General features: G+C 38.8%; 3 protein-coding genes across 5 annotated transcripts; 1 reads left to right on the forward strand and 2 right to left on the reverse strand.

Annotated features, from left to right (window-relative positions):
- Nucleotides 1–6,494: 6,494 nt before the first annotated feature.
- LOC127415898 (meiosis-specific nuclear structural protein 1) lies at nucleotides 6,495–22,995 on the reverse strand. Of its 3 annotated transcripts, XM_051654904.1 has the most exons (11): nucleotides 22,955–22,995; nucleotides 22,072–22,144; nucleotides 13,631–13,855; nucleotides 13,358–13,485; nucleotides 13,164–13,266; nucleotides 12,862–13,091; nucleotides 8,349–8,565; nucleotides 8,085–8,192; nucleotides 7,400–7,657; nucleotides 7,154–7,279; nucleotides 6,495–7,009 (listed from the first exon to the last, which is right to left on the reverse strand). In XM_051654904.1, exons 2-11 carry the CDS (start codon nucleotides 22,135–22,137, stop codon nucleotides 6,902–6,904), a joined length of 1,569 nt encoding a protein of 522 aa, XP_051510864.1. In that variant the 5' UTR covers nucleotides 22,138–22,144; nucleotides 22,955–22,995; the 3' UTR covers nucleotides 6,495–6,901. The 3 variants fall into 3 exon arrangements, with proteins under 3 accessions (XP_051510864.1, XP_051510879.1, XP_051510872.1); XM_051654919.1 differs by lacking the exon at nucleotides 22,072–22,144 and having other exon boundaries at nucleotides 22,955–22,975; XM_051654912.1 differs by lacking the exons at nucleotides 22,072–22,144; nucleotides 22,955–22,995 and adding an exon at nucleotides 14,128–14,216.
- LOC127415917 (uncharacterized) lies at nucleotides 22,988–31,448 on the forward strand. The gene is made up of 5 exons (XM_051654932.1): nucleotides 22,988–23,515; nucleotides 23,606–23,766; nucleotides 29,789–29,978; nucleotides 30,908–31,011; nucleotides 31,092–31,448. Exons 1-5 carry the CDS (start codon nucleotides 23,279–23,281, stop codon nucleotides 31,174–31,176), a joined length of 777 nt encoding a protein of 258 aa, XP_051510892.1. The 5' UTR covers nucleotides 22,988–23,278; the 3' UTR covers nucleotides 31,177–31,448.
- A 1,114-nt stretch (nucleotides 31,449–32,562) lies between these two features.
- LOC127416288 (integrin alpha-11-like) lies at nucleotides 32,563–94,891 on the reverse strand. Its single transcript, XM_051655553.1, has 30 exons — nucleotides 94,773–94,891; nucleotides 85,807–85,918; nucleotides 74,081–74,193; nucleotides 73,412–73,503; nucleotides 73,034–73,148; nucleotides 72,541–72,668; nucleotides 72,298–72,446; nucleotides 69,270–69,414; nucleotides 68,768–68,933; nucleotides 68,431–68,501; nucleotides 62,693–62,837; nucleotides 58,167–58,315; nucleotides 57,032–57,175; nucleotides 53,582–53,785; nucleotides 53,306–53,436; nucleotides 53,046–53,212; nucleotides 49,658–49,797; nucleotides 49,271–49,381; nucleotides 49,000–49,085; nucleotides 48,717–48,921; nucleotides 48,386–48,484; nucleotides 42,328–42,404; nucleotides 41,298–41,381; nucleotides 41,114–41,204; nucleotides 40,460–40,573; nucleotides 40,231–40,314; nucleotides 39,687–39,797; nucleotides 38,965–39,060; nucleotides 33,533–33,646; nucleotides 32,563–33,298 (listed from the first exon to the last, which is right to left on the reverse strand). Exons 1-30 carry the CDS (start codon nucleotides 94,822–94,824, stop codon nucleotides 33,221–33,223), a joined length of 3,573 nt encoding a protein of 1,190 aa, XP_051511513.1. The 5' UTR covers nucleotides 94,825–94,891; the 3' UTR covers nucleotides 32,563–33,220.
- Between the last annotated feature and the right edge of the window lie 49,288 nt (nucleotides 94,892–144,179).

The following is a 144,179-nucleotide window of genomic DNA, read 5'->3' on the forward strand; positions in this document are numbered from 1 at the left end:
AACAGCAATATATTATAGGCTAAAGCTTAAAATGCTTTTATATAGGCTAGGCCTACATGTACATAATTATTGAATATTAAGCTTTTTGGGTAACCGGTCCCTAGAGTCAGATTCATAGGCTATTCATAATATTAATACATTCATAATTAATAAATGATAGGCCTACCACAAAATGCCAATAACATACATCACAGTATTGCAAAACAGAATATTTTTGTAGGCTAAGTGCCAAAGTTATATTGAGATTACTTTATATTCATAAACTTCCATTTATCTATGCCACTCGCACGAGTGCTCAGACTATTACATCCTCTCATTTGGATAACAATTTTTTAAAATAGGATACCAAATTTGTACAGGATGCCAAACATGCATAGCATGGATTTAGCATATTTTAGACCCTTTTCCTTCCCATAGCTATTGCTTGTTGCCACACTTGCAGGTACAGTATGTGCAATGAATGAAGGAATCTGCTTCTGATAGTATATTTGATCTAAAAAAAAAGAGAGAAGAAAATTAAAACATAATAGCAACAGCTTGTTATACAATGGTGTGTGCTGGTACATGTTTGCATTCCCATCTGAACTGTTTCAGCACTTTTGCCAAACTACTGTTCTAGCAATCCCACCAGTAAAAGAGTCATAAAAATCCTAAAATCAAGTTGTAGACCTTGGCATTTAAATGCATCCAATCTTTCACAGAGTTCATATTGTAAACATTCATTTATTTTTTTACTCTTTCCAAGGTTGGGCTGGGATCTGTGAGCTTTATTTCCACACATCTGTGGAAAGATCTGTGGTGAAAGTGATGTGGATAACTGTCTAATAAGACACACCAGCAGGCCATGATTAACTGGCGATGACTGATTCGGAATGTGCTTGTCACTAGTTTCTGTTATCTCCAAACCAAAAGCCCAATCCATATTGAATCCAGGCCGTGTGTGATTTGTTCCACAGCGTAAAAGGTTGAAAATTATAAAAGCACGTCAGTGAGCGCGGGTCGGATTAATAATGATGTGGTAGTTATGAGCAATGTCTTTTTACAAGCTCACACCAATATTAATTAGTTCAAAATGCAATATAATTAGGTACTGCTGTAAGTCCATCTCCAAACAACATGACTAATATTTTATTCAGACGTTCTCACGCTACTTCTGTTCTTTATTGGTCCATTGTCTATGTCTCCCACTGCTTGGTCATTGATCTAAAAGACCTCCATTGCCCTCCTCAGGGGGACAGACAGTCCTTTGTCCTTAGCTGCTTATAAGTACACATACCATTAGGCCTCGTGAAGTGATAGATTCACCATCTATTGAAACAGCTAGTTTATATCAGTTCAAACAGCATGTTGAAACTTTAAAAAAATTTGAATCTTGCTTTACAGAAAATTCAGAATATGACTTTGGAAACCACTCAAAGCAGCATACACTTTAATAATCTTAGTATGTATACAGTACCTTAAATTTGTGTTTGAGACCTGGTTTATTACCTTTTGGCCATATATAGTAACCGTATGTGCAACTGTAAGTACAGTTTGATTAAGCTACATAATGGAGCAAATTCCAATCATGCTCAGACTAATCCAATGCAGTGCTGGAGACTGGTCTATTAGCATAAGCTTCACTGTAGCCACAGAGCATCTACAATCAGACACTTCACTCTTGGACAATTTAATCTACTGTCAATCTCAACAACAGGATATTCCCTTCCCCCACCAACTAAGTTGCCTTGGATTCAAGAATAAGGCTGCATGAAGCAGTAAGCAATGATACATAAGTGTTCACTGGCCTGTTAAACAACCTATAGTCCTTCAAGGTATTTGTGCTTCCTCTCATTCCTGTGAGTAACACAAGGTATGTGATGCAGAACAATGTCAGGAAATATTAAGTCTGGTCATGATTAGTGAGCTTTAGCTGAAAGATGACAATCACAATAAATATTTGGACAGTCTAATATGTAAATCCCCAACAGTGATTTAAAAAAAAAAAAAAATTAAAGTAGGTGGACCAATTAAAATTTGCTCCAGTAATGATAACAGCTTGGCTTGGAAAAAGATCTAGTCAACCCTCATTAGTGGTTTTAACAGAGCTGCAAGGCACCTGAGTCAAGTTTTGGCACGGTCTACAAACTTTATGAGACTAGATTTTCATGCTGAACTTTTCTTTTGCTCAAAGGAGTCTCCCTTCATTGAATTATATGCTCACTGTAAAAAACGATTTTATGGTTTAGTTGAATAAATTAGCTTTTTTGAGTTGACACAACAAAAATTCTGTTTGGATTCTATTAACTTGTACTTAAGTTGGATAAACAATCGTATTTGTCACTTCAACTCATGTAACAATATTGACTGAAAAAGCAAAGATTTGCTGGAATAAATAATGAGGTTAGTGTTGCAGGCTTATTTTTTGTGATTTGTGGACTTTGTCATTACTGTTAGTTAATAGTTGTGTGGTGATGTTAATAGCTTATATTTTATTTAATGGTGAGTGCCACCATTACTGAGCTTTGTATTGAAACTCTGTACCTCCTGTTCAAACTATTGGATGTCCAGCCTTTGCTGGTGTTCATATTGTTCTTTAATCAGAACATAAACATCAAAACTTTAAGTGCTGCGATGCATGACCCTGTGCTCTGACCACAGCTTAGCTGGGATATGCCAAAAAAAAAAAAAAAAAAGGCTGCTTCTTCTGCATCTTAGGTAGCCTTGTGTGTCACAATATTAAAGTTATTTGAACAAAACCTGTCAAATCCAGATTACTAAAAACAAAATAGTTTTGTCAATGGATTTTGTTGTCTCAACAAAACTTCTTAAGTTGAAAGAAATTGATATTTTTTGTCAGTGTAACTTGAGTCAAAGCAAAAAAACTAGCCTAAGTTAAGTGAACAATTTTTGGGTGTATGTGTATAGACCCAGCACTCAAAAGCTCCGAGAGCTAATTCCTAATGCTCAAGTTTATGACCAGGCATACACACGTGCGTCTGCATGCGGCATGTGCATCTGGCATGCTCAGTAACCTGCGATCTATCATTCTGCATGGATGATGGAGAGGGCAAAACAGGGCTGCATGAGAGTCCAGAAGGAGAACTTTCAAAATCCACAATGAAATCAAGAGGACTTCCTGTATCAACACTGAAATCACTCAGAGGTACACTTTCCATTGTCCTCTTGCATACAGTGCATCCGGAAAGTATTCACAGTGCTTCACTTTTTCCACATTTTGTTATGTTACAACCTTATTCCAAAATGGATTAAATTCATTATTTTCCTCAAAATTCTACAAACAATACCCCATAATGATAACGTGAAAGAAGTTTGTTTGAAATCTTTGCAAATTTATTAAAAATAAAAAACGGAAAAAAAAAAAAGAAAAAAAAAATCACATGTACATAAGTATTCACAGCCTTTGCCATGACACTCAAAATTGAGCTCAGGTGCATCCTGTTTCCACTGATCATCCTTGAGACGTTTCTACAACTTGATTGGAGTCCACCTGTGATAAATTCAGTTGATTGGACATGATTTGGAAAGGCACACACCTGTCTATATAAGGTCCCACAGTTAACAGTGCATGTCAGAGCACAAACCAAGCCATGAAGTCCAAGGAATTGTCTGTAGACCTCCAAGACAGGATTGTATCGAGGCACAGATCTGGGGAAAGGTGCAGAAAAATTTCTGCAGCATTGAAGGTCCCAATGAGCACAGTGGCCTCCATCATCTGCAAATGGAAGAAGTTTGGAACCACCAGGACTCTTCCTATAGCTGGCCGCCTGGCCAAACTGAGCGATTGGGGGAGAAGGGCCTCAGTCAGGGAGGTGACCAAGAACCCGATGGGCACATGACAGCCTGCCTGGAGTTTGCCTAAAGGCACCTGAAGGACTCTCAGACCATGAGAAACAAAGATTGAACTCTTTGGCCTGAATGGCAAGCGTCATGTCTGGAGGAAACCAGGCACCGCTCATCACCTGGCCAATACCATCCCTACAGTGAAGCATGGTGGTGGCAGCATCATGCTGTGGGGATGTTTTTCAGCGGCAGGAACTGGGAGACTAGTCAGGATCGAGGGAAAGATGAATGCAACAATGTACAGAGACATCCTTGATGAAAACCTGCTCCAGAGCGCTCTGGACCTCAGACTGGGGCGAAGGTTCATCTTCCAACAGGACAACGACCCTAAGCACACAGCCAAGATAACAAAGGAGTGGCTACAGGACAACTCTGTGAATGTCCTTGAGTGGCCCAGCTAGATCCTAGACTTGAACTCGATTGAACATCTCTGGAGAGATCTGAAAATGGCTGTGCACCGACGCTCCCCATCCAACATGATGGAGCTTGAGAGGTCCTGCAAAGAAAAATGGGAGAAACTGCCCAAAAATAGGTGTGCCAAGCTTGTAGCATCATACTCAAAAAGACTTGAGGCTGTAATTGGTGCCAAAGGTGCTTCAACAAAGTATTGAGCAAAGGCTGTGAATACTTAGGTACATGTGATTTTAGTTTTTTTTTGTTTTTTATTTTTAATAAATTTGCAAAGATTTCAAACAAACTTCTTTCAAGTTGTCATTATGAGGTATTGTTTGTAGAATTTTGAGGAAAATAATGAATTTAATCCATTTTGGAATAAGGCTGTAACATAACAAAATGTGGAAAAAGTGAAGCACTGTGAATACTTTCCGGATGCACTGTATGCAGCTAAATATATGACAGTGTCTCTAGGTGGTTAATTAGCACGAGCCAACACATCCATAGACAAGCAGATGAAATACAGTCAAAGGGTCCAAAGAGCAGCACTGGTGGGAGCAAGGAACAAGGAGTAAATTATTGAAATGATTGAAGATTACGCTTATAAAAATGGCCTGATGACTTCAGCTCTGTCTTGCTTGCCATATGGTTCATATGAGCCAACCCATCCATAGACAAACAGCTGATTTTGAGATCTTTTTGTCAGAAGATTTAACATTCATCTGACATTGTAACGATTCTCATAAAACAGGTAGGTTTCTGACTCATTACCAGTTTATAATAGTGTAATGCTGCTATTGGCATTAAACACTAAAGTTGTATGACACAGGAAATTAGCTGCAAGACACATAAAAAGGTTTACAGACTCTTGAGTTAATTCCAAGAATCTCATTAAGAGAATGGGCTATGTAGTGGAGACAAGGGAAGGAGCTTTTGTCGTCAGTATTCTACGTAAGAGTATTTGGTGATCTAATAATACTGAATTCATCAGGCTCAGAAATGAAAATAAATGACTTCCTCTAATGCTGATGGTGTGGTGTGATGCACAGTGTTAAAATAAGCAAGGTCAGCAGAGTTTATCAGCCTTTCCATGGAATTTAATTACGTTTACTTTGAAATGTGTTGTTTTTCAGTTGCTTTCTTTGAGCGCCTTGACATTTTCAGCACACAGGTATAAATAACACTAAACACTTAGATGGATTTTTTTTTTTTTATGGGCACAACAGCAGCCAGACCCATGTAGTGGACTAACTAAAAAGTGCATGACTGACAGCTTTTGAGACACTGAGGGACTTGACTGCTCATGAGCAGTCACATCTGATTAAATTCATGCTGGTATGATTTACTACCTGTCAACCATCAACCATAACCAGTTCTCTCTTAGTAACCAATGAAATCACTCAGAGGAAAAAACTCCTCATTTTTCATTTAACTCTTGAGGAAGTAGGGATGAGTGGATCAATCTTGAAGCATTAATACTTCGATATTGAGATATGTAACGAGATCACATATGTCACAATGAAAAATATTATTTCTTTTAAATAGTGATTTTGTTTTTTAGCATGAACATTAAAGGGATAATTCACCCATAAATGAAAATTCGCTCATCATATATTCACCCTCATCACTTTCTTCTGCTGAACAGACTTTTATAATATTTCAACTCTGTAGGTTGATACAATGCAAGTGAATGGTCAATATTTAAATCCTTTTTCCCCCATAAATCTCCACTTTCACTTACACATGAAAGTGGAGATTTATAGTAAAAAAGAACTTAAATATTGATCTGGTTCTCACCCACACCTCTTATATCGATTATGAAGATATAGATTTAACCACTGGAGTCTTATGGATTACTTTCATGCTGCCGTTTATGTGATATTTGGAGCTTCAAAGGTCTGGTCACCTAGGGCTGAAATACTCTTCCAATTGTTTTTGTTTGTGTTCAGCAGAAGAAAGTCATACACATCTGGCATGGCATGAGGGTGAGTAAATGATGAGATAACTTACATTTTGGGGTGAACTATCCATTTTAACGTGCATCATAAGCTTTAAAGTAAAATAATACACTGTGTTAGCAAATAGCTGTGTCAGATAGAAACTATTTATATTCCTTCCTTCATTTGAATGTGCAGAAATGCTGAAAGACTCGGGAAATCACAAACAGCACTTGCCCGTAGCACTCGCTCAAACAAATAAGACAGAATGACAGAGAAACATCATCTGGAGTTGTCACACTAAATAACAACAAAGCTAAATGTGATGGCCTTTTTAAGTTTATTTAAATTCAAAGGCTACATAGATTGCTTACCACTGGACAACATGGTTTGTAACAACATGAAACTCAATTCTGCCAGGTGAAATTTGAGACATACTCTAATAGTATCTATTTGAATGCATTTTTATTTTTTTTTATCATTTACTAAAACTCACAAGACTAAATTGTTTGATATTTCTGTTTTAATAAGTTTGAAATACAATTGAATCCAGCTAAGTTTATATTTTAAATTTGTTCTGATGAAAGACTTAAATTTGCTTATCATTTCCAATAGTTTGTAAAACTGGTAGACACACCCAACAGTTTATAATCTGTTAAGTATTTAGAAACCGACATTGAAGACCTCAGGAAGATTAAAATTAAGCAAGTGTGCCATGTATATTACTGCTAATCCTCTCCCCAGCCCTCATCTGAGAAAATGTCAGCCCGTTGTTGTTTGAAATTGTTTTTGAAATCCTCATCAAAGTGCTCCAGATCATCTTCTTTGAAAATACCCTAAGAAATAACCAAAAAATAAATAAGTAAATTAAAATTGTGTATCATCTACAACAATGACAACAAATAAATACTCTAAGCAATGAGTTTGAACAAAGATGATAGCTTCCTGTGGTATAAAAAGCTATGGTCTGAAGTTCTCACCTTTGGAAGGTATCCCAGCAGTTTCGTAGCATGCTGTTTTAGAAGCCTCTGTCTCTCCTCCTCAATGATCTGTCGACGCTGAGCCTCTCTCTCCTGCTCCATCGCTCTCTCTTCTGCTTCCCTCTCCTGTTGAAAATTCACATTAATTAATTTCACAATGTCATCAGCAGTTACTAATATAGTGTGATTGAGCAGGAAATAATGTATGAAATAAATGTTTGCCTGATTTGAGGGTTTGAAACTTACTTGTTCAGCCAGGTACTGCTGCCTCCTGTCTTCCAGCAGCTTCTCCACAGCCCTTTTGTGTTCCAACTGTTTCATACGACGCTTCTGGGCATTCATCTGCTCAATGCGGTCATCTTCTGCAAACTTGGCCATCATCATCTGTCTAAAGGCCTCTTCTTCCTCTTTCTCGGCTTGTTTGCGCAACTGCTTGAAGGCCATCATCTCCTGACACGTCTGCTGCAATTCTAGCCGCTGTCGGATCCTCTTCTCCATGTCTTCCTGTGAATGAGATGATTGAGAGATGGTAAATTTTCATAGCTTTACATAGTGCAGGTAAATCTCACAAAACCTTTCAAGTAAACATCATTATATAACAATATTTTCTACTGCAATAAAGTAAAAAAAAAAAAATAAAAAATAAAAAATAATAAAAAAAAAAAAAATATATATATATATATATATATATATATATATATATATATATATATATATATATATATACTGTTTTACAGTAATGAGGACTATTATTGAAAATAATGGCAATAGAAGTAAAACTAAAAGCAGTAGTTGAGAGTTGGTCAGACTGTCAATATGAATTTTAAAGTCCAGATTTTAAGTACCTTCTTGAGGTGTTCAAATTGCATCCAGTTTGAATGCCGGGGTAAGTGAACAATAGAAAACTGAGATGTACTGAGTGAGTACTCACGATTTCTTGTTGTCTTGCAACCTCTGCCTGTTCTTCCAAGCAGAGTTCCTCACGAACACGCTCCATCTCCTCACGCTGTCTTCTCTCCATATCAATCTGCTCAGAGAGCTAAACAAAGAGGAAGGAAATAACCTGTTAGTACTTGAATCTAGATTATTTACTTGTTGTGAGCTCTTTCTTGACAAAAAAAACAAACAAAAAAAATGTTTAAAAAACAAAGGTTTCTTAATGGGACAGAGGTCTTGTACCAATGCTATCATGTACCATTTTGTGCAGTGTTTCTTTCGCCTGCTCTCGTTCTCTAACTTTGGCCATTCTGTCCTCCTCCTTCCTTTGCTGGTAGCGTGCAAACTCCAGGATGCGCTTGTTTTCTGCCTCCATCTTCTCTCGCTCCATACGTCTCCACTCTGCTTGATGCTTTTTAAAATCTTCAATGTACCTCTGGGTGGCTGTTACCTTCTCAAGTCGTAACTGACGCTCCCTGTAAACAAAGATTGACACTTTCAAACCATCCTACACTGACCAATTCACCTAAAACAAATGCTCAATGGCCAATAAAAGGAAAAATTAACCACAGTAAACAAGGCAGACAAGTCAAGTACTAGGAAATATCTCCCCAAAACAAAACCTGAGGTCAAATATCTACTACCATGAAAAGAATAGCTGACAGAATCACAAAATCCAGTCATAAAAACGGAATTAACTATTAAAAGTAGAATGTCATGGAATTTGAGATATTTGGGATAAATGTATTAATGCGCAATTAAATAAAAATTGTGATATGTTCAACTGTGATGATTAAACCACAAAGGGCTGAGATTTAATGAAATAAATATATAGTCTGCATGTGATGCGTGCTTCAAAGGGAATGCGTGAAGCCGGCCGCTCATACATTGATACAGCCTTTTTATAAGATTAAGCGTCACGTGCGCTCTGTGTTTGTAATAGATTACAGAAAGCAGAGTGCGCATTCAGCTTGAAGCGAGCAGCACATGCAGACGTACACAGTATTTATTAGGGCTGAACGATTTGGACAAAAAATCTAATTGCGCTTATTTAGAAAAATATTGTGATTGTGATTTGAACTGCAATATGATTATTAACATAAAAATTTTATAATGTTAATATTAAAAACCAGCAAGTCTTTTGTTTTATGAAAAGTAAGTCATGGGCATTCTCTTCTGCCAATAGAAATACTGTTTAAGAAAGTGTGTTCACATTTGAGTCCTCTTCAAAAAATAAAAATAATACAGTGATACACAGAGGGGGGAAAACAGATGAACATAACCTTCACATTGTATCTCTTTACTGTGTACCTGTTTTTGTCCACTTTGTGATAGGGTCATAGACCACTTTTTTCACTTTTATTTTTAGAACCCAATAATAAGATATTTTTAAGAAATTATTATGGAAATATATTTTTGTAAAATTCTACTACTACTAATAATAATTATTATTATTTGCATTATTATAAAACAGTAGCATATTTATGTCATAATTTACACTTGCATGTGGCACTGCAATGCGGTCCGGTTAAACCCCTTTACACCTTTATTTTGGTGGAGCTTTTATTTTGACGGAACATGAAGACGTTTGTTTGTAGTTGACTTTACAGTGGCCATTTACTGCAGGCAAATGCTCTCATCCACACTTCTGTCCACAAAAACACGGTTTTAAGGGGTTGCTTAAGATTTGGAAAGTAACTTTTAGCAGCCAAGCATATTTGGAAACACGGAAAATGTGCAATTAGTTAATCTAGAGAGCTGTAAATTTAACATGCTCAGCTTTTTAGCCTCACGAGTGCTTTGAGTATGTGTACAGAGAAAAGAGCTGTGCACATACAGTGAGCGCAACGAGCATCGTGTGCAGACCTTTTATTTATTTAATAAAAATCGCAGCTCTTGCGGTTTGATAATCACATTTAAGTCATATAACGAACTGCTTATCTGGAGGTGTGAAGTCAGAAGTTTACATACACCTTAGCCAAATACATTTAAACTCACTTTTTCAGAATTCCTGACATTTAATAATAGAAAACATTCCCTGACTTAGGTCAGTTAGGATCACTACTTTATATTAAGAATGTCAAATGTCAGAATAATAGCAGAGAGAATTATTTATTTCAGCTTATATTTCTTTCATCACATTCCCAGTGGATCAGAAGTTTACATACAATTTGTTAGTATTTGGTAGCATTGCCTTTAAATCATTTAACTTGGGTCAAATGTTTTGGGTAGCCTTCCACAAGCTTCTCACAATAAATTGCTGGAATATTGGCCAATTCCTCCAGACAGAACTGGTGTAACTGAGTCATTTTTGTAGGCCTCCTTCCTCGCACATGCTTATTCAGTTCTGCCCACAAATTTTCCGATTCAGGTCAGGGCTTTGTGATGGCCACTCCAATACCTTGACTTTGTTGTCCTTGAGCCATTTTGCCACAACTTTGGAGGTATGCTTGGGGTCATTGTCCATTTGGAAGACCCATTTGCACAGAGCTTTTTATTTAATTTTTATCCCCTTTCTCCCAATTTGGAATGCCCAATTCCCACTACTTAGCAGGTCCTCGTGGTGGCGCGGTTACTCACCTCAATCCGGGTGGCATCTTATCATGTGGCTCGTTGTGCATGACACTGCGGAGACTCCGCATGTGGAGTCTCATGCTGCCCTCCGCAATACACGCACAACTTACCACGTGCCACATTGAGAGCAAGAACCACTAATCGCGACCATGAGGAGGTTACCCCAAGTGATTCTACCCTCCCTAGCAACCAGGCCAATTTGGTTGCTTAGAAGACCTGGCTGGAGTCACTCAGCATGCCCTGGATTCAAAATACTCCAGGGGTGGTAGTCAGCGTCAATATTCCCTGAGCTACCCAGGCCCCACAACTGAGCTTTAACTTCATGGCTGATATCTTGAGATGTTCCTTCAATATATCCACATAATTTTCCTTCCTCATGACGTCATCTATTTTGTGAAGTACACCAATCCCTCCTGCAGCAAAGCACCCCCACAACATGATGCTGCCACCCCCATGCTTCACAGTTGGGATGGTGTTCTTCGGCTTGCAAGCCTCACACTTTTCCTCCAAACATAACGATGGTCATTATGGCCAAAAAGTTCCATTTTTGTTTCATCAGACCAGAGGAAATTTTTCCAAAAAGTAAGATCTTTGTCCCCATGTGCACTTGCAAACTGTAGTCTGGCTTTTTTATGGCAGTTTTGGCACATTCGCTTCTTCCTTGCTGAGCAGCCTTTCAGGTTATGGTGATACTGTCTCGTTTTATTGTTGATTATAGATACTTGTCTACACGTTTCCACCAGCATCTTCAGAAGTTCCTTTGCTGTTGTTCTGGGATTGATTTGCACCTTTCGCCCCAAACTACATTCATCTTCTGAGGTCTTTTGCTGATTTCTTTTGATTTTCCCATGATGTCAAGCAAAGAGGCACTGAGTTTGAAGGTAGGCCTTAAAATACATCCACAGGTACACCTCCTATCAGAAGCTAATTGGCTAATTGCCTAAAGGCTTGACATATTTTTCTGGAAATTTCCAAGCTGCTTAAAGGCACAGTTAACTTAGCATATGTAAACTTGTGACCCACTGGAATTGTGATATAGTCAATTAAAAATGAAACAATCTGTCTGTAAACAATTGTTGGAAAAATTACTTGTGTCATGCACAAAGTTATTTATTTAGTTAGTTTTAACGCCATGTCAGCAACCAGGCTATTCAAATGGCAAACAAAGGTTCATCAATAAATATTTACAATATTAAATAAGACACTTAAAATGTATACAAGATAAAAACTGTAAAATCTGTTCAGATGGTACTTTTAAAAAAAATATCTATTATACAAGTCTCTGTATAAAAGCATTGTCTGATAGTTCCAAAATTTTACAGTTCAGTAGAATGTGCTTGATGGTCATAGGGGGTTGGCAAGGTATGCATATGGGAGGATCTTCACCAGTCAGTAAAAACGCATGTGTTAGTCTTGAATGATCCAGTCGGCATCTGGTAAACTCTATTTGGTCATGCCTAGATTTAAAATTTTGAGAGAAATTTCTTTGGACCCTGGGGTTTATTTCGTATAATTTGTCATGCACAAAGTAAATGTCCTAAACGACTTGCCAAAACTTTAGTTTACTAATATTAAATCTGTGGAGTGGTTAAAAAATTAGTTTTAATGACTTCCAGCTAAGTGTATGTAAACTTCTGAATTCAACTGTACAAACTCAAATTGCAATGGCTTTCTGCCAAAATAAAAGCTCAATTTAACTAGACGCATGAAATTGAAGCAATTGTGACAGAAATATAATACTACTGTGTAGTAAAATTTTAATATTAAATGTAGAAATAAATAATAATAATTACATTGTATTTAACCAATATCTAACATGCAAGAATAATGTTGTACTGAATAAAAGTTTTCATCAACACTTTCATTGCTGTGATGCTCTGCTGTACAGCATTGTATTTGACAAAAAAACAAAAAAAAAAAAAAAAATTTAAATAACTATTAACTATACTGAGTTTTGGATTGAGCTGTGAGGATCTGTATAGAAGCACTTCATTTGATAAAATTAATGTCATGGAATGTTGAAAAATAATTGTTTTGTTGTTCATTTGATTAAAATTTTAAGAATTAATTTTAAAAAGACCATTTTTGATGATAAAATTTAAATAAACTTTAAAACACGGAATTCAAAAAAATACATAAACGGAAAACATGGAATTTTGGAAAAAATAAATAATAGGGCGCTAGAAGGACACACTTACATTTGATCCTCTGCATAGATCTTCCGCACGATTTCATCCACCATGAGTTTCTCTTTAAGAAACTCCTCATACGCTTCCTGCCTCTTGCGTTCCTTCTCCTCAAGCTGCTGCTCAAGTTCTTGCTGGTAACGCACCACCTCCTCATGCCTCTTCTGCTCCTGCTTCTCTTTCTCCACCTCTGCATACTTGTGCTCGTCCTTCATCTTACGGGCAATAGCAGCCTCTTGTCTCTGGTAAGATGTAAATGCACAATAAGCAAACTCACAGGATATATGTAACATCCATTTGGAGTTCAAACTCACCATCGTCTCATATCGCATGGCATCCTTTTCTGCTATCTGTGCTGCCCGTTCTCTGTTCAAGTAGGCAGACTTGAGCTGTAACTCTAACTCTCGAAGCTCCACACTGGCAATAAAAAAAAAAAAACAAAGTTTAATAAATGGTACACATAAATGACCACATTATATATTGCATTTGATGCATTCTCTGTTCATACCTGTTCTCTTTAATGTACTGCCTCATCTTTTCATCTCTGAGTTTCTCGTTATTGATTCTCGCCAACTCCTTGGCCATCCTTTCCTCTTGTTCAAGCTGCCTCTCTTTGAACAGCCTTTCCTCTTCCGCCTGGAAAATATATGCATTATGGTAAAATTTTATAGCTTTAAAAAAATGTTATAGGTATTAACAACGAGGACAAGTGCACTCTGTTTTAGGATACAGCTGATGCATTTTTTTTTTTTTTTTTATTATGAAAAATAATACAACCAACCCTAAGGAGTGCCTCCTCCATTTGTTTTCCATACTCTTCAACTTGCAGTTTGCGCATGAAGCGCTTTCTCTCCACTCTCTCCTCGCACTGGAGGTTGGCTTGCAGCTGCCGCTCGTTGGCGATGCGTTTGGTCTGATCTTCACGCATTTCCTCCTGTCTGCGGGACTCCAGGATCATCTTCTGATGGTGGCTGTGAGAGATGTTGCGCCGCTGGCTCATGGACGACTGCAAAGAGACGGCCAGTTCCATTAAAGTTTAGTCACATTTAGTTGAAATGCCAGCTAGACTTGTTTGTCCCCCCCCCCCCGTAGAGGCAAGCTTATTTAAACACACAACAGCTATTAAACACCCTGTCTGGCAAAGAGGGACATTGCGCCTCCTTTACAAACCGCAGCCTTTTTAGCATCTTTATACAACGACTAACTAAATGTTTGCTAAAACAGAAACGGCAACCTAAACCGATCGAAACGAAATCCATGTCACTGTGCGATATTTACCATCTCTGCTGGTAGATTTTCAGGTAGTTTTCGTATTCAAAACAGTGGGCAACTCCACACCATGTTTTTGTGTTTTGTCAGCCGTTGTCTTGGAAACGGCGCGCTTCCACACCTGTAAAGTCGAATATTATTGGCCAAAACAAATTGTGTACGGATCCCGCGTGGGTCCTCTAAGTTAGAGGTGCCCAAACTTTATCCTACGAAGGGACAAAAATTAAACTTTAATGAGGGCCATGGGCCGAAAGTAAACGTTGCATTATATAAAACTGTGTTATATTAAAATATAAAGGTTGCCCGGTTTCACCTCCTTTATGAGTTCATAGTATAATAAATAGGGCTGTCAATCGATTAAAATTGTTAATCGAAGGAATTACATCGTATGCCGATTAATTAATAGCATTTATCGCAATTAATCGCATACATAAATACTTGCTGAGAATGCCCATCAAATAACAATAATTAATATATAATGATCAAATAATTATAAATAAAATATATATTTTATATAAAAAAATAATAATACAGATAATTAAAATGCATGACATTATTTTGCGTCGCGTTATAAACATACCGTTTTTAGGTCACTCTGTCAAGTTAAACCAAGTTTGAAAAACACGTCTTGAGATCCCTGCATTCGTATTTGCGCTCCATCAAGCTGTGTTTTACGGAAGCCCTGAACCGCAAGGTGGAAAAAAAAATTACAGTGAAAAAAAAAAAAAAAAAAAATAGTGTTTCAGTTCCTTCCTGAGCCTGTCTAAAAAAATTTTTTTTTTCTCTCTTCAAATTTTTTTTTTCTCTCTTCCAAAAAAAAAAAAGTTTCTCTGCACAATTTTTTTCTCTCTTCAAAAAAAAAAAAAAAAAAAAAAAAGTTTCTCTGCACAATTTTTTTTCTCTCTTCAAAAAAAAAAAAAAAAAATTTCTCTCTTCAAAACATTTTTTTTCTCTCTTCAAAAAAATGCTCAGTGTTACATGGTGGAAGCGAAGGAATGTATTGAGGAAAACGGGAAACATGGGGAAATTATTATTATGTCTGTCCTTTTGAAGTGTAACATCTGTTAATGTAATGTAATGTTAATGTAAAGGGTGTTGTGACCATTTATATGTCTATGGTCGTGACATCGTATACAAAAGAAACGACTCCTTTGCGTAGGAGCATAGATGGTTTAGAAAGACCAACAATTAAAAAACAAAAAAATAACTCCAGTTGTTACACGACAATGAATGCCATATCAAACATATGTAACCTGATTTTGTCTTGATTAAGGTTTGCAAACCCTTAAATAAATAAAAAAAAAATTATTATTCAACTACATAACAACAGAGAAAGCATTAAAAGCATAAGATTACATGTTTACTGATAGTGGTACCTGGTGGCAAAAACAATTTTTTTTTTTTTTTGAAGAGAGAAAAAAACATTTTGAAGAGAGAAAAAAACATTTTCGGAGGAGAGAAAAAAATGTAAGACTTAGGCTTAGGAAGGAACTGAGACTATTTTTTTTTCCACCGTAATTTTTTCCCCACCTTGCGTTTCAGGGCTTCCGTAGTGTTTGAATGCAAGAACGTGTTCTCATCTTGTGTTGTCTGCTGTACTTTGTTCTCTGTCTGTATAAGCGTGCATTTACAGCGAGTTTCGTATACTGCCCCCTGGAGAAAACAGGTGGTACTTCCAGCTTGAATTGCTTAGGTGGAAGGAATGTTCCTTGTAATGACAGTCAAGGGACATGATTTCTTGCGTTAATTGTATTTTTTTATTTGTTTAAATTTTTTTTATATATATTTAATCGCACTGAATTAACGTGTTAAATCGACAGCCCTAATAAAAGACATTAATCTGCAACGAAAAAGTAATGATTAAATGGCATATTTTTTTTTGTCTTTTAAATTTGTTTTTCTTCTTGTCATATATGGCAAGGGGGGCCAAATCAAAGGTCATCACGGGCCACCTTTGGACCGAGTGCCCTGGTTTGGGCATTTCTAAGTTATTTAAAAATAGGCAACATTAAAAATGCAATGCACACAAAACAATTACTTAAATATTAACCTCTACTATGATTAACATGTTTTCAGTTTCAAGAGTTCAAACTCATTTTGATATTTTTTTGTCTGGGGTTTAAAGTAAAAAAAAGAAAAAAAAGAAAAAAAGAAAAAGAAAAACATGTCTAAATAGTGTAACCATCCCAAGACAATAATAAATAAATAAATAAATAAATAAATAATAAAAGCCTCAATAAAAGCTGAAATTCTTCAAAAAATAAATGTTGGCATAAGTACTTTGGAAAAATATTTTATTATTATTCCTTAAAAAATAATCATTATAACAATTTTGTTTTAAAATATAATTCATATTTGAAAAACATTGTCCACCAACTCAACTCAACTCAATTTTATTTATAGAGCACTTTCAAAAACCACACTGGGTACCAAAGTGCTGTACATGGAGTTACAAAAAATAAAATCACATACATACAGCTTAAGAATACAACAAGCATTTAAAACCAACAAAGACAAGATAAGAGAACTTGACACAGTACAATTTATAATGCAATTAATTAAAAGCTAAGGAAAATAAAGACATTTTTAAGGCCCCCTGGAAAGACACTAGAGACGGAGATGATTTCATAGCCAATGAAGCTCGTTCCAAAGTCTAATGGCTGCCACCGCAAAAGCTCTATCACCTTGAGTTTTAAGGCGAGATCGAGGAACTGACAGACACAGCTGATCACCAGAGTGGAGAGACCTTGAAGGTTGATGCAAACTTATTGAATCAGAGTTGTACTCTGGTGCTAGACCATGCAGAGCCTTATATACATATAGCAACACTTTGTACTGGATTCTGTATTGGATCGGTAACCAATGTAGGGAAATCAATACTGGGGTAATATGGTCTCTTTTCCTGGTTCCAATTAAAAGCCTAGCAGCTGAATTCTGGACCAGCTGCAGGCGAGAGAGAGAGGCCTGACTCACACCCAGATACAAAGCATTACAATAGTCCAGACGAGAAGACACAAAGCCATGCTCAACCTTCTCCAAATCATCAAAAGAGAGGATGGACTTCAACTTTGCTATAGATCTAAGATAGAAAAAGCTATTTTTAACAACAGCATTTATTTGCCGATCAAACTTGAGCTCAGTGTAAAAAATAACACCCAGGTTTTTCACACAGGAAAGTTGTTTCCCTGGAAGCAATGACAAGTTACCATCTAAATTTACCCCACATCCCCTTTGACCAAAAAGAATAAACTCTGACTTATCCTCGTTTAATTGGAGAAAGTTGTTTGCCAACCAACTCTGCACATCGGCCATGCATTTATACAGAGACTCAAAAGAGGGTTGCTTCCCATATTTAATAGGAAAGGAAAGTTGAGAGTCATCAGGATACAGATGGTAGTTTATGCCATGCTTATCAAAGATCTTTCCTAATGGAAGCATGTAAAGGGAGAATAAAACAAGTCCCAAGATGGAGCCCTGAGGAACCCCACTCTTTAAAGGAACAACTGATGAGGAACAGTTCTCTAAACAGACTGAAATTGTTCTACCCTTGAGATATGAAGAAACCCAATCCAAGGCTAACCCCTGAATACCAACTTGGTCTCTTAGGCGATCGAAAGCGGCACTAAGATCCAGCAGCAGAAGAGCAACAGGACTACCAGAATCAACACCTAATAAAATATCATTTAAAACTCTCAACAGAGCCAACTCTGTACTATGACCAGCTCTGAAACCTGACTGAAATTTATTGAGCAAATTATAGCTAGCTAAAAAATCATTTAATTGTGCAAGCACCGTCTTCTCTAATATTTTTGACATAAAGGATAATTTTGATATAGGTCCAAAGCTGTTCTTATCAGACGAATCAAGATTTGCTTTCTTAAGAAGAGGCTGAATAACAGCATGCTTGAAGCAGCTGGGAACAATACCAGTTGTCAGGCTACTGTTGACAATCGATAACACACTTGAACCAATTGAGTCCACCACCTCCTTAAACAAAGTGGTTGGAATAACATCACATGAAGAACCAGTAGGCTTCATATGTGCAATTATGTGTTTGAGTAGAGACAGGGACACAGGTACAAAACAGGTCAACAGATTTTGCGGAACAGAATAGGTAACAGGATCATTACTAACAGGTAAAATCCGTGAGCGTATACCAGCAATTTTAACAGTAACATTTTTTAAAAAATGTTCACATGTGTCCACTGAAGGGAAGATGGAGGTAAGGGCAACTGGATGAAGAAATGATGTAATGGTAGAAAAAAGAACTTTAGAATTATGACAGTTCTTTGAAATGATATTAGAAAAATAGCTTGATCTGGCTAATTTTACTGATCTTTGAAATGTATTCAAACAGTCTCTCAAAATCTCATAGGAAACTTGTAATTTATATTTGAGCCACTTTTGCTCAGCCTTCCTGCACTCCTGCCTAAGAGCACGGGAATTATAATTACAACAAGGGCTGAGCCTTGACTTTTTTCTTCCTAATTTTTAACAGAGCCACAATGTTTAAGATGCCAGAACATGACGAGTTGAACTGGGAGACCAACTCCTCAGGCCCCATACCAGAAAATGGAGACTCCAGCAGTGAATTCAGTGGAGAAACACTAAAAGCAGCTGAAAAACTACTAGCGGTAGAGGGAGAGATAAAACGAGAAGCGACAGCAACAGGGCCATCATTAGCCTGATCATTGCATGAAAAAATAGGGTTAAAAATAACAGTCTTATGGCCTGAGAACACAGTGTCAGCAATTTGCACATTGCTAATGGAAAAACCAAGGGATAAAACCAGATCAAGAGTATGACCACATATATGTGTAGGGCCAGCAACACTCTGAAATAAACCAAATGAATCTAATAAATTAACAAACTCTTTGACCAGGGGTCTCGAAGGAAAACACACGTGAATATTAAAATCCCCCAAAATTAAAATGTTATCTGAGCAAGGAATAATAGCAGATAAAAAGTCAGAGAACTCATTTATAAAATCTTTGTTATATGATGGAGGTCTGTAGATGAGAGCACATAACACAGATTTAAATGAGTTCAGCATAATCAACTGAGCTTCAAATGTGCAAAACGCCTCAGTAGACAGAAGCCTGCATTTAAACTTGTTTTTAAAAATAACTGCAAGGCCCCCACCCCTACCGACTGCCCTAGGGGAGCTAAAGTAGATACAGTCGGGAGGTGAAAGTTCGGAAAGAGGAGCCATGTCACCGTTGCTGAGCCAAGTCTCCGTAACAAATAGAAAATCCAATTCATGAGAGAGAAAAAGATTGTTCAGAATAAAGGATTGGTTAGAGAGAGATCTTGCATTTATCAGAGCCATTGTCACTGAGATAGAGTCCACATCAAAGTCAGGCGGTACAACCAACATAGCCATTCTGTTATAAAAAACAAACAAACTAACTAACAAAAACATAGAAGACTCCAAAGACACTCATGACTGTGTGGTTTTTAAAAGAATATAAAATATGTTTTATATTTTTATGAAAAGGCATGTTTGAATCAAGTACCCTAAAATATTAGTCTTGATATTAATGACTCAAAAATGAATAATAATAATAAAAAACAAAATTAATGATTATGTTGTGTACACTCATGTGTATTCATGGTGCAAGGAAAGGATTTTAAAATATTTTACTTGATGGTTACATCAGTTGACATTTTTTAAAAGCCATTATATATATATATATATATATATATATATATATATATATATATATATATATATATATATATATATATATATATTGTTGTCCAAAAAAACAAACTTGGCACATGTGTTTTTACAAACATTTGGAAAGATTTCTCATTTTTATCACCTTAGACAAACTTATTTGTCAATGACCCTTATTCATGTTGTTTGGCCAGTCCTAATTTTATGTTTATCTGTATCAGTGGTGCTTGTTATGTGAATTAACTCACTTTTGGGATTATCATTGTAATTGCTCTGGTGCCAGCTGGTACTAACACTTTTGATGACCTTCAGCCTGCTACAAAATGAATCCCCTCAAGTTAAGAAGACCTTTAATGACAATACCCATACAGTTATTACTGAAGGTTTTAACTTAAAGGGTTTGTTGCAACTAGGCCATGGCCTTTTACATGTTTTCATTTCTCAAAGTCTGAGTTTGTCTCTTTGTAGAGGCCAGTCCCCTGGTGGTGGGTGCCCCTTATTGCAAGCTCTTGTCTCACTGTATTTATATCTCTTTGAGAAATCCTGTTTGCTGTGTTTGCCGTATGCATGTACACATGGGATGTTATTCAAGCTTTACCATGCCCTTGTATGGTCTTGTCTCTCTATGGTCAGGCTTAGCTGTGAATGATTTTAATGAACTATATCTAGTGCAGTGAAGTTGTGGCCACCTTTAAACTTAGATGTTCTTTTTTATTTATTTTTTTATTTTCTCTTCTTTTCTCCCCAATTTGGAATGTCCAATTCCCAATGCAGTCCTCGTGGTGGCGTAGTGACTCGCCTCAATCCGGGTGGCGGAGGACGAATCTTAGTTGCCTCTGCATCTGAGACTGTCAGTCCGCGCATCACGTGGCTTGTTGAGCGCGTGTATCCACGCACAACTCACCTCGCGGCCCACCGAGAGTGAGAACCACACATTATAGCAACCATGAGGAGGTTATCCCATGTGACACTACCCTCCCTAGCAACCGGGCCAATTTGGTTGCTTAGGAAGCCTGACTGGAGTCACTCAGCACGCCCTGGATTGGAACTTGCGACTCCAGGGGTGGTAGTCAGCGTCAGTACTCGCTGAGCTACACATGCCCCCAAGTGTTCCAATGTTGAGTGGATGAACACCCTTGCAAGTGCCCAAATTCGTGTTCATGATATACTGATTCACGACTTAGGGAGCTGATTGAGATGCACCCCATGTCTGCAGGTACAGCAGCATATTGTTTTGACAGAAACAATTACGGTAGATCTCGCACCAGGATCGCTACGTTAAAGGAGTTTTAACTTTTATGTCTCGATATATGTTTCGAGACCCCTGTGTTATACTTGCCTGTTTCTGGCTGCACGCATAAGCATTAACATGCAGTGACACAGAATGTGTCAGAGAAGCACACATCTGAAGCATAGTTAAACAGGCACTGCTCTAAAATAACTGAGAATTCCGCTCGAAATGATGCGTTTGCACTTGTTTTTGTCATGCTTTCTTTGCACACTTTATTATGGTTTATTATCATGCAGTAACACACTGGTTTAGTGACTGATGTATTTCGTCATGAAAACTCACATATCACATACCCATCACAGCGCAGTTGGGGTCACACTAGCAGACTCAGAACAACTCAATTTGGGTGGGGGAGTCACACTTCGTGACTATTGTTGCTGATCTTTCCCTCCTAGACGGTGAGCCTGTCACACTTATCGATTAAAAACGGAGGGAAGGTTACACTTAACGACTGTCTTTGACTTTTCTCAGTGCTTCACTGTCAAGACCCATTTTCGCAGCCAATCAACCTGAAGCTTTTGAATACACAGGTGTTTTTCAATATTACTCCAGGAGTCTGCAAAATTAAGTCTGTTAAGTTGTTTGTTAATGACATGTTCTATTGAGAACGCATAGCAAAAAGAAATAGCATCCTTTCCTTTCACACATTTATTGTCACGTTGTGCAAAGAGCTGGGCAAAAGTGTGTCATTTGGTGGAAGGTGAACTATTCAAAAGTATATTAAAGTACCACAAACTAAAATAAAACATATTTATACATATTGTATAAATGTAGACTACAATATATTTATATACTCTAAAGCTGTATACAAATATAAAGTTTATGTTTATGTTATATAAATTAATATAAGACCCAAGTACTAAATGTAAAAGGTTTTACACATTTATTGTCACTCTGTGCGAAGATCTGGGCAGCAGATTTTTTTTCTTTCACATAATAGTCTGTCATGATATGACATATTAGATATGTTATACAAACATACTTGTTGAATCCAAAGAGCAATAAACTTCTCCAAATGAACCGTCAATGAGCACTTTCCAGACACCATGCTTTAGCTGCAAAAAAAAAAAAAAAAAAAATATTATACATGAACTGCTCTCATTGGTCACTGCCTTAGAGATGTGTACCCGCCCCACCCACAGCCAGTGATAATTTCAAGCTAGCCAGGTATGTTTTTCAATACTTCATGTTAGAGCTGGCCGATAAAACGATCTCAAAACTGGATCGCAATAACAATGATAAGCTCTGGACATTTTTACTCGATTTGGATAAATCTAACAGCATATCACACAGCAGAAGTAAACGTGACAACAGCCAGTCAGTCTGCAGTTTTTGGCTTGCACGTCAAAGTACATGTCCATTTCCTACAACAAAGTTTCAGCTACTGGTGAAGAAAGCTCTGGAAACGAGGAGGAAAAATTAGTGAAACACAAAAGAGACGGTGAAACCGAACCCACGTTATCCAAAGCTTTCCAAAGAGGAAATTGTTGACAAAAAAGTTAACACGACATTAATTATATGGAATTGGTTTGGATATCTTAAAAACGATGAAGCGCAGATTAAGACAGTCTGCAAAATATGTTGTCGGTCAGTGCCAACCAAGATGGGGAAACACAACAAATCTTTTCCATCACCTGAAACGGTATCATCCCAGCGACCACACCGAGAGTATGAAAATGCGGGCCCACGTTAATCTGTCCACAAGTTTTAGCAGCGCTAGTGGGGCTGTACCAAAACAACAATCAATCGTGTCGTCTTTTATGGCCATTGCCCCATATGAAAAGTGATCAAAAAGGAGCAAGGATATAACAAGAGCAGTTTCTTACTTTATAGCGAAAGACATGAGTTTTATAACTTTTACTTACTGCATTTTTTTTGTTTCTGTGTTTGTCTTCTCAGCAAGGTGGTGCAGCACTAAAAAAGGTCCGCATGGGAACACCACTCATATATATAGGGTTCCGTCTGGAGGACTTGCCGGTACCATTGCGGTTCAAGCCGAAGGGGGGACTTCAAGCAATGCTCTTCAATAATTTACATTAAAAGTGCATTATATTCTTTTGCTTATATGTAATATAGTCTGTATTTGAGATTTTGGTTTATTTATGTCAAAATGGGACCGAAGAAAGGGACGAAGCCAGAGGAACCAGCTTCAACGGCTGAGGATTAATTAGCTCCGGAGGATTTGCATCATGGTACGGAGGAGTTACGAGAGATGTTCGGTGTCCATATGGAAATTCAGCGTGAGCGAAATAAATGGCTGGATCAGTGGGCAGCTCAACAGGAGACACGATGGAGGGCTCTGCATCATCAGTTCACTTTGTTGCAAGAAGAGGAACCTCCGGAGGAACCTCCGCAGGAACTTCAATGCACCCTTCCCGATTCTGTTAAATCAGAGTGGTGAACAGGAACAGTTGAACCTGATGAAGGTGAAATTGTCATGTGACTTACCCTATTCGGTGGTTTTAGGCCATAATTTACCTAATTTAGTTTTGTTTGATCTTCTCTCCTCTACACAGGAATGCAATGTGGCAGTAACCCGAGCTATGATAAGAGCAGCAAGGATGAGGTACAGTTACTTGGTGTCTTACCTTTTTGTGAAGCAGAGTGGGAAGCTGAGCCAGGAAAGACACAGAAGTCCAGGAGTCAGAGGAGGTGTGAGAAGTTCCAGCATAGGGTGGTGAGTGCAGAAAAGTGTGTCCCTGTGCACCCTTTGGGCTTTGAAGTGCCAAAAGATATAGGGCAGCTGCAGAGGAAGGATAGTGAGATTGGGCCCTTATATAATTTTGTACAAGAGAAAATACAAATTGGACAGGTGGAAGTAAGAAGTAGGCAGGGAATTTTCCATCTTAAGAATGAAGTTTTGTTCCATAAAAGAGAGTCTGAGTGGCAGTTGGTAGTTCCCAGAGTTTGTAGAGACCTAGTGCTTTCTTTGAGTCATTCTGTCCCATGGGCAGGGCATTTAGGCAAGCACAAAATGATAGCCAGGGTTGGCCGGCATTTTTTTTTTTGGCCAGGTTATAGGAGGGATGTAACTAATTATTGTAAAACATGCCCACAATGCCAGCAGACTTCCCCTAGAAATCCTCCTCGAGCTCCTCTCGAGCCACTTCCTGTGATAGGGGTGCCCTTTGAATAGCTAGGTATGGATTTATTAGGGCCGTTGGAAATAATTAAGGCAGGGAATCAGTATATGTTGGTGGTTACTGATTATGCTACTAAATACCCAGAGGTGTTTCCCCTCAAGTCTATTAAGGCTAGAGCAGTGGCTTTTTCCCTTATACAACTGTTCGCTTGAGTATGTTTCCCCAAGGTTATAATCACAGACCAATGATCTAACTTTATGTCTAGGTTGTTGAGTCAGGTTTATAAGCTTTTGGGCATAAAGGGAATAAAGTCTACTCCTTACCACCTGCAAACCGACAGGCTAACAGAGCTACCTTAACTCTGTTTCAAAGTTTGACTTGTTTCCAACCCCAAGGATCAGGATAAAGCTGAGTACTTAACCACCATTGATTTATCTAAAGGTTACTGGCAAGTCCCATTAAGTGACCGGTTGCTTGAGTTCACCGCCTTTCGGACCCCCTGGGGGCTATATCAATTTACTTAGATGCTATTTGGCCTTCATGGAGCTACAGCTACCTTCCAACGTCTCGTCGATCAGGTACTGACTGGCTAGAATGATTTTACATCTGCTTACTTAGACAACTTCCACTTGGGAAGAACATATGACCCATTTGATGATAGTGATCAGTTGAATTCGATCAGTGGGGCTTACAGTCAATCCTTCAAAGTGCGCCATTGCCCAAATTGAGGTTGAGTACTTGGGGTACGTCATGTCAACTTATATCAAATTTTTTGTGAGAGTTGCTGTACTTACAGATATGACACACTCAAGTAGGTTTCCCCAAGGTTATAATCACAGACCAAGGATCTAACTTTATGTCTAGGTTGTTGAGTCAGGTTTATAAGCTTTTGGGCATAAAGGGAATAATGTCTACTCCTTACCACCTGCAAACCGACGGGCTAACAGAGAGGTTTAATCAAACTTTGAACCAAATGCTCCGTAAGATTGTTTCTGAAGAGAACAGAGGATCAGTGGCTCCCGTATCTTCTTTTGCACTTGGGAAGAACATATGACCCATTTGAAGATAATGATCAGTCGAATTCAATCGGTGGGGCTTACAATCAATCCTTCCACTTGCACCATTGCCCAACCTGAGGTTGAGTACTTGGGGTACATCGTTGGGCATGGGACTATTAAATCTCAAATTCATAGAGTTCAAGCTATTCAGAAATGTCCCCTGCCCCGAACTAAGTCCCAAGTAAGGTCTTTCCTAGGAATGGCAAATTGGTATAGAAGGTTTTTCCCTAACTTTTCTGTGAGAGTTGCTGTACTTACAGATATGACACAGAAAAACTGCCCAAACCAGATCCAATGGACGGAAGAGGCGGAACAAGCATTTCAGGATATTAAGGATGAATTGTGTCAAGCTCCAGTCCTACGCTGTCCTGACTTCAATTGCACCTTCATTTTGCAAACTGACACCTCCGACAGTGGGGTAGGATCTGTTATCCTCCAGGGTGTATCAGGAGAATGTCATCCAGTGGCTTACATTAGTCGCAAGTTATTTCCACGAGAAGTTCGGTATTCAACAGTCGAGAAGGAGTGTCTGGCGGTGAAGTGGGCCCTTGACACCTTCAGATACTACCTGCTCAGCTGGGAATTCATCTTAGAGACTGATCATAAGGCTCTACAGTGGATGGATCGTTTGAAGGATTCGAATGCCAGGATCACCCGCTGGTACTTATCAATTCAGCCCTACCGGTTCTCCATTCATCACGTCCCCGGTAGAGATAATGTGACAGCAGACTACCTTTCCCGCCTTTTGCTTATATGTAATATAGTCTGTATTTGAGATTTTGGTTTATTTATGTAACTTTGATATTTTGGTTTGTTTATTTATATAATGGCCATTATGTGTGTGTATTTAGTGTTCCCCTTTGTATGTTTATTGGTGCTGGCCGCCAGATTTTAAATTCTCATGTCTATCTATGTGAGGGAAGGAGAGTTTGGCTGCTGTTATGTGAGAGCATTGAGTAGTTGTGCTGAAGCAGTAGACCTCTGTTATCTGAAGTACGAGGCAGTTACAGTGATAACTCTTTCTTTTTGTGTCATTTCTTTCTTTTTTCTTTTTCTTTTTCTTTTTCTTTCTTATTTTTGCTGACACTTCGGCTATGTAATTCAGCACAGAAAAAATAAATCATCAAGGTGATTTGCAAGCATCTTCTGCCTCTGAGTCTTACCTCTCTGGTTATTCCCATTACACTGCACTGTAGTCTTTACGAAGAGTGCTGTGGAAAGCTGGAAATTCACCTAAGGGACGTGAGATACTTTGCCACTACCACCGACCTATGGTCCAGCCATACATCTGAGCCATATATGAGCCTCACCATTCATTACATCGATGAGGAGTGGGCTCTTCAAAGTAGATGCTTGCAGACGGCATATTTTCTGGAGGACCATACTGCCGACATAATCTGCCATGGTCTGGAGGATGCACTCGCATCTTGGGGCCTTAGCAAGGACCGACAAGTGTGTATCACAACGGAGCAAACATTGTCAAGGCTGTTTCACTTAATGATTGGACTTGCCTGCAGTGTTTCGGTCACTGGCTGCATCTAGTCATTGGTAAGTTAATAAACACATCTGAGAAAAGAGCTATGCCTAAATGTTAAGTTTTCAGCTCTAAAAATACACATAATGAGGATTTACAATATATCCTAATTGATTTTACAAGGCACATATTGTATCAGTGTTTAAGGATGTCACTCTTTGTTCATTATTCAGATATACTGTATATTTAAACTGGAAAATGCGCAGGCCTTCGCCAAGGAGGCAGTTCACTGAGGAGAGATAACTAAGTGATGATAAGGTTCAAGGCAACCTTACTTGTATTGTTTTGTTAAGGCAGATAAAGCATGTTTACGCAGTTAAAAGTTAACATTATGTTATTCTATTTTTGTTAATAAACTATTCTAAAATTGTATTAATGAACACTCTGGTTTCTCCAGGCTTCAGTCATTATCAGGATACTCTTCAAGCTGGCAGCATTATCAAATTATATATCATGATAAATATCTATATTGATCAATATGGTAAAAAATATCTTGATTATATATTTTGCCATATTGCCCAGCCGTACTTCAAGCCAATAGGTGTGTTGACTTCATGCAGCGCTACACAGATTGATCACTGCTGGACTTGAAGCAGTGCACACTGGTTAGAAATTTTGTCAGACTTGAGACAGCGCCTTTGCCGTATCATTGTGACGTATGCCATGAAAGAACTGCGAAAGCGATTCGAGAGCAGCCGCTTGGCTCAGCCGCTGCAGTTTCTCCAGAGCAGCAGCACAAACTCTGAATGACAATACAGCTTATTCACAAATGGCCAGACTCACAACATGACAACAGTGATGTTTGTTTAATGGGGTGCATTCGCAATGGCATACTTCACATACTACTCTTACTACTTCTGCTATGTCAGTCTATGCCAGAAATAAGAGTAGTATAGTAGTATGCCATTACCAAGGTGTTTATTCTGACACCTCCTGTTCTGTGAAAACTCTCACAAATCCATGTTTTTATAACAGTACATCATGTTTATATCATGTTATATTATGTTTGTCATAGTAATGTCATGTTTATTCATAAAAAAACATTAAAAATTGTTAAAAATACCAACTCCTTTTTTTGTTATTAAATTAATATAGGCTTTTATTGGCTTTTATTTTTCTTGTACACACAGCAGGCACTGTATTAAGCAGCACATAAACCTTTCAATTGTACAATGATTTTACAACCCCAATTCTGAAAAAGTTGGGACAGTATGAAAAATGCTAATAGAAACAAAAATTAGTAATTTGTAAATTATAATCACCCTTTGCTATATTGAAAGCTCTACAACTACACATGATATGATGTTTTACCCTGTAAATTTCATTGTTCTTTTTTAAAAAAAAATTTTATGTACAATAATTTCAAATCAGATGATTGCAATACGCTCCAAAAATGTTGGGGCAGTCGAGTGTTTACCATGGTGAAACATCACCATTTCTTCTAATAACACTTATTAAGCATTTGGGAACTGAAGACACAGTTTGTTAAGTTTAGAAAGTGGAATTTTCCCCTATTCATCCATTATGCAGGTCTTCAGCTGCACAATCGTACGGGGTCTTCATTGCTGAATGGTGTGCTTCATAATGCACCACACATTCTCAATTAGAGACAGGTCAGGACTGCAGGCAGGCCAATCTAGCACCCACACTCTCTGCTTACACAGCTATGCACTTGTAATCCGGGAAGTATGTGGTTTGAAGTTGTCCTGCTGGAAAATGCAGGGACGTCCCTGGAAAAGAAGGTGCTGGATGGCATTATATGTTGCTCCAAAATTTTTACATATCTGTCTGTATTCATGGTGTTCTCACAGATGTGCGAGTTACCCATGCCATGGGCACTGACACACCCCTGGCCCATACAGACACTGGCTTTTGGACCTGACGCTAATAACAGCTTGGATGGTCCTTTTCCTCTTTGGCCCGGATAACACAACGGCTGTGTTTTTCCAAAACATTTTGAAATGTGGACTCTTTGGACCAAAAAACACCGTTCCACTGTTCTACTTTCCATCTAAGTTGAGACAGAGCCCAAAGTCGGCAACCCTACTGGACAGTGTTGATGTAGGGCTTCTGCTTTGCATAGTAAAGTCTTAACTTGCATCTGTGGATGTGGCGGTGAGTGGTGTTGACTAGCAAAGGTATAATAAAGTTATCCCAAGCCCATGCTCATGATATCCATTACAGATGAATGATGTTTTTTAAGACAGTGACGTCTGAGGGATCAGAGATCACATGCATTCAGAAGTGGTTTTTGTCTTGCCCTTTACGCACTGAGATTTGACCAGATTCCTTGAATCTTTTAACTATATTGTGCACTGTAGAGGGTGAAATGCCCAAAATCCTTCCAATTTGTCTTTGGGGAACATTGTTCTCAAAGTGCTGGATTATTTGCTGAAGCATCTGTTGGCAAACTGACAAGTCTCGAATGATCCTTGCTCTTGAAGGACTAGGCTGTTTTTGGAGGCTCCTTATATACTATGACATGATTGCCTCACCTGTTTAACATCTCCTGTTTCATATCGCCTTTTTATTTCAACTCGTCAAATTGTTATTAGTCTTAAATTGCCCCTGTCTCAACTTTTTTGGAGCAGGTTGCAATCATCTAATTTGAAATTACTGTATTCACAAGAATTCACAAGGTAAAACATCATATAATGTGTAGTTGTGGTGCTTTCAATATAGCAAAGGGTGAATATAATTTACAAATCACTCCTTTTTGTTTTTATTAGCATTTTTCATACTGTCCCAACTTTTTCGGAATTGGGGTTGTAATTATTTTGCGTAAAAGTCAAGCATCTGTCTATCTGAATATAACTACGTCTGCAAACATTGTGTGATCTTCCATGACTGGTGTAGTCTCAGCACATGACGGGAAGCACAAAGTGTCTGGCTGAGTTCGGATTTGCATACCACCATACTACTCAAACTATTTCTGCCATAGACACAAATGGCAGAAGTAGTCAGATAAATATTGGTAGTATGCCATTCCAAACTCAGCATCTGGCTTGACTGCTCTCTTTTCAGCTCCTCCCCCGACTGCAACCGGAAAATATTGCCGATCGATAAATCGAGATGCAGTTCAAGTCGAACACAGGAAAATGTACTGCTGGTGACCGCTGGTCGAGTGAGCAGGGCAGTAACCCAAACCGACCTAATGGAGAAGGGTCATGGGCAAACACCATCACATTTGGAACAGCAGGGGCTGCAACAACAGGTAATACCCATTAGCAGGTAATAATAGGTGATTTTAACTGCAACATTCTGCAGCAGGTTTAAACAGAAAGAACATCCTGCACAAGGCTTGAGCAAATCAAGTAAAATGGAATCATGACAAATGTAGCAAATGTAGCACAGTCAATGGAGATGACTATTCACCTGTTTGTGATGTGAATGATCTGTCTGTTTCACCTCTGTCACAGAATCCTGGATACGTTGACATTGTGGCACAGGATGTGTCTGTGTGGCATGTTCCTAATAATATTTAGTTGGAACAATGGACCCTTGCCTCCATCCTGCAGTACTTGCCTCTATCCTGCAGTACCACACTGAAAATCGCTTCTTAAGCCTCTATGGAGCAAACCTTTCAATGTTCAAGTTCAATGAAAGTTTGACAAGTAGGAAACATTTACAGAAATATGGACAAACAAGTATCCATAAAAAAGAAAAAACTTTCACTTAATTACTTGGAAAAACAGTTTAAGGTGTATACATTTACAATAATAATAATAATAATAAAAACTGAATTCTTTTTCCTAGATATTCCCTGTGAGGTTTTGAATAGGGACATGTCGCATTAATAATGGACCTGTTAGTCCAGTATTGTATGATAATGGAGATGCGGCATACAGAAGAAATCTGTATGCTGCACAAGAGGTGTGGTAATATCTCTTGAGGCAATAGTTCTCAAATCTTATTTATTTATTTTTTTTAAAGAAATATTGTTTGTTTTTTTAGAAATGTGTTGTATTTTTGATTATGTGCATTATTTACAGAGCATCATTGTTGTGATATAATCACTGTACACTGAATGAAATTATGGTGTATCATAAAAAGCACAGCATCTGTGCCTAAAACTATCATGACAGATTATAGTTATTTATCAGAAAACGTTTCATGAATAATTTATTTTGTATGTTTTTCCAGCACAATTTGAGGCTGGATTTATCACATTCAGGGTCTTCAACACTGAAAATGCAGCCATGGCTATTCGTTTGGGTGTTAAACCAACTGGCTGTCACACTGAACATGTGAGTTGAAGGAATTTGCTGGATTTTCTATAATTTAATTGTACAATTTTGCTGTTAGTCATGTACTCACATTTTTGCAGTTCTGTATTGGTGGAGGTGGATGCTTTCCTGAGGGGGTCCCTAGACAGTGTGAGGACTTCACATCTTTTGACTGGACCACAGTAGTCATACAGACTGGAGTGATTCCAGAGAGATTACTGAAGCAGCTGCACTTCTTTTTTATTGCTGAAAATCTTATCACACCAGTCATCCAAATCATCAGCTTAATCTATCTGAAATATCACACTGATTAACAGTGCGAAAAGACAAATAACTAGAAATGTACCTTACAATTCAGTTACATTTGAATAATTAATTGCATACATTTCTGTATTTGAGTCATTTAGTCCCCTAAAATATAATACTAGATGTTTATTTATTTTTTATTATTTCAACAAAATAATGTATTTAATGAGATTCTTGCTATTCAATACAGGGAAATATAAGGCTATAGGCTATATTATATTCGACTCAAAACTGCATGATGAAATTGAGACATAATGACAATCATGTAATTCCTGAAGTACTATATGTACTGTATATTTTTGAATATTTTCTGATAGTTTTTTTAAGAAGAGTCTGTAAAAGCATGTTACGTTATGTCAGCTGCCCATTTACAGTATATTGCTCTGTAATATATATCTGCTTTTGTTCCGTATGTAATAAGTATATATGTGTATTATATGATTTTTTTAATGAAAATATTGGTGCAGATTTGACCTTCTACAAAACTATTTGCATTTATTACACTTTTACACAAACACACTTTATATTTCTGTGTCACATATGCACACTTACTCATTGTCTTAATTCTTCATTTATACTGTATATTTATTTTTTGACTTATTATACATATAATATGTGATTGAGTACTAGAGAATAGGGATCCCTGACTACATCACATCTACAAATTATAAGTATGTTTCAAGCATTTTGAACACTGAACATCCTATTTTTACTCAATGTCATTTTTGCAGTTCTATTGATATTTTAAATGAACAAACAGCACAGATGGAATCATTGGCTTGGTTGACATACTGTACAGGAAGCATACCCTTTCAAGGCTAATTGTTGAGGTGTGAAGCTAACTTGAGGACGTGCTGCTTTATTCTGGATGCTAAAGTAGGACTGATGTCTCACTAGACATACATTATAATGCCACAGTCCTCATGAAAGCAAATTTTGAAATGTGTGTTAAAAAGATAACCTGTATATTTACAAAATTCAAGTTTGTATCCCTAAAATATAAAAAGTGCATCAATGTTTTAAAGACAAATAGTAAATTCTGTTTTTAAAAAGACAAAAAAATATTGATGTATAATATAATTATTTTAGGGTATTATATAGGAGGATATATATATATATATATATATATATATATATATATATATATATATATATATATATATATATATATATATATAAACAATGTAGTAAAGTCCACAAAAAAGTTCATTTTCTATTCAATAAATTATGACCACTGTAAAAAAAACTCCAGTGCCTAATATAACATATTATAAACACGTTTATTACATTTGTTAAGCTAAATTGTGCACTTCTTTCCCCTCTTTCTTTTACTAAGATGTCCTTTATTTTTTTTTTTTGTCAACAAAGAAGCACCAGAAAATATGGCTGTTTTAGACAGTCATATCCCTTTGAGGTTTCTCTTGTGTATTTGCAGAGTCAGACATTGGATTTAGCCAAGGTTCAGATGTGAAGACCATGTGAACAGACCACAAAGACCATGTGAAAAGAGTCTGGTGTTTCCAAAATTCTTTCCTTTCAATACATTTTCCCCTCACAAGCTTTCCTTTAGTAATTTTTGCTTTTGAAACTGTCTCTCAGAGAATGTCCTTTAAGATGCTGTGATCTTCAGGCCCTAAGAGGGTTTGGATCTGGGGTGAAAAGTGAGATGGAGACCCATATAGGGTCGGCTCAGTAAGCAGTGCAGGCATGGTGAGGGTCATTGCAGTGTTTTTCATGGTTGTACATCAGATCGTCAAGTGCACAGAGCATATCCCTCCTCTTTCTTCATTGCCACAAGTCCTACTTTTTCTCTATTTCTTCCAGTCTCTCAGTCCCCCTCTCTCTCTCTGTTTCAGAGACGTCTAATGTTGCTGTGGGTTGGTCCCTGAGAAGTAGGCCTGTCTACCCTCATAAGCAGCCTGCGCTATCGCTCTTCCATCATCTTGCCATTGGCCTCATTCTCTGCCTCCTCATGTCGTTTCTGCCTTTGGAAAAAACCCAACTAAAGGAATAAAAAAGGATAAAATGAATGCAATTCAGATCATGTATTTTTTCTGCATGCCAAAAAAAAAAAAAACGGATCAGTCAACTGATCACAAATCATGACACTGCATGTGTATTTTCATGACTGTTGGTTGTGTGTTAGTTACAATTTATTAATTAACAAAAAGGAAAACTAAGAACATTTTACACAAAAACAATGGGTGTTGTATGTGGTGTATATTAAACACATTACCTTCCAAAGTGCCAAAATAAGGAGAGAGAGAAGTAACAAGCCACCAAGTGTACTGCCTATGATAATCCAGATGGGAACACGGTAATCCTCCTCTTTCCTAATCTCAAGGATTATCTATGAAAACACACATACACACAAAAACTAAATGAAATTTGGGTCCTGATATAGGAAATATACTGCCTTATCAACAGTTTTTGGTTGTAATGGACAACATTCTGTAATGGACAATCTGTTTTTTTTTTTTCTGGTTAGTTGGAATCAGAGACTGACAAATAGCAAATTGTTGTTTGATTTCATATTTACTGATGTTTAAGGACTGGAAATTGCCACTTTATACACTAAATTAGATTTTCATCATAATGTGCAATAAGTAATCCAAAAGTAATCCAATTAGATTATCTACTGATTACAGTTTTGGTAGTTGTGTAATTTGTAATCAGTGTCAGATTACATTTCAAAAGTAATCTACCAACTCTGCTTATTATCACTGATGTCTCACAAATGTATCAGTGTGCTTCACACAAAAAAGATTTCTGGCAATAGGATTTAAAAATAAAAGATTTAAATTACATTTATTTAAAATGCTTAATTTTGTCAAAATATACATTTAGATCAGTTGATGGAAAATGACTAAGTTCAGGCACAAAACTCTACATGGCACAAGCCACTCAGCTCGCACACATGTAATACGTCAAGCCAATTGGCTCGCATGGTGTAAGCTGATAGGTCCTGTGACATGTAATCGGGTAGCTATCAACTTGCATACTTTCTCTCTTTGCCTAACATTTAAATTTGCTCAGTTTGCAAGTAAGCCGGTTTCGCTTTTAACACTGGTTTAGATGACACTGAGTGAGCATTTCAGTCAATGCAAAAAGATACGGAAGCTTGCCCATATCTCTCCCACACCTGGCTCACCGCTTGTGGGTAAAGTCTCCATTCTCAGTGCACAATCAGTTTCTGTGTTATGCAGTCAAGTTGACCATGCAAATTTATAAATGCCAGTTACAGGAAGTAAAAAAAATTGGATTCTGCATTAAATGCGTAATTTATGTATTTTTTTATGCATTAAACGTCAAATAATAATCACAGAAATTGATGTGTTAAATTTCCCAGCCCAAGTTTAAATAAATCCACACATAGCTAGGCTAAGTCACTAGTCAAATAAGCTTTGGGCTTTCCAGGTACACATTATGAGTCAGGTCTGTAGCCTTTTAAGCCATTTGGCTAAGCAAACGCAGGCAACACATAGAGATTTAGTTCATAAGCATAATACCATTTGGCCAAGCAGGCCAAGCCACACCTAGCAATCATATACTCGGTGCACTTGGCTCTTCGGAGCAGCAGTCCACGCGGTAAATCTGCTTGGTGGTGGTGGCCTTTTTTTGACATAATATTCAGTGCAGTCTGGGTGTAAATAAGGTGGCTCTAAAAAACTGCTTTTATTTAGTTACCAATCATGTCAACTGTAACTGAGTAAAATTTTGTGTTGATTCAACAAAGCAAACAAAAATTATAGCATTGCAAAAATAATTTATCCTAGTGAACAAAAATGTCTCCAGTGTCCAAATTTAGCCTCTCCAAACAAATAAAACATAATAATTGTACATAAGAACTAATTACAATTGTAAACGCTACAATAACTAAAGGTTTGCATAGCATTTATGATTTTAGGAATGAGATTCACATAAAGAGTGCCATTTAATTTGTCATTGAGTCTGTGTCATGTACTTGGCACCATCTCCTGGTGCCCATATGTAACAATCACCATAACAATAACATCACGTCTCTCTGCCCAAATATGGGTGATTTTTTTGCACTGATCTGAATCCAATCCGATTTGTTTAGCATTCCATGATGCTACATAATTTCTAATGACGTCATCTGATTCAGGAAAGCTAATGTGTTTTCAGCCATATTGCAAGATGCCAGATAGCCAGATGCTGTGTGGACTGTGCACAATGTGTTTCGTGTAAATTATCTAATGATCTATGGGGCTCATGTGCGTGGGCTCATTTGGAAGATAATCGCCTCCTCTAAGTAAAGGTATGTGATTATTTTTGTTCTGTTTATTTTTGGGAAATTATAAGTGAAAACGTGGCATAAGAGCAACACCTGTTCACATTAAACTTAAATGTCAAAGACATACTTGTTTATTACTCTCTATATTTTTATTTTGCTATATCAACATATGGCACATGTGTATTTGATCAGTTTGATGTTTTTACTGATTACAATAATATATACAGTGCAAAATTTGTCATAATTATCAAAACAGAACACTTCTGATTCGTAAATTTCAAAGCACTTGTTTAGTTTTGGTCATAATGCCTTCATGCATTGTAAAGTAGAGCTTCTAAGCTTTCAAACAATACCTATTTTGTGTTGTTCAAGAATGTAGTTATTAATATTTTCACTGAATTATTATTTTTGTATTTTATGGAATTTATATTAAGGTTAAAGAGTTACAAAACATATCCAAAATTACAACATTATTATGAACATATGTCTGTGAACTAAAGCCATTATTACTAAAGTGTTAACCTTATGAATGAAAATGTGCACGGTGTAATTTCAAATCATATAGCCGCGGTCTCGACTCTCCGTTTATTGTACGCATCTTAGAAATCTGAGCTTGTCAAAAGTAACATTAATTCAGATACTATTTCATATACAATTTCCACTTTTTGAAATGTCTATGTTAATGTTTCACATGATTCATAAGGATTCCAATGTATTTATCAACCTGAGCGCGGTGTTGAGAATTGTGATTCCTGACCTAAAGTGATGATTTCACAGCAGAGATTGTCTGTCCGTGTCTTACAGTTGACCATATTTACATCCACATCACCGATTAAGGTAATTATCTGCTTAATCCTTTATTCTGAAAAAAGTGTAAATGATCCATAGAGTGTACATCTATTCAGAATATTCCTCCACACGTGATACAAAGAAATTAATACATGCTCGTTCTTTTTCCGCTATTCTCTTCTGGAAAAACTAGAGGCTCGCTTTTGCTATTTATTCCACTGCATTTCTCTAATTCTTTGCATGTAATTTAACAAAATGATGTAATTAACATTCAAATATACGTGCACAAAATCAGCCTTGAGTGTATCTTAACTTCCTGAAAGACTTATGGGGTTTTCACTTGTTTGTAGGCTATATTGACTTATTATAATTTCTTTTAATGTTTGTATTTTTATTTAATATTCGCTTCAAAATGTGTGCTTGACATTTCACAATTGTTTGACACCTTGCACCTCCAGAATAATGTTGTTATACATGCACGGATGAAAAACTAAAACGAACATAAGCGAAAATTCTATTTCAGCAGATATTAATGTCAGAAATACATTACAGGAGAACCCACCACAGTTAACAAAATATTCAGTTAATGTAGCCTACATATTCAGCTTCATCGGGTAAAAAAAAAGGAAGAAGAAGAAAATAATAATAAAATTAAATAACAATAGCCTGATAATAATAATAAAACAATGATAATAATAATTATTATTATTATGATAGGCAAATACAAGTAATATTTTGTTTATAGAAACTTTAAATGTAATAGAGTTACATTTAAAATGGGCGTTTTATTTAGTTTTCAATCACTTCCGGTTTAAGCCCCGCCCAAATCCGGTTCTATCTGAAAAAAGATACAGATACAGATAATTTTGCCATAACAACAGATACAGATAATGGCTTTGCTGTACACCCCTAGAAGCAAGTCTCTTTTCTTGCTCTGCAGCAGCAGCAGCAGCAGCAGCAGCAGCAGCAGCAGCAGTAGCTGCAGCAGTGTAACAGATCTAGTCTACCAAGACCAATATCCTATCAATATGTCATTCCCACATTAACATACTAAATCTTTCAGAAAATTTTAATGACTGAAATAACTAAGTTCACACATGTAACTATAGTACATGGCACAAGTTGATAGGTCCTTTGACATGTAATTGGGTAGCCAATCAACTCGCATGCTCTCTCTTTAACTAACATTTAAATTTGTTTAGTTTGCATGTAAGCCGGTTTCACTGCAGTGCACTGCGAGAGTTTTCTCTGAAATCCTCTCCAGCTCCAAATGTCTAGATCTGTTACATGGGGATTGTATTTAGGTCTAACTGTACAACAGCATGTCTTGTTTTTGTCTAATTGTGCAGTAGCAGCAGCAACAGCATGTCCACATGCTAAACTTAGTAAGTCTGTGTTCCATGTATATTCCAGCAGAAGCAATCTTTGTATTTGCTCTGCAGCAGGGTGTAGCAGATCTAGTTCACCAGGACCAATATCCTATCAATATACCATACTCACATTAACAGCCTAAATCTCTCCTAGAGTAGTCACACACTTACACTGAAATACACTTGCTTTGCCATTTACCAGACTGTATTGTTTAAAACATATGAATTATGTTTAGTAAGTTTTAAAGTTCATCTCATTAAGTTTAATTAAATACTTAACATTTACTTTAATAACATATTTCCTCCATGCATGTTCAATACTAGTCGAAAGCCAAAATGATTCAAGCCATTTTTGTTAGATATTTAATGGACAATATTACATAAACTTGATATAAAAAAAATTATGAGCACAAATAACTTAAACTGAAACTGTCCATTTTTAGTTTTTATGATTTGTATGAATAATTTTATTATGAACTAGGTTTTTTTTATTCATTTAAAATGCTTCATTCACAATATGTATATTATATCAAAGATTACTCGATTCAGTTTTATGGAAATTTTTCAAACTATTGAAATGCATAAATCTTTTAAAAAAACAAGCTCGTTTTTATTTTTGTGGCCTAATAACTCGGTCCCAAGCATTCCTCTGTATATCCTGGCACTACATTGCTGTTGTAAACAAGGCAGTTCATACAGCCATGAAGAAGTCACTGTTTTGTCTGCTTCAGATGAGAGCAGATTTGCTGATATTAATATATACTGTATATTTCTGCTTGCAGAAATTACCCATAGATGGCAGCACCACACACCACATACAGCAAAATACTGAATTGTACTGCTGGTCCTTTCGGTCCTCTTGGCTCCAGGCTCTTTTACTGTGGTGAAACAACTGACAAAGTAGCTCACCAGAGCACTCACTTGTGTCTTGGAGTGAAGGCTTGAGAGATAGTACTGTATATCTGATTGTGTAAATTTAAATATCTGCTAATGTTAGTGCAAAAGACATCTATTTCATTTATATGTGTACATTTGTTCTTAATTCTTTATGATTGACTTCGCTGATGGGAGCTCTCAATTGAACAGATGAATGAAAACACAATGTGTCAATGTTTTTGTCGAGAGCGAGAGCGACATCTTGTTCTTTAAATGTCTTTACAAATTCAGTGATGGATTTATAGTTTCCTTCAATGTAATCAATGCTTCTGTAATTTGGTTTTCTGCAAATGCGGATGTATATAGAGGGTGACTCACGTGTCTGACTGGCCTCTCCTCATGCAGAAACATGGGACTGGAGGGGCTCAGCTCCACTGAGGCTGTCGTCACCAGCTCAAGGGTTTTGAACTTCAGCTGCCCATTACAAGAAAAACAGTATTCAAATTCTTTGACAGATACTTACTCTAATGGATGTTAGAATGTGGAAGAGGACAAACAATAGGGATGAGGGGATAGGGAGGTCATGGAAAAAATAAAACAGAAATATGTTCAAAGGAATACATTTAAAGCAAGTGCTTTTTTGTGTGTGTATCTGAAAGAAAGCGAGAGACAGAGGGAGTGAAAGAGTGATGAGGAATGAAAACAAAAAACAAAACTAAATACAACATCTAAACAAAGGCTGATTTTGTTGCATACAGTATGCCTACATATACCATTTGTCTTTGTTGTTTCTAATCTCTGTTCTTGTCATAGTTTGTGTTATTGTGGTTAAAATGGTTTTGGGAAATCCTACTGCTAATCAAAGCCTTCATGTTGTGTTTGCAGCATCACTTGGGCCCATTGGCAGCGATGGTTATAGTATACAGTCACCAGACATGACAAGCTTGCCATTACATGTCCATGCTACAGTTTAGATCTCTCAGTGGCTTTGGAAATGTAGTATGTTCTAAAATACTGTCTTGATATCAAGTTCTTCCAACTTTGTATTTCATTGGTTTTCAACTTCAACAGATTGTCACTTCGCTGTCATGATTACTCACAGCATGAAGTGCATCAGTGCGGAGGGATCCACCAATTTTCACACTCACGTCTCTGTAGGAAGGCAGGTTTAATGTACACTGCACTGGCACTGCCAGGGTGTTGGAATAGTTCTGTGCAGAGGAGCAAGCAACATTTTTCTTACAAATTGATTCTCTTAATGATGAAAGCCAGCTGGAGGTGGTGGGACTCTACATGCAGATTTGCTTTACAAAACTCCCCACCACAGATATATGAGAAACTTCAAAAACACAATGCATTTGAAGATGAACCAGAGTCACCAACAATATGCTTTATTTGTGAGAATGTTATCAAATGCAAGTGGGTTTATTAAGAGAGTATAAACCAACTTTTTTGCAGAGAAGTGATTTACTGTTTTGCATTAAATCAAGTTCTGTATTGTGAACACATATCTGAAGGACTATAAAAGCACAAAGCAGAGAAACAAAATAGGTCTGATGTTTGAAGTGCTAATATGAGATTTTACACACTTTTTGTATATGATAACATGCAGACACTATAAACCTATGCAGAGAGAGGTCTTACCAGTCGAGATATTCGGGAGAGATCCTCTGGAGTGGCCCGACTGTGTGCCATATGCTGAGGGGGGATACAGTGACTTCCACTTACCTGATATAAAAAAGACACAAAGCATCAATACTACAATGTGGGCATAGTACATGGGAATAATTCGGTTTAGAAACATATCTAGGAGGTCTAAATGAAATGACATGAGCATTGGGTAAATCTACAAGTACGGTCGTTGTCTCCTCACCTGGTCTATGTGGAAATCCCTGATCTGCAAGAGCTGATTGCCATTCTTTGTGACTTCAGGGATAGCAATGTACAGTTGCAAATCTTGGACAGGGAAATAACCAAGGTTCTGAATCTGTAGTGCATGGAAAGGAAACATACTGAGTTACACCATTAGGGTCATTTTGGGGCTCCTGCTTTCTTTAGATATATAGAGTGGCCCCAAAAATATTTTTGGATGCTTAAACTACATTTTAAAATGTCTGAATGTCATTACAGTAGATACAAAATATCAACCCAGGTGCCATCTACAAACAAATGATGCAGACCTTTTCTCAGAACTAACAATTTTGTTTTAGTTGTGAGTTCCTCTCAAGTTCACCAAGGTGTCCTAGCAGAGTAACCACAAGTGTAGTTCATTATATTAACTATGGATGTTCCATAAAGTTTGACCAGGTTTCCAAATACTTTTTGTCTTAATTTTGAACAATATATCTTTTGTTTCTTTTTGTGAAGAGTTTTGTTTGAAAAGTGTGTTTGTGATATATTTATTTCAAATGAATGCCACTTGGTTTGATATTTTGCTATATTATGCAAATACCTTCATACAATTGTTAGTGTGGCTAAAGTGTCCAAAATATGTTTAAGGCCACTGTATGGCTAGGTAGTTGCTCACCTGAAAGGTAAAGTTAAAAGGAGGGTTGACATCGCCTTGTTCCTCCAGAGAAAGTTCAGGTTTAAGTTCATATCGGGTTGGGTAGAAATCTCTGAGTGAATGAAAATACACAGTGCTCCTAGTTCACAAATGCAAATGCTATTGATTAGAAAGCTTTATTCGATACACATATACTTTATCTCACCTTGTGAAGAGCAGATCAGCCTCATATTTCAGTGTGTAGAAAATGTCATTAATGTTGTTGTGTAAGGCAACTTCCTCACCCTCACTTCAGAAGCATGAGAAAAGACATAAGAAACAATTTAGGCATATATGTTCACCCTGTAATTCACTGCCCTGTGACACTTGGCCATGTGTATGACAGGTTTAACAGTTTTGTAACATTCCAAACCATCAGTAATGTTTAATAACTTGATTACAATTTATTTTACAGTGTCCTACAGTGTAATTTCTCAAGTAATTACTGATTATTACTAATTAACAACATGTACTTATTATAGGTTTAGGGTTAGGGTAAGGGTTTGTTTTAGGGTTAGTTGATTGTAATTATGCATGATTGAATGTTTTTACTATAGTCAATACATAGTTTACACTGTAAAATAAAGTGATCCAAGAACTTTTAACCAAGGCCTCATTTAAATTTGAGAATGATGATTTTTTAAATAGTTTAAAAAGAATATAATTAATAAATTGTATAAATGGATAACATATAAAAAACATGTGACAACTTGCTCCAATAAATACAGTATGTGACAATTTGCCCAGACTTGACATGAAAAATGAAAAATGCCCTTGTCCTGTGAACAAGATTCAACCTTTTGATTTAAATCTACATTCATTATATCTTTCACTCTTGCCTGAATGTATGCTAGTGTAGTTTTATTATGTTCCCTTGTTTACCCAAGAGCTATAACAAAAATATGATGATTTTGGAATTACAGTTTGGAGCATAGAATCCACAAAAATCATTCTAATTTTAGATGTTTGAAACCAACATATAAAACCTCTGCTAGAAAAATCACATCGTGATAATTGCCATTCAGGTTGACATTGTGACAACTATCCCCAGTCTTCCCTGTTCATCATTAATATTGTATACATACTGTGTTTATTCTTAATTCCATTGTTTTATTACTGTCCACATCTAAACATTAAATTCCAAACAGCTCTAATATAGCACTATTGACTGGTGAATGTTGGTTGTCTGGTGCTACCTGGTAACCTCCAGAATGAGTCGTAAATGGTCCAGCAGCACTGAGTGACTGAATTCCAATTCCAAGCGAAATGTTACCTAGGAAGAAAGACAGAGAGAAATATTTAATCACAACAGATACAGCATAGTAACTGTGAGATTTACAAAAAATAACAAGTGACTGACTACTATAACATAGTCGTTTTCTTTGTATTTTCAGACCTTCAAAAACAACACAGAGTTTTAGCAGATAACTTAGAAGTAAATCCTACCATAATCTTCCCTAGGCTTGTGGCCTCAAAGCCATACAGACTAAGGGTATCATAGAACAGGACAAAAGAAACCATCTTTACACAATAACACACAGGCAGGGTATGAAATTAAATTGTTTGCTCAACAGACAAAGTGGCAGGTGAATGCCCAATTTTACGAGCCACTTTGATTTTTCACCAGCCAATTTATATATATATATATATATATATATATATATATATATATATATATATATATATATATATATATATATAGTATATACTGTATCGATTCAATGTTTTATTTTACTATATACTAATATAGTAGAAATGAAGCATACTGTATATATGATAGCATATACAGTATTACACATAATAATACCATAACATTATTACTGACATAATGGTAAATGTGCAACATACACAAAGTCTACAAAGTAGAAAAGCACAGACGAGAAAGTTCTTGTTCAAGCACCATTTCTGAGGCTGTACTGGATAATTATGACTACACAAGACAATTCACCTGAAATCCAAATGTCGCTGCATGCCCCTTGCTTTGAACAATAATGTATACCGCAACAAATATTTGGAATTATAATGTAAAAAAACTGTGAACCTGCAGTGTTGCATTCACAATGTATGTAAAACACTAACTGCTCTGTGGAAATAAAGCTAAACACAGAGCACCTCCTGAAGTGGTTGGAGATCAATTTCAGCATTCACATACAGTATACAACACTATTTCTTGCGGACTGTTTCCACCTGACTGACAGAGAAGAAAGAGTGAAATCTCTACCAGAGCACCACTGAACCTCTGAAAACACAGCAAATCAGACACATGCACAGACATCTTTTCTTTCGTCTGTTCTTCAAAATATAATCAGGTGTGTTTGTCTGAGTCTTTGTGTCTAAAGGCATTTCTACCCTGCACACAGGTATAAAACTTGTTGAGACACACAGGCACATGCACACAAACTCAGAAGTGAGCTACACAACCATTACATCTCAAAACTAATCCTGCATGCATTCCCAAAGAAAAATGTGTCATTTTGCAGGACAAACATCCTTTCTGGATTCAAAAGAATCACTCAAACAGACCAGGAGCTCATGAAGTCTACCCCCAGCCACGTTCTGCAGACTAATAACATCCTACAGGTGGGAAAGAAGGGGCCCCTGATCCTGGCACTCCATGTTGCAGGCTACCCTCAGAGCAGTCTAACCACCTAATGAGGTATGCACTTCCATATACTGTATATATCACTCAATAGTGACAATAAAACAGAAAAAGATTACATAATGTGCTCTAAATGCATGGGCGCCAGAACTGGGGGTACTTTTAGCCCACACCTCAAATTAACTTCAGCTGCCATGAAAATTTGCACTTCTGACACTCTTCTTAGTGTAAATATTGCCTGAACAGAAATGAAAAGCCGTTTGAAATCAGTACTTTCCCCACTGTTGACAGACAATAATGAACACAATAATGACTTACTCTAGTAATCAATGAGCCAGACTTCAGCTAAATCAAACAGGATCACACTAATCTCACCCAGGGTAACTAAAAAATAAACCCATGTCATAACATAAAATGACATAATTAACATTAAACGTAACTTAAAACATAACTATAACCCCAAATTACTTTTAAATGTTAATTAATAACACCACCAAACAGTACTTAAAACCTGCACAGATGTACCTCATTAATTATGCAATGACAACAGCCAATAATAATTGCTCAAGCATATACAACAACAGAAGTTACAGTATATTCCTGGTAAGGACTATAATTCGATGTAGTTTTTGCACCTAATATTCATTTAAATAAGTAAACCCCCCGGCATCGTTCCGGCAATGGTGTCTAAATGTAAGCATGAGCATAGATCTTGGGATTCATTCTATCAGGCATCTCATACAATACAATACAGCCTCTGCTTTATAAGCCCACTCAGCTGTCTCTCATTGTTAGCATACTTCCGTTGTTTTCACCCCCTTCCACCCCATCACCACAAGTTTAGGTCCCATCCTGGGCAGGGGTAAGCTCTGCTTCTCTGCCTTCATTGCTTCCAGCAGGATCTGATGGTTCAAGCAAGTATCTGAGTGCTGAACTGTTGAACAAGGCTTATGCCCAAAGATTCTTAATTTTCTCAAAGCAAGGATAATCTCTCTACATTCATATTACCGGTATTTAAATCAAAGCTAAAAACCTATCTTTTCAATCAGGCATATAATCAATCTAGAGTCTGTCTTGGGCAGTGTGAGCTAAAATATGTGCTTATGATGTCCTTTTCTTGCGTTGTGGTTGTACAGCATAAGTTTTGACATGTGTGATGTATTTTGTGATGTCTTTTCCTTGTGGTTGTCCAGCACAGTGGTTCAGCTTTGTTGTTTTTATTGTTGGTTCTCTCCTCCTGTGTTCTTTTTCTTTAAATCTACTTTCTCCCCTTCTCAGCCTGTTCTGAGCTAAACCAGGCCCATAAAATCTCACTCTGTGGCCACAAACATGGCTTCAATGACCCCTAAAACTCCAATAAATTAATCAGGACACCGTGAGAAGCTGGTGACCCATTTCCTATTGAAGCAGTACCCTCGAACAGGAAACTCAGAGCAGTGTGATTGGTGGGCTTTGTTCCTTAAGTATGAAGCAACTGCATGGCAGCTGTATTTTTGCATTCAATTTAAATTTTTTCATCCTCTAAAGAGGCTTTAAGGACACTATGCAAATCACTCTGTGACTTCAGGGTACTGGTGACCTTGTGAGGATGTTTTTGCACTGTGGAACATTGCAGACTTAAAAAATGAGGTATTTCTGTGGCAGATCCTGACATTTCTGCAGATGGGTAATGTGAGGAAGTCTATGGGGGTTTTGACTGTGTGGTCTATGTTTGTGTAAGCAAGGCTCTCTTGCACAGACAAGGAGTGCTGACCCTGGCTTAACCTTAAGTCTAGAGTTGCTGTACATGGCAATAAAACATCTTTTTATTAGGATTAATATGCTACAACCACAGACCATATGTAAGCTGTTAAATAATATGTAGTCTGTGGTGAAACAGTCAGAAAATTTAACAGCACATACAGTGTATGACTGGAGTACCTAAAATGCTAAAATCATGCAACATGACCATTACATTTGACATGGCTCAGTTTCCTGAGAATCTCACAAACCAGAATTTATTAAGCCATATACCTAACAAACATGTTTATCATCTGAACTCCAAAATGTTAATAACTCAGTACTAAGAATTAAGAAATAAAAAGCGAACAGATTCAATCTATACACATTGTTAAACTAGAGACTAGTGAAACTAAACGCTAATTCATCACATAACTTTTTCTGGAGTACAATAGCACAGTTATATTAACTTCCCTGAAGAGCTGTGTTTCTCAGGTTACGTCCACACTAATATGTTTTCAGTTGAAAACGCATTGATATTGCTACATTAATGCCTCTCATCCTCTTAGACTTAAAAAAAAATGCTCTCAAGTACTGCATACTTTGGAAAACAATGATGCTGGGAAACAGTGTTTAACCCGAAAACGTATTAGTGTGGACATGGCCTAAGAAAACTGAAAGGGTGTCTGGAAGATCTCCAGAGCAGTGATTCAAACCAAGGGTATGTGTACATAAGCCGGTTCCAGGGGTACATGAAAATAATTGGATTTTGCTTAAAAGACAAATAATAGGGATTAAGGCTGGTTAAAAAGAGACTATTAATTGCAACCTTCATTTATCCTAATATTGATTCTTAAAATCCCAAGATCATCTTTCAGCATTAATATCCTTTCACTGCTTGTTGACTTACTGCGTGTTGAGAGTAAAAGTTTGTTTTGACTTGTTCCGTGTAATGTGAGTCCAAAGAGAACCCGAGATCCATTTGTCATTGATAATGTCTCTTTAATACCCTTTTTTGTTCTTTACAGTCAGTTGCTGATCAAAAACAACAGAAAAGAAACATTTTATTCAAAAATTAAGCTGTGTGACTCCACTCTCATTAATATGTGCTCAAGAGATGCTTGCTGAATTGCCATATACTTAAAAAGACAGTACCGTTTTACTACTTGTTCAACAATGTAAATACTTGTAAAAAGTACAAATTATGCATGTAAACAACAAACATGTAACTACATAATTTATTTTAGTTTACACTTGCAAACTGTAGTCTGGATTTTTTATGGTGGTTTTGAAGCAGTGGCTTCTTCCTTGCTGAGCAGCCTTTCAGGTTTTATTGATATAGGACTTGTTTTACTGTGGATATAGATACTTGTCTATCTGTTTCCTCCAGCATCTTCACAAGGTCCTTTGCTGTTGTTCTGGGATTGATTTGCACTTTTTGCACCAAACTACGTTCATCTCTAGGAGACAGAATGCGTCTCCTTCCTGAGCGGTATGATGGCTGCGTGGTCCCATGGTGTTTATACTTGCATAGTATTGTTTGTACAGATGAACGTGGTACCTTCAGGTGTGTGAAAATTGCTCCCAAGGATGAACCAGACTTGTGGAGGTCCAAAATCTTGGCTGATTTCTTTTTATTTTTCCCATGATGTCAAGCAAAGAGTCACTGAGTTTGAAGGTAGGCCTTAAAATGCGTCCAAAGGTACGCCTCCAATTCAGTACACCTCCTTACAGAAGCTAATTGGCTAATTGTCTAAAGGCTTGACATCATTTTCTGGAATTTTCCAAGCTGCTTAAAGGCACAGTTAACTTAGTGTATATAAACTTCTGACCCACTGGAACTGTGATATAGTCAATTAAAAGTGAAACAATCTGTTTGTAAACAATTGTTGTGTCATGCACAAAGTAGATGTCCTAAACGACTTGCCAAATCTATAGTTTGCTATTATTACATCTGTGGAATGGTTAAAAAAATGAGTTTTAATGACTTCAACCTAAGTGTATGTAAACTTCTCACTATACATATATATATATATATATATATATATATATATATATATATATATATATATATATATATATATATGCAGTACTGGCGGCCAAAAGTTTGGAATAATGTACAGATTTTGCTGTTTCGGAAGGAAATTGGTACTTTAATTTAATTCAACTTTAAAGTTGCATTCAACTGATCACAAAGTATAGTCAGAACATTACTGATGTACAAAACAGCACCATCACTATTTGAAAAAATTCATTTTTGATCAAATCTAGACAGGCCCCATTTCCAGCAGCCATCACTCCAATGCCTTATCCTTGAGTAATCATGCTAAACTGCTAATTTGGTACAAGAAAATCTCTTGCCATTATATAAAACACAGTTGAAAGCTATTTGTTTCGTTCAATGAAGCTTAACATTGTCTTTGTGTTTGTTTTTGAGTTGCCACAGTATGCAATAGACTGGCATGTCTTTAGGTCAATATTAGATTAAAAATGGCAAAAAAAAAAAAAAAGAGAGTGTGTGTATGTATGTATGTATGTATGTATATATATATATATATATATATATATATATATATATATATATATATATATATATATATTAATATTAATATTGTATTTATATTTTTTAAAAGTTAAAATGTGACAACAAAATAAAAACATCACAAATAAAATTTGTAAAACTGTATATTTCTTTATGTACCAAGTTAGAAGATCCAAATAACTCAGAATCAAATCGAAATTGCATTTGGTACACATCTTTAGTTTTGTGTGGAAAAAGGGGTACTTGAGCCTTAATGATGGTGTTTTGGGGTTACTTAAAGACAAAAAAGTTAGGGAAACACTGCTCTAGGGAGTTCCACCAGTGTGACTTCTGAGGAACCCCAAATGGTGCCTTCAGAATATTTTTATTTTAACAATGTACAACAGCAACTCACCTGTGTCTTTGCTCTCATAAAAGGTGCACTGATGTTGCAAGATTTCTCATATTTTTGCCTGTTCTCACCACGGCAGTCTATATGTATATCAGAGTTATCCTAAAGAGAAAAAGTCAGAGAGTACAACCTGCTTTAACTTACAGTAAAAAAAATATATATATTACAAATGCTTTATCTAAGAGGTCATTGGTATCAATCAAGTACCAATCAATAGCTTTTGATCAATCAATCAATCAATCAATCAACCAAAAGTAGATAACAAAATAACACTTTAGCATAATATGTTTCAGGTACCAAACAACTAAAAAAAGGTATTAGAGTGATACTGTACCTTTACTATAAGGCTGGAGAAGCGTAGGTTTGAAGTATAAGAGATGTTTAGTTTGGCTCCATAAGCATTCTCTCCTCTGTTTTCTAGATGCACATCAACTACCATCCTTCTTCTGGATCCCTCCATAATGCGCTCAGAAGGTTCTGCTAAAGTCTGACTCCGACATAACACACTACCCGCACGAAATGCCTGTGCACAGAACTGCCTGTGGAACATCAGAGAGGGCATAAATGTGTGTACATGATTAAGTGTGTGTATGTGTTTTATCTCCATGGGATCTTACTTGTGATTCATTAGATCCGTCTGAGATTGTAACACCAAGTCTGGGACACAATGGTCATCTTCGTCACATCCATTCCAGAAGGGAAGCTAAAGAAAACCAAGAAAAACTTATGACCTTTATACTTTTATAATAAACATAAAATCAAAGTTTCATGACTATTTGAAAGTTCAAAATTGTGCATTATGCATTGCATAATGTAATAATGCTTGCTATTGCTATTATACAATATTGGTGTAAAAGACAAAGCTTTCCTTGAGGTACAGACACTCACCTGTGTTTTTACAGCAGTTGGCCAGCTGTCATCCAGAGTTGGTCCTTTGTCTTGGTCCAGTAGGCCTGTCTCTACAGTGAATATGATGGGTCTGGCATAATCTGTAGTCTCCTGCATAAACATTACAATATCATAAAATCTCCCAAACCAAAGTACTGGAAGTAAACAGGAAGAATACAATCTTGTGCTTGTAATACTAGAAAGTGACCTTAATAAATTAGAAATGCTGGTATCGCAATGGAAAATGTGAATGTCGATGTAAAGCCTGTTAATGTTATAGCAGACTGTGATTTCTGCTATTACATCACTGAATTGAACTTCAGTGATTTGAAATGGTGCAAAATGCACTCTGATTATAATTTGATGACCTGAGATGTGAGAGCTTACCATGACGTGGAAGTAGATGTGGTCACATGTCTCCTCTCCAGGAAGCAGTGTGAGATTCTGTGGCTGTTGCCGATCTGGGTCATCAAACACAGCTCGAGGGTTAAAGCGCTTCTCCTCAATGAACGCACTGTATCTGAGAGCTGACAAAATTTGAGGGAATACATTCTTAGTTCACACGAATACACAGTTATATATTTACTTTAATTTTCATAGTTATTTGCAATGCCATCAATAGAAGTTAACACGCCATGATTAGTGTTAGATAAACTGCTATATTTGCTTTGGAATGTTATGAAACAATACTGAAGGCATCAGTTTGCTATATCACTACATGAAAAAGACAGCATCAGCTTATTTATGGTCATAATTGGACTGTACCATGTGCAGACTACAGAGAGATTAAGGAGCAACAAGAGGTAAAGTTGATGATGCTCAGGAGATCTGAGGGCAAGTTGGGAGTTTTGGAGTCTTAACCAAAGACTTAAATCTAATCGTAGGACAAAGACAAGAGGCACATGATCTGAATGACATGAGGACATTCAGCTAATTAAGATCAAAAACATATTTACACTGAAAAACATAAACCTTTAAACCTAAAAAGGTTTAAACCTTGTTCATGGGCAGAGAAAAACCTATTAACTTCTACTGTACCTAACATTATCAGATATTTTTTTCAAATCTCTCTTTCTCTCTTCAATAAATTTGGAAAATGTTCACCAACAAATGACACACTTCAAAGAATACCCATAGTCTTCAAAGAATAGTCTTTAACATATTCATAACCCTCCTCAGTACATGCGAGAACTTGACATTAGGCAAGAAAATGATAAAAAGATGTACCTCAAAGTTGTTTACTGTCCCACAAGTCCTCCAAGTTTTTTACTGTCCCCCATGTCCCCAGATAACCATAAAGATGAAGATGTGTCATTTCTCTGCAACCATTACCTTTGTTTCACATCCATGACATTTGTGATGGAGATACTCTGGGGTTGTGAAGGTTAACTCAAAACAGTTGTGCTGCTCTCTGGTTCCACTCTAGCAACCTGACCATCCAGTGTTCATGTCTTTCAAAACAAATCTAAGATCACAAAGCCTTGTCAAACTGCAGATGGTCTATACATACTCAGTACAACACTAACTAGACCTTCCTGTGGGATTGAGGAGGTTAACGGTAAAGCAGTTTGTTAAAGGAATATTCCAGGTTCGATACAAGTTAAGCTAACTCGACAGCATTCGTTGCATAATATTGATCATCCAAAAAATTTATTTCGACTTGTCCCTCCTTTTCTTTAAAAAAAGCAAAAATCTTGGTTTCAGTGAGGCACTTACAATGGAAGTGAATGGGGCCAATCTGTAAATGTTAAAATAATCACTGTTTCAAAAGTATAGCCACCAGACATCAACAATGTGTGTGTTAACATGACTTCAGTGTGATAAAATCACTTACTAACCTTTTCTGTGTAAAGGTATATTCAATTTTACAACTTTGTTGCCATGACGACATAATGCCGTAAACCCTACAACCCTAAAACACTGGCAAAAATAATTATTCAAACAACTTTACAGCTCAAATAATACACAAGTTTTAACAGAAGAATTAATGTAAGTGCTTTTTTAAATTATAAGCTTCAAATATTTGCCTTTAAACCCTCCAAAAATTGGCCCCATTCACTTTCATTGTGTGTCTCACTGTGACCTCGTTTTTTTTTTTTTTTTTTAAAGAAAAGGGGGGACGAGTCGAAATTTTTGTGGTAATCAACTTTATGTCACAAATGTTGTCGATTGAGCTTAATTTGTATTGAACCCGGAATATTCCTTTAACCCTCTGCTACACTTCATTGCTTCTACTTAGCAGCCAGCAGTGTTATGGCGCAACAATTTGACACAACACCTTCTTGCTTCACAAAGAAGTATGTTCAAGACTGATAAAACTTCATAAAAAAAAAACATTATAAAAATAAAAAGAACTACAACACAAAGCATTCACATCTGTAATTTTACTACAACCAATTAGGATCTAGTCAGACACTATCATTTTAAGAGTTTAAGCATCTTTGTCTTTCTAACAGAATATTACACATGTAAAAGTACTTATATACCAACTGCACATAAAGTGTTCATTGTGAAGAAGAGTAGTATAATAAATATTTTATACCGGATATTATTTCAGCTAGAGATAAAATGTGTCTATTGTACTTTTACATTTCCACAGCTAGGTCAGAAAGTTATTTTCCTCTCCCAAGACTAATCCTGAATCAACATAAGCAAGAAAAAAAGGATCAAGACATCACTGTGTGGAACAATTCTTCACTACTGACAATATTCTTTTCATGTCAATACGTGGCAAGCTTAGCAGGAAAACCTTAATTGAACTAGCCTGTGAATATGCAGCTGGTTTATGGTAGAAAAAACTCTCCAGCTGTCCACTGTTTAGCTGTAGTCTGCTTTAATTGTACTGTAACTGAGAGATATTCAAGCGAACTTGGAAGAGAAAACTGCTGCATTCAAAGTTTCTCCATAAATGCCTGTTTTCCAAAGACATTTTCAGTATAAAGTGTGTTTGGGTGAAAGATAAGTGTAATGTCTTTAATATTTTCCAACCACTACTGTGAACAAAGAACTGCTGCAATCCAACAGAACAACAAAAGATTCACTGCACAAACACTACAATGAGGTTATGTAAATGGGAAATTAGCACCAAGTTCATAAATTAGCAAAAAATTACAAAGACATGAAATGTTATGGTACCTTAGGATCTGTAATTTAAATCTCTAATTTCTGTGGCAGAAAAAGACATGACAGTATACTTCACTGTAATAGGAGTTCACAAACGTTTTTGACAGCTGTACCACTATGAACTAAATTATTTACTTACAGTACCCTCTGTTATTTAAGTAATGTTAACCTTTCAAAAAATAACACATTTTACAACTTTTACATCTTTCCATGTTAACTTGTTAACTTTCTGTTATTTTTCTTATTCTTCTTGTATTAATTAAAGTTGATGTGTGTCATTTTTTATGTTAAAATACTTCTTAATCTCCTGTGCCAGCCTAATATGCAGAGACAACTATACAGTGAGTAAGAATGTTATTTCAACCGATGGCAGACAATGGTGTATTCGAAAAACTGTTTAAAAATAAAAAGTTTCTTTTTGCAATTCTGTTTGGTGACACTTGTGTCGCAGAATTTGCACACTTCAGATTTAATTAACCTTTTTAACTTTATATTTTATTTTACATATTTCTACCACAATCTAATGACATTTATGCAGTTCCCTCCTCTTGGGATTCATGAACCCCCATTTGGAAACCCTGCTGAAACCTATTGGCAGTAGTATTTGAAATATTTTCTATAAAACTTATTTACTGTGACTTTGACAACTGACCTATTTCCTGTGAGGCTCTGATAGGAGTCCGGGCTGTGACATTGAGACATACAATAGCTGACATGCAAGTCACATCCTTCCCTCCTCTCCGACAGTCTTTATTGAATATATTGATCTTGCTGGGCTCAAATCGGACAGTGGCGTGGATGCGGACAACACTTCGAGACCTGCAGCACAACAAAAAAGGTACATTATAGGCATTAAAAGACAAACTAATAGTGAAAAGAACAAGAACCTAAGATATTGAGCTTTTGACCCACCAAAGAAGAACTGCTGCCCCAAGGGAGCCCACGGCCAGATCCACCAGGCCATCTCCATTCATATCCATTTTCCCATGGATACTGCGACCAAAGTACTGCAGACCAGGGGCTAGCTGAATTGCACCAATCCTCTGAGATAGAGAGGACAGAAAAAGAGATCCTTATCCTCTGTCAATATCTATTGTCATATTTAACTATTCAAAGCAAACACACCCACATTAATTAACAAGAAAGCACCTATAAAGAATGCCAAGCTGGATGTTTATTCTGTGTTACCTGTTTGTATTTCTTCAGTACTCTATTGCGTTGGCTGTGGTAGATATAAATGGCCCCTTTGTGGTCATCCTCTAGTGGAGCTCCCACCACCACATCATTAAATGTATCCCCATTAATATCAGGCACGGGGGCCAATGCTGAGCCAAAACGGGCATTCTGACCTTGATCTAAGGTCTCCAGCGAGCCCTCCAGTATGAAACGTGGCTGATGGGAAAACAAATGTAAAGGGCTGCCATGAGGTAAACATAACACTGTGGAAGTATGGAGTTGCAGCATGATGTAATCAAAGCTCCATAAAAGTTGATGGTACTGTTTGTACATCACAAATGCACACCGCAACAATGTGTAGACATCTTGTTCTTAATGAAGGCACCTGACCCCACAACATCTCTGAAAATGCAGTACAGTGAGTACTGTATCTTGGCTCTGACTGCATGCTTTGTGCTGCACTCTGTTTGTTTATGTGGGAAACTAACCCATAATTCAATACTGTTCTATTGCTTTTGCTTAAAATTGAGGTCTTACAGTAAATGACTAGTACATAAACAAATATAAGAATCAGAGCATTTTTATTAAGAATAGGAGCATTTTAAGTAACATACCAACAAAAAAATTTAATATTCTGAAAAGGTTATGAGGAATGTATGGGGAACATTGCTGCCTTTATCCAAAAATGTATGTTTTTTAGAGCAAGGTTTGTTATTCTTATTGCTTCTAAATTGCTTTCAATAGGCTTAAAACAAAAACAAAAATAAATAAATAAATTCTACATACAGCCCAGATAGCAACTGCAGCACTGCTGTAGTATGATTTTGAAAATTTTAAAAGCATCACAAAACACTTGCAACATGCAAATATATTCCACAGGGAAGGACTTAAATAGTTATAGGCATAAACATTTACCATTACAGTGAGCAAATTCATTCTAAACCAAACCCAATGTCAAATGCAAAAATTGTTCCTGTATTATCACTTAAGCAGAAATAATCTATATTGAAGGTGAGGTCAGAGAGAAGGCATTTATGCCTTTGAAAACAATTAGACTCGAATGGATGGAAAGTTTGAGGGAAAGGTGTAATTTCTCAAAGCAAGACGATTCATGTCTGCCAAGTATTTGGGAGAGTAATTAGCCATGAACATCACCATCATCCTAAATTTCATCTCTCTCTCTCTCTCTCTCTCTCTCTCTCTCACACACACACACACACACACACACACACACACTGAAAAAATATTGTTGTAGATGACAGACACATGAAATCAGTTGTTTTCTCAGCCTTCCTCAAATAGCAAGAGAAGAGAAGAGAAAATAAGCTAAAGTCTTATAAACTATGACCACTAGGATACAGATCTACCCTAAAATATAAAAAGTAATTATATTTATGCATTTCAATTTCATAACAAATTGAAAACGAGTTTTATTAATTTAATTTTGTTAAAGATTACACAATTCTATTTAATGGAAAAATTTATGACATTTAAATGTGTCTTACATAATCTTAAAAATAGAAAATATCTTAAATCTTAAAAATTAAAAAGATATTTTTTGAGTGTTCAACTCTTAAGGCTGGTTTACATGTTGTCATCTTGTTAGCATTTGACAAATGTTGTACATTGCTATAGTGTATACTAGGCATGTCCTGATACCATTTTTTTTTAGACCGAGTACGAGTACCGATACTTTTATTTTGGTACTCGCCGATACCAAGTCCGATACCTGCTTTTTTTTTTTTTTCTGAACTGCATATCAACACTTCAAAATTTTATCATCAAAATGGTGTTTAAATAAATAAACTAAGTAAAACTTTAATCAAATGAAATAAATTTTCAACATGATATTGTTTTTTTAAATTAAATGAAGTGCTTTTATTTAGAACCTCACAGCATAATCTAAAATACATTTTAGACCTATTTTATCAAATAAAGTGCTGCACTACAGAGCATCACAGATGTAAGATGTTGCTTAAATATAATATATTTACTATTAATATATTATTATTATTAGTAGTAGTAGTAGTAGTAGTAGTATACTTTAACAGTGAATATTACATTTCTGTCATAGTTTTTTTATTTTTATTTAAATTGAGCTTTTATTTAGACAGAGCTTTTACTTTGAAGTGTTTCTGTGTTGTTTTGACCAAGGAGTTTTCATATAAGTTGCCAGCTTCCCACTCTGGAAAAGCCGGTCGCTACATGACTCAAAGTGATTATTAAACCACAAAGGCTGCAATTTAATTAAATAAGTATGTAATCTGTTTGCTGTTATCTGCTTCAAATAGAGTGCTCGATGCTCATGACGGTGTGTTCTCTGGATGAGCCAAGGAGAATTAAAAGGTAGTGCAGCCTGCGTCAGCACCACACATTCACAAGTGCTCAAATCTGCAGAGCTTGGCTCATGCAAACTATATATTTATATAATTAAATCGCAGCTTTTGCAGTAAAATAATCTCACTAGGACATAACATGATTTTAATTTGTGCGCTGAATGTTATGAATGGCATCGGTTTTTGGTATCCGAGCATTTTTACGAGTACCAGTACATCAGTGCGGTATCGGGACATCCCTAGTATACACAGTATATTACTGTAACAGTTGCTGTGCAAAAGGGTCTAAGGTACAATGAAAGGCTAGATGATGTATATGCTTCTTACTCATGCCCTTATATTTACTTACCTCTTTGTTTTATCAACACCTTAAGTATTGCTGTTAACATGTTACCTATCACCTGAGCAGGTTTTCAGTGTTTGCTGATAATCAGTACAGTAATGAAATTAACCATGAAAAATTGTTTCAGCAAAAGACAACCAGCACTGGTGATGCAATCATTGTTAGGCTGCAACATGTGGTATTTTACAGATTGTGGTTCCCTGGTTGAGGCAGCCAGGAAATGGCTGATAAGGCCTAAATGAATAAAGATGGAGGTTGGGCCTGCTCTTCTTTGTACACAGCATTGTTTTTGCATGTGATCCAGCTTTTTCCATTTATTAGAGCAGCTATTTCTCTCTGTGAGTTTCACATAATTACATTTCAAGAGGAAATGTTTTCCTGCTTGGTTTACCCTCCACCACTCTCTAATGAGGAATGTAACAGGTGGCAAAAGTCTGTGAGTGTTGTATTTATGAGAGGCTATTAATGAGAATGTGCATATATGCACAATAACAGTTTTTGAACCTGGTTCCCTTAGCTTTAAGACACGAAACAACAGCTGTATGTGTTGCAATCTGCTGCATGCAAGGAAATAATCAGGAGGTGATCTAATAGCAAGTCAGTACCTAATTACCTTGTTGTTTACAAGAAAATACTAAAGGATTGAGAATGAAGACCTCAGTTTATATTCATTAAGGGAATTTCAGTTATAATATTCTATTCAGTTATAGTATATATAATTTTTCATTGGCCTTGTCTATCACTGTTGGATGGCATTAGAATGGTGGATAGAGGTGTCTTTACCTGCTCTGTCACTCTGTATATGTAGACTTTGCCTTTCTCCCATCCTCCACTGAAGAACATTGGTGCAGCCACCAGCAGGTTATCTGTTATTCCATCATCATCGATGTCAACTGGAGCAATCTCACTGCCATAGTATGATCCTATCTGCACAAATACAGAGATCCATAGAGTCAACACTGTTTTCTACTGGTGCACAAAGAAAGAGAGGCCTGCAAAACACATCACTTAGACATGCAAATGTTGATGTAAGCACAAAAACAACAATACAAATTTGCCAACACAAATAGATATTGGCACAACCAAGAAATGTGAACTAATCATCTTACAAGAAATTAGATTTTTTTTTTAATTATTACTATTTTCTCCCCTTTTCTCCCCTATTCCCAATGCGCTCTAGTCCTCGTGGTGGCGTAGTGACTCGCCTCAATCTGGGTGGTGGAGGACGAATCTCAGTTGCCTCCGCATCTGAGACAGTCAATCCACACATTTTATCATGTGGCTTGTTGAGCGCATTACCGCAGAGACATAGCGCGTCTGGAGGCTCACGCTATTCCCTGCGGCATCCACGCACAAGGCCTAACCATATTATAGCGACCACGAGGAGGTTAACCCAATGTGACTCAACCCACCCTAGCAACCGGGCCAATTGGTTGCTTAGGAAGCCTGACTGGAGTCACTCGGCACACCCTAGATTCAAACTTGCGACTCCAGGGATGGCAGTCAGTGTCTTTACTTGCTGAGCTACCCAGGCCCCCCCACCTCCTGCGAAGCACCTTTTTTTAAAAAAAATTACATTGTTCAATATCCATGCAATTTTTTTGTGAGAGCAAATTTATCTGCATGTTTTAGACCATGATGGGAAGCACATGGGTTGTGTAGGTTTACAGTCTAGACACACCACTAATTGCAAATGAATACCGGGAGAGATACTAAATCAAAAACACAATCACCAGTTTATCACTGCTGCTTCTATGAATATGAACAGGAGCTTATAGAAGAATCAAAAGCAGCAGAATTATTTTGGGGAGTATATGGGCTTTATGTGTTCAAATTGGTGGGCGTACATAAAACAGTTCTCTGCATGTCTATGTGTTTGTGTGCATGTTTGTAAGTATGATCAAATCCACTGCATTACCTGCTGTCCCTTCAGTGAGTGTAATATAGTGAGCTCTCCGGTATTTTTCAGCGTGAAGATGATGACCTTGCCTGTGTGGTTAAACCTTGGAGCCCCTGCGACATATAACTGACCACTGCGAGCTGACACTACAGAGGTCACTGTGTAACCTAAAAGCACAAAAAAAATCTTTAAAATACTTATTCATTTAAACCCAAATTTTAAAACCTGATCAAGTTCTAAACCAACAATTTCAGAAGTTAAAACTTGTATTATGTTATTATGTGATGACTTTAATAGTATATACACAAATCCCATTATATATACAGTGTGTGTATACAGGTGCATCTCAATATATTAGAATGTCGTGGAAAAGTTCATTTATTTCAGTAATTCAACTCAAATTGTGAAACTCGTGTATTAAATAAATTCAATGCACACAGACTGAAGTAGTTTAAGTCTTTGGTTCTTTTAATTGTGATGATTTTGCTCACATTTAACAAAAACCCACCAATTCACTATCTCATAAAATTAGAATACATCATAAGACCAATAAAAAAAACATTTTTAGTGAATTGTTGGCCTTCTGGAAAGTATGTTCATTTACTGTATATGTACTCAATACTTGGTAGGGGCTCCTTTTGCTTTAATTACTGCCTCAATTCGGCGTGGCATGGAGGTGATCAGTTTGTGGCACTGCTGAGGTGGTATGGAAGCCCAGGTTTCTTTGACAGTGGCCTTCAGCTCATCTGCATTTTTTGGTCTCTTGTTTCTCATTTTCCTCTTGACAATACCCCATAGATTCTCTATGGGGTTCAGGTCTGGTGAGTTTGCTGGCCAGTCAAGCACACCAACACCATGGTCATTTAACCAACTTTTGGTGCTTTTGGCAGTGTGGGCAGGTGCCAAATCCTGCTGGAAAATGAAATCAGCATCTTTAAAAAGCTGGTCAGCAGAAGGAAGCATGAAGTGCTCCAAAAGTTCTTGGTAAACGGGTGCAGTGACTTTGGTTTTCAAAAAACACAATGGACCAACACCAGCAGATGACATTGCACCCCAAATCATCACAGACTGTGGAAACTTAACACTGGACTTCAAGCAACTTGGGCTATGAGCTTCTCCACCCTTCCTCCAGACTCTAGGACCTTGGTTTCCAAATGAAATACAAAACTTGCTCTCATCTGAAAAGAGGACTTTGGACCACTGGGCAACAGTCCAGTTTTTCTTCTCCTTAGCCCAGGTAAGACGCCTCTGACGTTGTCTGTGGTTCAGGAGTGGCTTAACAAGAGGAATACGACAACTGTAGCCAAATTCCTTGACATGTCTGTGTGTGGTGGCAAATTCTTCAATCGATTTTGCTTGACAATCCTCATAAGGCTGCGGTTCTCTCGGTTGGTTGTGCATCTTTTTCTTCCACACTTTTTCCTTCCACTCAACTTTCTGTTAACATGCTTGGATACAGCACTCTGTGAACAGCCAGCTTCTTTGGCAATGAATGTTTGTGGCTAACCCTCCTTGTGAAGGGTGTCAATGATTGTCTTCTAGACAACTGTCAGATCAGCAGTCTTCCCCATGATTGTGTAGCCTAGTGAACCAAACTGAGAGACCATTTTGAAGGCTCAGGAAACCTTTGCAGGTGTTTTGAGTTGATTAGCTGATTGGCATGTCACCATATTCTAATTTTTTGAGATAGTGAATTGGTGGGTTTTTGTTAAATGTGAGCTAAAATCATCACAATTAAAAGAACCAAAGACTTAAACTACTTCAGTCTGTGTGCATTGAATTTATTTAATACAAGAGTTTCACAATTTGAGTTGAATTACTGAAATAAATGAACTTTTCCACAACATTCTAATTTATTGAGATGCACCTGTATATATATATATATATATATATATATATATATATATATAATTAGAATTGAACATAATCAGTGTGACCTGTCATTAAAAGGTATATTCCGGGTTCAATACAAGTTGACAAGCTCAGTCGACAGAATTTGACAGCATTTGTGGATTACCACAAAAAAATTTTTTGACTCATCTCTTCTTTTCTTTATAAAAAGAACAGTGAGGCACGTACAAGGAAAGTGTAACAGCGACAATTGTTGGAGGGTTTAAAGGCAGAAATGTGAAGCTTATAATTGCATAATAGCACGTACATTAATTCTTCTTTTAAAACGTGTTATTTGAGCTGTAATGTTGTTTACATTTTCATAGCAGGGTTTACGGCATTACGACATCATGGCAACAAAGTTGTAAAGTTGGATATAACTTTAAACAGAAAAGGTTAATAAGCACTTTAATCACACTAAAATTATGTTTATACGCATACTGTTTACGTCTCATGGCTATACTTTTGAAACTTGAGAACCTTGTAATTGTAAACCTGTTGGAGCTCATGCCACACCCCCCTCCCCCTCGGGTCTGATGTCACTTTGTTTACATGCATTCATATTTACTATATAGTCTACTGTATACTAATGTTAATAATGTTGAAAATTATACAGATGTGACATATGTTTACATATACGGATTAGCCCCATTCACTTCCATTGTACAGTATGTGCTTTGCTGTAACCCAGATTTTGTCCAGACCGGACAAAAGAGATTATAACCCAGACCGGTGTACACATTGCTCCGGTGGTAAAGTTTACTCAAATCTGCTTAATGTAACACTTGTTAGCACTATTGATTGTTACAAGTATCAGATTTTTGGAACTCTAAAGCTGTTTAAGTGTCAACTTTAATCTGTTGAACATTCAATGTGAGAGTTTATAAATACTTTATAAAAACAGCCTTAACCCATCTCTGAAGTCATTTGCTTCCTGTTACCTAAACTCAGCAAAAAAAGAAACCTCCTCTCACTTTCAACTGCTTTTATTTTCAGCAAACTTAACGTGTCAATATTTGTATGAACATAAAAAGATTAAACAACTAAGACATAAACTGAACAAGTTTCACAGACATGTGACTGGGGGGGGGGGTGGGGGTCAGTATCTGGTGTGGCCACCAGCTGCATTAAGTACTGCAGTGCATCTCCTCCTCATGGACTGCACCAGATTTGCCAGTTCTTGCTGTGAGATGTTACCCCACTCTTCCACCAAGGCACTTTCAAGTTCCCGGACAATTCTGGGGGAATGGCCCTAGCCCTCTCCCTCCAATCCAACAGGTCCCAGATGTGCTTAATGGGATTGAGATCCGGGCACTGCATTGAGATGCAGGAAATCATGCACAGAACAAGCAGTATGGCTGGTGGCATTATCATGCTGGAGGGTCATGTCAGGATGAGCCTTCAGGAAGGGTACCACATGAGGGAGGAGGATGTCTTCCCTGTAATGCATAGCATTGAGATTGCCTGCAATGACAACAAGCTCAGTCCGATGATGCTGTGACACACCGCCCCAGACCATGACGGACCCTCCACTTCCAACTCGATCCCGCTCCAGAATACAGGCCTCGGTGTAACGCTCATTCCTTCGACGATAAACGCAAGTCCGACCATCACCCCTGGTCAGACAAAACCGTGACTCGTCAGTGAAGAGCACTTTTTACCAGTCCTGTCTGATCCAGCGAAGGTGGGTTTGTGCCCATAGGTGACGTTGTTGCCGGTGATGTCTGGTAAGGACCTGCCTTACAACACGCCTACAAGCCATCAGTCCAGCCTCTCTCAGCCTACTGCGGACAGTCTGAGCACTGATGGAGGGATTGTGCATTCCTGGTATAACTTGGGCAGTTGTTGTTGCCATCCTGTACCTGTCACGCAGGTGTGTTATTCGGATGTACCGATCCTGTGTAGGCGTCTCACAGTATGGACATTGCAATAGATTGCCCTGGCCACATCTGTAGTCCTCAAGCCTCCATGCAGCATGCCTAAGGCACGTTCACGCAGATGAGCAGGGACCCTAGGCATCTTTATTTTGGTGTTTTTCAGAGTCAGTAGAAAGGTCTCTTTAGTGTCCTAAGTTTTTATAACTGTGACCTTAATTGCCTACCGTCTGTAAGCTGTTAGTTTCTTAACGACCGTTCCACAGGTGCATGTTCATTAATTGTTTATGGTTCATTGAACAAGCATGGAAAACATTGTTTAAACCCTTTACAATAAAGATCTGTAAAGTTATTTGGATTTTTTACAAAATTATCTTTAAATACAGTGTCCTGAAAAAGGGACATTTCATTTTTTGCTGAGTTTATATTTTGCCTTTCCTTTTTGGATTTTTTTGAGTAATAAAAACACTGAAATTGCACTCCTGTCTAGGTCACCTTTATGTTGCGTCCCAACCCCTAGATGCGGCATAACATAATTGGGGGCTTGTCTGTTTGTCATCATCCGAATGACATGATTCCTTGAATGAGTCAAATTCTCTGGTTTGGGAATAAATTATGAAATTTATTTCATAAAAAGAAAAGGCATACAAGGGTAGAAGAATAAAGAATAGAGTTGAGGATTTCTTCTTCCTTTGGGTTAGGATTAGAGTGAGCAGCACTGACTACATGTCTCTAAATCCATGGCCATGGTAACTCAAGGTATAACTGTGTATTATTTACCTAGGTACGCCCCATGGTTCTTCAGTTCCTCTGGAAACTCTTGTTCATAGGAGGACTTTAATGGAACCACTTTACCCTGACGTGTCTCCTTCAGCACAGCTCCATTCCAGTCGTAAGCCCCTACAGCTCCCACTAAAATACCATCCTGCAGACAGAACATATTACGGTAACATATCCACAACCACATAAAATAAAAATAAAAAACTAACAACCAAATATACTCAGTTCAAATGGCATCAGACCACAAACTTGCTTCTGCCTTTATAGGGATGAAAGTATAGGGATGAAAGTAGGTTTTATTGTGTTTGTTTTAGGTGCTAGTCCTTCCAACACATTTCGGAGAGCACCTGCACAAGGTAATTACTGTAAACTTGTGTTTATTGTGTGTATTTTACACCAGTGGCACTGCATTAGTCAAATCAATAAATTATTAGTGTATTTATTGAAGTAATCTGCTGTGTAAGAATCAGACTAAAAATCAGATAATCTGAGGAAATTCTGTAGGATTTTATAAAGCATGTTCATGAGACATTTTACATTGTCCAGTTATAGTACACAGCAACATTCTTGAACTTTTGGAGTTCACAGTGATTCACACATTCTCATTCTGCTTCAGTGTCCAGCCAGCTCCTTTATATTTTCTCAGGACATTTATCTGAGTGTGTTGCTGTCAACTGCCATGGAAACTATATAAACAATTTATCTCCTCATGCTGAGTTTCTTCTGCAGTTATTTATGGAGGGACAAAATGCTTGATAATTACAGTAGTCGGGATGTGGGAGAGAGAAATGGATTGTGAGCTCATGTTTAGAGAGAACTGAAATTCCTGGATGGTTGCTTACATATAAACAACCAACAAAATTCCAACCAATCCACACTCCGAGAGAACATTCTAACTGAACTTGCAACCCACAGAGAACACACTCTTGCGACACAGTGCAACATATTTAGTTCAGAATATCAACAAACTAAAAGATGATAACCAAGAATTTGTGGTTTTCAATCAAAGAACAAAATGCACTTTGAATGAAGCCACTAGTGTTTTAGAGAGAGCTCCCTGTAACTGTGTGGCTTTGTGGTGAAACCACATAACACAACTATCGCTTACGGTTCTTTTGTGGTTCTCCTGCCTCCTGGCTTCCAGAGCATGAAAGGAGATGAATGTAAATTGACTATTGCTGGCTGCATGTGAGGAGCAACACCTGGGCCCTATGGCGCCACTGCCATAAATCCACCATCACTTCTCTTTTTGAGTGAACCCGGCTTCACTAGGGCATGCAGGAGATCAGCTAAGGGACCAACATGGAGTCACAAAGCAGGGCTACCTCTGAACCTGAGGGCTACCAGGCCCTTGCAATGCTTTACCGTTCCCTTCTGAACAATATGATGACATCTTGACACATTTTAATATCACCCCATGGACTTTCACAAATCTTTTCTGGACATGTTTTTCTCATTTACCTCTTTTGTTAAAACCCCTGAGGCATGTCCCTGCTAATCCTACAGTCTCTGTCCTCACATGGGATATTAAATCTATGTTTACTCTGAAATACTACATGAGCATGATACTACATGAGTCTTTGATAGCGTGCATGAATTCATGGTGAATATATATTCAGCGGCAAATAAGAACTTGACTTACAGTGCATCCGGAAAGTATTCACAGCTCTTCACTTTTTCCACATTTTGTTATGTTACAGCCTTATTCCAAAATGGATTAAATTCATTATTTTCCTCAAAATTCTACAAACAATACCCCATAATGACAACATGAAAGAAGTTTGTTTGAAATCTTTGCAAATTTATTAAAAAAAAACAAAAACATGTACATAAGTATTCTCAGCCTTTGCTCAATATTTTGTTGAAGCACCTTTGGCACCATTTACAGCCTCAAGTCTTTTTGAGTATGATGCTACAAGCTTGGCACACCTATTTTTGGGCAGTTTCTCCCATTCTTCTTTGCAGGACCTCTCAAGCTCCAACAGGTTGGATGGGGAGCGTCGGTGCACAGCCATTTTCAGATCTCTCCAGAGATGTTCAATCGGGTTCAAGTCTGGTCTCTGGCTGGGCCACTCAAGGACATTCACAGAGTTGTCCTGTAGCCACTCCTTTGTTATCTTGGCTGTGTGCTTAGGGTCGTTGTCCTGTTGGAAGATGAACCTTCGCCCCATTCTGAGGTCCAGAGTGCTCTGGAGCAGGTTTTCATCAAGGATGTCTCTGTACATTGCTGCATTCATCTTTCCCTTGATCCTGACTAGTCTCCCAGTTCCTGCCGCTGAAAAACATCCCCACAGCATGATGCTGCAACCACCATGCTTCACTGTAGGGATGGTATTGGCCAGGTGATGAGCGGTGCCTGGTTTCCTCCAGACATGACGCTTGCCATTCAGGCCAAAGAGTTCAATCTTTGTTTCTCATGGTCTGAGAGTTCTTCAGGTGCCTTTTGGCAAACTCCAGGCAGGCTGTCATGTGCCTTTTACTGAGGAGTGGCTTCCATCTGGCCACTCTACCATACAGGCCTGATTGGTGGAGTGCTGCAGAGATGGTTGTTCTTCTGGAAGGTTCTCCTCTCTCCACAGAGAAATGCTGTTGCTCTGTCAGAGTGACCATCGGGTTCTTGGTCACCTCCCTGACTAAGGCCCTTCTCCCCTGATCGCTCAGTTTGGCCAGGCGGCCAGCTCTAGGAAGAGTCCTGGTGGTTCCAAACTTCTTCCATTTACAGATGATGGAGGCCACTGTGCTCATTGGGACCTTCAATGCTGCAGAAATTTTTCTGCACCCTTCCCCAGATCTGTGCCTTGATACAATCCTGTCTTGGAGGTCTACAGACAATTCCTTGGACTTCATGGCTTGGTTTGTGCTCTGACATGCACTGTTAACTGTGGGACCTTATATAGACAGATGTGTGCCTTTCCAAATCATGTCCAATCAACTGAATTTACCACAGGTGGACACAGTTGTAGAAACATCTCAAGGATGATCAGTGGAAACAGGATGCACCTGAGCTCAATTTTGAGTGTCATGGCAAAGGCTGTGAATACTTATGTACATGTGATTTTTTTTTTCGTTTTTTATTTTTAATAAATTTGCAAAGATTTCAAACAAACTTCATTCACATTGTCATTATGGGGTATTGTTTGTAGAATTTTGAGGAAAAAAATTAATTTAATCCATTTTGGAATAAGGCTGTAACATAACAAAATTTTGAAAAAGTGAAGCGCTGTGAATACTTTCCGGATGCATAGTAAATTAAAGTTCACAGATTATATCCAAAGATACAGCTGTTAAATTTAACGTAACATTACATTTAAAATTATAATTATTCTTGATTGCCTTACTTTACCTACTAAAATAGTGATGGATGCCATTTCCATTAAGTGTAAATAGCAACAAAAAGCATCTTCTTTGCACTGAGTGCAAATAGTGTTAGATGCTATTCACACTACTAATTAACATACTGCAGTGTGTTTATTGTGTTTTTTAGAGTCCAACAAACAACCTACAACTACCCCTAAACCAAACCCTAACCCTACCTTGCAAAAATGAACCATGGTATTACTACAGTAACCATAGTATCACCATGGTATTTTGTAGAAAAATCATAGTAAACCACAAAATTAAACATGGTTCTATATTAACACCATTTTACTGTAGTAACACCATAGTTAAATGTATTAAAACTATGGCTAAAATACATGGTTAGTACAATATCAATATAGTAAGCATGGTTAATTTTACCCACATCAAACCTTTCTCTAAACTCCCCACCATGTCAAAAAAAAAAAAAAAAAAAAAAAACAACAAAAAAACAACAACTTTAAATTCATTTTTATTTATTATTATTAGTAGTATTAAAGGTAATTTTAAGAGTGGAGATAGGAGACAGTATGGGAAAAAGGGACGTCTGCTTGATTAAAAAGTCATCCACACTTAAACACTATGTTATTCAGACTATTTGACTTTTAATATTAATATTTGACTTTAATTTCTTTGTTTCCATCAGACTGTTGGGAGTGCAAATTGCTCTGCTGTGTGGCAGGTGCTATTTACACCTAGTGCAAATAGTCACTCCATTACTTTAAAGGTGCATCCAGTAAGTTTTAGCTGGCTCTTATTCGTCCTAATAGTACCAGTGGTTTTGAACTTCATATTGACATATTGAGTCATGAATGCACAAAGTTTGCTTACTAACTGTTGCCGCTTCACACCAAGATGTTAGTTTATGTTCTGTTTTTCTCCGTCACATACAGTACTACACACATCCGTATAATGCACATTCATGGATTAAATCCAAACTAATTTCTGCTCGTTGCACACTGGACTGTGAGCGGACTGCCGCGACTCGCAAGTTTTCAGACTCTCTCAAACTCTCTAACTCGTATGACTTTTTCTCTTCTGTGGAACACAAACAAAGATATATAAAATGCCAATGGGGTCAATGGGGTCTCATTATCTAATATAATGAATATGAAGTTACATTTTGGTCTACTTTTCACACAAAACCGATTTAAACCGATCGCTTTAGAAGACATAGATTAAACCACTTGAGTCGAAAGGATTACCTTTCCTACCTGCTGCCTTTATGTCCTTTTTGCAGCTTAAAAGTGTTGGATCCCAATGACTTGCATTGTATGGATATAAACACATCTATAAAAATATCTTCGTTCGAGTTCCACAAAAGAAAGAAAGTCATACGAGTTTGAGACGGCATAAGGGTGAGTATGAGAGAATTTGAATTTTTGGGTTAACTATTCCTTAAAGTAAATAAAATTCAGGAGCATGAAAGAAAGTGTACAATTTGAATATGTGTGCCTTAAGCCATATTTAAACCTGGAAGCATCCCACTTTAGAAAATATAGTCTGTTTTTAGGGAGGGTATGATTTTCTCCTAGAGTGCAAACATTCTTTCCAACAACTTATCCCTCCTCTCAACACTCAAGTTGATATTGTTGCAAATGCTGTTCCAGGCATCCAGAGGCCTGATGAATTGCATTTCCAGTCATCCCACTGGCCATCTGGAGTTTTCCTATCTGTATCTTCCACAAAAAAAGTAAAAAGACTGTATATTTATGGGCAGCCTGGACCATTATTATTAGTGTTACAGTTGGGAGCAAGTCTTGGATGGATACAGACCCACCAGGTACAGTTTGGGCTGAGATTTGGACAGAGTGTGGCAGATGGCCTGCCAGAATAGCAGGTACAGTACAGGAGTATCAGTTGTGCTGAGTCTGCACTGGAGGACAAGCCAGCTCTGGTAACCTTACTTTATCAGTTCTGGGCTCAAAACAGAAAAGAAAAAAATAGATTTCCCTTCTCCCCTGAAGTTCTGCTCCTCCACACTTCTCACCACAATAATCCCTTTCCTGAGAAAACCTGGGACTTATATTTATTTCTTTGGAAAGAGAATAAGAAAGAGTCTTGTTTGAATTATCAGGGAGGACTCTTCTCACCATTGTAAATGTGCAATATTTTTGGTGTATCATATTACTGACATCGACATATATAAATTACCTAAAGAAAGAGAAGAAATTAAGAATGTTTAAGGAGAGAGAAAGAAGGAAAGACAAGTTTTTAGTTCAAAGAAAGTAAGCCAAATATAAAGGCCTAGAGTAAGCCTGAACTTTGGTTCACACAAAGTATTTCTTAGTCTAATCTCATCTACCATTTTTTCTTCCACTGAAAAAGAAGACATGGAAAAATGGCTCTGTGCATTCAAGGAACAAAGCAGACAGACTTACCTCCACTATGTGCGTAGAGAAGCCAGCCTGAGACATCTGGAGTCCAAATGCTGTCCCATTCTTGCTAGTCCCTGTGGACAAAGACAAAATGAACAAAAAGGACAGCAAAAGAGTCTACTATCCCATTAACAAATGGAACATAGTAGATTTCAGCAGTCTTAAAGAGCAAGAGTCATGACACAAAGAATATTTCAAAGAGATATGGTATAAATTTTAAAATTTGGTCCAATGAGATTTACAATGTAGTACTGTGCAAAGATGTAAATGCTTTATAGGCTGAGGTTTTTGTCTTTGTTATGGATATGTTGCAATGCTGTGTGGTTGTAAAATCTCCCACCCTCTAAACTGAAGATCCTTTCTCCCAGAGCATCCACAATGTCCTTCAAAGCTGCCTCGTCTGTCACATTAAAAAAATGCTTATCATCAGGGTCGCTAGCAATGTACTTGATCTCATTGAGGAAAGCTTCAGGGTTGATGCTTCTGCGGTTATAGTAGCCCAGTACCTGTTGTGTGAGAAGGCCTCAAGAATCAGACAGCCGCAAGAGAGCTCCCATCATCAAACATGATTAATTTCCCCTGAGTGCCCACGCAAACCCACATTTTAAATGTAAAGCCCAATAAGTAGGGCTTTGAGCATTTGGCCCTTGTCGTCAATTTCACTGGTGTCAGCAGCTAAATGTGGCCTCAAAGATTTCCAGTCCAAGTGACTATACCCATTTTAAAATGGGCCACGCCTCATCTCAGCATGAGACTGGGAATCTAATCAATGGCAGACTAAAGAAAGTGCCAAAGAAAGAAAGCAGGGAAGAAAGAACTAAAGTGAGAAAGTCAGGACTTACAGCAATGGCATATCGGGTGATGCCATCCTTCTCGCTGTCCTCGATGACCTGCTGCAGGTCAGGGCTGTCATGTGATTCACCATCGGTAATGACAATCATCACCTTTTTTGCTCCTCTTCTACCTCCCTGTTTAAAGGCCTGTGAGCTGTGAATTATAATGTATTCTTAGTAAATGTCGTTGCTGGGCTCTGTTGAAAAAAAAAATATATGTGCAGTAGAACATCACTGTGCTTGATGCTTAAATAGTATAAACTAGATGATTTTTCAAAATCAATGAAATTCTTTATTCTGATCAATCGTGGCATTCAGCAGTGAAAAATGTCTAAATAATGATAAGTTCAGGCATGAAACTCTGAATGGTTGAACTAGTTATATTTAAGCCAATCAGCTTGCTCACATGTGATCGTATCTCCAGAATACATGGATTAAACCACTTGAGTCGTATGGATTACCTTTAATATCTGCTGCCTTCATGTCCTTTTTTTGGAGATTGAAAGCGTTGGACCCCACTGACTTGTATTGTAAGGATTTAAACACACTATACATCTATGAAAATATCTTCATTTGAGTTCCACAAAAGAAAGAAAGTCATACAAGCTTGAGACAGCATAAGGGTGAGTAATGTCAAGCCATTTGGCTAACATGGTGTTAGCTGATAGGTCCTTTGACTTGAAATCGGGTAGCCAATCAGCTAGCATACTCTCTCTTTGCCTAACATTTAAATTTGTTATGAAATGTGTCCAAGCAGGCCAAGGCACACCTAGCTAGCATACACTCTGTGCACATGGCTCTTCGGAGCAGCAGCAGTACACAAGTCTTGGTGGTAGATCTGCTTGTTTGGGGGGTTATTTTTTGTGTTATGCGTTTGTGCAGATTCCCTACTTTGTTTGTGTATTGTATTTATGTCTAATTGTGCAGCAGCATGTCATAAGTGCTTTATACAGCATGTCTTGTGTTTTTCTAATTGTAAAGCAGAAGCAGAATGTTAACATACTTAACTCAGTATGTCAGTGTATGTTCTAGCAGAAGCAAGTCTCCATTTTTGCTCTGCAGCAGCGTAGCAGATGCCAAGACCATTATCCTATTAATATGTCATATCCACATTACCATGTTAAATCTTTCTAAGAGTTGTCATGACTGCACTGTAAAACTGACTGGTCATCCAGGAAAAATATATTTCCTACATATCTATATATGTGTTCTGTCTTAGTAAGCTAATATAGTAATTTCAACTCAAATCAATGTTTCTTAAGTAAATGAGTAGTCATGTAATAATTGGGATAATGTACAGTCAAACATCATGGTTACTTTCATAACCTCCGTTCCCTGATGGAGGGAACGAGACGTTGTGTCGATGTAGTGACACTAGGGGTCACTCTTGGGAGCCCCAAACACCTGCTTTTTTTAAAAAAGGCCAATGAGAATTGGCGAGTGGAATTTGCATGCCACTCCCCCGGACATACAGGTATAAAAGGAGCTGGTATGCAACCACTCATTAAGGTTTTGTGCTGAGGAGCCAAGACCAGGTCCTGGCCATTTCAGCAGGTAGTTCAGCATTGTGGCAAGAGGGACACGTCTCGTTCCCTCCATCAGGGAACGGAGGTTACGAAAGTAACCATGACGTTCCCTATCTGTCACTCACTCGACATTGTGTCGAGGTAGTGACACTAGGGTTCCCTATACAAAACGCCACAATTATCTGGACTGTGTTACATGAACTGGCGGTGCGTGATGGGCAGACCACTGTGTGCCTCATAGCCAGCGCACCAGGCTGTCACGTAAACTCTCCCAACGCTCTTAAGAGCATCGAACGGTCCTACAGGAACAAGTCGACTGCCCAACAATAGGGAAACACTAGCCCAGCTGAGGCCTCTTTTCCTCTCTTTTCTCCCCAAAAAGAGTGGAATTTGTTAACCGACTGTTGTTGCTGCAGTAGGACGCCCTTGGCGACGAGCAGACAGGGTGCAGGGTCTTAAGCCGCGCCGGGGCAGGATATGTTGTAAGGCTTCCGTCTGCTCCTGAGCCTAAGAACCAATCGTCGAGCCGCAAGGGTTCAGGGGAGAGTGGAGGGCTCTACTCTAGCCCAACACTCGCGGCCGCCTGGGAAAGCATGTCTCATTTCCGCTTCGGCCTAAAACTGGGCGACCATTCCCGAAGGAGGAAGCCCAGCCGAAGTCTCCGTGTCAGACTGGACGATAACTCATCGTCTTCCCGAGCGAGAAGTCGAACTCGCCCTGAGACGAGCCGGCGATCTCGTCCGAGAGCCTGACCGGGGCGAGCGAACGTGCTGGGGAATGGGAGGTCCGTGGGGGGATACCCGGCGGAGGTGGTCCCATTGATGTCCCCAAATCGCCCCCAGTGCTAACCGACGTGGCCTCAAATCCGTAGGTAGAAGGACCGGTGTGGGGAGCCGCTGAGGTGGCTTGCTTTTCTTATGAAAGCAAGCCACGACCGCAACATTGCCATGGTCATGTTCTCACAATGTGGACATGACTCATCCACGAACGATGTCTCCACGTGGGCAGTGCCCAGATACGTAAGACAGCGATCGTGGCCGTCAGAAGTGGAGAGGTAACGACCGCAACCAGGAATAACACACAAACGGAAAGTCATCTTTAAGAAGACATTCCGTGTGTGCCGCTCTTTTTGTGAATGAAAATATACTCTTTTAGAATATACTCTCTTATTTTCGCTCTGCCACGGGTGCAGAGGGGGTGAAGCCGCTGAAATGCGCTGTAAATCCAGCGTCTTTGGAGGGAATTGAATTCAGTGCACTGAATACAACCACTCGGCTCCGAAGAGAAAATCTGAATGAGTGGTTGCATACCAGCTCCTTTTATACCCGTATGTCCGGGGGAGTGGCATGCAAATTCCACTCCCCAATTCTAATTGGCCTTTTTTCAAAAAAGCAGAGGTGTTTGGGGCTACCAAGAGTGACCCCTAGTGTCACTACATCGACACAACATCGAGTGAGTGACAGATAGAGAACAGTCATTCTCTGTTGTGTGCATATATGTGTGCATAGTACCGTGCAACACTGATTCCCAATGCAGTGTTGGTTTCTTCTCCTCCTCGCTGGCCTATCTTACGGGCTGCTTTGACCACATCCTCCACAGAGCGAAAGTCATTCAGGTGAAACTCAGTCACCACTTTTTCTCCATACTGCACCACTCCAACCTGCATATTTCAAATGGGACAATGACATGATCCACTTCACATGACAAACATGAAGTTATTTTTCAGAAAGATCTGTGTAAGAGTCAGAACACACCTGAATCTGTCCTGGTCCAACATAAAACTTCCGCAGGATATTGATAAGGAAATCTTGGACTTCATTCCAAGGGTAGATTGAATTTGAACCATCCAAGACTATCACTATGTCCATGTATGTCTCACACCCTGATAGAGAAAAAATATTATTTAATGATTTTTGGCCCCTAAATAACTGTAATTATCCTGTTCAGAAGCAAATTCTAGTGACACATTTAACAATCAAGGTCTGTGATTTTTTTTTTTTTTTTTTTTTTTTTAATTTTTATGTCTTTGCTCTTTCCTTTATGAGCAGCCAAGACCATTTTCTTTTTAAAAAGATTAACACCACCTTATATTGCCTGTAGCAGAGCAAGACAACGTCATGGCCAAATTCAGCATAAAAATAAAACCCATGGTTAAGATGGAAATTGGAAACATATTGCAAAAACATCACTACAACAAACTGTCTGAGTTAAGTCAAGTTGCATAGTGTACAGGTGCATTATGATTACTTTGGAAAGCAGGAGCGATAGTGCGGGAAAATTTGAAGCTGGCATTGACTCTGGAGCAAATTCCAGTGCTGTAGTATGAGCTGCCACATTCGTATGACCAAAGGGGTCCACAAGCCTGTGAATTATCACAAACAGGATCAAGCACACAATTAATAAAATAATCACTGACATATGTAAAGCTGGTGGGCTCATTTCACAAAACGTAAGATTTCATAGCTTTCCACAGGTGAATGGAAGTGTTAAACACTTATCAATATTAGTATGTTATGTTTAAATTTCAAAGTACTAGATGATGTTAAAATTACACTAGATGTGGATTAAAAACTATGAATCTCTAACAAGACAACCAAACATTAAATAATAATTTTTCTAACTCACCACAAAGCTGTTATCTTTAGGGTTAGAAGAAAGGGTCATTCCAAGTCTCATCTTATCCTTTCGCTCAGAGACATTTGTCAAGGATATCCTTCCTTAAGGGAAAAAAAATAATGGAATTACAAACATGGAAGCAAAAGAGTCAAAAAGGCCATGCTCTGAACCATTTTAGGTTTAAATGTGACCACAGTCCATATGTGGCATATGTACTTTACACAGGGACCTCCTCTAACCGTAAACATATTTGTTCATCCTGTCTAGACATTCCTGGCTTTATCTACAATTTACATCTGTTAACTGTGTGCATCTATACACATGCATACATTATCAAAACTGTCATAGTGGCTGTATCTACACACCATAAAGTATACAGATGTTACATTCTATATAGTGTAAAACCTAGATGTGTACATGCAAATTCCATTAAGATTAGAAGAGCTTTTGAATGAATGAATGTGGTGCCCTCCTTTGCTTTTCACAAGGCTTGCCTGGTAACACTTTACCCAAACCGCAACTCTAAGCCTTATTTACAACCTTATTTAAGTAATTATGGAAGCTTTGAGAAGTAATTATTTGATGCTTGTAAATAACAACAGCTAATTTTAAAGTGCATTTACAAATGTAATTATGCCAGTTATTCATTTAGTAATTATAATCAATGAGTCCCCATACCAAGATTGAGTTTGGTGCAGCTGGGCCCACCAGATTTTCTGCTTAAGGGACATTTGTACACGTCTCCTGTCTGATGCTGCCCATTAGTTTCCAGTGGGGCTCCTACCAGTAACCTAGAAACATCCAAAATGCAAACTTATAAATATTACCTTTGACATCCTACCACATTCATCAACCAACAATCTAGTAAAATATACAGTGAGTACAAAGCAGGTGTGTAATCCACTTCCCTGAAATAATACAACAATCACAAGCCTGTTGGTTTAAGCTCCCTCTGAAAACTGGGACATTTAAAGGAGGTTAGAGGAAGTGAATGAATGAGAAATGGCAGATGAGGGGAATCTATTGGTAAAGGAATGTTTAGACAGGTTAAGTTGAGTGTTGATGTCTGAGGTAATGTATCAATGGAAGCACGGAGGGCGGTTAGGTATGTGGGGCTCCGATGAGAACTGTTTGTGTGTGTTGAAATATGTGCACATGTATCCTATGGCTCAGACTAACTAAACATATCGCTCCATTAATGCTGGCAGGCTTCAGACGTAATACTGCTTCTGTAGAGAGCAATTAGGGACATGCACATCATTCAGGTGCAGTAGCAGCCTGCACTGTAGGGAGCAGTTCAATTTTCTCATGACTTTCTGAAGCATGCAGCTTTTAAAAGCAAAGTCTTTACTTTCACTAAGTACTAAGGACTCATTTAACTAGTCACAGATCACTGGAATAACAGGGATCCTGAAAAACAGCACCACGTGTACTTTCAATTGTTTATGCAAGAGACAAAGAATGCTTTTATGCTGACAGTGATCTTAAGGGAGAGAGAAAACCTGCTTGACTTCGCATTTACATGCCAGTGCTAGGCCAAGATGGTGACTAAAACGTCATTCAGCACTACATAATTAGTTCACGGCGAGGTCCTTTTAAAAATGGTTCCATAAAGACATGAGACAGTATCTTTACATCAGGCTCAAAGAGTCTCAGTAAAACTACATTAGGCATGGGAAACAAATAGCCATTCATTGCAAAAGGCTAGAGGAACAGTATTTTATGATACATGGGTTACCTGTCTGCCTTTTTTAAGAGTGGTTCTCTTGTTAAACACTACATTTTCTCAAGAGCAGTGCACTAGCTCTCATATACTGTATGGTAATTCAGAGGTTAGTTCACAGCTCAAAGTAGTAGCCTACTAACTGATCTTAAACAGTAGGTTCAATTAACTCATTCTTTAAGAGCAAGATGGGTGTAATTATTTGGAGCCTAAGCTTATAAATCTTGAGGTCTCAGTTTCAATGGTATACTGTATATGTTTTGTATTATTTACTGCATGTTAAATGATATATTCAAAGAACTTAAACTGGCCCCATCACATCCTGCCAAACTGAAAAAGTTAGAAGCATTGCTTGAATCTCACACACACCGATTATTACCATATCTAAAGCTGATTTGACAGGGGGTAAAGGTTAATGCTTTACACAGTAACAAATAATTTTTTTTTGCTTAGCCATTATTATTAATTATAAGATACCTACAGGCTATTTACAATGGAATTAGGAAATGAAATGAAAGATTTAAGCACATGCTCTACTAGTTAGTCACAATGGGTAAATTCAGTGTCAAGACTTTACCATTACATAAATATGAAATGACATTTATGTCTTTGATGTAACAATATTTGGATAAGCAAAAGCTCTATATTTGACATTTGTCTGAGATGAGCATTAAATAAAGAAATAAGCTAAAGCATTTAGTTCATATAAGTTCGTATAAACATTTATTTTAAAAGTCTCGAATTATTTTCACAGAAAGAGCTCAGACTGTGTGCATATTTGACTGCTATTAATATTGTGATTATTACTGGTGTTATAGCTGCTTCTGGCACTGCATTTTACACAGTGCAGCTCAGGACACAGCTACCTAAATAAAAAATGGAAAAAGGGATGAAAGAGAAAAGAGATGAGCATGAGAAAGGAGACTTTTGTTGTAATGATTTAATGGTCTAGCCAAGCTTCCAGGGCAATGACACAGTGAGCTGTTAGAACAATCAGACCCAGACACATTAGAGTCCAGATTTTTCTCTGTGGCAGGGCTGCAAAAAGGCTAATAGCACTAAATGAAATAGTCTTGCTAATAAACAAATTTTACTTATTCAATCTGCCACAAAACTCTGCACTAGTAGCCCAAGCCCTTTGTAAAAATAGAAGAGGAAAGGCACATAGTACAGTCATTAATATGCAAACAATTTCTGCATTTGGAAAGAGAGAAAAGACTTAGCTTATGATATCGTGGTGCTGAGGTTTATTAAAGTGTGAGTTTCATCACATCTATATATTTTGGGTCAGAAAGGTGCAGCAGAAATACTCTATCCTCCTTACATCACGCTCTATGACAAAGTGAGTTATTAATTGACAAGAACATGCTGTACATCATGTTTTGAAAACTTGTGGCATTTTCAAGAAATTAAACACATCTGTTCTGCTCTTCTGAGCACTGATCAGATGCAAACACAGACACATAGTACAGTGGAATATATTGCCAGGATTTTACCAAATTAAAGAGTAGTTTGTTACGATAAAATCCTGTATTGAGAATGTTTCTGTGAAATCTGTGCAGGCTTGGTAATTTTCTGTCATAACACAACAAAGTATAAAACAAACTATAAAAATAAACAAATATGAAAAATACTATTTTTTTATTTTATGTTTTTTTTATTATTATTTTTTTTTATTAAGTTGCTATTGGTAATTTCGGTTTCATCTAATCATTAGTAGTTTGTGTACCATGAAGTTGGTCCATGCACAGACAGATGCCTTTTCCTGTTACCACCAGTGTGGAGGGTTTCTGGACCATATTTCAGCTGAATTTGAGCCTAAAGCTGAAGGACACTTTAACCCTCCTGATGCTTGTGGAATTCAGAGCTCACAGGCCAAACAAAGGTCAAAACTCTGCAAGGAATTCAAACTGCAACTTCTGAAAAATAAACAGCCTGTGTGTATTTATCATGTGTTTATGTGTGTGCGGGTGCACGTGACTACATTTGTCTCATCCCAAGGGATCAATCTGGACAATTCTGTGGATGTGAAACTGTCAGCTGTGGCCACCCAGGACAACACTTCCACTATACCATTTGTAGTAACATGACTTCAAAGATTTGCTCCTATTCAGTCACAAGAGCATCAGTGAGATCAGGCACTGATGTAGGGCGATTGGGCCTGGCTCACAGTTGCCGTTCCAATTCACCCCAAAGACGTTCAGTGGGGTTAAGGTCTAGGCTTTGTACAGGCCAGTCAAGTTCTTCAAGTTCCACACCGACTCAGTAAACCATTTCTGATCATGTTGCTTTGTGCACAGGGGCATTGTCATGCTGGAATAAAAAAGGGCCCTCTCCAAACTGTTGCCACAAAGTTGGAAGCACACAATGCCCTAATGACATTGTATGGATTAGCATTATGATTTGGCTTTACTGGAATTAACAGAGTAACCAAACTGTTTAAATTGAAAAGGCTTGTCCACATACTTCTGGCCACATAGTGTACTTTTTTGACTGAACACAACAAAAGAACAACATGACAAAAAGTCAGCAACTTAACAAAAGAATAAAGGTGTGTATGCATCAGTCCATGTCTCTACATGTTTGTGTGGTTGTTCGCGAATTGTAAATGTGCATGTGTTTGTTTGTATGTGTTTGTGTAAAATACATAAAACTAATGATCTAAATGATCTAATTGAACTGAATGAAAACACCCAGAAATAGGAAAAGTGGTCCCATTATAATCAACTGAGCTGTGTCTATCAAAACCACGTGACAGCAACTCTCAAAGGGGACGGAAAATGCAAACAGACACCCCTATGATGGTTATCATGTTTTAAATATATTTCATGTAAAGAAATATTATTCTCTTAGAAATATGTGTAAACCAAGTAATATCATTGAAATTAAGGTAGTACATATAATCTGATTTGAATGGCAAATCAAGGGAGAGCAAGTAATGAGAAAAAGACGACTGGCACAGAGGACACGATTTAAAGCTGCTAAAGCAAGCAAACACCCTCTGTCAGTATTCAGTATATCAATATTAAACAGTCACAAATACATAGGCCTTCTTACTTCAAATTGTACGGTACTTATTTAAAATGCTTGTTCAGCTGTTTTTACAGTACATTGTAACAAACGAAGTACAGTATATGGTTTACCTCTTTGCAAAAAAAGTTAAACACATTTTTGGAACATGCTTTTACATGATAATTTCAAAGTTGCTAGCCTGTTATTATTTATCTGCTAAGAAATCTGGTAGGCAACTGGGACTGTTCCAATATATGAAGGACAATGTCTGTATGTCTTGGAACACATACTGTATACTGAAAGTGTTCCATTCTGCCCTGTTGTACTGACCTGAAATATAATGCATATTTCTACATAATGTTAAGACTGAGAGTAAAATAAGAGAGTGCTATGACTACATTCTCCCCTTAAATTCATGGATTTCTTGGTTTCAGTAACCACAGCTGATGTGTGTTTTGCCAACTCCTTTCCCCCATTTCCTTTCACCACTAAAACCCTTCTGTGCCTCTGAAACTTGCAGAGGGATAACACCTATTTCCACTGCACGCTGCTGTGATGGACATGCTCATTGGGACCCTCATTGCACACCAGACAAAAAGAAAGAGACAAAAAGTTATATAAGAAAAGTTAAAAGAGACCAAGAGGAATATTCTACAATCATACTACTAAAGACTACAATTTAAACCGTATGCAGTATGTTTACTGTACTGTAAATAGTATGCATATTTTCTGTATGCTGGGAATACCTGAATGTTTGCCATAATGTGCATTAGACAGCAGAGCACACTGCATGGTATCCCACAATGCATACTGTTCGACTTGAGCTTCCTTTTTAGAGTGACAATTGGACAGGATTTGATCGGACTCCAAAAGTCAAGAAATTTAAAATTGGATTACAAATGCAAAATAACCACATGATTTCTTCATTATTTACTGGATGCCACAAGCTGAATTAAATATAAAACATAATGAGGTCATGTAACAACAATGACACATTCTGTTGTTTGAAACATTTATTGTTAATACTGCTTCACATACTGTTTTTTATTTATTTATTTATTTATTTATTTTTATTAGGCAGTATATAGTATATACATTGTGCAGTAAGCAGTACTCTAGTAGTCCATTAAAAACACAGCCAGAGTCAAAGAGAAAGGAGGAGACTGGAACAAATGACTGGATGATTGCATCATGTTTATTTATTGTTCAGGTGCACTCAGTCATTTTTTGTTTATGTTTTTTACTTGAACTTACTTTACACCTAGCGGCGTGGATTAGAGGTCTGCATGGGCCTTAAAATGAAAACCGACCTGTACCCGAGACCGTGTGGCCCAAACTCTACCCGGCCCTAGCGATAACGTCAGATTTTAAGCCCGAACCTGACCCGAAATCACTTACTATCTAATTTATTCTCCTAGCAAGTACAGTTGCAATAGGCTGTATTTTATGTAAACATATAGGCAACATTCATAACAATACTGAAACAGTAAACATACACAGTTTTAACAAGGCACTGCAGCCCCTAGTACACTAGAGCAGAAGGGGAAAAGCATTGCCTTACCGCTTATTTGCTGAAACTTCTCCTGGTGCATAACAATCTGGAATAATATAAAAAATGCAACAGTCCCCTCTTGGTGCAGAACAATCTGGAATAATATGAAACACTGCAACAGTCCCCTCTATGCAGCCTGAACTTGTTTAGAATGTTGAATTTTTGTGACAACTGTACTAAAAACAATCTAGGAGCAGCACAAAGAATGAAACAGAGTGCAGGTGTCTCAACATGCATTTTAACTTTTGAACTTGACATGGCGTTTAAAATTTGCTGGTCCTGCACGAGACGCTGAAGACAAAACGAGGTGTGGTGCAAATGTCAAAGACATTCGTCCACCATATGTTTAAACAATGGGAAAACAGAACAGATGTGCGCAAAAACACGTTCAGTGTGAACAGCCCCTAAATCGCCCATTCGCGCGTGTCTGTGAGTGAGAGCGTGTGCGCGAAACAAGTTCAGTAAGCCTGTTTATTTTTTCATTAATTACAAACCCGAACCCGACCCAAACCCAAAGTCCTACTTGAAAAACTGACCTAACCCCAGCCCTAGACCTGTCGGGTTCTTGGGTCCTGTCGGACCCGGGTCGGGTTGCAGACCTCTAGCGTGGATACAGCATCATTCAAACACAGTAGTTTTTAGTTAGCAGTGCCATGGTAGAAATTCACTGTTCACAGTACTGTAGCCATGATTAGCCTAATTGGTAAAGTGTCCAATAACATGGCAGTTAATGCCCAAGAACTATGACAATAACTAACGATAACTATATTAGCATGCACACCATTCTATTCTATTTATTCTAAGCGTGCTGCAGTTATGTCCACAGTCAAAAAAATGGATGTAGATGACCAGCTACTGCTCTACATTTCGCAAAGAAACCAAAAGAAAAACAGACGGATACAACTTCATAGGAGACAACACAACACTGTTGACATTTTATTCCAGCTTGCTGTAGCTTTTCATTATCTCTGTTAATACTGAAGAAAAATGCAGAAAGTTTGCCGGTTCTTGGGCAGGAGTTTCCATTTAGTTTGTTTATGTAATAAGTGGTGATCTGATGCTGGAATGTGTTATTTTTAAGATGAGAGCATGTTGCTGCTCGAGCCCTTTAAATTTGGATGGATTTTGATTGGCTGTCAATGCTTTTATTGTTCATCAGCTGAAAAAAAATTGCTCTGAAAGTGATCCAAACAATATCAATATCATGTCATTATCGTTACCAAAACTGCATCTTGTTTCATCTGGACAAAATAATAAACACATTATTCTTTTTCTTGTCAGAGAGTATTTTCTTTTTATTGGCGGTGTACAGTAAACAGACACTCAGATCACACACTCAGCATGGCATATGAAACATCGCCGTTGGAAATAAAGAAAAAAATAAAGGCATTATTAGAGGTTATGCAGATACATATTAATGGAGGTCTACATGGAGACAAGAAACATTGTATCATCATGATCTCGGTAAAGTAAAAAGCAGATTTTATTATTGTCTCTTCAATACAACACACAGCAACAAGTGAATGATTTACTTACTCTTTTACTATAATTGCTGCTGTTAGAAAATTTGTCGACTTTATTCTGCTGTACATCCTGTGGTTGTGTGATAGTTAATAATCCCATATTACTAAACTCTGGTATTATTATCCTTATAGCAGTGTTGGGCAAGCTACTCAAAAAATGTAGCTAGCTAAGCTACCAACTACTCAACAAAAAAATTTGTTAATCTAAGCTAAAAGCTAAACTTCAGAAAAAGTAGCAAGTTACACTACCAGCTACACTCCAAATGTAGATTGCTACATTTAAGCTACTTAATTTTTTTCAACCGCAGATGCACAAAGCATACTGTCATAGACAAAGCACCTAAAAGACATTCACATGGTGTTTATCAGAGTCATGGTACAGAATATTACAGTTTAGTGCAATACAGTATACAAGTATAAAGTAGGTGCAATACGTATGCGCAATACGTATGCGCACGCAAAACAAACAAACATATAAATTCATATTTATGCATGCTACCTATACAAACCCATGTGTTCAACATGTAAAATCACTCAGGGCCTGGGTAGCTCAGCGAGTATTGATGCTGACTACCACCCCTGGAGTCGCGAGTTCAAATCTAGTGTGTGCTTATTGACTCCAGCCAGGTCTCTTAAGCAACCAAATTGGCCTGGTTTCTAGGGAGGGTAGAGTCACATGGGGTAACCTCCGCATGGTCACGATTAGTGGGTCTCGCTCTCAATGGGGCACGTGGTAATTTGTGTGTGGATCGTGGAGGGTAGCATGAGCCTCCACATGCGGAGTCTCCGCGGTGTCATGCACAATGAGCAACGTAATAAGATGCGCAGATTGACGTCTCAGAAGCGGAGGCAACTGAGACTTGTCCTCCGCCACCCGGATTGAGGTGAGTAACTGCGCCACCACGAGGACCTACTAAGTAGTGGGAATTGGGCATTCCAAATTGGGAGAAAAGGGGTTAAAAAAAATTGAATTTTACAAATAAAAGAAAAAAGAAAAATATGTAAAATCACTCTTTTACATTTTATTTTTCATATTTATACTACTACCTCTACAACCCCATACCCATTTAAACATAATTTCATTTCTGTAGAAAACTCTGAGTACATACAGTACACTATTCATCTTATCCTGTAATTCTGTGTCTAGCTGTTGTATTTCTGTATGTACTGGAAGCTTTTGATAAGAGGCCAAATTCTGTGTGTGTGTGTGTGTGTGTGTGTGCAATAACAATGTGATTTCTAATAGTATCAGATGGTAATACCATGGTACTTTGATATACAACTATGCACCATTCTGTAGTTGCACGGTGCTTCAAAGTACTTCAAAGTATACCATGTTACTACCATGGTAAATTTATATATGATTACCATATTCATATACTATTGTATTTACATGGTGCTCCCAGGTAATGGTACATGTCCAAAAAACATCGTAATGTCATATTATTTTTTAATTGCTTTCATGTAGGCTAATAAGTGTTTTGATACTCTTTTGATTGAAAAATGTATTTACCTGCAGAAGTCGTTCACAAGCTGCACACATATTGAACTTACATCACTTCATCACTGGCAAATGATAGGGTGTATTTGCAGGTTTGGTTTCCATTGATTGATTGTAGATCCACTGCAACCAGCGTTATCTTTATTTGCCGTGTTATAAAATATTCCATGAGCTTGTTGACAAGTGAGAGTGCATGCCAAATGATTCAGCAGTGCGAGCACAAGCTTTCGGAGTCATTCAGACTGAATCGTGAACCGATTCAAACTGCTTGCCTATCACATCCAATGTCCAATTCATTGTAAAGAACCGACACAAATGAGTGATTAATTTGTGATTGGACATCTTTAGTTCTGATTCAAAACTGCCATTAGTAAACACCGGATACAAGGCATGATATAGTGGTGTAGCTTTTGTCAACGCTACGCCGCTACCGTGTCAAAAAAATAGCTTTGCTACTGAAAAACTACTTGGTTTAAAAACTAGTGAAGCTACCGTCTAGCTACCGTATGTGCTAATCAAGACATTTCCTAAGTCCAACTGTGCAAGAGCACACCGTACACACATGCACAAGTAAATAGCCAGTAGTGTCTCAGTGTCCAAAGCATTTCCCTTGTTCAAACAATCTCAGGTAAACTAACAATAATGACAATATAGGCTACTCTAGAGCCAATTCCTGCACAAACCATTTTCCTCTCCTATTGCCTAGAGCAGTGTTTCTTAAGCTTTTTTTTGATGAACGCCCCCCCCCCCAATTATGTGACATAATTTGTGTTATGCAACTTCGATGCATTGCATAATTTTAAAGTTTTGTTAATAAATTCAGCAGGCTTACGTGTCACGAATGTGAGACCAAACCTTGCGTTTCTTGAATTCAAGCAGATGGAGGGCTATATCTGGGGCCTAAAAATTGAAAATGCGAAGACAGAAACTAATAATAAAAGTGATATTGATAATATATTTTACATTTGCCTTTTTGAAAATTTTAATTTCTTCATTAATTATTTATTTTTATAGTTTTAACAGTGGTATTTGTAACAAGACCATAGTAAAAACATGGAAGCATGGATCTTCTTCACTATCATGGTTAGATGTAACATGATTTCTATAAAACAAACTATGGCATTTTTGTAATTATAAACAGTAGACCTACTCTAAACATGTAAAATAATAAATACAAAATATAAATATTTATAAATTGAAACAAAAATGTATTCTATTCCTTCACTCCCCTAATGTAGCCTACAACAAATTTAATAGAGCTGAAGTAGTGATATGATATATTTATTAACAGTCTGTTTCTGCCTAAAGTACAGTTAGTGTTACTATAGTAAATTCAAGGGTGGTGATTTCTGTGCCGAATTCAAATGGTTTCCTCTTCTCGCAACTTACTTCTCACTGATTCCCGCAAAGCTGCGAGTTTAAGAGCTTTGTGCTCGTGCTGCTCTGTCCATTGAGCTGTATCCATCTACAGAGCCATACAGGGGCATTAGCCGAGGTTGTGCCACTGCCTGTGTATTTGACACTGCTAAACCAGATACTTCAGATGCGTCGCAAGACTTCAAAATCAGATGAACCGTGGTACAAATGCATACCAACCCGTATAATTGAGAACCAACTGATATATTCCAAGTCTAGATAAACGTTTTAATGCAAAGAGGAACTTGATGATTGATTTGATTATTATGACTGATAAACACCCCCATTTGTAACCTAACACCCCCACTCTACTAATTTGCTCTCAGTGCCCCCTGGCATCCTTTGAATGCCCCCTGGGGGCAATACCGCCCCAGTTGAGAACTCCTGGCCTAGAGTCATGCCAGTACAAACACGACACGAGCACCCAAATGCTCTCTCTCTCTCTCTCTCTCACACACACACACACACACACACACACACACACGCACACACTCACACATGAGGTAGTGTTCGCTTTCATGTCATTAACTGTTTGAAGAACACAGAAGTAAACTTAAAATGAGGTTAAAAAGAAACCTCTATAATGAGTACATTTTATTTGACAGTAAAATGACCTTTCAATCAATATCTCTTGTCTTTATGTACTGTATATCCTGTATGTGCCTCTTTATCTGAGTCTATACTGTAGGTTTTTGTGTACTGTATGTTGCGTAAGAGCTGTTTGTGAATCATTCATTCACAACATGCATCTCCCAAAGAAAACCAGAATATGATAAAAGTGATATGTAAACACACACAATAACAAGAGCCAAGCCAGACACACATGCCACACTGAAAATTTCCTTGGCCTTTTAATGGTTTCCAGCTCCAGTGTGAATGGGGCAGAGACAGAGAGGGGTCTGTTTGGCAGCCGCTCACTTGAGAAAGTCTTTGTTGATATTGCCCCACATCAGTACAGCTAAACTGACAACCACACTCACATTTAAACTACAGACCAGCTATTAAACTATTTAGGCAATGTTGAATGGAAAATATTTCAATTTTCATGATCTTTGATGCAATGGGGAAAAATATCCTCATTACAGAGAGGAACAGATGAGCTTCTCTTGCATTCTTACAGCTGGCAAAGATGAGTAGCTCATTAACTTTGTTTGAGTGACATAAAGAGGTGAATGAGACAATGTGCAACTTGCTTCTGAGTTTTTCTTTGCTTCCACAATACTCATACAGTCACAGTAACACACATAAATCTCTGGGCAGGGTTTCAGGTGAGCTTTGGCCAAGCAGACATATTGGAATGCCAGAGCTGAATCTGAGCTGAGCCCTTCATCATATTGCCAAATGCAACAAGCAATTATGATGTCACAATGATGGAAAACAAATGTTAAACTCCTTCAGAACTCCCATAACCCATAAAGGCATCATAGGCAGATCTTCTTTTTACAAGAGATCTAAATTTACTTGTGATGAAAACGGTATCACTATATAAATCTCTGTCAATGAGATCCTCTGCTGGTTTGAGAAAGTAGCATGATAGATGCATTGAAACACCAATTCTCTACTCATATTTTTGAATCATTGTCCCTTCAGTTAAATAATTGGGCACCCAGGGTTTTTTTTTCATCTGTGATGGAGGAAATAAAGAGGTATGGGAAGGAGTAAACAAGTACGTCTTACCACTTCTGTCCCCCTGTCATGTGTTGTTGGACAGTGTAGCCAAACTGTGCCTGCCTGGGGCCCTTTATGATCCTGTGGTTGCTGGTGTCGATGTTGAAACAGTCATGGAACCCTGTAAGCAGACATAGGCAATTCAAATATGAACCAGCTTGCTTAGACATAAAAGTACATTTATTGGCAAAGGCAATATATTCTAAGAGCCAAGAAGCTTCAGCAATGACCCAAAACTAAGATGGAAGATTATACGGTGACTAAACTGAGGAGTTACTGCCAGCACAAAGAGTCCTAAACAGTAGTGCTTCTATAATACAAGTAAACTACATTACACAACAGTTAGTTCTGGTCCTCAAATTTGATTGGCCATGCGGTGTCCCAAGAGTGCTGATATTCAATATATAACAGCACTGGGATGCTTCACTCTTTGTATCACTCCACTTGTCTGTGTTCAAAGCTTTCTAAATAGTGGTGTGGATTTTGATTAATCTCAATGATTCGAGTCTGTTCACCAAAAATATTCATTTAGTGACCATTTCTGGAGATTGCACCTTTATGTCAGTAAAATTATCATCTTTAATGTTATTAGTGAGTCAATGAATCTTTGACTATTCATTAAACAAACCTGAGTTCAGTCATGACAACTCTCAGAAAGATTTAGCATGTTAATGTATATGACATATTGATGGGATATTGGTCTTGACCGACTAGATCTGCTACACTGTTGCTGATGCTGCAGAGCAAGTACGAAGACTTGCTACTGGTAGAGTATACACAGACATGCTGGCTTAAGCATGTGAACATGCTGCTGCTGCTGCACAATTAGACATACAAATAATCCCCATGTAGCAGACAAGTGGAGCTGGAGAGGAGGAGGGTTTTAGAGAAAAAAACTGCTTATCTGGAAAACTGAGCAATTTAACAAGTCAGACAACATACGAGCCAATACTTAACATATCACATGTGAGCGAACCGATTCACTAACAGATAACAAATTCAAAGAACCTATCAGCGTGTTCCATGTAGAGTTTCATGCCTGAAATTTAGTCATTTGTTCACAACAGCAACAATGCAAATGAACGGGAACGTGTTGTTCACTTTAAAGATTTGTTTAGAAATGAATCACCACTAGTCAAAAGTCAGACAATGAGAGCAGCGTAGAGAGTTGTGCTTGATGCATTAAGTTTTTTTGGAACTAGTTTCACTGGTGTAGAAGAAAATGCAACTAACTGGCCAATTTTTGTCCCAAATGTAAGTTATCTACTGTTCTTTACTTGTTTGTTGAACTGTTATATAAAAGCAATATTATTCGAACAAGACACAGCACTCTTGCTTGTGTGATGCTGCTTAATTGGATGCCATCTTTGCTGCTTCTACACAGAGAGATATATTCAGATTATTCTGATTTTTCATTTGCGTTAATGATTTGATGCTCTTCAAATATTATTTTATTCAATTGCCTTGAACATAGATGACTGAACAATGAGTAACCAGTTAATGAGATGCTCATGAAATCTTTTTTCTGTTAATTGTGCATAATGAGTGTAAGGGTGCTAAAAGATGTGATCCAGAAATCTTTCTTAAATAAAAGGCAATTTTCAGACACTTTGGTGTTTTAAAATTTCAGTACATCCTATTCTGAAAACAGACTTTGATTGCTTTTTCTGTTTTAAAAGAGGGTCTGTTTACAAATGGCATGCCAGAATGGCTTATGTTCTGATGGCCACCAAAGACTAAAAGATCTTGGGTACTTGGATTAACAAACACTCTTATGGAGGTCCTCCTTTCTATTCAGTCTAATGCTCGTGGTAATGTAGAAAGCCTCCATGATTTCCACCGCTCGACCTGACCATCTCCAACTCCGTCAACAGACTCTAGTGTGGGACACACAGGACCATTAGACCTCATCATGGATGAGACTAAACAATAAAGCTGTCAATCATCAAGAGGATAGTCTGTCAGTCAAAGTAAGAGTGAAGTAAGGAAATTATTGCTGATTGACAGAGATCTTTGAGGCAGGTACATTTTCAGTCACAATGCAAGGTACAGGCCAACCTCTAGTAAAACTCCACTCTTTTGAGATACTGAAATATCACCATGATTATATAATTATATTTATTATTATATAATTATGCCTCACCTAAATTAAAGGCTGCAAATATTTGGAGGATTGTTTAGGGCAACAGAGTTTTTATTTATTTATTTAAATATTAATAGAAAAATGTAAGCAAATACTGTACCTCTCGCTCTCTCTCTCTCTCTCTTTTTTTTTTTTTTTTTTTGCAAATATTCTCAAGCAAATAGCACATTCAGAGGTGGCCATCTCAGCTAAGAACATTGCATGATGGCAACACCACATCATACACATCCCTATCTAAAGTATAAGCATGGCTCTTAAAATAAATCTAAACCAGGTGCTGGACTTAAAAGAAAAAGCTCTGATCCAGGTGTAAACACAATGGTTAATTTTTCTGAGAATTAAACTGAATTACAATGTTAATCTCTGTTCTGAACCCCTGATGATAGCATATGGCTATCATAACCCTGCACACGTGGAAACCAATGCAAAGGAATGTATCCATTTGAGAAAAAAATGGCAAGTATGCAGAAAACATACAGTACTACGGGGTCTGATGAAAGGCCTGATTTTCTCTGGTGGCCTCAGGTCTCTGGTGCCTCCAGATTGGCTTCTGTACCAATGGAAAAAACTGAGAAAATAAATCTGCTCTGCATTCATTTAAAAGACTTTGCAAGAAAGGGTCTTTGAAAATAAAAGTAATTTATTTTCTAGCTGTCATCAGTAAAAGTGAAATAGTTTATTGATGATAATGCTGATAATGATAATGTCTGCTTCACTCAGGAAAGTAGTTTCCATTCAGTGTATTATATCATGCAGTGGATTGATAAATGAGATGAAGAGATCTTCCTCTTAGTAGAGGGGGGAAGAGATGTTAAGTGCCTTTAGATTCCTCTCTTTCGCTCTCTCTCTCCCTTTCCCACATACTCTGTCAGTAGACAAGTATAAATGATGACAGTCTACAGTAGTGTTGGGAATGATGTAAAAGCATATTTGCACATTAATCTGCTCAGTCACAAGAATGCAAAGACAGTAATGTAGACCACATGTTTTTCCTAGCATCATTTTTGGTCACTTTTCAGATTAAGTGAGAAGAAAAGCTAAGAGTGAGACACTGCCGGTCATTGAAGGAGTTTTATTTCTGATCAGCAGTATGTTCCACTGTGAGCAGCAATGAAGGCTCTCATAGAGAAGCAAAATTTGACCCTGGTCCACACACAGCGGGAATTATCATCATCAGATTCTCTGCCCCATGCGGTAATTCCTCCTACAGCCAAAACTGAGGCTAATAAAAATGTGTATTTAACAAAAATACACTCACTGAGCACTTTATTAGGAACACTATGGTCCTAAAAAAGTTCCAGATGTGGTCTTCTGTTGTTGTAGCCTCTAGGTTCGATGTGTTGTGCTTTCAGAGATGCTGTTCTGCTCACCTCAATTGTAAAGAGTGGTTATCTGAGTTACCGTAGCCCTTCTGTCAGCTCAAACCAGTCTGGCCATTCTTCTTTGATCTCTCTCATCAACAAGGTGTTTCTGTCCACAGAACTGCCACTCACTGGATGTTTCATGTTTTTGGCACCATTCTGGGTAAACTTTAGAGACTGTTGAGCGTGAAAATCCCAGGAAATCAGCAGTGACAGAAATACTTAAACCACCCCGTCTGGCAACAACAATCATGCCACACTCTAAATCACTGAGATCACATTTTTCCCCCATTCTGATGGTTGATGTGAACATTAACTGAAGCTCCTGACCCGTATATGCATGATTTTAAGCATGGCACTGCTGCCACACAATTGGCTGATTAGATCATTGCATGAATAAAGGTGTTCTAGTCATTTGAGTCAAAGACTTAAGTGGTTGTATTTTCTGTGCTTCAGTTTGTTTGGTGTTTGGTAGAATTCACAAGAACTGATTAATTCTTGGAGTAAAGTTACACTCATCAGAGGGCACATGCATAAATTAATGTGTCATGTGGCCAGTATTGATCTATAACCAATAGCCAGGTCCACGCAGAATGTTTGAAAACCTTGTTTAAAGCATTCCATTAAATTCTGACGATTTTCCTCAGAATCAACACAAGCAAGAAATAAGAAAAAAGGTCTGGACCCTGAAAACAGAACAAAAAAACAAACAAAAAAACAGATTCTGTCTGGGCCTACTCTTAGCCTATAATTCACTTATGTGTCATCATAATGTAATGTAGCTATCCTTTTGTACTATCCAGAACCTTTTGAACATTTTTTCCAAGCATTCTCCTAGGAGGCTTTATTTATGAATAGCAATAAAATGAGAACATAGCTCACACATGTACATAAAAAATAGATCCATCAACTGTCTAATGAAGGAGAAGGAAAGCTTAATAATACCTGTTATATGCTGGATAATGTCACTTTTTTTTCTCAAATTTTTCCTAAAGTCTCTCCCACAGTCATTGACCATTTTTCCCATTTTGCTGGATTAATATACATCTTAGCAGGCTTCCAGCTCATTACCAAAAGCAAACTGTGCCTGACACCACTTGAGAGCAGCTTTAACCTTAAAAAAAAAAAAGAGAGAGAGAAAGAGGGGAGTACAGAAGTTGTATTTTCCATTTGAAATTTCAAACGTGGCAGACACTTTAATATTCTCTGTAATATCAGCAGGTCCTATAGCAGGCAAGAGTGAGTTTCCTGTGTATGGAATTCTTTTGCCCAGATAAATAAACCTCAGTATAGTGGCTGCAAGGGTTGTGCTGTGTCCAGACCAGGCCTACGATGCTTTTGGAGCACAATCAAGCTACAGGAGCCACACCACAGTCATATTGATTGAGAACCAGCAGTCTATGAGAGTGTCCTTGCATTCTGAAGGTTTACAATCTTCCAGATTGTCCTAGATCCATGGCACAGTGGGTAATGCATGTGCTAAGGATGTTTAAAGCCCTGTTCATAGGTACACAGGTTTGAATCCAGTTGATGTCATGATCCAGTCCCGTTGCCCCTGTCTTTTCCCACTGGATTCCTCTCTCTCTTCACTTGTCCTTAAAGGCAGTGAAAAAGCGCTTAAATAAGAATCTTAAATGAGATTTTTTTTATATATCTATATCAAGAAAAAAAAACTCAGAACAGATCTTAAGCACAAGACTGAAACAGAAATGTATTCTTGTGATGTACTAATGAGGTTAAGTATGAGCATTGTGCATGTATATATACTGTAACATAAGCATATCATCTCCTGAGAAACTTCCATTAAAATGTATGTATTATTTAAACTGTAAAGTTGTTTAAATCATCAATTACTGGGATAACAGGGTTTATGGCTTTATATCATCATGGCGACAAAGTTGTAAAATTGGATATCTATCCAATTGGATATAACAGAAAAGGTTAGTAAGCAATTTTATCACACTCAAATCATGTTTACATATTGTTTGTGTCTTGTGGCAATACTTTTGAAACAGTAAGTATTTTAACATTTGCAGACTGGCCCCTTTCACTCCAATCATTAGTGCCTCACTGTAACCCAGATTTTAGCTTAAAAAAAAAAAAAAAGAGGGACAAGTCAACTACATTTTTGTGGTAATCAAAGTTATGCCACAAATGCTGTCGATTGAGTTTAACTTATATAGATCCCAGAATATTCCTTTAAAACACTTGATGCTTGGGCTGAGTGCCCATGAAGCAAAGATGATAGCATCCAAGTCACATACTTACTTTGAGGGTAACTGCCATTGAGATGAATGCAAATGCTTTTCCAATTACATTAGAACTCCTTGGTCTTAAAATGCTGCATTAATAGCAACCCTAGCCCCCTTTTGACTCCTCACATGGCTGGACACAGAAATCTTGATCAGGTTAACTCAGTCTCAAAATCAAAACATTTCTAAAGAATGTTTTGACTTCCTACAATGCCAAGGCTGAATCATTTTTGTTCCTGAGACCAAGAAAGGAAGATTTTAAAAGCCACATCTAGGCCAGATAATCCATGGACTATGCCCCAAATTCACCACCAAAACCAGAACCCACATAAATGCCACCAAATGAAAACTACCAATACTAAACTCTTGCTGCCAAGATCTTAGTTAGGACAGGACATCCCCTCTAAACATCTGCTCACCCACCAGTCATCCCTCCCTGCCTTCACAAATATTTATGTGAGGAACTGCCCTGATGCTACAGTATAATGAGCCTTTCTGATGCCCATTGGCAAGGATTACGGGCCAGCAGATTGGCTTTTAATAAACTCCACATGCCAGAAATGCATCTCCCAAACCTTTGCTTTGAAACACTCTTTTCCTTAAGATCTCATGGGCTTTGTGCTGTTAAAGTATTGTGCTGAACCTCAGGGGTTGATATACTGTACATTTTATTACACTCACAGATCAAGAGCAAAATGACCCGACATTGATCATTTCATGCTGACTTCCCAACTGTGAGCTCTGTGGTCTGGAAAGCTCATTGAAGCACTGTTGAGAGATGACTAGCAGTGGATGAGCCTGGTGGCCAATGACTGGGTTTGTGGCCAAAGTAAACTATCTGTAAGGCATATGGCATCAGCAGCCTGATATACACCACAGTCAGGCATTACTTTCTAAGCTCTGTAGTTCCTCATCATTACATTTGCACATCAAAATGAATGTGCAAGAATTATCTGCTACTAACTCTTAGGCCATGTACACACTGCAGCTAAATTAGGGTGTCATTTTACACTTTAGTGCTTAATCCTGTTCTGTACACACACAGTTCAATAAAATACGGGAGTGACAACCGTATTTTCAAAAAATTCCATGCAGTGTGTACAGAACTGAACTGAACAACTAGTTGTTAATGACGTGATTAATGGCGCGTGTGAGATGTGTCCGTCTTCTCCTGGTGCAAATCACACAAACAGAGGTATGTGTCTTCATTCATTCATCTATTCCAGTCTGTCTCTCTCCTTTGTAGTTTCTCTGATCAGCCCTGCAGTCTTGGGGTAACCCAGTACAATACAGTCTAGAACGCACGCACTGTTTAACAACAGCCGTTTAGACGAGCAAAAAAAAAAAAAAAAAACACGCCGATTCTGTCAACAGCAGCTAACGAAACATTGTCAGATGATAATACATCTATGGTGGATAATCTCTTTGCTCAAAGTCAGTGAACACTAAACGGGTTAAACTTGTGCCATTCATGTTTCACAGGCGCAAGACGCTGCAGCATTCACCTCAACACTCTTCACATCTCTCTCTCTCTCTCTCTCTCTCTCTCATTCTCTCTCTCTCATTAGCCTGTCATCAGTACTATAGATCCATCAGGACAGATCCAATTCCTCCTCTTTTAGCCAATAATTAAATTACACAAATTCAAAACCAAATATTTTGACATCCTAATTTATTGCCAGACAGAGACAGACAGACAGATAGATAGACAGATAGATAGATAGATAGATAGATAGATAGATAGATAGATAGATAGATAGATTGATTGATTCATATCCCATCAACAATCCCTCAAAACATCAGAACAAGAATATAAAATTTGAATTCTCAAAGACTTTGACTCAGGACAGCACTGGACTGCCAAAGTTCTCTCCTTAAGTATTATGCTGAGATTGTCATTTCACAGATAACTGAACTTTAATCTGGCTGCTCACCAACACTTTTCCAGACACAGGAAACTATGAGCTCCTGATACTGTATGTGCCTGTTAACATCTCCTTTCAATTCAGATTATGCAAGTGCTAAGAATGGAAGTTGGAGAAAGGTTAAACTCCAACCATTCCACAGCCAATCCAGCATCCCCATCTATCACAGGAGGTCAGTGTAACAGTGCCTGACAGTGGAAAGCAGACATGGGAGACACCTCTACATAATCACATGCACACAAATCACATCCATGACACTTATTCTACTCTCGTACAGTTACAAGTTGCAGAGCATTGAATTTCGTTTGTAATGTCAATGGACAGTTTGCTTGCCACTTTGTCTCTCTTCAGTGTCTTTTAATTGAAAATAGGCATCTCTTCTAACCACACAGACACAGACTAGAAGTCTGCATGAGCCTTAAAATGAGACCTGAACCCGACCCGTACCCGAGACCGAGTGGCCCGACCCTACCTGGCCCGAACGATACCATCAGATTTTTAGCCAGAACACGACCTGAACCCGAAATCGCTTACTATCTCATTTCTTCTCCTAGCAAGTACTGTTGCAATAAGCTGTATTGTATGCAAGCATATAGGCAACATTTGAAACAGTACTGAAACAGTAAACATACACAGATTTAACAAGGCACAGCAGCCCCTAGTACACTAGAGCAGAAGGGAAAAAAGCATTTCCTTACCGTTTATGTGCTGAAACTTCACTTGGTGCAGAACAATCTGGAATAAAATGAAACAATGCAATAGTCCCCACTATGCAGCCTGAACTTATTCAGAACGTTGAATCTTTGTGACAACTGCGCTAAAAACAATCTAGGCGCAGTGCAAAGAATGAAACAGAGCGCAGGTGTCTCAACATGTGTTTTTGAAAATTTGAAGTTCTTTTTAATTTGACATGGTGTTTAAAATGTGCCAGTCCTGCGCGAGATGCTGAAGAAAAAGTGAGATGTGGTGCAAATGTTTGTGGCTCACTGGGGGGTGAGCCAAAGATGTGCACAAAAACATGTTCGGTGTGAACGGCCTTTAACTCGTCCATTCGTGCGTGTCTATGAGTGAGAGAGAGTGCGTGCGCAAAACAAGTTCGGTAAGCCTGTTTATTTTTTCACTCATTACAAATACAACTGGAACCTGAATTCCTACTTGAAAAACTGAACCGAACCCAGCCCGAAACCCGTCGGGTTCTCGGGTGCCGTTGGGCCTGGGTCGGGTTGCAGACCTCTAACACAGACACACACACACGCACACACACACACACACACACACACACACACACACTTACCTGGCAGCATGCTGCAAAGAGTCCAGAGTAGGAGGGTGCAGTAGTACTCCATGTGTGTGTGTGTGTGTGAGAGAGAATGTGAACGAATGTGTGTTAGTGTATGTGCGTGTGTGTGCGAGGATAGAATATCCCGACAGTGTGCTCTACTGTACACCCGACTCTGATTGACTCCACTCCTGCTAAAAACACTCTCTATATCTGAGGCAAGGAGGAGGGGACTGTGGCCAAACTAAAGGAGGTGCTCATTCAGCAAACACAAAGATCTTCTCTATCTTTCCCACTTCATTTCTCCTTCATTTTGTCTTTTTGCCTGTCTGTCCATCTATGGTTGAGTTTGGTCACTCTGTTATGAGCTCATGCATTGCTCCTGAAAATGTGCTCCATATAAGATAAATATGAAAATTCAAATTTTAGGAATAATGATCTTCCGTGATCTAATTTGCATAACATATAATCTGTATATTTTCCAACTTGATTGATGCAGAGATTTGTGGTTAACATTGCAGCATGTTATCTTGTAAAGCCCACTGACAAACTCTCAGCACAACCTCAGCCACCATCCAAACCACCTAACCCAAGCATATAATTACAGATTATATAATAACTAATACTGACTTTCTGCCCCCTCTAATAATGAAATATAACATCGATTTCAATTTGACCTTGACAAAACCAGAGTAATTAAGAATAGATCAAAATGAACATGCAGTGTAATTTTACTCACACAAGTAAACAACCAAACACATACAAATATACTGCTTATTTCGAGCTACCTCGAAATTGTGGCAAATATCAACTCATGAAGGTTATATTTGTTAACATTAGTAAATGCATTAGGTACCCTGAACTAACAAATAACAATATATATTTTTACAGCATTTATTGATCTTTGTTCATATTAATTTATAAAAATTATGCCTTAAAAATCCTAACCCAAAGACATTATAAAACATTTGAGGAACAAAAGAGCTGATTGTAGTTTAAACATCCTGAGTGACCAAAGTTAAGGTTGTTGCTCTCATTAAGAGTACTTAAAAAGCCATCTTTTCTTTCCTTTCATCAGACCTTTCTATCAAAGCCAGGCATCTCAAAAGTGCAAAGTAATTCACCCTCTCTGGAAAAGAGGCAGCTGGGAATGTTGGAATTTTTCAAATTCTGCTCAAGACTGTAAAGTCAAACCAAAGAACTGGGTAGTGACTCAGTCAGACAGAACAAGGTACATTCAGAGGGAGAGAGAGCGAGTTAGTCAAAGAAAGAGAGATAGACAGGGAGCAACCAAGAGGTATTAAAACATTAAACAGATGTTTGGGCCATTTCCAGACAGACAGACATAGAGAGTGTGAATACTCTAATCATTTCAACAGGCACTAAACTGACAGCAGTGGGCACCAAAGAAACAGAGTAATGTGATTACACTCATTCCGGGCAGGTGTCTGATGATATATATGAAGGCATTACATGTATTTATTTTTATAGCTCTCCTAATTAAATTCAGTGTTTAGAATATACTGTAAATCCATCATAGACATGAAATATGTATTACTGCATGATCCAATATGTTTTCCAGCAGTTCTGTAATTAGAATAGCAAATTCTGTTTTTTTTTTTTTTACATTATTAATCATGCAATGAGGGCCATTGAGAGAGAAACTAGCCAGGGCAAGCCAAAGCAATGAAAATACCAGGTACAACCCTCGACTAGCATATAAAGACTTCCCAAAAGCAGAAGCAAACATACATTTTATCAGACAAGCTGTAAGACAGGAGGCATTTGGTTGCATGCCTGTGGCAAATTCCTGTTCTCTTCTGAAGTGGATAAAGAAAAGCAGGGGAAGAACAAAAAGAGGGTAATCCTATAAAAAGATAGAGAAGAGCTATTTGGTTATACAACAAAACATGAGGCAGCTTTTTCTAGTATTGTGGGGTTTCAGTTCATAGCTCAAGAATCCCACTGTCAATTTGGAAAATGTCAACAGTCTGAAATAAATGATAAATCGGAGAGGAACCCACAATTAAAATTAAAGTCTGTTTCTCTCTCTCAAAAGAGGAGAGGGGCCTGAGAGGGAGTTGGGTTGTTTCAGTCACTGTTTCCACATGGGGGGGGTGATGGGAATCATGCTTTGCCCATGATTCTGAGCTGCTGATGAAAAATACCATGCCAATATTTAAAGTGAGAGAGGAATTCAGTCAAGAGAGTGAAAGAGAGATTAACACAGAAATGACAGAGTTCTCTGAGCAGTGTGAGAAGTTTTTTTTTTTTTTTTTTTTTTTTTGGAAATCAGACCCTCATTCCTCCCTCCTTAAATGTGGGGGTCCGAAGCCCCTTGTTTACGAAAGGCTGGAAATAAATCCCTGTCCTCTGCAGGAGCAACACTTACCTCATGGCCACAGAGCCTCAAACAGCAGCAGCAACTGCAAACAATTAAACTGACCCAATAACCGCCATGTTACATCTATCTATCTATCTATCTATCTATCATCGTCTTTCTGTCTGTCTGTCTATCTATCATTCTCTTGTTTTCTGTTTGAGTTTTTTTCTTTCTGGCACAGCAGATCACAAAAAACATACTGTTGACATATATAGCAATGTCAGTGACAACTCTGCTTTGGTCAAACCCTAGAAGTCACTACAGTGTCATTCAGATAAACCCAACACCAATGACAGCGCTTACCCAAATCTGGACCTTTGACTGTTGCTGTATGATGTTGTTCAAAACATGGCAACCACACTCAGTAATGCTGAACTGTGGTAAAATCTGGCTTTCTTCTGTTTTCTACCCTTTCATTTTTTTTTTTTTTTTTTGCTTCCAAAATTTCAAATAGCAACTGTCAGTTGCTCAGGGAACAGATGCTGGTTGACATATACACTCAAAATTCAAGACGTAAACTTACTGTGTTTCCGGCAAATTGCATTGTGAAGTCACAGGGATAAAAGTACAGTACTGTCAGCTGCCTTTTAAGACACGCAGGTTAAGGACTTTTAAGAATCAAGGCAAGTTAAAAAGACTAGTCTTGATCAGCACAGATTACCATGCTGGTCCAGGCTGGTTACTGCTGATTTGGTGCTGGTGAAGCTGGCCAACCAGCATGGTATTTCTGATGAAGCCAGTTGATCAAGGAAGTCCGTTTGGTTAAGCTAGTTAATCCTGAAGTGTTGTGGGAATACAGGCATACCAGCATCCCCTGCTGAGGACCAGCATCCAAGACATAACATAGAGTATGCTGGTGATCAACAACACTGGTCTTTTCAACAGGGATTTGACAGAAGTTTCTAAAAATTGGAAGAAGAAAACAATGCTCTGCACTCTGTAGCTTTTCTATCACAAAAAAAATACTTAATGAAGTATTAATAACTTAATACTTCATTAAGGTAGTAGAACACATTAACTACATCTATATGACAGGACTCTCAAAGCCCCAACATAAATGAGTTCATGAATCATATAAAATCATCCTAGGAATCAGGGATTGTGGTCAGGCCATAGAAGCATGAGTCAACCAATCAGAAATGCAGATGGTGATGTGCTTGGATGGGCTGGCTGTTTGACTGACAAGCAATGCTCAACTGGAAGAATTCAGTGGTTTTGGCTAAAGATGCTGGTGCCCTCACACTCACTCGCAAGCTGTGATGAAGGCTTTGCTATCCCAGTACACAATATTTTACCAAGAGCTCAACTTTTGTAATCCCGGTATGCTAAAATCGAATCAACACTCTCACTGTGTTGAAATCCAGTGGTTTGCACTGTAAATAGTGATCTCATAACCATTTGCATTCCAGCTATTCTTCTCTCTTCATGAGATCTGCCTTAAAAGGCCTATTTTTGCTGGTTATGCTGTTCGGTTCATTGACAATTTTTTATTTTTTTTAAAGTACACAAATCCTATTCATGCATATTAGTGTTGGTGAAATTACGAATAAACTGCAGCTTCCCAAGTTACAAGCTACTCATAATTTAAAATAGTTACACTACAGTTAAGCTCCTTTTTTTTTTTTTTTTAAAGTACTTATAATATATATAATATAATAATATAACATTTAAAATATTTTTAATAATTTAATATTATTATCGTATATAGAACAGAATACAATAGAATATTTTTATTACACTGTAGAGCCGAGGAGGGCGGGGCCGGGCTGGAATGACGCACGCCCGGTCCCCAATCAGCCTGATGGGGCGCGTGAGGGATAAAGGCGGCCGGGGACGACAGTTCAAGAGAGAGAGAATTACAGGCAGCTGTACTGTGTGTGTTTATGGTGGTGTGTTTTTGGTTAAATTGTTTATTAAATTATTATTTAAATTGTCAAGCCGGTTCTCGCCTCCTCCTTTCCACTGAACCCCCTTACACTGGTGCCGAAACCCGGGAGGGAGGAGGGATTCCCGTCGCAGAGTCCTCGACACTGCCGTCTACCCAGGGGAGCGCCGCTGCCATCTGATGGGGGACGGAGTAGCCCGATCACCCGGACGCGGGGAACGGCCGCCGTCTGCGAGGCCAGTGGGGACTGGACTCCCCGACTGCCTGAAGCGAGGGAGCCGCTGCCGGGGGCGGAGGAGTGCCCTGCCATCCCCCGGGAATGCGGAGGGGTTGAGGGAAGACAGCCGTCCGCGGGGGGAGGAGGGAAGCGACTCCCCGACCGCCTGGAGTGGTAGGGCCACTGCCAGGGGCGGAGGAGTGTCCCCACGGGTCGCCGGGAACGCGGAGGGGCATTCTGTCCGCTGGGGGTTGGAGGTCTGACTCTGGTCCGCCCGGGGAGGAGCGGCTGCCGTACGCCTGAGAGGGTGGAGGAGTGATTGAGGACCACGCGACGGCACATCAGAGAACCGGCGAGTTTCTTTTTCTCTCTCTCCTCTCTCTGTCGCTCCGTGTTGGCCTTTCCCTCGCCTATTTTGTTTTTGTTGTTGTTTTTCCCCTCCTGTCTCCTCCCAGGCCAGCAGTCGGGGCACAAGGCACGCCCCCCAGAGAGGAAGGGGGTATGTACGTCATGCTGGGGGCTCCCCAGCCTGAGGCAATGCCGGGAGGAGTGTAGAGCCGAGGAGGGCGGGGCCGGGCTGGAATGACGCACGCCCGGTCCCCAATCAGCCTGATGGGGCATGCGAGGGATAAAGGCGGCCGGGGACAACAGTTCGAGAGAGAGAGAATTACAGGCAGCTGTACTGTGTGTTTATGGTGGTGTGTTTTTGGTTAAATTGTTTATTCAATTATTATTTAAGTTATCAAGCCGGTTCTCACCTCCTCCTTTCCACTTAACCCCCTTACATACACTAATAATAATTAAAATTATTATATAATTAATAATTTAATTCTGCATTCAGAATAGTATGTGTCTGGCATAAAAACAAAAGACCTGAAGTAGGGTAACAGTAGACAAATGGCGACAACATTAAATTGAAATAAATTTATACTAAATACAAAAATGTATATAACAGAGTAGAAAACAATGATAAACACGAGCCCTTAACTAAATATTTAGTCAAGGGCTCAAGTGAATCAATGAATAGACCATTTCAAGGGTTATTTGTCAGTGTAAGAACTGGCCATTTCCGGCTATTTGTCAAACTCATTCAAAACAACAGCGGGAGGAGCTTTATTCATAATGACTTTAACATGATTAACGTTAATAACATTAATACGATTGTAATAGAATGTCGTTGTTAAAATATGGACCATTTTGTTTGGTGGCTGGATGCTCCCTGGAGGCCTGAAAGTAATGGAAATTAATTGTTTAGATTTCCGAAAAAGCAACCACAAATGGACACCTGCACTTCTGCAGTGAAGCGAGATGGCTGGATGGATACATGCACTAACAACTGGAGCACACTTCTTATCTCTAGTAGGTGAACAAAAATTTTTCAACTAATAGTTAGTTTCATAGTTAGTTTAACTTGCTAATTCAGTCAGAATATTTCTTTATGGGCTCTAAAAGTTACTAAATATTATAATGAATGAAGCTGTGCAAGTCATTTACATTTACAGTCATTTAGCAGATGCTTTTATCCAAAGCGACTTACAAATGAGGAACCTAACAAGCAATTTGTCATACAAAAGTCAACAATATCTGCAATATCCACTGCCAAGATCTAGACTAGCAGTAGTATAGAAGCTACCGCGGAAGAAAGAGACATAAAGGAAGATTTTTTTTATCATTAAAGTCTGCAAGTCACACGCTTGCTGCATTAACAGCTTCATTGATTATAACAGGAGCAATCCAATAATCCCGATCTCCCTGCTGATGAAATAATTGTGAGCATCTAAACTATGACACACTTTCATCACCTCTCTCGCGTAGACATGCTCAGTATCAACAATACGTCTGGATAAATCAACTGTAAATGTCTGATGTTCTTTGAGAAAATTAGTTGACTCAGAGTCTTATTTAAGTGATCCTCATCCAATGACACCTCATTGTTTATTTTCAGCTTTTTCCACAGATCTCATTTGTTCTATATTAGCTAGACTCTAAAAGTACACACTTGTGATACTACACCGGCATATTGCGGGGGGTGGCACAAGGCACCCACACAGACACCCCCCCCCCCCCAACCCCACCCCACCCGTCAACAACTGTGGTGACACGTTGAAGTGGGTTTCGCCCAAGGCGCCTTTTGTGTAGAGTAGGGAGATGGAGCAATAGTTACACAAGAACCTTGTTAGATTTTCATGGATTCTCACAGTGTCAGAGTTCCTTTAAGGACACAGTAGTCAGGGTCAGATTTAATGGGACTGGTGGAATTGTGGCGATTTGAGTTAAACGATTTGAGTTTACACAGATTGAGCACATCCACCAAACTGTTTTTGTTATTCTGGAAACCATAGGCACACAAATGACGTCCTCAGACAATCAGCTCAGTTCTGTGCTACTGTTCCATCAACTGTTGCACTAAACACAAAGACATCCACATCGAGTCTGGAGCACTAGCCTAGATGCTTTATAAAATGTGGGAGATTGAATTTACACCTGCAGGACTAAAAGTGGATAATTTAGGGGAGGTTGGATGATTTAAATATATTTGTGCTAATATTATCAGACATTTGAACCTCTAAGTAGGGTGAATCAATTCATTGTGAGTTTAAAGGAACAGACAGAGGGAACAAATTAATAATAATAAAAAAAAAAAAAATAACTCTTTTCTTTTAACTTCACAGAGATGTTCAGACACAGTCTGCTGCATTTTTTTTTTTTTACTACCAAAGTGAAAACAAGTTATAAAAATTTTTCCACTTAGATGTTTGAGTAGAAAACAAGCCAAATTATACAGTTGAAGTCAGAAGTTTACATACACCTTAGCAAAAATGTATTTAAACTAAATTTTTCACAAGTCCTGACATTTAATTGTAGAAAATTTTATTTTAAGAATGTGAAATCTCAGGATAATAGCAGAGAGAATGATTTATTTCAGCTTTTATTTATTTCATCACATTCCCAGTGGGAATGAAGTTTGCATACACTTTGTTAGCATTTGGTAGCATTGCCTTTAAATTGTTTAACTTGGGTCAAACATTTTGGGTAGCCTTCTACAAGCTTCTCACAATAAGTTGCTGGAATTTTGGTCCATTCCTCCAGACAGAACTGGTGTAACTGAGTTAGGTTTGTAGGCCTCCTTGCTCGCACACACTTTTTCAGTTCTGCCCACAAATTTTCTATCGGATTTAGGTCAGGGCTTTGTGATGGCCACTCCAATACCTTGACTTTGTTGTCCTTAAGCCATTTTGCCACAACTTTGGAGGTATGCTTGGGGTCAACCAAGCTTTAACTTCCTGGCTGATGTCTTCAATATATCCACATAATTTTCCTTCCTCATGATGCCATCTATTTTGTGAAGTGCACCAATCCCTCCTGCAGTAAAGCACCCCCACAAAATGATGCTACCACCTCCATGCTTCACGGTTGGGATGGTGTTCTTCGGCTTTCAAGCCTCACCCTTTTTCCTCCAAACATAACGATGGTCATTATGGCCAAACAGTTACATTTTTGTTTCATTAGACCAGAGGACATTTCTCCAAAAAGTAAGATCTTTGTCCCTATGTGCACTTGGCGGTTTTGGAGCAGTGGATTCTTCCTTGCTGAGCAGCCTTTCAGGTTATGTCGATATAGGACTCGTTTTACTGTGGATATAGATACTTGTCTACCTGTTTCCTCCAGCATCTTCACAAGGTCCTTTGCTGTTGTTCTGGGATTGATTTGCACTTTTCGCACCAAACTACGTTCATCTCTAGGAGACAGAATGCGTCTCCTTCCTGAGCGGTATGATGGCTGTGTGGTCCCATGGTGTTTATACTTGTGTACTATTGTTTGTACAGATGAAATAGGTACCTTCAGGTATTTGGCAATTGCTCCCAAGGATGAACCAGACTTGTGGAGGTCCTGGCTGATTTCTTTTGATTTTCCCATGATGTCAAGCAAAGAGGCACTGAGTTTGAAGGTAGGCCTTAAAATACATCCACAGGTACACCTCAAATTCAGTACACCTCCTATCAGAAACTAATTGGCTAATTGTCTAAAGGCTTGACATAATTTTCTGGAATTTTACAAGCTGCTTAAAGGCACTATTAACTTAATGTTCGTAAACTTCTGACCCACTTGAATTATGATATAGTAAATTAAAAGTGAAATAATCTGTCTATAAACAACTGTTGGAAAAATGACTTATTTCATGCACAAAGTAGATGTCCTAAATGACTTGCCAAAACTATAGTTTGCTAATATGAAATCTGTGGAGTGGTTAAAAAATTAGTTTTAATGACTTCAAACTAAGTGTATGTAAACTTTTGACTTAAACTGTAAATATATATATATATACACTCACCAGCCACTTTATTAGGTATACCTATGCATCTACATATTCATGCAATTATCTAACCAGCCAATCATGTGGCAGCAGTGTAATGTATAAATTCATGCAGATATGGATCAGGAGCTTTAGTTAATGTTCACATCAACTATCAGAATGGGAAAAAATGTGATCTCAGTGATTTACACCATGGTATGATTGTTGGTGCCAGATGGGCTGGTTTGAGTATTTCTGTAACTTCTGATTTCCTAGTATTTTCATGCACAACACTCTCTAGAGTGTAAAGAGAATGGTGTGAAAAACAAAAAACATCCAGCGCGGTCAGAGGAGAATGGCCAGACTGGTCCAAGCTGACAGGAAGCTGACAGTAACCCAAAGAAACACGTTACAACAGTGCAATGCAGAAAAGCATTTCAGAACATACAACACGTCCAACTAGGGATGCATCGAAATGCTATTTTCGGTTTTCGGCCAAAAGAGAAAAAAAGCAAAAAATCTTAGCCGAAAATCTGAACAAAAACTGGTACTTTAAAATCAAGAAACAGAGACACTGACATGAAGAAAATGCTGCATTTTATGCAAAAAGATGTAAACAGCAGTTAATGTTTAAATATATATTGATGTTAACAAGACTGTGCATATAAATGAGATGCGTATCTGTACAGTTTGTGTATGTGTGTCCAAACGAACGAGCGCAACAGCACAAAAACACTCAAAGGAGTATATGAAAGCATGCTGTGGTGACATTTAAAATGCAAACGCACATACTGTTGGTATTTGCCTTACCTAGTTGCCTAAAGTCTACATTCCCTAAAGTAATGAAGCGATCAGCACATGAATGAAGAGTGTTTTTCCATGCATATTTAGAGGCTGTGAGGCCGTTTAGCTTGAGCCACCATCACATATCATGGTAAAATATCACTCTAAATCAGCAGTGTCAAACACGAGTTTGAGTTCAACCTGCTTTGCATCCGCTGCTCGTGGCCAAATTCGAAATTCTTTTTCATCTGAAACTGGACCAGTGAGTGACACTGTCACAGATAAATTCAGTTTATTTTTTCCTACTCACAATAATACTGACAATATGGATGATGGACAGATACAAGAAAAACTTAAGAAGGTATGCTTTTGTCCTTTGTTCATAAGTAATTTTTTAGCACTTTGTAGGGTAAATATTTGCTTATGCTAGGCAAAAGTCTGTTTATATATCCAGGCCTATACAGTATATACTGTATATGTTAGTATATACATACATATACGTTAAGATAGATAGATAGAAGTGGAACCGAACATGGTCTTCTGCTGTTGTAGCCATCCGCCTCAAGGTTTGACATGTTGTGCATTCTGAGATACTATTCTGCTCACTACAATTGTACAGAGTGGTTACCGTAGCCTTTCTCTCAGCTCGAACCAGTCTGGCCATTCTCCGTTGACCTCTCTTATCAACAAGGCGTTTTCGTCCACAGAACTGCTGCTCACTGGTTGTTTTTTTTTTTTGTTTTTTTTTTTTGCACCATTCTCTATACACTCTAGAGACTGCTGCATGTGAAAATCCCAGGAGATCAGCAGTTACAGAAGTACTCAAACCAGCCCATCTGGCACCAACACTCATGCCATGGTCTAAATCACTGAGATCAGATTTTTTCCCCATTCTGATGGTTGATGTGAACATTAACTGAAGCTCCTTATCCATATCTGCATGATTTTATACATTACACTGCTGTCACACGATTGGCTGATTAGATAATCGCATGAATAAGTAGATGTACGGTGTACCTATTAAAGTGGCAGGTGAATATATATGTATATATATTAGGGATGTAGGCTGGTGTTAGGAGTGTGTGTTTATGTATGTGTGGTTGTGTGAGTTTGTTTAAAAGACAGTATACATATCATGTTCTTTCTTCTGTCTTCTATGTTAGTTTCTATACAAAAATATCACTCTAAATCTATTAATTATAAAATTTAAAAGGACAAAAAGCAAAAACACAAACACTTACAATACTATTATAATATGTGCATTCTTGCCTCTGTAGAGGTCTGTTTTTGGAGTTTTTGCTAAGAAACCAAATTGTCAAAAGTGCCATAAAATCTCAACATTTCTAATGGAACGCCTCCATATTTATAGTGCTATGTGCCAGGACCATTTAACTTTCTTAGTCATCACCAGCTTTAATATTGCAAGTTATGTGGTTATTCACATTGGCTCCTGAGAGAATGGAGAGTGTTTTAATTGTAAGCAGGGCGATAGTGTACCAATAGAAATGCCCATATAATGTGAAAAATGGCAGAGGACTTTAATATAAATACTGAAAGCAAAAGCAAGCAATGGTCTTGCCTGAGCAGTGAGTCATTCTTACTTTTCCAGATTTCTGGCAGCTGAGCCGACTGGCGCTCAGAGCCAGTAGCAACATTGGGAGATGTGGAAACTGAAACCGCACACCACAGCAGGAATAGCCACATGATTTGCACCACTCAGTACACACATACACATGCTTAGATATAGCCGTGCACACAAACACATACAGTAAACCCACTCAAACATGCAAACAAATGCATAGACATGGAGATACACAAGCAGAAACTGAAAACCACAAACATACACAAACTGACTAGGGGCAACACAGCTCCATTAACACTCAGCTGTAATTTACAATAACACCACCTCAACAAATTATATATGCAGGTAAAATAAGAGTTCACATTAATCTACTAGACTGACGAAATCCCTGAATTTACAATTCCCTGCAGTCATCTACAAAAAATAAATAAATAAATAAATTAAAAAAAAAAAAAAGAAAAGAAAAAGAGAGAGTTGTGGACAGAAACTGCTCTTCCTAACCTGAAAACAGGCAAAATAAATGAGGCCTGAGCTTCAGGCTTGGCCTTGGCTTGTTCTTGCTTGAGTCAGCCATAAAGAGGCTGCTAGAACCCAAGCAGTTGTTTCTGTATTGACCTATTATCTCATAATGTGGTCTAAACTCAGCCAATTCCTTGTTAAGGGGAAACGCATGCTCCTGTTTCATAGAGCTTCCGCTTCACTTCATACGAAACAGAATGGAAAAATAAGAGAGTGGGGAAAATCATATCTTTCTTTTCTCCTGCATCCCATTGGAAAACCCAAAGCTCCATCATTTCCAGCATGTAATTATTAGGTTTGAGGAGCCTTAAACGTAATTATTTATTTCGGGGTTGACCGCTTAAACGCCAAACTAAGCCCCTGTGAGTAGGCCCTGTAAATACATCCCATATGATGACATATTAGAGGGAGAGAGCATAATGCGTCTTGTGGCTGAGAAGATTTTTGCAGGAGTAATGCAGAGTCATTTATTTCTCTTATGAACGTTTTTGTTGACCTCTTATTTCCTAGTGATAGAGTAAGTTAAATTAATTTCTATTAAGCAGCAATTAAGAGGTGTGAATTAACCAAGAATCTATTTGCCTGGAAAAGCGCAGCTTATTGCACATGCTGTCTGTGCTGGTTAAGTGTCCAACTGACTAAAGGAATGATGCAGATTATTGTTGGGTGGTTCTGAGTTATATAATGTGGAGGATGCAGCAGGCACCACGATCTGGCACGCACTCCCAGTCTTTAAAATGTCAAAAGTATGCTTTACCAGTAGTTCTGAAATGTTTTGACTTCAAGGACTCCATTGTCTAAGATAAAATTTTAAGGTTCCCTCCCCCGAGAAACTAGTGATCACCAAATCGGACTGAATCATTTGAAACAGTTCGCATCTGAGAACACTGATCCACAAGTTGCTCTATCTTTACCTGTCTCTCGGGCGTGTCTGACACTGCGACTCGAAATAAGCCAATAACCGAGAGGAATATCTGTTTTTCCTAACTCTTCTTTGCAATGAACTGCTCCAACTAGTTTTGGATTGAACGGTCCAGTCGCAACCATTCTCGAGTTAACAGTACACTGAACTGAGAATCGCCTCTTTCGGAGGTGTCCGACATTTTGAAAACTGATTAGCTGCTGTTACTTAACATCAGGGCTCGTGTTGAGGGGGGATGTGGAGGGATGCCATTCCCTTTATTGAAAGAAATGGCAAAATGCATACCCCTTGTAAAACCACCACCCCCCCTTACGATGCCCTTTAGATTAATAGTGTCATGTGTCAAGTCAAATATTTTAATTCTCTAAAAAATAATAAATACAGACTTTAAATAACGGCGAACAGCCATGTAGACATGTTTGGGATTCCAGATACCAAGAGATGCTTCCCCCAATCAGATCTTTATACTTGCAACTTTTGGAAATATTCTGCCAGTGTCATGCTTTATTTGCGCATTCTGGCAACCATGAGCATGCAAGCTCTCTCTCTGCTATGAAAACGTGCAGGTGTTTTCTGTTGGAGTTTGAGTTATCGTGTCCTTTCCAGTGTTCACATGAAACTTAGGCCACTGAAGGTAATGCAAGTTTCTGTCAGCTTTGTGAACCTTTGTGAAAATGGCCAAGAGAACAGTTCAAGGAAAACTTTTGATCTTCTTTAAAAAGAAGAGAACGGAAGGTATGATATTGCGATGACTAATGTTTTAGGACATTTCCAGTGACTTTAAAACATTAGAATATACACGGTTACATTTTCAGGTTTTTGTCCTTAATACATTTTTGTGTGTTGAACTACTTTCTTATGCCACTGTTTAAGCATTATGCATAGAAATAGCCCAAGCCACAGCTAATAGTTCAGTTCTTTAAGTAGAAAAGATCGTGTGTGATTGTGCGTGCGAGTGAGCGAGCGAGAGATAATATTTTATTTGATCATAAAGCAGATTCTTTTCACAGAATTTATCGCAAAATACAACAGAGTGTAACAGGTGCATATTATGACCACGTATAGCTTTTGCATTATGAATTAACATGACAAATTACACACAATCCACTGCTTCTAATGTGGATAGAGTGAAGCTGGAAGGATATTATTTATAGAATACGCAGAGTGAAGCAGCTGCAGTACCAGTGACAGCTTTGTCTTATCTATACTGCATATAATAAACGAACAAATACAAGAGACTGGAAAATATGGCAAACCATATATGGCCGTAATAATTTATTTATTTATTTAGTACATGTTCCATCGGTCAAAACAATATTTTATACTTATAAAGGTTATAAGGAAAATATTGTAATGGGATGTTATGCGGAAATCCCTGTGGTCTGTGTGGTACAGCATGCATGAAGTATATTTGGCTTGACAAATTAAAACAGAGGCCTCCCTGTTCTGGATGCATGTAACTTATACAATATGAGAGTATTATAGCACTTTGGTGCTTCAGAATGCATACATTTACTGCAAAATGGGCATGAATGACAATTCTTTCTGAAGAAATGTTAAGAAATCAAATGAGAATCCATCAATATTTCTCTAAATGTGCACACTTTTGGACTAAACATTCTATTGGATGTTGTTCACTGAAGCCTGTAAGAGATAAATCATTGGGAGTATACACTATTGAATGGGTAAGTGCATCATTATTACATAGGGTGACCATACGTCCTCATTTCCTGGACATGTCCTCTTTTTCGGACCTTAAAAAAGCATTTACATAATTTACAGAAGATTTGCACAAAAAACTCCCATGCTTTCATCCAGGTCGAGATCCGTGGGAAGCAGAATGTATGACATGTAAATCTGGCACTTATGTGTCAGCTGCTAATAAAGGTACAAGTGATTTAGAAGCACACATTAGCTCTGCGAAGCATAAAGTTTCAGCAAAAGGTGAAAGTTCATCAGGTAAATTAACGGACTACTTTTTGCGACCAGGTAAAATTGTTATCACATTGCTTCATTTTCCATGGCCATTCAAAATAATAGTAATAGTAAATGAAGGTACACTCATGGCATCAAATATTTTATTTTAGTACATCGACATTCAAAAGAATGTTGGAAATGTTTATTTATTTATATATATTTATGTTATGCTAATAGAGTGTATTTTTCACTGTATTAAAGTTTGCATTCATAGTAACACTGTTTTGAACCCTATTATTCCACGGCACCCCAATACCCCCCGCCGAAAATAAAAGGTATAAAACCAGAATATGGTCACCCTATAATTACAATTTATTTTTCACAACTGTGTATGTAAGGTAAACTTTGCATTTAATTCGACCACAGTTAGCATGCGTGTGCCAAGTGAAGGGAGTGGCGAAATGTTTGTTTCTAATGTATTTTGCTGAACAGCAGAAAAAACAACAAATAAAACATACTGGAAATATGTTTATGACTTGATTGTATTACTGATTTATGAAGATGATCTGGTCAACAGTTCTCCAGTCAACAGTATTGAGTCGATTACACCAGTTCTCGAGTCACCAGTAGCGCCTATCTTGAGTATGTGTTTGTAGCTTGCTAGTCTTTTTAGCATTGCTTATCTTTTTTTTTTTTTTGTTTTCAAGGTTTAAACTTTAATCTCTGTGCACATCATTTTTTCTGCATTATTCTCTTATCACGATTCAACTGCGTTCATTTTCCCACACGCATCCGCTTTCTATTTTTATCGCGATTAAACTGCGTGCATTTTACAGCGCGCATCTGCTTTCTATTTTTATCACGACTAAACTGCGTGCATTTTACCGCGCACACCCATTTTCTCCTCTGTTTACACGGATTATTGCATCGATCTCAAAGCACCACTGATCAAGTACCACCACTGATCAAGAACCACTATAACAACAAACAATTGCGTGAGGGATTCACATCGATCTCAAACCCAGGCTGCCCAAGAAGCACAAACAATTGTGGTAGTCATGGCATCAGCACACATTATTGATACTTGCACTGTATGTCACATGTTTATGATAGCTTCATCCATCAGCACTGAGGGATTTACATGTGATACATTTAAGGAATTAATCAGACTCACGGAGAAAATTAATGTGTTAAAGACACGCATCTGAACGCTAGTGGAGGTCAGTGAGAAAGAGAAGCTATTTTTTCAGATGTGGATAGTACAACGAGCAACACACACACTTCGGTTCCGGCTGTAGAGCCCCTGCAGCAGGGCGTTTGGGTGAAGTCTCGGCAGCATACTCGTAGGGCAAAGCAATACCACTCTCCCGTTCCTGTTAGGATTTCCAATAGATTCTGCCCACTCAGAGATCCACCCACTGAGAGGCCTGTTGGAAACGCCCTGGTTATATATTATATTGTAAGGAATGTGGAAATAGAGACTTCAGCACCTCTGTGAAGTTGGCACTCCATATAATTAAATAATTACCAAATCTATACCATTCGTTTGTGCTGCGTTTGTGCTGATTTGTGCCGCAAAAATAAATGTTTGTGCTGGTTTTGTTTTTGAGATATTATCGCTCCAAACCGGTGATGTTCCTTTGTGCTCAATTTATGCTCATTTGTGCCATCAAAAGAAACACTGTAACTATTTATATTCCTTAGATATAGCATGAAACTTTTCGGAAGCAGTGACGTCACTCTCCACCCCATGTGGTCCGAATCACTCCAAACCGGTGCCATTCGTTTGTGCCCGATTTATGCTGTTAAAATTAATCTTTATTTTATAAGAATTAAAATTAATTATTTTATGCTCGATTTGTTAAAAGAAACAACATAACATATTAATTTCTTTGTATTTAACAAGATAGCTTATGGGAGACGTGAAATCGTGCAGGCTAAACCCAGTGTCAATCACTCTCACAGGTCTTCATCGTTTGTGCTCGCTTCTGGTTTGTGCCGTGTTTGCTATTGTTGAAGCATTCATTTTTGGCAAATATTTAATCTTTCCCACATCAAACTCCAAACTTTTAATTTAGCTAGAAGCTAGTGCGACTTGTGTTGAAGATGTTTGTGTAATTGCATAGTCCTATATGTTAGCTAATATTCAAAATATTTGTTTGAAATTTTAGCGCAATGTTTGAAAACATGTTAGGTGCCGTTCACATGCTGGAATGCATTGTTGTTGCACTAAAATTACACGCAGCACCACAAAAGAGCAAAACATAGGTGTCTTGATTCGAGACGTTTAACAGTTTAGGTTCTTTTTATCTTGACATTGTGTTTAAAAACATAAACAAGCCATCAAAGATGTCTATCTAGTGCACGTTTACATTGAAATCAATTATAAAACAGCACGGACGGACACAAAAATGCGCTCATTGTGAACGGCCCCTCAGTGTAAGACTAGAACTCTTTAGAAAAGTTTGATCACACTTGCTTGTTCTTTATTATTTGTTACTGCGCATTTGAGATTTTAGAGTATAACATCATCAACATAACAGATTAAATCAGAAACAACTTCTATTTGAACTTCTTCAGTGTAGCCTTTTGTCTATTCCAGCTCTGCACACAGTTCATCTTCTCAATCAACTTCAGGTGCATCCTGGGATGCTTTTTATACAGTATTGAATGATTTCATATGCTGGACACTTGTTGGCTACTTTTCTTAAAAAAATACTATTAAATAAAGAAAGGTTTGTATAGACTTCTATAATTAGGCGCAATTTATTTTTGAGTACAGAAATAATCCCATGCGTTTGACCATTAGCCTTTCGATCAAAAGGTTTTAAGATTATGAGAAACAAATTTAGTGTCATTTGGACTGGTTGTGTGGGTTACATTTATTTTATAAGTTCTGGATATTAATTTTATTTACTAACTTTTACTATTTTTTTATTTGATTTGTGTTGTATCTTACTATGATTTGCTACTACTGTAGATAAATCTAGGATAACTGAGTTTCAAGTTTTTAGTTTTTAGAACCTTAGTTTAAAGTAACCATTTAAAGTGATTTTAATAAGCACAATTTAGAAATTTTACCAAACAATTGGGTCGAGTTAGCTTCAGAAAAAGTGACTTTAGCTGAAAAGTGAGTAGTTTGCATCCTTGGTTTAAATATCAGACCAAATCTGAAATTTCCTGACAGAGATGTGTTTGAGTCTCATGTAGTGAAAGATTAAATCTTCGCCAAAAATTAATGCTTCAGCGAAACCAAACATGGCACAAACCAGAAGCGAGCACAAACGATAAAGACAGGTGAGAGTGATTGACACGGGGTTTAGTCTGCACGATGTCATCTTGTTAAATACAAAGAAAGAAATATGTTATGATGCACAAATCAAGCACAATAGAACGGCACCAGTTCGGAGTGATTTGGAGTGACGTCACTGCTCCCGAAAAGTGTAATGCTATTTCTAAGGAAGATAAATAGTTTCAGTGTTTCTTTTAATGGCACAAACCGAGCACAAACGAACAGAACCGGTTTGGAGCGATTTGGACCACCTGGGGTGGAGAGTGACGTCACTGCTCCCGAAAAGTTTCATGTTATTTCTAAGGAAGGGAAATATTTAAAGTGTTTCTTTTAACGGCACAAACCAGCACAAATCGAGCACAAATGAACGGCACTGGATTGGAGCAATTTGGACCACATTGGGCGGATAGTGACATCACTGCTGCTGAAAAGTTTCATGTTATTTCTAAGGAAGGGGAATAGATGCAAGATTCATTTTAACGGCACAAATCAGCACAAATCAAGCACAAATGAACGACACCAGTTTGGAGCGATCTGGACTTCATGGGATGGAGAGTGACATTACTGTTCCCGAATACAAGCTGTTATTTCTAAGAAAGGTAAATAGATACAAAGTTCATTTTAACGGCACAAACCAGCATTAATCAAGCACAAACGAATGGCACCGGTTTGGAGCGATTTGGACCACATGGGATGGAGAGAGACATCACACAGCCAAAAAAAGAATGTTTAATATCTCAAACACCAAACCAGCACAAATGCTCATTTTAGTGGCACAAATCAGCACAAACAAATGGGATAGTTTTGGAGATGCTTTAATTATATGGGGTGCCAACTTCAAGGAGGTGACTCCAGCCACCATAGTACAATGCATTTTGGGTGCCAGAGCATCTGACATGAAATCAAATTTACAAGTGCTGGCTAATGCATTAACCATGTCCGGCTTTGCCAGTCGGACATCACTAAAGATAATGTAAAGAGGTGTGTGAAATTGCAAAAATGATGTCAGACACTGTAATATGCTGTAATCCCCTCTCTGCTCGTCCTGGTGATGAGGTTTATAGTAGATTTGTTTGCTAAATGGCTGGATGTCTGAGTAGTGTCCACAGAATAGCATAGGATTTATAGACAAATGGACAGTTTTTTGGGGTAGACCTGACCTGCTAAAGAGAGATGGACTCCATCCTTCCAGGGAAGGTGCCGCTCTCCTCTCTAGTAATTTGCCTGTTAATAGTGATAGTGTTTGACTAACTGGGGCCCAGGTCAGAAAGCAGACAAACTGGCTAATCCGATTGTCTGCTAGCTGCCTTGATATGTCACACAGGTAGCATAAACTACAACACATAGAGACTGTATCATCTAGATATCATATAGAGACTAGGGTTGCATGGTATACCAGTGCTACGGTAGTATCACGATACTAAAGCTTCAAAATACTGCTGGTGCCACAGTATTTTTTAAAAATTATTTAAAACCATTAATACCGTAGTACCATAAGTTATGTTGTATGTGCAGTAGTAAATATTATTTTCGCTAAAACCTTCATTTGAATCAGACCTATGTCAGCAAAGACATTAAACAATTAGTCTTTTCGAGTGGCGTCCCCTTCACGCAGTGCCCTTTAAGAGTGCAAAATGTTTAGAATTTGCCCCTTATATGGTATTGTTTACTTTTCAATGAGTGGTTTTCTCATGCTTCAAACACACACATGTCTGAATCCCTGAATCTTAATTTGGCGGTCATGTCTCCTAATGGATAATATGGATTTAAATACAACTTTGGACAGTAAGAAGCTTTTTAAAAACACAATTCACATAACGAGATTTGGAATTATTCTGGGTTTTGCCTTATGAGACCGGGAAAACCCATCTGCTGTGAATGCCTACAAAGATTTAAAACCAAAGGGGGAAACACCAGCAACCTTATAAACACCTTCGGACACATCCCACTGCTTCTGCAGAATACACACTGGTTAGTGCAACTTCATTTAACCTAAATGCTTTATTTTCAACATTTACAGTTTACAGTTTATCTGAAAAATCTAACATTGCACTCCTTTATTTTTTTCAAATTACAAATGCATGGGATCAGTAACTTCGCACTTACGATCAGGGCTGCATTTCCCAAAAGCATTGTAAGCATTGGTGCCAATGGTCTCTATGATTAAATTAAGCTTGCGATGCTTTTGGGAAATGCAGCCCAGATCGGTTTGGTCATGGCTTGATCATGTCCCTGAGCTGTGCGATGTGTGTGTAATCTGCATTTGCACTGCTCTTTACCAGGAGAGAGGGGCTGAAGTGGTTGTAATAATGAAACAGCTGCTCGAAATAGGCTTTTAAAGTTTAAAGCCGTTGCTGTTTGAACCGGCTGTTTTGATGTGGCTACGTTTTTTGTTTTATTTTTATTTTTTTTACATCAAATTAAGAATGGGTTAGGTAACAAGTTAGTCCATCAGATATTTTCACCACTTTCGGAGCAACATGTGGAATGGCTAGTTTCTAAGAACCACTATGACAAACTGTGTTAAGAATTAACACACTACCGTGTAGTATCGTGATACTACTTGGTATCATGATACTTTAGTTGGTATAGCATCATAAGATATGATTATGGTATCGTGACAACCCTTATAGAGACTGTGACTGTTCCCTGAATTACCAAAAACAAAACCCTCACTAAGTCATTTAGAATTATTTAATTGATTTCAAACTTGAAAATAACAAAAAAATGTAAGATAAACATCGTATAAAGGGAGTGTTACTAAACATTAGATCACTTTCATCCAAAACACTAATTGTAAATGAAATGATTACAAATCATAGTTTAGATTCGCTCTGACTGAAACCTGGTTTAAATCGGATGAATACAGTATATTAGTTTAAATGAGTCTACTCCCCAAGGTTATTGTTATAAACATGAGCCTCACCTGAAAGGTCGAGGAGGGGGTTTTGCTAGAATTTACAGTAATGTTTTTGGTGTTACTCAGAGGACTTCAACATTCACATAGACAAAGAAAATGATATGTTGTGATTAGCATTTATCGATATTCTCAACTCTGTTGGGATCAGAAAAAATGGGACAGGATCAATTCATTGACATAATTAAATGCTAGATTTAATTCTGTCATATGGAATTGATGTTGATAATATAGCAATTCTGCCATAAAGCGATGACATCTCAGATCATTACCTCGTCTCTTGTATACTGCGTTTAGCAAAGGTCACTCAATCTATGCCGCATTATAGATTATATAACTATTCTTTCGACCACTAAAGATAGCTTCACTAATAACCTTCCAGATTTGTCTCAAATACTCAGTAAACCAAAAAATGTTGAGGAACTTGATGTAATCACAGAAAATATAGATACAGTCTTCTCTAGCACTCTTGATAGTGCCACCCCCTTCAATTAAAGAGAAAAGCCCTGCACCGTGGTACAATGATCACACTTGTTCTCAAGAGAGCAGCTCGAAAAATGGAGCGCAAGTGGAAGAATACAAAATTAGAGGACTTTCGTGGTGCATGGAATGATAGTGTCTCTAGCTACAGAAAGGCTCTAAAAGCTGCCAGGTCTGCATATTTAAGCAAACTCATAGAAAATAACCACAATAATCCTAGGTGTTTATTCAGTAATCTGGACAAATTAGTAAGGAATAAAGCTTTGACTAAACCAGATATTCCATCGCCGCACAGTAGTAATGACTCATTTCTTTAAAATTGAAATCATCAGAAACAAAATTGGAATTATGCAACCATCTGCAATAGCGCCTCTGAAGACAATGTCTCATATTATTCCCCATGAGCAACTTCAATCCTTTGCTGTCATAGGACAGGAAAAGCTAAACAAATTTAACAAAACATCAAAATCAACAACATGTATGTTAGATTCAATACCGACCAAGCTATTAAAAAAGGTGTTTCCTGTAATCTCAGAACCTGTTCTTAAAGAGCACCTATTATGGTTTTTAAACATGCCTAATTTTGTTTTAAAGGTCTCATACAATAGATTTACATGCATCCAAGGTCAAAGAACACTTTAATTTGCTCATAATTTAAATTGCAGCATTACCTTTTTTAACCAGTGTCAAAAACGACTCATTCAATGATCTGTTCTAAAGGATTCATTCTAAACCCTCCTTTCAGAAAGCCTACTCTGCTCTGATTGGTCAGATGTCCCAGTCTGTTGTGATTGGTCTACCGCTTAGTGTAGTTTCGGGTCAAAGCTGTTCACGAGCAGCCAATGAAGTAATTTTGTTACCAAATTACGTAGGTTAGTACAGAAAGTAAGTCTGGAAATACTAACGACAAGTTTCAGGTGTTCAGAATCGGTTCTTTCTTTTGGGAGTCAATAACTCCATTTGTTGTGCACTTTGATTTTTTAAACTTTGCAGATGTTTTTACATTCACAAACAGCTATATAACACACTACATGAAAGGTAATATGTGAAAAACCCATAATAGGTGCTCTTTAATATTATTAACTCCTCATTATCCTTAGGGCATGTCCCAAGAAAATGTAAAATAGCAGTTATTAAACCGTTTATCAATAAACCACAGCTTAATCCTGGAGAGTTGGCTGATTATAGACCGATCTCAAATCTCCCATTTATGTCAAAAATACTAGAAAAGGTAGTGTCCTCCCAACTAAAATGGTAAATGTTATATATGAAGAATTTCAGTCAGGATTTAGGCCCCATCATAGTACAGAGACTGCACTTATCAGAGTTACAAATGACTTGCTCTTATCTGATCGCGGATGCATTTCTCTTCTAGTGCTTTTAGATCTTAGTGCTGCCTTCGACACCATAGATCATGAAATTCTCTTGGATAGGCTTTAGAATTATGTTGGCATTTGTGGATAGGCATTAGCTTGGCTTAGGTCCTATTTATCTGACTGCTACCACACTGTCTATGTAAATGAGGAATTGCCAGATCAAAATAAAGTTAAGAATGGAGTGCCTCAGGGATCAGTTTTAGGGCCTCCCCGTTTCTCCTTATACATGCTTCCCCTGAGAGACATTATCAGGAACTGTGGAATTAGTTTTCACTGTTATGCTGATGATACCCAACTTTATATTTCCTCAAAACCCAATGACATTTCACATCTCCAAGTTAGCAGAGTTTATCAATGATATCAAATATTGGATGGCTAGAAATTTCCTTCTACTCAATTCCAACAAAACAGAGGTACTAATTATTGGGCCAAAAAACTCTAAAAATAAGATGCTAAAATATAATTTGACTCTCAATGGATGTACTGTCACATTGTCCCTTACAGTGAAGAACTTTCAAGTTATATTTGATAGCAATCTGTCCTTTGAAAACCACATTTCCAATGTTTGTAGAACAGCATTCTTCCATCTCAGAAATATTGCTGTGTCATAACTCAGAAAGTTATGACACATGCTCTCTGTTTCTAATGCCGAAAAAGTAATTAATGCGTTCATGACCTCAAGACTAGATTATTGTAATGCATTACTGGGAGGATGTCCTGCAGGTTCCATAAATAAACTTCAGTTAGTTCAAAATGCAGCAGCTAGAGCAGCTAGAGTGCTGACTAGAACCAAGAAATATGATCATATCAGCCCAATCTTAGTGTCGCTACATTGGCTACCTGTTAAATTTCATATTCATTTTAAAATTCTTCAAACTACTTACAAAGCTTTGAATGGTCTAGCTCCACAGTTCTTCTGTGACCTATCACGCTATATTCAATCACGTTCACTAAGATCGCAAAATTCTGGCCTGTTAATAATACCTAGAATATCAAAATCCACAAAAGGAGGTAAATCCTTTTCCTATTTTGCTTCTAAACTATGGAATAGTCTTCTGAAGATCGGGACTCAGACACACTTTCTCAGTTTAAGACTCACCTTTTCAGCCAGGCATACACCTAATTTATCTATCAACTCATAGTTATGCTGCATTAGTTAGGTCTGCCGGAACCGGAAACACATCTCATATTCTATAATCCTGTTTTAGAGTGAATGGCATCTACGCTAATATTATTCTATTTGTTTCCCTGTCTTAACCTTGGGATACATTTTTCCGACTCCAGCTACTATGTGTTGCTGAGTGATGATGACTAACTGCAGCCTGTGCCAGCCAGATATCACTTCAGTCTACTACGATGGACTTTACAGAGTATGAACTGATGCCAGCACCAACTGTCAGACATAGAATACTTCACTGGACACTGCCTGAAACTTGGACTTAAGATGGACTCCACCGGAAATTAATCTGCCATAAGCTTACAGTTGAACTGCAGTGCACCAAACTAAACTCTGCCTGTATCACCTTGGTCAAAGGATGGACTACACTCTTAAAATGGAATACAAAGATTAGAGGTCCACCGATATATCAGATTTTCCAATTAATTGGGGGTGATATTTGCGTTTTTAACTATCGGCTATCGGAAAAAATCAACTCCGATTGTTTCTGATAGTTATTTTTGGATTCATTTCTCCGTGGCTGGCGCTGGAGGGTTCTACAGTCTAAACCCCTTGGTTCAATAATATAACAGTGCCATATAGAGGTTGAATAATAAAACAATGTTGTGCAACGTGACTAGGCTATTTATAGAGACGGAAGCTTCAAAAGCAGGGTTAGAACATCTACAGAGAAAAGCTAAGGTTTGTATACAATACACGTTATTATTATTGACATGGTACAATAAATCAGTCATTTAAGGTTTGATAATTAATTTGTTTATAACTAATCGCTTCACTGGAGAATTGCATTGCCGACAAGGTGTAGAGGACGCTAACATTAAAGCTAACATTAGCTGTTCAAATGGATAGAACAATATTACAAGTCAAAGATGGAAACTGCTTACCTTTCCTCTTAATACGCTGTTTTGAATAATAATAAAAATCCATTGCAGTTCCATTGTTTTTTCCTGGCTTGAGGGGTGTCCAATATGTTCCAGTCAGGTTATAAAGTTGAGTGCTCCAAAAAGGATTTGTTGTTTACTAATTATCAATAGTAAATCAATCATTAATGCCAGCCTTATATGAATATGCTGAGTTTTTGCTTTTGTTTGGCCATTTGCAACTTGGCATGCTTTAGAAGATCACGTGCTAGCAAATTACATTGCATGAATGCACGTGCACAGGAACAGTTGATTCCTTTTACATTTGAGTTTTTTTGCCTATAAAGTTTTCTCCGTTCTGACAAAATTTACTTCTGTCCAAGCTTCCTAATTTTATGACATAGTTATGAAAAAAACAAAAAAAAACAAACAAGACGTCAGAGCAAAATATATACATCTGAAATATAAATGTGATAGTCATGTGAGGGCACATTGTTGTATAATACAATGTGTTCATGTGAGGGCACATATATAATACCATTCTAAAAATACCTTTAAAAAGACAAGACTTCAGTTGATTTTATTTCTATCCCTTTTTCTCTCTCCCTTTCTTGTACATCATTCATATACTCTACTTATATGACAATAAAATAAAATAATAAATGTTGTCCGTAGTGATGAAGCATATAGTCGCTATTTGGCTTTGTATGATAATATTTTTGTTACTGAACAACAAACATATTTGACCTGTAATATTTCATTAATTTCAGATGGTAAAGGCTTTCAAGAAGGTACAAATGTGGGAGAAATGTATAAAGTATTGCCATTGAAAGTGATACTTACTAAAGTTCAGCACTATTTTACACAGAGTTTAAAGTTTTCATTCATATTATAAATTTTAAAAACTATTTGCCAATTAATTGGCTATCAGCCTGTTTTCCCACCTTAGTTATCATTATCGGCAAAACCCACTATCGGTCGACCTCTAACATAGATAATAAATTAATTGCAGCCTTCATCAGCCAAATAACAAAAGGTAATGCATCTGTTTGCACTTCCGCAGTTAATTAAGAATGTAAATTCTAAGACTTTAGTCGTTAATCTTACAGTTAATACAAAAGCATCTTGTTTAAACATTGGCCCCTAACACTTACTTAGTTTAATAATTTTAAACCATGACTTGCACTGCACACAAAAAACTAATATTGGCATTATATTCATGCTGTTTAGCCAGAGGGGAACTGGCCCCCACAGTGAGCCTGGTTTCCCAAGGTTATTTTCTCCTTTAACCAACATCTTATGGAGTTTTGTGTTCCTTGCCACAGTCACCTTAAGCTTGCTCACTGGGGGTCTAAATATAAATATAATTATTTTCTCATTTATTTTAAGGTGCAATTTACAATCATGTTTTTTTATTAAACCACACTATTGTGACTCGAACACATTACCATATTACAGCTTTTTCTGTTAAAGCATAATTTTCTGTAAAGCTGCTTTGAAATGATGTGTGTTGTGAAAAGCGCTACAAATAAAAATGACTTGACTTGACCAGTTCACTGAACTGAGAATCGCCTTCAGAAATGTTCGAAATACTGAGAACTGATGGGTGAGCTGCTAATGAACACGTGTGAACTGAGGACTTAAATGAGGGGGCGAAATGCTTCAGTCGAGAGATGTAAATTAATTTTACTATTGAGTATTGTGTATGGAGATTATATTTGAATGCATTTGAGCATGTATTCAACAACGCTGGGTATTAACGTTATGTACAGTGAAGTCATTATGCGATGACGTAAAAGAACTGTGAATCTTTTTTTTAAATCCATCATTGAAACAAACCGTCCGAAATAACCGGTTCACGGAAAAGAATCGGACTTCCCATCACTACTGGAAACTAGGTGTGTAAATAGATTAAAATAATTAATCACAATTAATTTTGTGATTCCTGAAGTTTCAGAAACTGTCAGTTTATACATTGTAGGCCTCTATCTTGTTTTAAGCAGTCATTAGCATTTTAATTAAGTTTATTTAAATATGAGTTATTTTAAAAAACTGGGAGCCCCCTTGAAGTTTGCTGATGCCCCATAGTGGGCCCTGGCCCCCTGGTTGAGAACCACTGTGTTTGACTATACTGCACATCTGTACATATGCTAGGTTATGAAGCTCTAGTCGATCATTTGATTTTCATTTGATGAATTACTGCTGCCATGATCATTAGAAAATGTACAAAAACATCTAATTTAACTAAAATTCATGTCATTTGCACCATGCAAATAGCACAGAGTTTTGTCAATAAAGCACAATATATTACGAGCCTAATTTACATAGAAAGGTGGCATGTTTGCGTGGAAAAGAATGACAAAGACTTAATTTAAATACACAAGACTTAGTGCTATTTCTGGGCTCACTGTGTCTGCTTAAACTAAATTGCAGGTATTTAGTGAATACTGCCCTTTAAGACACATGCTTTGTGCTGAAATACTATGCACAAAAGTGACACAACTGTTTAGTGAGTTCGCCCCAGAGACCCTTATCATCCCTGGTGCTGTTACCTCTTATTTCCTCAGACACTGTAAATACAATAATCCTATATGCTATACAAGTTAAAGCAAAGGCAACTATTCTCATGAGAATCTCAAAAAGGGATATTTGCTTTGTGGACATGGGAAGTAAACTATGATGACTTCCCTGTTTATTGCTTGCTCCTCTGATGTTAGGCCAGGTCGAAGGGATGCTGGACAGGCTTCAGAGAAATTATCAGTCTTCTGATGTTCTGGGTGTCCTAGAGTGACCACTTACAGGAAAGATAAATCATCCATATTTTTGGCATGTCACACATGCCAACAATATGGATGTTACAGCAAATGCAATTGCCCTGTAAGAAAACTAATGTGCCAAATCACAATTTCAGATTTTTTCCTAATGTGACTCAATCCCTTAAAATAGATTTTGACTTTTTGCTTCATCAGCTTGCATTATAATCACACCCAAAGTCAAACTCTTAAAATTATTATTCTCAAGTCAAATGTCAAGAATGAACAAGCCAGGGATTAAGCACTCAACAATATCAGTTTCCTAGACTTGAGACACAGACACCGCAGAAATTGCAAACATGCCACGGATAAAAGTGAAAAATAAACACATAATTAAAATTGCAAGCCCTGCAAATGGGTATGAATCACTTTCTTAGTGTTTTTAAAAGGTCTGGAAAAATTGCATGGGCATCTTTACAAAGAGGACTGAAATATAGCTGGATGGCGGGGTTTGGATTCAGCCAAACAGCTGGGGTCCTGGAGCGAGTTTTTAACTGGAAATACCAGCTCAGATTTTCAGCTGTTTAATTATACATACTACTTGGTGATTTAGAAGTAAAGGTTATTCCAGAGGCATAGATTTTGGCAGCAGGGGTTACTCCAAACTATGCAAAGAGTAGAAAATCACACAACGCCATGATAAGTATAGAATACAGGTGATATAACTCAGTGGAAACACATAGTCCGGGCATATAAAGGACACAAATATTTGTAGGATAAAAAATTACTTTGTTGTTGACAAGCAGTACATAATGGTAAGAATTATTTCCAAGCTGTCTGGCCTTATAAGGTTATCATCACATTAGTAATTCTATAGAAACTTCCTGCCAAACATTCTACGAATATAAGGACAGTATCTGTTTGGATAGTCATTTGTATATTTACATTGACTAAAACATTCACAAGATGCCCCATAAGGTCCACATATGGGCACAGTGGATAACGGCCATCATTTTCTCAACATAGTATTTAGTAACATTTTACAAATGTGTGTTATTAGTTAAGCATCACATATTCCACATATTGGACATATTCCAAGTCTTCTGAAGACACACAAGAACTTTTTATAATGAACAAACCAAATTTTAAGTTGTTAGTCACTGTCAAATCAAATCAAATAAATGAATGAACGTTACATTTATATAGCACTTTTCTGACACTACACTCAAAGCATTTTACATTGAGAACAGGGGACTCTCTTCAACATCCACAAGTAATATTCCTTAATGCGAAGTTGCATTATTACCTATAAATTTCCTTATTGATGGTATGTGTGAACAGAGCCAGAAGATTACCGGTTTTAGTTTGTACAAGGTCAGGGGGTGCTGATGTAAGAACGTTCTGACAGAGATGACGCAATTACTCTGTGGCGTTTAACACTGGTGACTCGGAAGAAATAAAAATTTCAACAAACTGGTCAGATAGTGAAACTAGAGTGCTTCTCTTCATCCGAGCAGATAAATACATTTCCCGAAAGCTGAAAGGAACAGTTAGCGATTTCCCATGTATTCTCTGATGATCCCATGTTCTTCGCGCAGACCTCAGTGTAGCGAAATACATTCATATTACTGTGCTTTTCAGCCTCAGATAGCGTCTCCACCTTTGGATGCTAGCAACAGCATTTTGACCTCTTTAGTTCAAAATTCTCATTCGAAGTCATCGCATACAGTGTAGCTGAGTGTCAAGCAACTGCATAAATGAAAACATTCACCAAAAAACTTGAGAAAAACACACACACACCTAAAAAAAACCACCAACATTACTGACCACATATGTTCAGCTACAAAATCATACCCTGCCATGTTTTCAAACTAAAAGCCCACATTTCTGTGGATTATTCGGAGTCCATGATTGATATGGGGGGAATTTGGCCAGGACACCAGGGTTACACCCCTACTCTTTATGAAAAGTACCCTGGGATTTTTAATAACCACAGAGAGTCAGGACCTCAGTTATCCGTCTCATAATAATAATAATAATACATTTTATTTGTAATGCACTTTTTCCTCATACTCAAAGCGCTACAATACAGAGTAAAAATAAAAAAATAAAAAAATAAATATGTACTTGTAAAAAAAATAACAAAAGAGAAGTGTGACGAGGAGGAGGGTGTGGCTGGACCACGACAATGCACGGCTGGCACTGAATTAGCTGATCAGCGGGAGAGTGAGATAAAGGGGAGTGGGAGGTGCCAGTTCGAGAGAGAGACATACGTGGCCGCCTTGCATGTGTGTCTGTGTTTGTTTATGTATGTTTTTAGTCAAGTTTGACATTAAAAATGTATGTTTACTATTCAGCTGGTTCCCGCCTCCTCCTTGCCCATCCTTAAACTGTTACAAGAAGTTAATAAAGAACAACTTCTAATCAATAAAAACAAGTTTAAAAAGATATGTTTTTAAAGATTTCTTGAAACAATCCAACGTCGGGCATTTCTAATAGCTGGAAGGAGAGCATTCCATAACTTTGGGGCAGTAACAGAGAAAGCTCACCCCCCATAGTCTTTAATTTACAAGAGGGCTGCTGAAGAGTAAAAGAACCAGCAGAATGAAGAGAGCGAGAGATAAAAGACAAATGAATTGTCCAATGAATTGCTTTATATGTTAAAATCAGAGTTTTAAAATCAATACGTGCACGAATGGGAAGCCAATAATTGAAAGAGCACCGGGGTGATGTGTTGATGTGATGTTGTATGGGTAAGTACACGGGTGGCTGAATTCTGAATATGTTGTAGTTTTTTTTTATAGATTTTGTGGATAGACCGAAAAAACAGCACATTGCAATAGTCTAGCCTAGAGGAAATAAAGGCATAAATGAGCCTTTCCGCATCAGGTACGGAGAGATAAGGCCTAAGTCTAGCAATGTTTTTGAGATGGTTAAAGGCTGTTTTAGAAATACTTTTAATGTGGGCATCAAATGTCAGATGTGCATCAAAAAAAAGCCAAGATTCCACACTTGAGCTGATGGAGATACCAGATTGTATCAACTTATTTTATTTATGTATGGCTGTCGGCATACCAATAAGTAAAACCTTTTTTGAATCATTACATTTGAGAAAGTTATCTTGCATCCACATTTTTATTTCATCCAAGCAATTAGAAAGAACTGCAGAGGTGGATTTGATATTAGGTTTGGGCAAATATAAATATTTGTATTATCCAAAGTATGATACCTTTTTACAGTATAGTGTCACCATCACTATACAGGGTCATTAGGACCCACACAGACCACAGGGTGAGCACCCCCTGCTGGCCTCCCTAATACCTCTTCCAGCAGCAACCTTAGTTCCCTATGTGTCACTCACTCGACATTGTGTCGATGTAGTGACTCTAGGGGTCACTCTTGGGAGCCCGAGACACCTCTGGTCTTTGATAAAAGGCCAATGAAAATTGGCGAGTGGTATTTGCGTGCCACTCCCCTGGACATACGGGTATAAAAGGAGCTGGTATGCAACCACTCATTCAGATTTTCTCTTCGGAACCGAACGGTCATACTCATTGAGTTGAATTCTACTGTTCATTCACCTCTGCTGGATCTGACGGCGCATTTCAGCGGCTTGTCCCTCCTCTGCACTGGTGCACTGCATAGAACGCCCCTGGGCGCTTCGGCAGAAAAACAATAGAGTATATTTTCTGAAAGAGCTTTTTTTCCTCTAAAAGAGTATATATTTCTCTAAAAGAGCGGCACACACGGAATGTCTTTTTAAAGACATGTCTTTTTAAAGATGCCTTTCCGAATGTGTGTTATTCCTGGTTGCGGTCCTTATCTCTCAACTTCGGATGGTCATGATAGCTGTCTTTCGTGTCTGGGCGTGACCCACACGGAGGCAGCGTTTGTGGATGGTTCATGTTCTCATTGCGAGAACCTACGGGTCCAACCTTCTACCTACGGGTATGAGGCCAGCGCGGCTAGCACTGGAGGCGATTTGGGGACCCCAATGGGATCGCCTCCGCTGGGTATCCCCCCGCGGACCTCCCATTCCCCAGCACGCTCGTCTGCCCCAATCGGGCTTCCGGATGAGTTTACCGGCTCATCTCACGGCGAGTTTGGCTTCTTGTTCGGTGGCCCGCGAAGATGATGAGCTCTCGAGCGCAGCATCGGAGAGCGGGCTTGTCCAGTTGGACGCAGAAGCCTCAGCTGGGCTTCCCCCTTCGGGGACGATTGCCCAGTCACAGGCCAATGCCGAAATGATGGACATGCTTTCCCGGGCGGCCGTGAGCGTCGGGTTAGAGTGGAACCCTCTGCTCTCCCCTGAACCCTCACAGCTTGATGATTGGTTCCTGGGCTCGCGGCACTGCTCAAAGCAGACATGTCCCGCTCCAGTGCCATTCTTCCCGGAAGTGCACGAAGAGTTGATGAAATCGTGGGAGGCACCTTTTACTGCCTGGCCCCGATTCCGCAGTTCCCCAGCTCTCACTACCCTTGATGGCGGGGCGGCCAGGGGCTATACGTCGATTCCCCCGGTGGATAAGGCACTCGCGGTGCATCTATGCCCGCAGAGCGCAGCCACCTGGTGCGGACGCCCTAAGCTCCCATCCAAGCCCTGTAGGCTCACGTCGTCCCTGACGGCTAAAGCCTACAGCGCTGCTGGACAAGCCGCCTCTGCCCTGCACGCCATGGCTCTCCTGCAGGTCCACCAAGCCAAGGCATTGAAAGAACTGCAGGAGGATAGTTCCACCCCAGATTTGAAGCAGGAACTGTGCTCGGCAACCGACCTCGCTCTCCGAGCGACGAAAGTCACGGCATGGTCTCTCGGGCAGACGATGGCCACACTAGTGGTCCAGGAGCGCCACCTTTGGCTCAACCTGGTCGAGATGGGTGAGGCCGACAAGACACGGTTCCTTGCTGCCCCCATTTCCCAGGCTGACCTATTCGGCGACACCATCGAGGACTTTGCCCAGCAGTTCTCGGCGGTGAAGCAGCAGATGGAGGCAATCCGGCACATCCTGCCCCGGCACGGATCAAGATCCCGCACCCCGTCTGCTCGTCGCCAAGGGCGTCCCCCTGCAGTGACTGCACCGGCTCCGCCACAGCCCGCGCCTTCGGCCTGGCCCCGGCGTGGAGCCCACCGCAGGAAGCAGACACCACCCGTCTCACAGCCGGCGCCTAAGAACCCACGGAGGTCATCAAAGCGCCCCTGAGACGGGCAACCCAGAGACGAGGGAACGCACTCACTTGGAGCTGGTAAAAATACTTTTTGTTTGATTTCGCTGCATGCTCAAGTGGCTTCGGTACCCAACAGTTCAGCAAAAGAGCAGCTTCCTTCCTCCCTGGGTCACATACCCGGTGTGTATGGTCGTCACCACAACTGCCGTCCACAGGTTTTTTTCTTGCAGGATTGGCGCTCCAGTGGTGGCCTTTCTGCCCGAGTGCCCAGTCGTGGCACACAGCCTCCCCCGATGTGGCAGTCTCCACGGGTTACGAGGACAGGCCTCTTCCTCCCCCGTCCCAGGCTGTTCCGGGTGTGGTCACAAGGAGCCAGGTAAGTGCTTCGATGTCCCTAGACTCAGCAAGGCCACGACCTGGTGTGGCACCTCAAGCTCCGCCCTGCTGCGAGGCCCCACCTGCCGGTACGTCCGACGATGTTGTCCCCTTGATCCCTCTTGCGCGGAACTTGGATACGTGGCTCGCGCTTTCCAATCCGTCGCGATGGTTGATCCGGACTGTCCGACTCGGCTACGCGATTCAGTTTGCCAGGCGCCCACCCAGGTTCAGCGGTATTCACTTCACCTTGGTCAAGAGCAAAAATGCTGCTACCTTGCGTGCGGAGATCGCTACCCTCCTACGGAAGAGCGTGATAGAACCTGTCCCTCCAGCCAAGATGAAGAAGGGGTTTTACAGCCCCTACTTCATCGTACCGAAAAAAGGCGGTGGGTTGCGGCCAATCTTGGACCTGCGAGTACTTAACCGGGCCTTACACAGACTCCCGTTCAAGATGCTGATGCAAAAACGCATTCTGGCAAGCATCTGGCATCAAGATTGGTTCGTAGCGGTAGACCTGAAGGATGCATACATCCACATCTCGATCCTTCCTCGACACAGACCCTTCCTGCGGTTTGCATTCGAGGGTCAGGCGTATCAGTACAAAGTCCTCCCTTTCGGCTTGTCCCTGTCTCCTCGCGTCTTCACGAAGGTCGCAGAGGCTGCCTTTGCCCCGTTAAGGGAGGTGGGCATTCGCATTCTCAACTATCTCGACGACTGGCTAATCCTAGCTCACTCTCGAGACATGTTGTGCACACACAGGGACCTGGTGCTCTCACACCTCAGCCGACTAGGGCTTCGGGTCAACTGGGAAAAGAGCAAGCTCCTCCCGGTTCAGAGCATCTCTTTTCGGTTTGGAGTTGGACTCAGTCTCCTTGACGGCGTGCCTTACGAACGAGCGTGCCCAGTCGGTGCTGGCCTGTTTGAAGGCGTTCAAACAGAAAACAGCGGTTCCACTGAAACTTTTTCAGAGGCTCCTGGGGCATATGGCATCCTCGGCGGTGGCCACCCCGCTCGGGTTGATGCATATGAGGCCGCTTCAGCAATGGCTCCAGACTCGAGTCCTGAGATGGGCATGGCACCACGGGACACATCGCGTGGTCATCACGCTTGTCTGTCACCATCTTTTCAGCCCTTGGACCGACCTCTCATTTCTACAGGCAGGTGTTCCTCTAGAACTGGTCTCCAGGCACATCATGGTCACGACAGACGCCTCCAAAACGGGCTGGGGCGCTGTTTGCAATGGGCACGCAGCCGCCGACCTCTGGACGGGTCCATGACTGCATTGGCACATCAACTGCCTCGAGTTGTTGGCAATTCTGCTCACCCTGCGGAGGTTCTGGCCATTGATCCAGGGCAAGCACGTGTTAGTTCGGACAGACAACACAGCAATGGTAGCATATGTCAACCGCCAAGGCAGTCTGCGATCTCTTGGTATGTCACAACTCGCCCGCCGTCTCCTCCTCTGGAGTCAGCAGCACTTCAAGTCGCTGCGAGCCACTCACATCCCGGGCAACCTCAACACGCAAATATGCGTTTCCCCCAGTGAGCCTGCTTGCACAGACCCTGTGCAAGGTCAGGGAGGACGAGGAGCAGCTCATCCTGGTAGCACCCAACTGGCCCACCCAGATGTGGTTCTCGGACCTCACGCTCCTCACGAAAGCTCCCCCCTGGCGAATTCCCCTGAGGAAGGACCTTCTTTCTCAGGGACGTGCACCCTCTGGTACCCGCGACCAGACCTCTGGAATCTCCATGTCTGGCCCCTGGACTGGATGTGGAAGACCTAAGTGGTGGTAGACACGATCACTCAGGCTAGGGCCCCCTCTACGAGGCGCCTATATGCCTTTAAGTGGCGTCTGTTCGCTAAGTGGTGTTCTTCCCAACGCGAAGACCCCCAGAGTTGCACAGTCGGATCAGTGCTTTCCTTCCTGCAGGAGAAGTTGGAAGGGAGGCTGTCCCCTTCCACCTTGAAGGTGTACGTTGCCGCCATAGCAGCACACCACGACGCAGTCGACGGTAAGTCCTTAGGGAAGCATGACCTGATCATCAGGTTCCTAAGAGGTGACAGGAGGCTGAATCCCTCCAGACCGCGCCTTGTTCCCTCATGGGACCTCTCTGTAGTTCTTCAGGGTCTACAGAGAGCCCCCTCTGAGCCTTTGCAGTCAGCCAAGCTTAAGGCCCTCTCCTTGAAGACTGCCCTCCTGACTACGCTCATTTTCATCAAGAGGGCAGGAGACCTGCAAGCGTTCTCTGTCAGCGAAACATGCCTGGAGTTCGGTCCGGGTTATTCTCTCGTGATCCTGAGACCCCGACCGGGCTATGTGTCCAAGGTTCCCACCACCCCTTTTAGGGTCCAGGTGGTGAACCTGCAAGCGCTGCCCCAGGAGGAGGCAGACCCAGCCCTGTCGTTGCTGTGTCCGATGCGCACTTTACGCATCTATTTGGATCGCACGCAGAGCTTTAGAATCTCTGAGCAGCTCTTTGTCTGCTTTGGTGCACAGCGGAAAGGAAGCACTGTCTCCAAGCAGAGGATCGCTGGCTCATTGACGCCATAACTATGGCATATCTCGCCCAGGACATGCCACCCCCGGTAGGGCTACGAGCCCATTCTACCAGGGGTGTAGCGGCTTCCTGGACCCTGGCCAGAGGTGCCTCTCTAACAGACATTTTCAGAGCAGGGGGCTGGGCAACACCCAAGACCTTTGCAAGGTTCTACAACCTCTGGGTGGAACCAGTTTTGTCCCAGGTAGAGGCACGCAACACAAGCGGATAAGCCCTGGATAGCCAGCTGGGTGTATTGCTTGCACATAGCACCTTCCACCTCCTTTTGAACTGAAGACGTGCACCATTAATTCCCAGTAGTGTTCACAAGTTTGTTCCCTGGTTGACTTCCTCTGAGCCCTGTGGCAGTCGAGTTTTTGGAGAGATTCACTGCCAGCCCAGTACACGTGCTTACTAAGAGTCCTGTTCTGGGGTAGGTGCTCCGCATGTGGTGGTTCCCTGTAAGGCTAACCCCATGCGATATATATCTTCCGCTAATTCGTTTCCCTGTTGGCAAACTGCGTCTTCCTTGGGCAGAGCCCCTCTGCCCCAGTCTCCATGTTTGTAGCAACTCCTCCCCCCATTGGGCAGGATCTACCTTGAAGACTCTCCACATGGTTGGAAAGACCATGTGACGTATCCTTCCACTTAAATATCTCCCACTCTCTTTGGGTGAGGTGTGGTCTCCACTGTGTCTTTCCCTTGGGAGGGACACCCCCCGACTAGACCTGGCGGCCCAGTCGGATAATCCCCTTCTTTTTTAGGGAGTGGAAAAAAGAGAAGGGGAAAAGAGGCCACGACTGGGTTAAGCCTGTCTCTATCTCTTGGGTAGTCAACTTGTCCCCAAAAAGGGCCATTCGACACTCATCACTATGTTGGGGGAGATTACATGTCGACCTGGTGTGCTGGCTATGAGGCACACAGTAGTCTGCCCACCACACACCGCCAGTACACGTAACACAGTTCAGCCAATTGTGGCTTTTCGTATAGGGACCCCTAGTGTCACAACATCGACACAACGTCGAGTGAGTGACAGATAGGGAACGTCATGGTTACTTGCGTAACCTCCGTTCCCTGATGGAGGGAATGAGACGTTGTGTCCCTCCTGCCACAACGCTGAACTACCCGCTGAAATGGCCGGACCTTCTATCGGCTCCTCAGCATAAAACCTGAATGAGTGGTTGCATACCAGCTCCTTTTATACCCGTATGTCCGGGGGAGTGGCATGCAAATACCACTCGCCAATTTTCATTAGCCTTTTATCAAAGACCAGAGGTGTCTCGGGCTCCCAAGAGTGATCCCTAGTGTCACTACATTGACACAACGTCTCGTTCCCTCCATCAGGGAACGGAGGTTACACAAGTAACCATGACATTTTTCCCAGGAGGTCTCTCATCCAGGTACTGACCAGGCTCAACCCTGCTTCGCTTCAGTGTGTAACTAGTTTAGAGATACAGGGCTACATGGCTGCTGGCAAATCATTTAAACTCCCTAAATCAAATATGGGGACACATCAATGACATCAAACTTCATTGGTTCTTGCGCATCTCGCAACCAAACGTCATGACTTATTGAACTTATTCACATTTCGCCATATTTGATTCACAGAGTTTATTAATGATTACTTTAATTTTAACTTTGGTATCACCTTTGTCATTTTTCACCAAATATTTCAGTGTTTTACTAATGTTCATATTTGCCTATTTTATTTTTAAAATGCTGTTTCTTTATAATTGACAAACTCCCGTATGATTTTTTACCTTTTTTTCAGGTGTTCACATTTGGCACATAGTAAACCAGACACTGCACAATTCCTGTGTCTTATCTCATGGGCAGGGTTGGGAGGGTTACTTCTGAAATGTATTCCACTACAGATTACAGAATACATGCTGTAAAATGTAATTTGTAATGTATTCTGTTTGATTACTCAAGGTCAGTAACAATTTAAATACTTTGGATTACTTCTTCAGCAATGCTAGATTTTTTCACTTGTTTGACTATAAAAACTGTGCCAGTACAGTAAGGCAAAATACGCTTGTTAAAAATACATTCTCTGAAAAACCTAAATATCTTATGCAGTGTTGTTTCTAAAACAAGATAAATCAAATTGATCTTCTTTTAAGTATTTTTAGATATTTCTTACAGGAAAACAATACAATTTTTTTTATCAAGAATATGATTTTTGCCCTAATATCAAAGGTCTTACTATAAAAAAAGAAATTATGATCCAACGTGAATTTTCTTGATAAAAAAAATATGATCGTGCCTGGTAACGTAATATGGTTAGAAATAGAATTTTAGCTTAGCGTAAAGCTGACAAATTACACAAGGTTTTAATCTATTTCTTCTGCTCCAAACTTACTTCAAACTTCTCTGTCTGCTCGTATGAATGTAACACATCATAAGAAAGCGTTTCACCGCTGTTCATATGCACTTTGGAAGTAATCTCTTCGGCAATCAAAATAGTTTTTGAATGTAACTGTATTCTAATTACCAATGATTTAATTTGTAACTGTATTGGAATACAGTTACTTATATTTTGTATTTTAAATACGTAATCCCATTACATGTATTCCGTTACTCCCCAACACTGCTCATGGGCACATACACACACGTAAGTGGTGGTGGAAACACTAGCATGTTTTGACAGCTTGCTGCCTGCACGGTTCTTTTCTCAAGAGTTCAGTAGAATTTCCTCTCCTTTCATTGTAATCTCTGGCTTGTTAATAGTGCTTTGCAGTCAGGACTCCATGTGCAACATGTGAGAGGGTTAAACTAGCTCAAAGCACTGTTGTAATTGAAACAAGACCACTAGACTCTGGGTTAAAGCCTCATTGTGCTTCAGAGGTGAGGTAGCAGACAGACCACACACACACGTGTATACACACATGTGCTCACACACTCACACAGTACATATTGTTCTTTGAGTTTTTAGCCCAACAGAAGACACACACGAAAGTGTTGACCTGTGGACGCAAACAGTACCTGGCACTGGATCAGCATATAAAAAGCTTAACCAAACATGAATGCATAGATAAATATATTCCTGACCACATCAAAGCTTTTTTGACCACTAAGTTCAGCACAGCCCAAATATATTACAATTTACAATTGCATTTAAGATTTAAGCATTTGATAGCATTTCATCCTTTGAAATATGAACAGTACATCCATAAATATAATATATATCTTACACTGCCCAAGTAGACTCATTACACAATCGAAATGAGGCAATTTAGCTCTTGTGTGACATGCTGTTTTTCTTCTGTACCAGAAGAGTCAGTAGCTTGCAGCTTGTAGTTATTCTTACTGTAACATCATTCTAAATATTTTGGTAGGAGATATTTTATTGTATTTATTGTTAATAATAGTAATAACCAGATTAACTTTTAATGGAGTAGCTCATGCTGCTATTTCAGTATTGCAATTATGTTATATTTATGCAAATATATCTTAAAATTACTACTAAATTTGTTATATGTATGTTTTCTTTTGCACTGTGAATCACAGTCAAAATGTGACGTGTATACACTATGTGCATATGTAAGTACAGTTGAAGTCAGAAGTTTACATACATCTTAGCCAAATACATTTAAACTCAGTTCCCTATCTGTCACTCACTCTACGTTGTGTCGATGTAGTGACACTAGGAGTCACTCTTGGGAGCCCCAAACACCTCTGCTTTTTGAAAAAAGGCCAATGGGAATTGGCGAGTGGAATTTGCATGCCACTCCCCCGGACATACGGGTATAAAAGAAGCTGGTATGCAACCACTCATTCAGATTTTCTCTTCGGAGCCGAGCGGTTGTGTTCAGCGAGCTGAATTACTCTGCCGATCCATTCACTTCGAAAAGTTGTTGGATTTACGGCGCATTACAGCGGCTTCTCCCGCTCTTGCACTGGTGAAGTGCAGAGAACGCCCCTGGGCGCTTCAGCAGCTAAAAGAGTATATTTTCCCTTCTAAAAGAGTGGCATTAACGGAGAGCGTCTTTTTAAAGATGCCTCTCCATTTGTGTGTAGTGGAACCCTCCACCCCCCCTGAACCCTCGCAGCCTGATGACTGGTTCATGGGCCCGGAGCACCGCTCACGGCCGCACCCCGCCCCAGTCCCTTTCTTCCCGGAGGTGCATAAGGAGCCCACGAGGTCGCGGCAGGCACCTTTCACTGCCCGGACCCGGTCTCTGAGCTTCTCAGCTCTCACTACCCTCGATGGTGGGGCTGCCAGGGGGTACTTGGCGATTCCCCAGGTGGATAAGATGGTTGCAGTGCACCTGTGCCCGCAAAATGCCGCCACCTTGTGGGGCCCTGTAGAGTTACGTCGTCTCTGGCGACTAAGGCCTGCAGTGCCGCTGGACAGGCCGCCTCCACCCTGCATGCCATGGCTCTTCTGCAGGTACACCAAGCCAGGGCGCTATAAAAGCTGCACTAGGGTAGTTCTGACCCGGGATTGATGCAGGAACTGCGCTCGGCGACCAACCTCATGGCTCGTGCTTTCCAACCCGTCGCGATGGCTGACCCGGACTGTCCGACTCGGCTACGTGATTCAGTTCGCCAGGCGCCCGCCCAGGTTCAGCGGCATCCGCTTCACCTCGGTGAAGGGTGAGAATGCCGCTACCTTGCGTGCGGAGATCGCTACCCTTCTAAGGAAGGGTGCGATAGGGCCTGTCCCTCCGGCCGAGATGAAGAAGGGGTTTTACAGCCCCTACTTCGTCGTACCAAAGAAATGCGTTGGGTTGGACCTGCGAGTACTGAACCGGGCTTTGCACAGACTCCCGTTCAAGATGCTGACGCAAAAGCGCATTTTAGCGAGCGTCCGGCATCAAGATTGTTTCACGACGGTAGACCTGAAAGATGCGTACTTCCACGTCTCGGTCTTACCTCCACACAGACCCTTCCTGTGGTTTGCTTTCGAGGGCCAGGTGTACCAGTACAAGGTCCTCCCCTTGGGCCTGTCCTTGTCCCCTCACATCTTAACGAAGGTCGCAGAAGCAGCCCTTGCCCCGCTAAGGGAAATGGGTGTCCGCATCCTCAACTATCTCGATGACTGGCTAATCCTAGCTCACTCTCGGGATGTGTGCTCATGCACCTCAGCCGACTGGGGCTTTGGGTCAACTGGAAAAAGAGCAAGCTCTCCCCGGTTCAGAGCATCTCTTTTCTCGGCTTGGAGTTGGACTCAGTCTCGATGACGGCGCGCCTCACGAACGAGCGCGCACAGTATTTAAGCCTCATGTTTGCCATTGTCCATTGTCAGGTACTGTGTGTTAATGTATCGTTGTTGGTTCCATGATCTAATCAAGTCATGTTTATGTTTATGTTTTGTTTCATAGTCTAACCAAGTCATGTCAAGTTTAGATAAGTCAAGTTTATGTTTTGTTCATGTTTAGAGTTAGGGTTTCTGGATATCACGATTTATAATAAACTGCACTTGGGTTCTACACTTCATCGTCATCTTCATCTGCACTGTCATTGCCAGCACCAGCCTGACGTTACAACCTCGTCTGAAGGGTCGAGGAGGAGGTGTTGCTGCAATTTACAGTGAAATTTTTGGTGTTACTCAGAGGACAGGATATAAGTTTAAGTCTTTTGAACTAATGCTTAATGTGACACTATCAGATATAAATAAAAAAAAAAAACTCTGTCATCTTCTGCCCTGATTTCCTTGGTGAATTTGCTAATTTTTTATCAGATCTTTTATTTACTGTAGATAGAGTTTTAATTGTTTGTGACTTCAACATTCACATAGATAATGAAAATGACACATTGGGATTAGTATTTATCGATATTCTCAACTTTTCTGGAGTCAGACAAATTGTGACAGGACCAACTCATCGCCATAATCATACGCTAGATTTAATTCTGTCATATGGAGTTGATATTGATACTATAGAAATTCTACTGCAGAGCGATGACATCTCAGATCATTACCTCATCCCTTGTATGCTGCGATCAGCTAATGTTACTCAATCTACACCACGCTGTCCTTCAGGTAGAACTATTCTTTCGACCACTAAAGATAGCTTCACTAATAATCTTCCAGATCTATCTCATACACTCAATAAGCCTCAAAGTCTAGAAGAACTTGATGAAATAACAGAAAATATAAATATAGTCTTCTCTAGCACTCTTGGTAGTGTTGCCCCCCTTCGATTAAAGAAAATTAAAGAAAAAAGCCCCGCACCATGGTACAATGATCTCACTCATGCTTTCAAGAAAGCAGCTTGGAAAATGGAGCGCAAGTGGAAGAATACAAAATTAGAGGTATTTCGCGATGCATGGAAGGATAGTGTTTGTAGCTACAGACAGGCACTAAAAGCTGCCAGGTCACCATATTTTAGCAAACTCATACAAAATAACCACAACAATCCTAGGTGTTTATTCAGTACTGTAGCTAAACTGGTTAGGATTAAAGCCTCAACTGAACCAGAGATTCTGTCACAGCACAATAGTAATGAATTCATGAATTTCTTTACTGATAAAATTGAAATAATCAGAAATAAAATTGGAATTATGCAATCATCTGTCACAGTACCTCAGAAAACAGTGTCTCATAATTTTCCTCATGTGCAACTTCAATCCTTCCCTGTCATAGGTCATGAAGAGCTAACAAAACTTATTGAAACATCAAAAGCCACAACATGTATGCTAGATCCAATACCAACTAAGCTCTTAAAAGAGGTATTCCCTGTAATCTCAGAACCTCTTCTTGATATTATTAATTCTTTGCTATCCTTAGGACATGTCCCAAGAAACTTTAAAATGGCAGTTATCAAACCGCTTATTAAGAAGCCACAACTTGATCCTGGAGAACTGGCTAATTATAGACCGATTTCAAATCTCCCGTTTATGTCAAAAATACTAGAAAAGGTAGTGTCCTCCCAACTATGTTAATTTCTACAGAGAAATAGTATATATGAACAATTTCAGTCAGGATTTAGGCCCCATCACAGTACAGAGACTGCACTTATCAGAGTTACAATTGACTTGCTCTTATCATCCGATTGCGGCTGCATTTCACTTCTAGTGCTTTTAGATCTTAGTACTGCCTTCGACACAATAGACCATGACATTTTCTTGAATAGGCTAGAGAATTATGTTGGCATTTGTGGACTTGTATTAGCATGGTTTAGGTCCTATTTAGCAGACCGCTACCACTTTGTCTATGTAAATGAGGAATTGTCAAACCAAACAAAAGTTAAGTATGGAGTGCCATAGGGATCAGTTTTAGGGCCTCTGCTTTTCTCCATATATCTGTGTGGCAGCAGGGGCATGGTCAAGCATCCGTCTGGAGAGAGAGAAAGCGGTAAGGGCGCTTGCACCTGAGCTAGATTATGTGTAACACCTGTCTCTAATTCCAGTGAGCATGGAGAGAGCTGCATATAAGCATCCACGCCACCAGCAGACAGAGAGAGAGAGAGAGTCTGGCACAAGGAGGGCCACAGTGCTCCTGAAGCTGCTATGTTTAATCTGTTATGTTTGTGAAGCTGATGTGTTTAAGTTACTACGTGCCTGTGAAGCTGACAGAGTTGTGAAGTTGTAAAGCATTGACGTGGCCAATTAAAAGTCCTACCTGAGTCTGGAAAAACCTGTGTTCTCCTTCCCTTCTGTTTGTGAGCTGTTACAATATGCTTCCCCTGGGAGATATTGTCAGGAATCATGGAATAAGTTTCCACTGTTATGCCGACGATACCCAACTTTATATTTCTTCAAAACCTGACAAAATTTCACAGTCCTCCAAATTAGCAGTGTATCAATGAAATTAAAGATTGGATGGCCAGAAATTTCCTTCTACTCAATTTCTGACAAAACAGAGGTACTAATTATTGGACCAAAAATCTCTAAAAACAAGTCGCTAAAATATAATTTGACTCTCGATGGATGTACTGTTACATCATCTTCAACAGCGAAGACCTTAGGTGCTATATTTGATACCAATTTGTCCTTTGAAAATCAAATTATATTTGTAGAACAGCATTCTTGCACCTGAGAATTATTGCTAAATTACGACACATGCTCTCTGTTGCTGATGCCGAAAAACTAATTCATGCATTCTTGACCTCAAGACTAGATTATTGTAATGCATTACTGGGAGGATGTCCAGCAAGTTCAATAAATAAACTTCAATTGGTTCAAAATGCAGCAGCCAGAATGCTGACTAGAGCCAAGAAATATGATCATATTATCCCCATTTTATCGTCATTACATTGGCTACCTGTTAAATTTTGTATTCATTTTAAAATTCTGTTGACTACATACAAAGCTTTGAATGGTCTAGCTCTGCAGTACTTAAGTGACCTTCTACAATGCTATAGTCCATCGCAAAATTCTGGCCTGTTAATAGTTCCTAGAATATCAAAATCCACAACAGGAGGTAGATCCTTTTCATATTTGGCTCTTAAACTATGGAATAGTCTCCCTAACACTGTTTGAGATGCAGACACACTCACCCAGTTTAAGTCTAGACTAAATTCTCATCTATTTAGCCAGGCATATACCTAATTTATCCTTCAACTCACAATTAGGCTGCTTTAGTTAAGTCTGCCGGAACCAGAAATCAGAAACATTGATCATTATCTATAACTCTGCAATAAATTGAGTGGCATCTATGCTAATATTATTCTATTTGTATACCTGTCTCAACCTCGGGACTCCTATCCTGAAGTCACCAGAACCGGCTGAATCCAGCACCATTCCTGCGTCGTGTTAGACTCCACTGCTACGTGTCTCTGAGTGATGATGACTAAATGCAGCCGGTGCCAGCCAAACATCACTTCAGTCTATTACGATGGACTTCAGAGGATGAACTGATGCCAACTCCAACCATAAGACATGGGATACATCATATGCTGTTGCCTGAACCTTGGATTTAGGATAGACCTCACTGAAATTACCAGCCGGTTGAACCGAGATGCATATCACTGATCTCTGCCTGCATCACCTCGGTCTAATAATGGACTACACTCTTATAATGGAATACATAGACTATCAATTAATTGCCAACAAAACCCTTCATCAGCCAACTAACAAAAGACAATGCATCTATGTGAACTTCTACAGTTAATCCAGGATGAATTTCAAAGACATTAGTCATTAATCTTACAGTTCTTACAAAATCTTTGTTTAAACACTGACCCTTAACACTTGCTTAGTTTAATCATTTTAAACCTTGCACTATACATAATTAAGTTATATTGGCATTATATTCATTATGCTAGCTAGAGGGGAACTGGCCCACAGTGAGCCTGGTTTCTCCCAAGGTTATTTTTCTCCATTAACCAACATCTAATGGAGTTTTGTGTTCCTTGCCACAGTCGCCTTCCGCTTGCTCACTGGGGTTATAAATATATTTTTTATCTAATTACTTATTTTTAAACACAATTCACAATCATATTTTATCAAACAACACAATGATGACTCTAAGACATTATAGATATTACAGTTTTATTTTCTGTTAATGCGTGATTTTCTGTAAAGCTGCTTTGAAATGATGTGTGTTGTGAAAGGCGCTATACAAATAAAAATGACTTGACTTGTACACCAATTTTCTATTGAATTGAGGTCAGTGCTTTGTGATGGCCACTCCAATACCTTGACTTTGTTGTCCTTAAGCCATTTTTCCACAACTTTGGAGGTATGCATGGGGTCATTGTCCATTTGGAAGACCCATTTGCGACCGAGCTTTAACTTCCTGGCTGATGTCTTGAGATGTTGCTTCAATATATCCACATCATTTTTCTTCCTCATGATGCCATCTATTTTGTGAAGTGCACCAGTCCTTTCTGCAGCAAAGCACCCCCACAACATGATGCTGCCACCTCCATGCTTCACGGTTGGGATGGTGTTCTTCGGCTTGCAAGCCTCACCCTTTTTCCTCCAAACATAACTATGGTCATTATGGCCAAACAGTTAAATTTTTGTTTCATTAGACCAGAGGACATTTCTCCAAAAAGTAAGATATTTGTCCCCATGTGCACTTACAAACTGTAGTCTGGCTTTTTTATGGTGGTTTTGGAGCAGTGGCTTCTTCCTGGCTGAGCAGCCTTTCAGGTTATATCGATATAGGACTCGTTTTACTGTGGATATAGATACTTGTATACCTGTTTCCTCCAGCATCTTCACAAGGTCCTTTGCTGTTGTTCTGGGATTGATCTGTACTTTTTGCACCAAATTACGTTCATCTCTAGGAGACAGAATACGTCTCCTTCCTGAGCAGTATGATGGCTGCGTGGTCCCATGATGTTTATACTTGCATTCTGTTGTTTGTACAGATGAACGTGGTATTTCAGGCATTTGGAAATTCTCCCAAGGATGAACCAAACTTGTGGAGGTTTTTTTTTTCTGAGGTCTTGGCTGGTTTCTTTTGATTTTCCCATGATGTCAAGCAAAGAAGCACTGAGTTTGAAGGTAGACCTTAAAATACATCCACAGGTACACCTCCAATTCAGTACACCTCCTATCAGAAGCTAAATGGCTAATTGTCCAAAGGCTTGACATAATTTTCTGGAATTTTCCAAGCTGCTTAAAGGCACAGTTAACTTAGTGTATGTAAACTTTTGACCCACTGGAATTGTGATATAGTCAGTTAAAAGTAAAACAATCTGTCTGTAAACAATTGTTGGAAAAACTACTTGTGTGATGCACAAAGTAGATGTCCTACTTGCCAGAACTATAGTTTGCTAATATTAATCTGTGGAGTGGTTAAAATATGAGTTTTAATGACTTCAGCCTAAGTGTATGTAAACTTCTGACTTCAACTGTGTTTATGGGAACACATAGCATGATTTTTAATGCTTGTTTAAAGTTATCAGCTACTGACAGGGCAGCAGTCCATTTATAGACAACCAGTTAAAACCTCGGGAGAAGAAGCAGTAACTCACCAGAATGAGCCTGTAATGGTGTGACAGGGTAAACAGGCTAATGTCTTTATGAGGGGAAAAATGCCATGTGTGCAATGCAAACTTTAATGTATAACTCTGTGGAAACATGTAGAAAGAGTTACGATGGATTTGGGGGTGAAGTCATATGGTTTCCTTCCACTTGAATTGTTTTAAAGGTTATATAATTGGCAATGAAAGCTTCCTGATTAAGATGTAAGGTGAAGATCTCTTTATAACAGTCACTAATAACAGTGATATATATATGAGCTATTTTCGATTAACTAATGGCTTTTTACATCACATTTAAGAAAAATGCTTAGCACCCCATCCATTTAATACTTTAAGTCCAATGATCCATTTCCTCTGTTAGACACATTATTCTTTTAGATCATCCATATAGCCTTTGCACATCAGCTCAGCTTCTCTCTCCTTCCCGGAGGCCCTTACTTTTTCCCTTCTCCCCTGACTTCAGAGGAAGTGGTTTCTGTGCAGACAGCATTTAGATGGAACATTGTGTCATGTACATGGGAAGCTGTAACCAAAGAACTGCATATTAAAAGTTCCACTAGAGTAACACTTTCTGTGCAGACAGATCTGGTGGACGGTCATGCAAGAATTGGGGGGTCTGCCTTGAATTTAGCTCTGTCTGTCTGTGTGTGTGTGTGTGTGTGTGTGTGTGTGTGTGTGCTCTGATTCAGGCAAAGTTGATAATGCTGCCCCCAAGTGATAACTTTGGTGGATAGAGCTTTGGTAATATCCTGACCCATCAAATGAAGAAATACACTTTCAAACCCTTACATGCACACACATGAAAAACAAGGACGCTTTGAAATTCCAAAGTAAATGTTTTTATGTTAACATAAAACTGCTATCATCACAGTCCATGAAACTCATCACCTAACTTTAAGAAGTTCCAGTAGAACTGCCTAATGCCTGTTAAGAGGTATTTCAGGCATGGGCAGATAAAATACTCATTCCATGCAGTGTTCATATCTCTGCTTCTGTAGGTATGCAAGTTACAGAAAATAGTTCCTTCTGAAGTTCAAATGCATGCCTTATCTCACTCATTTCTCCTTATTACTTTCATGAGTAGAGGCAATACACACTCAAAATGCTTTGCCAAATGTAAGCATAATGTTCACAATGTTATGTTTGAACACAGTCTCCCAGCATCATTCTAAACGTCAGACATACTGACCCATAACTGAGCTTTAAGATCTGGGATGGCCAAGTTCTGTAGTTATCGTACAACAAAGTAATGATAAAAAAAATAAAAAAATAAATAAATAAACTTTAGCAGTAGCTATGAAGAACATTCAAAGTGTCTACTCTATGAAAGCAAAGGCTTTTTCCAAGTCTACTTTGAAATTTAAAAATAAAAAAAGAATAACTTCTTGAATAAGCAAAATCATATTACAGTGTGGATTTTTGTTATACCAAATCCATTGTGCAACCATGATAATGTGGTAACATTTACAATAAGTTTCCATTTGTTAACATTATTTAACAATATTAGTTAACGTGATCTAACAATGAACAATACTTTTACAGCATTAATTCATCTTTGTTAATGTCAAGTTCAATATACATATACTAATACATTTTTAAAATCAAAAGTTGTATTAGTTAACATTAGATAATGCACTATGAACTAACAATGAACAATTGTATTTTTATTAACTAACATTAACAAAGATTAATAAATGCTACAAAACATATATTGTTCATTGTTAGTTAATGATACCTAATGCATTAACTAATGATAACGAATGGAACCCTATTGTAAAGTGTTACCGATAATGTTATCGTTATCAGCCTAGTCACTTTTACACTTGTTCAATAAATATAATTCATGATGTAATAGCGCTGAAGCCCACAAGAGGGCAGAAGAATATTAAAAATGCTACAGTTCATTCTGCGTCTTGTTTTCAAAATAATCAGGCAGCTCTTGCGACGGTCAGACTCTCTTAAAATGTTTGTTGTTGTTAGTGGAATCACGTTTATAAAATAATATTATAGTTTAACTTTAAAACACTTGTATTTAAAGTAATTTTGTTGCTCCATTAGTACATCCCTTACAAAATTACCATAATACATTTACAATAATGCATTTGGCAAGTGCTTTTATCCAAAGTGACTTGCAGTGCGATAAAGGTATACATTGTATCGTGGTAATCATAGTTTCCACCAAAATGGGATCTCCTTCCATAAAGTTTTTAAAGCCTTTCTTTCATTTTGTTTATTTTATATCATTTTATTATTTTTGAAGGCAGTGGTGGCCATAGCAAGTACAATTTTCTTGTAGTAGCATTAATTGTGGAGAAAGGGAGAGAGATGATGAGTTTGGTTATGTTTAAAAATCTTGAATGCAGATAGATAAAGAGAAAGAGGATGACAGACTGAACAGAGTGATGCTGTTGTGAATCATGTAGACATCAATAATCTTCATTAGTGCATCCAGTAATCAGATTGACAGTGTGTGAAAGAAAGAGAGAGAGACGCAGGTATGGAGTGAAAACAATCTCAAAGCCTCCCAGAAAGGCATGCAACAGATCCACACATGGACAGAGCAATCTACAAATACACATAACAGATCCACACACAGCGATCCACAAATGCACGCAACAGATCCACACACGCACACAGCAATCTACAAATGCATGCAAGAGATCCACACACACAGCGATCCACAAATGCACGCAACAGATCAGCACACACACAGTGATCCACAAATGCACATAACAGATCCACACACAGCGATCCACAAATGCATGCAACAGATCCACACAGCAATCTACAAATGCACACAAGAGATCCACACACACAGCAATCCACAAATGCACGCAACAGATCAACACACACACAGCGATCCACAAATGCACACGACAGATCATCACACACACAGCGATCCACAAATGCACATAACAGATCCACACACAGCGATCCACAAATCCATGCAACAGATCAACACACAGTGATCCACAAATGCACGCAACAGATCCACACACAGTGATCCACAAATGCACGCAACAGATCCACACACAGTGATCCACAAATGCACGCAACAGATCCACACACATCGATCCACAAATGCATGCAACAGATCCACACA

Source organism: Myxocyprinus asiaticus, chromosome 2 (genome assembly GCF_019703515.2).
Source record: "Myxocyprinus asiaticus isolate MX2 ecotype Aquarium Trade chromosome 2, UBuf_Myxa_2, whole genome shotgun sequence".
Taxonomy (NCBI): domain Eukaryota; kingdom Metazoa; phylum Chordata; class Actinopteri; order Cypriniformes; family Catostomidae; genus Myxocyprinus; species Myxocyprinus asiaticus.

Bases quoted from the DNA above. Each gene is read 5' to 3' on its own strand.
- LOC127415917 (XM_051654932.1), top strand. From the start codon at position 23,279: ATGGTACGGAGGAGTTACGAGAGATGTTCGGTGTCCATATGGAAATTC. The intron at 23,516-23,605 runs GTGAAATTGTCA...TCCTCTACACAG, and splicing joins AACAGTTGAACCTGATGAAG to GAATGCAATGTGGCAGTAAC. The intron at 29,979-30,907 runs GTAATACCCATT...ATGTTTTTCCAG, and splicing joins AGCAGGGGCTGCAACAACAG to CACAATTTGAGGCTGGATTT.
- LOC127415898 (XM_051654904.1), bottom strand. From the start codon at position 22,137: ATGGTGTCTGGAAAGTGCTCATTGACGGTTCATTTGGAGAAGTTTATT. The intron at 13,856-22,071 runs GTATGTTTGTAT...GTCTCTTTGCAG, and splicing joins TTGCTCTTTGGATTCAACAA to TCGTCCATGAGCCAGCGGCG. The intron at 7,010-7,153 runs GTGAGAACTTCA...GTTATTTCTTAG, and splicing joins TGCTGGGATACCTTCCAAAG to GGTATTTTCAAAGAAGATGA.
- LOC127416288 (XM_051655553.1), bottom strand. From the start codon at position 94,824: ATGGAGTACTACTGCACCCTCCTACTCTGGACTCTTTGCAGCATGCTG. The intron at 53,786-57,031 runs GTAAAGACACCT...TTTTCCCATCAG, and splicing joins TATACAGAGTGACAGAGCAG to CCACGTTTCATACTGGAGGG. The intron at 53,213-53,305 runs GTGGGTCAAAAG...GTTGTGCTGCAG, and splicing joins GGGGCAGCAGTTCTTCTTTG to GTCTCGAAGTGTTGTCCGCA.